General features: G+C 41.8%; 2 protein-coding genes and 3 non-coding genes across 6 annotated transcripts; 3 read left to right on the forward strand and 2 right to left on the reverse strand.

Annotated features, from left to right (window-relative positions):
• Window positions 1–6,287: 6,287 nt before the first annotated feature.
• rflnb (refilin B) lies at window positions 6,288–11,040 on the reverse strand. Of its 2 annotated transcripts, none has more exons than XM_088345584.1 (3): window positions 10,532–11,040; window positions 8,762–8,847; window positions 6,288–7,275 (listed from the first exon to the last, which is right to left on the reverse strand). In XM_088345584.1, exons 1-3 carry the CDS (start codon window positions 10,703–10,705, stop codon window positions 6,984–6,986), a joined length of 552 nt encoding a protein of 183 aa, XP_088201710.1. In that variant the 5' UTR covers window positions 10,706–11,040; the 3' UTR covers window positions 6,288–6,983. The 2 variants fall into 2 exon arrangements, with proteins under 2 accessions (XP_088201710.1, XP_088201709.1); XM_088345583.1 differs by having other exon boundaries at window positions 6,288–7,278.
• Window positions 11,041–17,523: 6,483 nt separating this feature from the next.
• vps53 (VPS53 subunit of GARP complex) lies at window positions 17,524–64,844 on the reverse strand. Its single transcript, XM_088345395.1, has 22 exons — window positions 64,726–64,844; window positions 63,329–63,409; window positions 58,666–58,715; window positions 58,506–58,572; window positions 47,176–47,262; window positions 45,606–45,721; window positions 40,472–40,591; window positions 37,889–37,967; window positions 37,678–37,821; window positions 35,616–35,758; window positions 33,258–33,399; window positions 31,831–31,938; window positions 31,283–31,377; window positions 29,029–29,271; window positions 24,761–24,908; window positions 22,910–22,992; window positions 22,731–22,809; window positions 22,505–22,653; window positions 22,348–22,417; window positions 21,051–21,188; window positions 19,263–19,367; window positions 17,524–18,102 (listed from the first exon to the last, which is right to left on the reverse strand). Exons 1-22 carry the CDS (start codon window positions 64,810–64,812, stop codon window positions 17,932–17,934), a joined length of 2,505 nt encoding a protein of 834 aa, XP_088201521.1. The 5' UTR covers window positions 64,813–64,844; the 3' UTR covers window positions 17,524–17,931.
• A 13,335-nt stretch (window positions 64,845–78,179) lies between these two features.
• trnae-cuc (transfer RNA glutamic acid (anticodon CUC)) lies at window positions 78,180–78,251 on the forward strand. The gene has a single exon. It is a non-coding gene; the product is annotated as a tRNA-Glu (tRNA).
• A 323-nt stretch (window positions 78,252–78,574) lies between these two features.
• Window positions 78,575–78,646, forward strand: trnae-cuc (transfer RNA glutamic acid (anticodon CUC)). The gene has a single exon. It is a non-coding gene; the product is annotated as a tRNA-Glu (tRNA).
• A 303-nt stretch (window positions 78,647–78,949) lies between these two features.
• Window positions 78,950–79,021, forward strand: trnae-cuc (transfer RNA glutamic acid (anticodon CUC)). Its single transcript has one exon. It is a non-coding gene; the product is annotated as a tRNA-Glu (tRNA).
• Window positions 79,022–144,179: the final 65,158 nt, after the last annotated feature.

A 144,179-nucleotide genomic window follows, 5' to 3' on the forward strand; every position in this document is an offset into this window, starting at 1 on the left:
GCTCTAAATTCCTTTTTTTCCCTTTTCTCTCTTTTCTCTTTCTCTCTTCCTACCCTTCGCGCTTTTTTTTCTCTTTTCTCTTCTTCTTTCTTTCTTCCTCTCTCACGACTTTTTATCTTTTGTTTCTCATGCTCACAACAATACAGTGACTACTAAAGATTACTCAATTTTAGTAGCCATTGCAGTGATTATTTCCTTTGTTACCTTTCATAGTACACTGAAACCGTCCATATTCTCCAAATGATTCCAGAACAACATTCAATTTACTTTGGATTTGGAATTTAGATAGATAGATGTCTAGATAGATAGCTAGCTGGCTAGCTAGATAGAGATAGACAGATGTCTAGAAAAATGTCTAGAGAGATGTCTGGATAGATAGATGTCTAGATAGACAGATAGATGTCTACATAGATTTCTAGATAGAGATAGATAGATGTCTCGATAGATAGATAAATGTCTAGATAGATAGATAGATGTCTACATAGATAGATTTCTAGATAGAGATAGATAGATGTCTAGATAGACAGATAGATGTCTAGAGAGAGATAGATGTCTAGAGAGAGATAGATAGATGTCTAGAGAGAGATAGATAGATGTCTAGATAGATGTCTAGAGAGATGTCTAGATAGAGATAGATAGATGACTAGATAGATGTCTAGATAGATAGATGTCTAGATAGAGATAGATGTCTAGATAGATAGATGTCTAGATAGAGATAGATAGATGTCTAGATAGATGACTAGATAGATAGATGTCTACATAGATAGATAGATGTCTACATAGATAGATGTCTACATAGATATATAGATGTCTACATAGATAGATAGATGTCTAGATAGATAGCTAGATACTTTATTTATCCCCGTAGGGAGATTCACACTTCCAGCAGTATCCTTGTGTTGAAAAATAATAAAATAAAAGATATAAAATACAAAAATACCCAATATAACGTGTCGATATAGAGTATTTAAATAGTGCTCCATAAAATACAAACTGTCATAAAAATAGGCTAATATGCAAATGTAGGGGTGGGGTTTAATGTTAGCTTTTACTCCCCCGGGTGGAGTTAAAGAGCCTCATGGCAAGAAATGATCTCCTCAGTCTGTCCGTGGAACAAGACTGTGACAGCAGTCTGTCGCGAATTTCACAGAAGTTACCTTTCTTAGATGTACGGTACTTGATAGTATTTAATGATCGTTACAACATAATGTACTTGTAATATCCCTAGAGCTGATACTTCAAAGATTACGGTTGTGTTTTTAAATTCTTACAGGGAAAAAGTTCCGCCACTGTCTGGGCAAGAAAAATGGCCGGTAATTCTTGCGATCCGATTGGTTAGTTTCCATGAAAAGATGCGGAATTCCACTAAATTAACGTCTTCTCTTTTCAAGTGCCGTTGATACGGAAGACATGTGACGGATGACGAGATGAAGTGGAGATGCCGGGTGCTGAGAGTGCCAAGAACAACATTTTGCTGTTATTGTTTATTGAAATAAATGTACTCTACATACTTTTGATGTGCTTCTTAAAGTGACCGTGTGTAAAATTTCACCACTAAAAGTCGCTGTATTGTGTGACGCAACCGAAAACGAATGCTGTAGAGTGCAGGGAGGAATACAAAGGAGGGTGACTCATAGGGAACAAACAATACTTTTTTTGTTTGTTTTTGTTTTTTGGGGGGTAGCCGTAGCAGCACGATGACGATTGTCAGCCCCCCTTCCCCTCTTGTTGATATTCATTGTATGTCAAACAAATGTGAATTTCTCAACCTGCAAGTATTTAAAGAAAAATGTTTATATTGAAAGTTCAAGTTTTTTAGTTCGGGGCCACATGCTAGAAAATCCATTATCACGTGGCAAGTAGATTTGAGAGAAAAATAGAGGGAGAAAAAGACAACGAGAATAATCGTGAGAAAAGGCAGAGAGAAAAAAGAGAGATAGAGAGAAAAAGAAAAAGAGAGAAAGACAGAAAATGAAAGACAGAAAAGGAGAAAGAGAGAGAGAAACAAAGACAGAGAAAGACACAGAGAGAGAGACAGAAACAGAGAAAAAAGTGGAAGAAAGCGAGAGAGTTATACCAAGAGAGATAAAGAGAGAAATACAGAGATAGAAAAACAAAGAAAGTAAGAACGAGGATACAGAATGAAAGAAAATATAGAGAGGGAAAAAAGGAGGAGAGAGACAGGAAGAGACAAATGGAGAAAAAGAGAGAGAGATAGTAAGAGAGCAAGAAAAAGAGAAAAAAGCAACAGGGAAAAAAGAAAATAATTGGGAGAGAGAAAGAAGGAAAAAGAGCAAAAGAAAGAGAGGGAAAAGGGGAGAAAGCGAGTGTGAGAGAAAGAAAAAAAATCAGAAGGAAAGAGATGAAGAGAGAAAAAGAAATAGAGAGTATGACAAAGACAGATATAGAGGAGAAAGAAAAATGATAGACGGACAGACAAAAGAAAATAGAAAAAAAGAAAGACAATGAGAGAAATAAAGTTAGAAAGAGAAAAAAGGAAGAGAGATAAGTGAAAGAAACATAGAAAAAAAGCAAAAGAGAATAAAATAAAAAGAAAGAAATACGTTGCTTTTTTAGTATTTCTGTAGTACTTTTGTTGTATATCTGTAGTATTTTCATAGTATTTTTTAATTATTACAGTAGTTTTATGACTATAGTATTTTTGTAGTATAACTGTAGTAGTAGTAGTATTTTTTAGTATTTTTGTATGATCTTTGTTGTATTGTGTAGTATTTCCATATAAGAATATTTGTTGTGTATCTGTAGTATTTTATGTAGTACAGTGTTACTGTAGTTTTATTTTTGTAGTATTTTTGGGATATTTCCATTGGAGAATCTTTGTCGTTTAATTTTCAGTACTTATTTCGTAAACCTCTTGTAGTAGATTTTTTGTAGTAATATTTCTCAAGTTGTTTTTCATGTTATAGTATTACATATTGGTATTTTTTTAGTATTTCAGTAGAAGTATCATTGATGTATTTCCAAAGCAGTATTTTAGTATTATTCTTGTAGATTTTTTGTGGTATTTCCATAGAAGTAAATAATTCTGTAACAGTATTTTGTAATATAGTATCACTGTGGTAGTATTTTTGTAGTAATTCTATACTATTTTTATGTTAAGAATGAAAACAAAATTATATAAGAGGTCCCTGTTTTTAAGCACTATATTTGATATATTAGTTTTGTATTTATGATGTAGTATTTTTGATGTATTTCTGTAGAAGTATTTTTGAGTGGACCCAAAAAGGGAACCACTCTTGGGGGCCCCCTACTGGTTGGGAGGACTTAAGCAGCCGCTTCGTGTAAATTCGCCCTCGTAGGAAAATACGGCAGAACACCGGCTTTGGGTGTAAGACTCCCCGGCTGAAAATGGAGGCCATTCCTACCGTAACTTCGGGACTTCTTCAAAGTTCTGAGTTAGAAGGTCCGATGGAAGAATAGTTAAGAAGCAACGTCCATGTTTAATGTAGTGACAATTCCTGAACACAAGATGACGCCACACCACCCGCACCGGTCTGGACATTTGTTCGGGTTATTGGTGTGGAGACAACAGGTAAGCGTACTCAAAATTTAACGCTATTTTCGATAAAGATTTAAATACTACACATATGTACTTACCTTTCGAGTCTGTGTATCTTTTTCTACAAGCCTACTAGTAGTAGTGCGAGGCTCCTTGTAGACAATTTCAAACCAGGAAGTAAATGCAGCGTCTGACCAATAGCAAACCTTGTTACTGGTTTAGACATCTTGGGCGGGAAATCCATAGCTTGGACAGAGAGCGCTAAGCCACGCCCACCATAGTATCCATGTATCATAAGTGGAGCAAAGATGGCGGCCGAAACAACAATAACAAGCTATTCCTTTTAGAATAGCCTTATTATTTCTTCTTGATCATACAAATGTATTTAAAAAAAACATCAATATAAGGGTCTCAGTTATTATTTACAGTAATATTCATGGCAGAAATGTGTCCAAAAACGCTCACCTTATAAGAGTGTAGCTATAAGGAAGTCAGAGGCCCCTCACCAACTACACATTTAAATATTCAGACTTTTATATAGAAGATATAAAAATGAGTGACCTAATATATTAAATGTAGGAATTGAGTGTTTAAATTCCCTTGTCAAGCTTTCTTCATTTTCCTCATGTTGAAGTTTTGAGTTTTTCCTTGCCCTCATGTTGGTTTTAGATCAGGGAATGAAATTATCTGCATTTATATAGCGCTTTTCAAAGCACTCCACATTTCCCAATAGCGGCCTTGCAGCCATGTAAGGCGCTAACCTGCTTATTGGGGGTATTAGGGGTTCAGTGTCTTACCCAAGGACACTTCCAAATGTAACACGGACGAGCCGGGATTCGAACTGGGATCCCTTGATCCCAAGACGAGCGCTCTACCTCCTGAACTACTACCGCCCCATGGTGTCATAATAGTCTGTAGTTTGTAATAATCTGTGGTCTGTGCAGCCCTTTGAGACTGTCCCTTCTCGAAGTCTCCTTTTTGTTATGTTGAGGTTTTCCTTGCCCTCATGTTGGTTTTAGATCAGGGGATGGTGTCATAATATTCTGTGGTTTTCAATAATCCGTGGTCTTTGCAACCCTTTGAAACTGTCCCTTCAAGGTTTCATTTGTCATGTTGAGGTTTTTGAGTTTTTCCTTGCCCTCGTGTTGGTTTTGGATCAGGGGATGGTGTCATAATATTCTGTAGTTTGTAATAATCTATGTTCTGTACAGCCCTTTGAGACGATCCCTTCTCAAGTTTTTTTTTAATTTACATCATGTTAAGGTTTTTGAGTTTTTCCTTGCCCTCATGTAGGTTTTAGATCAGGGGATGGTGTCATAATAGTTTGTAATCATCCGTGCAGCTCTTTGAGACTCGTGTGATTAAGGGCCAAACAAATAAACAGGACTTGACTTTTCAATGCAACACATTATACCTGGAAAACAGTAAATGCCCCCCCCCCCCCCCCTCGTTTTGTCTAATAAGGGGATTAGAAATCATGAATAAAGGGAAACAACTGTCTGACAGGTTTGTATTTTCCGCAATTTAATAAACTTGATAGTTTGCCGTTTTTCCAACCTGAAGAGTGATAACAGTGCTATCTGTGGCCACTACGTGTCGCTCAAGCGCTATGTAAACAAAGAGGTGCTTTTATTCGGCTAAGTTTATGTTATATGCTTCTGAATTTTTCTTTCTTTTCTTAAACATTTTACCTGCATTTAATAAAAATAACGCATGGGCTCAATTTACTCTATTTGTCAAAAATATAAAAAAACAAAAAACCTTAACATCAATAAAGGGTTCGTAAATCAAAATACTATTATGGAAATACTAAAAATATCTTTAAAAAAAATTAAACTAAATTACTGCTTTGTAAATACACCAAAAATGCTTCTACTGAAATACAACAAAAGACCAAGACCTACTACTATAATACAAAAACACTACGAGAGAAATATTCGGACATAAATACTACTGCAGAAGTATTACAACAGAAATAAGGTTACAATACAGCAAGAGAAATACTACAAAAACTTTACTATGGATATACGACAAAAATAAAACGAGAGTAATACTGCTCTGCAAAATTATTAATTACTAAAGATATACAACAATCATACTATGGAAAAAAATACTACAGTACCACAAAAATACTTAAATCATAAAACTACAGGAATGCTACATACCAAAAAAATAAATACTACTTTGAAAATACATCCAAAATATGTGTACAGAAATACTACAAACTACCACGAATTAATACTATAATACTAAACACTAATAGGGGAATAATACTACAGAAATACTAGGTACAAAAAAATAAAACTACAGTAATACTGTACTGAGAAAATACTACAGGTATACAACCCAAATTCTACTAAAAAAAATACAAAAATACTTCAATAATAAAACTACTGTACTGTAATACTACAAATATACGACTGTACAAAAATACAACTATATAAGAAAAATTCTACTGAAAACAAAAAAAAAAACTACAAAAATAGTAAATACTATTAAAATACTACCGCAGAAATTCTCCAAATTCAAATGACGTTTTTTCTCTCCAAAAAACCCATAGAACTTCAAAAAAAACGAATGAAAACTTTATTCCAAACATTGAAATAAAAACAGAACAAAAACAATAACTCAACAACAAAATAATGTTACATAATAAGAAGTAAATGCTTATATTCCCTACCGCTTCATCTTTCCTATTAAATGCACCAATAATATCGCAATAGTAGAACTATTAATAATAAGAGTTATAACAATAGCAACAATAACGTTGTGGAAAAATATTGTTTATTCCTATACAAATTTGTTAGATAGTAAAATCGCAGACATTAAAACCCTAATACGAATAAATAAAACATTTCAAAAAACATCACAGTATTAGAATACGTGTCACTTATCATTCACGGGCTGTCGTGAGACATATTTATCACCGTTACGGTTTCAACCCTAATGGGATTTCAAAATGCACGGTTACTGTGATCCACCATCACTAATCTACTGCTTTACGTTGGAGTGCAGAAATAAGTCACTCCCTTAAAAACATATGGAGAAAAATCAGACCTTGGCATCCTTTTGTACCGTTTGGTTATCCTATCCTTCATTTCCTTCAAGTTTTTATAAACTGGAAGACAAAGCCATTAGCCTTCACTGACTGAACTCTACAAAAACCGACAGAACTCTATTGCTGGAAATAATGTTGCTGCAGTAACAAACCAAATTGCATTTGCTTGTCACCGTTCCTCAGGGATTACAGGAACCAAAGTGGAAATAATGTCAATATTATTTGTAAAGGATGACTCGTCTCCTGGGAGAATTCTGAGGATATGGAAGGAATGGGTATTATTTGAATGTCTGTACCTTTTCGCCTCATGTACTGGGGGGCGCATGTGGACACTAATCGCTGCCATTAAAAAAAAAACAGATAAAAAAAAAACTACTGACTCAAATGTAAAGGCAAGGCAGCTAACTAACCTAACTCCACTCTGCAGAGGAAACGCGTGGCCCGTCGGTGCCGGTTATAGCTGAGCTCCGTGGCAAAGGTGGCACTGGTTTTCTTGGGGTAGATGATCGTGGTGCTGGTAAATCTCTGCACCCGATGGCGGGGCAGGAAATCCAGCTGTGTCTTATACCGGCGCCAGCTGCTGTTAGACAAAACGGTCACAGTCTGTGTGTAGTGCTCCAGGCCTTGCCCCCACGGCTGCAGGGACACATTCTGGATGAAGTGGCGATCGGAGTCGTACTGCAACCGGGAAGTGTATCTGCTGATGAAAAAAAAGACATGAAGCAGATGTGCGAAAACCCGGACTGTGCCCCGGAACCAGACACGCACCCGAGTGGGGAATTTGGCGTCGATGCCTTTTACACACTGGAGGTCGTTTTCAGTGACGTCTCCTCCAAAATGCTAAGGCTTTCGATCATGTGATCATTCGAAATAGCGACTAGCACAGAATCAGTTAGCGATTATGAAAAGGAACATGTATTTACTACTGCGCGGAAAGAAATCGCCAATGAGGGCTGCGTCGCGTAAAATGGGAGCCCTATATTCCTAGACGACAGCCCTAGGGCAACCATACCGTGGAGAATAGAAAAAGGAGGTGGTTTCCACAGTAAGGACCAAATTGCATTTGCTTGTCATCATTTCTCGAGGATTAAAGGAAACTTCAGCGACCTGACATTGACTTCCATGATACAGAAAGATAACTGTAGCGTTTTTGATGAATAACTTCCACTGTTGTTCAAATCATCGGACCCGCAGAACCGAGATCTTACCTCAATGCCGTAACGCCATCCTGAGACAACCACTCTCGAAAACGCCTTGAACAAGCTGAAAGCAGACCTCTACCACAAATTTGTCAACAAGTTTGAGGTCCTCAACATGGAAACTACTGACTGCAAGACCAGCTAGGCTGGTTGCATCGGATCAAAATCTACCTTCTGGTAGAAACTATTCCCCCATTAAATTTTGGTATGATCAAAAATGAGGGGAGATGTCAAGTCGAAAAAATTAAGAGTCAATGAAAAAGAATACATGGAGTTAGCAGACCTGCCGCTGTTTACTCTGCTCGAACGTTATTCTCTCTGCTCCAGTGGCTCTACACCCCTGGTCGCTTATTCAACCAGAAAACACAGGGTGGAGCTACCAAGACAAAAGCAGGAGAGAGGCTAGGCTGCATCTGAGCCTTAATAACCCAGTTTTATATATATTCAATCGGCCCGTCGAAGAAATTAAACACTGATATCCATCAAATTCCCGATATTCGATTGACAATTAGTTTGGAACACAATTGGGTATCTAGGTCATGATTACTATTTTAATCATGCTTCAATTTCTTTGTCTCAAACAGAATATTACTTCTCGGCTTGATTACTATAATGTATTGCTTTCTGGTCTACCGATGTCTAGCATTAAAAGTTTGCAGCTGGTTCAGAATACGGCAGCTAGACTTTTGACTAAGACCAAAAAGTTTGAGCATATTACTCCTGTGTTGGCAACTTGCACTGGCTCCCAGTCCACTTAAGATGTGACTTGTGAATACAGAATTTGTTTTGCTATATTTTAAATGCTGCTGCAGCTTATTCTTTTAGGGTGACGGAGAAAAAAGCGTGAGCAGCTCTTTTTCACAAATACCAAAAAAACCCAAACAATGGTCGGAATACAAGGCACTCGAGATACACGTGTCGATTCTAATATATGCTGAACCGATTCACCGATACAAATGGCAAATGTGTTGACAAGTGACCCACCTGACTTCTTTAGGAGATAAGTAGTCAATTGATATTCCCTCACCATAGGACAAAGGCTGGAAGGAGCCGGCGGGCAGAGCTGAAACCTGAAATATATATTGAAAAAAAACGAAAACTAAAAATGTGTTACAGGATTATACAGGGGTTTACCTCCTCCAACACACCTTATTCACATCACCAGCTTTAATTTATGTATAAATATACATGCACACATCCAAATATATATGTGGGCACATGCGGCTTATAGTCAGGTGCGGCTTATGTATGCTCAACATGGTTTTTCCTTTAAAAATGTACTGGGTGTGCACCTTATAGTCCGAATTTTACGGTGCAATAAACATGTATTCAATATGGCTACTATCCATCCATCCATTATCTGCACCGCTTATCCTCAGTAGGGTCGCGGGGGTGCTGGAGCCCATCCCAGCTATCTTCGGGCAGTGGGCAGGGGACACCCTGAACTGGTTGCCAGCCAGTTGCAGGGCACACAGGGACAGACAACTCGCTCGCTCAGTCACACGGAGTGACAATTTGGACCGGCCAAGTAACCTAACATGCATGTTTTTGGAATATGGGAGGAAACTGGAGTGCCCGGAGGAAACCCACGCAAGCATGGTGAGAACATGCTAACTCCACACAGGAGGTTCGATCTCATGACCTCAGAATTGTGCCACACACGTGCTAACCACTGCGCCACCGTGCTGCCCTACGGCTACTATGGTTCTCTATATAAAGCCTACTTGTGGATTACAAGTTGTAGTCGTGAACATGGGCGTAACCAGCCCGTTTTTGGAGGGGCTCAAGCACCCCCCAAATTTAACCCAAGCACCCTCAAAAGTCATAACATTCTAAAAACGGCCTTTTCCTTAATATAGGACGGGATAGGCTTAAATATGACGACGCTAGATTAAAAAAAAATACAAAAAGGGGAAACAAACCAAAAAATGTAAAAACGCAGCGTCTGAAACACTTCACTGCTTTGAAATGGTTCAGTCTGTTTGATTCCTAGCATTGTGTTAAGATGTATTCTGAAAATTATGTATTCTCATCAGTTGACCATATTATCATCACAGTTTGATGGATTAGCTATAAACCATTTAAAGGCGAATTGGTTAGCGCGTGTGCGGCACAGTTCTGAGGTCATGAGATCAAACCTTCCTGCGTGGAGTTTGCATGTTCTCCCCGTGCCTGCGTGGGTTTCTTCCGGGCATTCCGGTTTCCTCCCACATTCCAAAAACATGCATTTACGGTTAATTGGCCGGTCCAAATTGTCCCTAGCGAGTGAGTTGTCTGTCCCCGTGTGCCCTGCGATTGGCTGGCAACCAGTTCAGGGTGTCCCCTGCCCACTGCCCGGAGATGGCTGCGATGGGCTCCAGCCCCCCCGCGGCCCTAATGAGGATAAGCGGTACGGCTGATGAGATGAGATACGCTTGTCGCATACTTTTAGGTCAATCGTTTATATGGAAGCTCATTACAGTACACAAGATATGTACTGTTGAAACGCTTTGTGAATAAAACCCACAGAGTAGAGTTCTCATTTGGGACAGAGAGGTCGCAGGTTCAATTCCCGGCTCCTCTGAGTTAATTGTTTAAGTGTCCTTGGGCAAGACTCTGAAGCCCTATTGTCCCCGATAGGCGGGTGGGCGCCTTGCATGGCCGTCGCCGCTATCGGTGTGTGAGTGTGTGTGTGAATGGGTAAGTGTGAAACACACGGAAAAGTCTTCAGTGATTAGAAAAGCGCTGTAGAAATGCAGTCTCCATTTTACCCACCTGCCCTCCGTCTCCTTGGTTCTCCAGTACAGGACTGACGCCATTACTATTAGCACGAGGCGGCATCCAAAGCCTCGTCGGGGACCCGGAGTCCTTACCTGTGTCCCGCCAGCCTTTCATACCCGGCAACAGGTCCTCTCCGCGAATATTTGGGAAGTTCAAGTGTCCGACCATTTCCTTTTCACAAGAGAAGAAGTTGAGAAAGTTTAAAAGCCGCTTCTTGCGAAGGAGCCGACTTCTCCAATCAAGTTTGTTTGAACGTTAAGTGGTATCGTCCATTTATCTCCCCGGGTATTCGTGTGAGGCGTTAATAAACGTCTCGAATCCAACATACCTCCCTTTAAAATATTTTGGGGGGCATGTTTCAACGAATGTTTGTATTAACTTAATCATTTATCGCTCTATATTTCTTAAGCAGAGAAGTAAGAATTTAAGACATCTTGGACTGCCCCATTGCTCATCTTCAATCAGTAGTTCAATTATTGAACACAGGAAGTCCCGCCCCGGAAGTTGTCCATCCGTGCTGATTGGATGACAATCAGAAGAAATCCTTATACTGTACTATACTTCAAAATATTACAGGAATACTACAAAAAACGACAGAAGTACTGCGAAAAATATTACAGGAATACTACAAAAAGGCTATAGAAATAATACAAAAATGCAAAAATTAAAAAAAAGAACCAACAACAAAAAACTGCTGTACAACCAAAAAGGTGTAGAAACGAAAACCAAAACGACTAATATAAGCTACGGAGACCCAAAGTGACCAAAAAAAAACTATGTTTACTCACTTTTTGCCCTGCTTAACAAATAAAAAGGAAAATAAAAAGGAAAAACGCAGAAAAATATAAATGTCAAGTCTCAAAGGGCTGTACAGAACAAGAAAAAAAAGTAATAGAAATAAATAAAGATAAAAAAATGAAAGAGGGAACAAATAGGAAAGAAAGGAAAAAGAAAGAAGTAAAGGAAAGAAAGAAGAAAGGGGAAAACGAGAACAAATAAATTAAAGAAAATAATGACAAAAGCTAAATAAAAAGAAAGAAAAACAGAAAAAAAACGAGAAAAGAGAACACTGTAAGAGAAAAACAAACAAGTAAAAGAAGATGAGAACAAAAACAAAAAAGTGACTGAAATCGCAGTCTGTAATAAGTCACAGAGCCATTTGTATGTCTGCAGGGCTCAAGAGAACCACCGTAAGAGCCAATACTCACAAATGGAGACAACTGGGAACAGTGGCAGAGCTCCCCAGAAGTGGTGGACCAATGGCTCATGCAGGAGGTAACAAAAGAACCTCGAAAAACATCCAAGGCACTGCTGGCCTCAGCTCAGGTCTTTGTTTAGGACTCCACTATAAGAAAGACACTGGCCAAAAATGATATCCATGGGAGTGTTTCCAGGTGAAACACAAAAGAACACACAGTGTCATAAAGCATCTTGAGCATTCTGTGGAGTGATGAGTCAAGAATTGAACTTTTTGCAAGTAAATAATCAATTTTTGACAAAAAAGGCCTTGATGTCAAGTGAGAAGCATGGTGGTGGTAGTATGATGGCCTGGGGTATGCATTGTTACCTCAGGATCGGGACCACTGGCTGTGGTTGCCGGAATAATGAATTCTGGTGTTTACCAGAAGATCCTGAAGAAGAAGAATGTCTGGCCATGAGTTAGTGCCCTCAAACTCAAGCGATCTTTGATCATGCAGCAAGACGACGATTCGATAAACACGAGCAAGTCCACCTCTGAATAGCTCAAATAAAACATAATGAAGGTTCTGGAGTGGTCAAAGTCTGGATTTAAATCCAACTGAGATACTGTGGTGTTAACAAGCAGTACATGCTTGAAAACTTCTAATATGCCAGATTTGGAATGTAGGGGACTGAACAACCACAAGTTCATTTGCCTTAACCTTTTCCAACCGCCGACTCTGCCAACACCTCGAAAGACCCACAATTCCATCACAAGATCTTTCCTTTTTTCTTAAAGGAAACACAAAGGTAAACACTAAAGGGTCCACGGACAGACATTGCGTTCATCAACAGGAAGTGACCAGACTCGCCAGCTGAATAATAAAGTTTTGAACCCCCAGAATGTTCATTTGTAATCAAAAGATTCATGATCTGCATGTGTGTTATTTCATTGTGTGTTATTATAATAATCAAACAATCAGAGAACTTTATTTGAAGAGCATCAACAGGAACTCCCACCGGTCACAGGGCACACCTCCAGTGATGGTTTACATCAACCTTATTTAAAAGTGAATGCGCCTACGCCTGCCCTTGCTCTTTCTTTCCAGACAGTGAGACCAAAAGGGGGGCCTTTGCCCCCCTGGGACAATGAGGATAAAGAAAGCTGGGATCCAGAGCACGCCGAACACAGATCGGTTCATTCTTGATCATTTAAACGAGTTGACGGGTTTTGTAAACAGTACTATTAACCTGCTACAGAATTATCTTCCCCTCCTCCTTCTTGTGTCAACATATTCTTTATTCTTTCGTTTGATTCATTTCTCTTTGCAATGTAAATACATCGTAGTTTGTTAGAATCGAACCACGTTGCATAATTCATTTGTGTGTCTTTATATTTTAATTTGTGTAGAAATCCTGAGCGCCATCTGCCGGCCGAATCGATAACCACCGAATAAGATTCTGAACCACATGAATAAAATTTAAATCAATTCTATCTACAGAAACAATTCTGCAAGGAAGTGTGGGCCAAAATTCCTCCACAGCATTGTGAAAGACTTATTACCAATTATCGTTAACTTTTTATTGCTGTTATTGGAAGGGAAATGATGGTCTAGTGTGCCTTTTACACTATATTCTACACTTTTACTTTTATACATTTTTACTTATTCAATAATTGTGCAGTTGCGTTTTTGAGTTGTTTTCCTACAAAGTCAAGAGCATGAGCTTCCCAAGCCGAAGGAACTTCGTCTCTACAATTTGGAGGCTACTGGTCATTTTCTCAAGACTCCAATAAATTTTCAAACAATAAAACTGCTGTGATGTATCATTTATTATACTCGCACGCCATCTAGGGACCAACATTATACACTGCATTTAAATATGTGATTCCTGTCTAAACCAATCAGAATGCGCTTACGTGCACGTGTTTTATTCTATCCTCCAATCAGAAATCTATGAATTTAAAAGAAAGAGGTTCAAGATTCAGTTCGGGGGATTATTTCATAGCAATCCAAGATTTTAACTTGTTTCAATGTGCTTGCTTTTCTTTAATAAACGAGTTTGATTGTAACTCAAAAGTCTCTTATATCATTTTGAACCTGACAGTTATCACTGCCAAAGGTGGCCAAACTCATATAAGTTTGGGGGACAATTACTTTTTTTACATAGGACGATAATATGTTTTGATTTTGTTTGTCGTTCTATAAATGGGAAAAACATTTATTAACTGCATTTTGTAGTTCCTTGAGTTGTATCTTTGTAATATTAAAGTTGGTTTGGTTTTCAGAGTGAGAAAATATACAAAATAACACAAAAATCAGGAGGGAGCAAAGACTTTTTTTACGACAGGTAATGTACTCACATACCATATCAATATAATCTGTTTCGTCATATAATTTAATAGTCATTAGCAGTGTCTGAAACTCGTGAGAAAAAGTTAGCGTACACCAAGGCAGACACCTCTGAAAAGTTGCCTGCCCAGCCATAAAGTTCCCTGCCCCATTTTTCCCAACTTGAAATGCAATAAGACGATTACTTGCAAAAAAAAAAGTTGTTGCAAAGTATTAGGGATTGATAATCATAATATATAACAGAACAACACTTCTAAGTTCATTATAAATCTAGTTCTAACATTCATTGCATGTATATGACATCACTGCTTTCCATCCGCCATCAGTATGTATCTTCATTCATGCGTCGTCTGCTACAAGCTACGTGAACTCCTCTTCCACGATGCTTTTTATGTACGTTTACGTTTTGTAGCGTCATCGATTTTGTCAGCTTCTTTTGAATCTTTCTTCTGGGGCTGAGGTTTGGGCTTGATTCCTAACCACTTTTTTCTTGTGTTCTCTGTGCGTCTACTTTGGAAAATGATATGCAAATGCACGACCTTATAACGCTCGGGAAAGTCCGGAAGCACTTGGTTATTCGATGCGGGCTTCTGATTGGCTGCCGAGTATGCAAATTGCCAAACGAACCAAAATTCCGAAATTTCCAAACTGAACAAAGATGTCGAAATCAGAATAAAGCATCATTGTGTACCTGTATTGACTCATCTTCAATCATGCAATGTTTGCTTTGCGTCCTACAAGCCACGTGAACTCCTCTTTCCGCGATGTTTTTCATGTTCGTTTACGTTTTGTAGCGTCATCAATTTTGTTAGCTTCTTTTGAATCTTTCTTCTGGGGCTGAGGTTTTGGCTTCATTCCTAACCACTTGTCCATTTTTCTTGTGTTCTCTGTGCATCTACTTTGGAAAATGATATGCAAATGAGAGACCTTATAACGCTCAGGAGAGTCCGGAAGCAGGAAGTTATTCGATGCAGGCTTCTGATTGGCTGCAGAGTATCCAAATTGACAAACATTTATGCAATGTTTGCGTTACGTCGTCTGCTACACGCCACGTGAACTCCTCTTTCCACGATCCTTTTAATGTACGTTTACGTTTTGTAGCGTCATCGATTTTGTCAGCTTCTTTTGAATCTTTCTTCTGGGGCTGAAGTTTTGGCTTGATTCCTAACCACTTCTCCATTTTTCTTGTGTTCTCTGTGCGTCTACTTTGGAAAATAATATGCAAATGTGCGACCTTGTAATGCTCGGGAGAGTGTCGAAGCACGAAGTCATTCGATGCAGGCTTCTGATTGGCTGCCGAGTATGCAAATTGCCCGACGAACATAGTAAGAAAGCATTAACATTGAATTCATATGATGTTGCATTCACTAGATAATAACATGGACGGCAGATTTATTCTTTTGCGTACAAGTCATTGTACAAAGCATGATCACAAGGTGAGGAAATTGCACAACGGGCGGTTTACCAAGCAGAGGAAAGTCAAAGTTGAGGAAGTTTCTTCAGACCCAACCATCAAATTGCATTCACTTTTCTGTATGAAGGAAAATTAAATTATTTTCTTTCATTATTTTCATTCATCACTCATGGCGCAAATAGTTTTGGTGACTGATAGTTGAGAGTATCTCAGTATCTTTAAGTACAGTGTTTACTTGTGTATCTATAAACATATCTGTGAAATCCTGTATTTTCCAGACTATAAGTCTTTTCGGTGTATAAAGTCGCACTGGCCAAAAATAGAAATCATTAAAAAAAAAAAACATGTCTAAGTCGCATATTTGGGGTTAAAATTAAAATTAAATAGAGATCACGGTTTAGAATAGAATAGAATACACCTCTATTACAGTTCTGAGGTTGTGGGAACCTCCTGAGTGGGTTCAAATCCAGCTCCCGGCCTTACGGTGCGGAGTTTGTATGTTCTCCCCGTGCTTGCGTGGGTTTCCTCCAGGCACTCCGGTTTCCTCCCACATTCCAAAAACATGCATTTCAGGTGAATTGGTTGGTCCAGATTGTCCCTAGGTGTGACTGAGCGAGTGAGTTGTCTGTCCCCGTGTGCCCTGGGATTGGCTGGCAACTAGTCCAGGGTGTCCCCTGCCCACTGTCCGATGATTGCTGGGATGGGCTCCAGCATCCCCGCGACCCTACTGAGGATAAGCGGTGCAGCTTATGAGATGAGATGAGACACCTCTATTCTCATTGTTACAACATGGGTTGAATATATTGTGACACCGAAATTGGACGTGGCACTCCAGGTCCACGTTTTACAGTGAGGATGAAGAAAACAAAGAAGATAAAGGAACAAAGGAGATGTTTGTACTGTATGGCAGATAAGCAAAAAAAAACATGCTTACCAACCTATCATCTTTACTCCAAATCACTAAATCCAATCAAAACTTCACCCTCCGTGTCAATTTTACCGGTAAACAACTCCTCCAAGTTTGGTGGGGGTTGCGACTTATACTCTGGTGAGACTTATATTTGAAATTATTATCATTATTATATCATCAAAATTTAAATTTGTATTACAAGTACTATGTAACTCCTCCAATTCTGGACGATTCGCCGCTTCTTTCTTCTGGTTTGAAAAATATCCACAAGGTTGAAATGATCAATACAGGGCTACAGCGCCCTCTTGCAGTTTAGTGTGAAAATAGCATGTTAAATTACACAGTACCGGTAATTGCTGAGTTGACTGTTAAACAGGATGCAGTCAATTAGATTGTTAGATAACTGGACGGATCTATTGACACTAACAAAGATGTTAAAAATGTCAGAAAAAAATGTTAAAACGTCATATTGCCAGACATAACGAAATTGTGAATATGCTTGATTGCTGTTGAGATTCTCGAGGAGGGTTGTTCAAACCTCACATTGTTTGTTTGATGTTATTGTCACACATCCAAAAAGTCTCTGTAGTGCGAAGTGGAAGGAGAAGAGGACGACGAGGTGAGCGGAGAAGATGAGGTAAAATTTTGGACTATTTGATAAAGTTTCAGGAGCGAGCAGAGAGAGTGGGAAAGGTGAGATGGCACAACATTCATTTGGACAGGTAACTTAAAATTAGTTTTACCTGGTTATATCAGTATCAGAAATTATTTTCCCCCCATTTTATTAACACTCCACTTATTGAAACATAAATATTTTGTTTGTTTGTTGTACATGATTCAATTGTTTGTTTGTTTGTACATGATTCAAATTGAATCGTTTCTCCGGCGCCGTCACGAATGGCAGCCACTCCAGCAGCTCCAGTGTTATTTTCGATTGTTCTCAGTTATTTTCGATTGTTCTCAGCTTATGGATGCTGCTGGAAAAGTGAATTTCCCTTCGGGGATGAATAAAGTATCTATCTATCTATCTATCTATCTATCTAATACATGAATTTCACTCTCTCTCTCTCTAGTATTCTATATGGTGTACTGTATACAGGGGAGTATATTGTATACCTGTATACGTTTTTTGAAGGGGCGCCGCTACTTCGCGGATTTTCAGTTTCCGCGGGTGGTCTTGGTCCCCATTAACCGCGAAAACCGAGGGATTACTGTACATGTGTTTTGGATGTTGGATTTTATCTAATACATTTCCCCTCACAATGCGACTTATACTCCAAATGCAACTTATTCATGTTATTTCCCCCTCCTAATTAGGCATTTTTTGGCCTGTGCGACTTATACTCCGGACAGACTTATATCCGGAAAATACGGTAATTATATTTCGATTCAATTCAAACTGGGGAACAAGGAGTGTTACTAGTGTTTTTTTCAATAATCCACCATGCACACCACCGTACCACGCAGAAACCCCGCCCCCCCAAAAACAAGGCTGCAAAAGATGAATATTGATAAAGCGAGGGAACACGGTGGTTGCCTTTCACAGTCTCTTCTTGATAAGTTTCTCCAGTTTGCGTATGCGGGAGGACTCTTGCTCCGGGGTTGGGGCACTGAAAGACAAGGAGGTTCCCCCATCGGCCCCGGAAGGCGGTGTGGGTAACCGCTGTCTGAAGAGCTCCAGCATGCTGCTCTGCTCGCCACGCTTTAAACCCTGCACATTAAAGGAGAATTTCATTAAGAGGACACATTATACAGCTCTAGGTCTTTAATTGTCAACATGGGTAAACCTCAACCAAGAGAGAATAAAAAAATTAAAAAAACACAGAAAACCACATTCTTTTATAAAGAATGTATTTGCAAATCAAAAAAAGTATTTGTTTAATACCAACAGTTCCACTCACTACTTTCTTATGTATGCATTGTTGGCAATAACAGGCCAACTATTTTCTGTAACTCTTTTTACACACTGTTGCTGGTATTTTGGCCCATTCCACCCTGCAGATTTCCTCTAAAACAGTAATGTTTTTGGGCAACACTGACTTTCAACTTCCTCCAAAGATTTTATAAGGGGTTATTATCTGGAGACTGGCTAAGCCACTCTAGTACCCTGAATGCTTTTTATGAAGCCACTCTGTTGTTGCCCTGCCTGTGTGTTTGGGATTATTGTCTTGCTGAGAGACTCAGCTACGTTTCATCTTTAATGTCCTTTCTGATGGAAGGAGATTTTCACTCAAAATATCTAGATACATGGCCTCATTCATTCCACGTCGGCACCATGCATGGCTGCATGGCCACTGTTGGTGTGTGAGTGTGTGTGTGTGAATGGGTAAGTGTGAAGCACATTGTAAAGCGCTTTGGGAGGTCTTCATTGACTTGAAAAGCGCTATAGAAATGCAGACCATTTACCATTTAGCATCTTGATTATCCTCAAAAGGTTTGGAGGCTGACTCCCTATTGGTGTGTGAGTGTGTGTGTGAATGGGTAAGTGTGGAGCACATTGTAAAGCACTTTGGGAGGTCTTCATTGACTTGAAAAGCGCTATAGAAATTCAGAGCATTTACCATTTAGCATCTTGATTATCCTCAAAACGTTTGGAGGCTGACTCCCTATTGGTGTGTGAGTGTGTGTGTGAATGGGTAAGTGTGAAGCACATTGTAAAGCGCTTTGGGAGGTCTTCATTGACTTGAAAAGCCCAATAAAATCAAGACCATTGACCATCTTGATTATCCTCAAAAGGTTTGGAGGCTGACTCCCTATTGGTGTGTAAGTGTGTGTGTGAATGGGTAAGTGTGAAGCACAAATGCAAACCATTTACCATTTATCTGCAAATCGCATTTCTAATATTTGAACCTAGAGGGAAAAGCAACAAACCTTCATATCCAGTATTTTCTGGAATGTTTCAGGATTGCCGTCAGCCAAGAGCTTGATGTAGTTGTCGACAAACACCACGGGAGGTTCGTGCGGAGCCATCACAACCTACACAAAAAAAGAAAAAAAAGAAGTGGTGTTTTGACACCCCCTCTTTTTCCTGTAAGGCATCGTGGTGAGAGCAAGGAAATTGTAAAATGATCCCATATGGTGGAACCGTGGCTTCGATTAGGCAAACGGTGTAGGCGGTACCACCTACCACAAGTAAGTAGCTTTGCTTGGCTAAGGTTTAAACTAGGCCTGTATGATTTTGGAAAAAAACCCACAGTGCTGTATAAAAACAATTTTTGATTTCAGTTTTTTTGCGTATTTTTCTCTCGAAAAGGTTTCAGATCATCAAACAAGATTTAATACCACATAGAAAAAACTCAAAGAAATACGAAATACAGTATTGAAACGTTGATTCCATTTAATAAGACATAAAGAAGTCCAAACCCTAAGTGAAAAAGCTGAGTTCAATTCCAGAGGTCACACCCAGATTTGATTGCCACCACGTATGGTGAATCAAGAAATCACTTAAATTAAATATAGAGACAAAGTCAAGGCTACAAAATCCCAGGACCATAATTGGCATGACACGATCCAAAGAAATTCCAGAAGAACTTTGAAAAAAAAGGGACTGAAATCTATCAGTCTGTAAAAGGTCACAGAGCCATTTGTATGTCTGCAGGGCTCAAGAGAACCACTGTCAGAGCCATTACCCACAAATGGAGAAAACCGGAACAGTGGCAGAGCTCCCTAGGAGTGGTCCACCAATGGCTTATCCAGGAGGTAACAAAAGAACCTCGAAAAACATCCAAGGCACTGCTGGCCTCAGCTCAGGTCTTTGTTTAGGACTCCACTATAAGAAAGACACTGGCCAAAAATGACATCCATGGGAGAGTTTCCAGGTGAAAACTAGTGCCGTCACAAAAGGACACACAGTGTTGTCTCACATTTGCCAACAAGCATCTTGAGCATTCTGTGGACTGATGAGTCAAAAATTGAACTTTTTGCAAGGTGTGAGTATATATATGACAAATAATTTGACAAAAAAGGTATTGATTCCAAGAGTGAAGCATGGTGGTGGTAGTATGATGGCCTGGGGGCTGCATTGCTGCCTTAGGACCGGTACCACTTGCTGCGAAATAATGAATTCTGGTGTTTACCAGAAGATCCTGAAGAATAACGTCCGGCCAGGAGTTAGTGCCCTCAAACTCAAGCGCTCTTTGATCATTCAGCAGGACGCCGATCCAAAACATCCAAGCAACTCCACCTCTAAATGGTTCAAATACATCAAAACGGAGGTTCTGGAGTGGCCAAATGCTGTGGTGACCTTAAATAGTCACGCCAGGCTACAAAACCCTTCAATAAGGCAAATTTGAAACAATCTTGCAAAGAAGAATGGGCCAAAATTCCTCCACGGCGTTGTGAAAGACTCAATGCCAGTCAGCGTAAATGTTTGATGGTCCAAGTCGCAATTAGGTTCAGGGGCAAATACTTTTTCATATAGGAACAGATAAGCCTAGATTTATTTTATGCTTTAAGGCGTCAAGCATGACTTTAAGCCAGGAGATGGCAGCAGAGTAACACATAATGTGTGTGTGTTTTTTTAGACACGCTTAAATAAACTCTTATTCTTTAATCTTTTTGGGGGTTTGTTCCGCCCAGGCAGGCCTGATAAAAGTAAGATAAAAGCAGATAGGTGCACCAATTTTCCCACCCTAACACGGAAGCACGGCAATTGCTCACCTTCAGGATCATCTCTGCCCGGGTCATTCCCTTCACAACAATCTTAGTGTAGCTGGCAGGGGCCTTGCGCAAAACCTGGGAACCTATGGACGGCAGATCTAGCAGTACGGTCTTTAAAGAGTGAGTGTCGAGGAGAAGCTGTTTAGAAGAAGAAAAAACACATTTTATAATCCAGTCAAAACAAGTCTGATTAAATGCACCAAATATAGTGACCTAAATGTAGGGCTGCAACAACTAGCCGATATTAATAGATGGATGTCTAGATAGATAAATGTCTAGATAGATAGATAGATGTCTAGATAGATGTCTAGATAGATGTCTAGATAGATAGATAGATAGATAGATAGATAGATAGATAGATAGATAGATAGATAGATAGATAGATAGATAGATAGATAGATAGATAGATAGATAGATAGATAGATAGATAGATAGATAGATCGATCCTTTATTCATCCCCGGAGGGAAATTCACATTTCCAGCAGCATCCCCGAGCTGAGCTGAGATGTCTACATAGAAAGATGTCTGGATAGAGATAGATAGATGGATAGATGTCTAGATAGATGTCTAGATGGATAGATGTCTAGATAGATAGATGTCTAGATAGATAGATGGATAGATGTCTGGATAGATGTCTGGATAGATGTCTAGATAGATAGATGGATAGATGTCTAGATAGATGTCTGGATAGATGTCTAGATAGATAGATGTCTAGATAGATAGATAGATGTTTAGATAGATAGATAGATAGATGTCTAGATAGATAGATGGATGTCTAGATAGATGTCTGGATAGATGTCTAGATAGATAAATAGATGTCTAGATAGATGGATAGATGTCTAGATAGATGTCTAGATAGATGTCTAGATGGATGTCTGGATAGATAGATAGATAGATAGATGTCTAGAAAGATGGATAGATGTCTAGATAGATGTCTAGATGGATGTCTGGATAGATGTCTGGATAGATGTCTGGATAGATGTCTAGATAGAGAGATAGATGTCTGGATAGATGTCTAGATAGATAGATAGATGTCTAGATAGATAGATAGAGATAGATAGATGGATGGATGTGAAGATAGATGTGTAGATAGATGTCTGGATAGATGTCTAGATAGATGTCTAAATAGATAGATAGATGTCTAGATAGATGGATAGATGTATACTGTAGAAAGATGATCTGTGCAGCCCTTTGTGGTTAAGGGCAAAACAAATAAACACGACTTGACCATTAAAACAGTCATTAGTTGCAGCCCCACTCAAACTTAGCTGAAATCAAGTCGCTATGAAAAACCTACTTGTTCTGCTCCCACCATGCTGATAGGCTTACATCGGAACAAGTGATTGATGAATTTGGGGATGAAAGAGCTAGAAAAGAGAAGAACAACATTAAATTGACGTATCGTCACTCGAGAATCACACATCCGGAAACTAAGACCGTCTCACGGCTATTACTTTGTGAATTTGATGCAGAACTGTGTGAAATATTTGCGCGTTGAGGCCAAATTGTCTCTGATGATGGGCACGTTCTGCTTTATGTGCATGATGATGGAAGTCACATAAGGACTCTGGTCACCGACATGCTCCACATTCTGCCACGGCATCTAAAAGGGAGGGAAATTCACATCAATGTTCATATCGCTTCCTCTTTATACGCAATTTCTGTTTTATGGTGTCTGACCTTGCTCATTGCAGTGAGAGCAGGGTCACAGGCAGCATCAAGATCTTGAACAAGTAACTGGATACTATTAGAGATCACACTTGGGGAGAAGAGAAAACGAGAAAAAAACAAGTATTAAAGTCAGGAAATGAAGGGAGGGTTGTTGTTTATGAACAGAATGACTTGAATGAGCAACGTACGTGCTGAATGTATCCATTTCCCCAGTCAGATTGATTCTCTCCACCAGAACTTTATCAACTTTCTCTTTGAGTTTTTCTTCAAGCTGGAAAACAGGTTGTGCAAATATATGATGGATAGATGTCTAGATAAATGTCTCGATAGATGTCTAGATAGATAGATGGATAGATGTCTAGATAGATGGATAGATGTCTAGATCGATAAAGATAGATGTTTAGATAGATATAGATAGATGTTTAGATGGATATAGATAGATGTTTAGATAGATATAGATAGATGTCTGGATGGTTGTCTACATAGATATAGATAGATGTCTGGATGGATGTCTACATAGATATAGATAGATGTCTAGATAGATGTCTAGATAGATGTCTAGATAGATGTCTAGATAGATATAGATAGGTGTCTGGATAGATGTCTAGATAGATATAGATAGATGTCGAGATAGATAGATGGATAGATGTCTAGATAGATAGATGGATAGATGTCTAGATAGATGGATAGATGTCTAGATAAAGATATATGTTTAGATAGATATAGATAGATGTCTGGATGGATGTCTACATAGTTATATGTAGATGTCTAGATAGATGTCTAGATAGATATAGATAGATGTCTAGATAGATATAGATAGATGTCTAGATAGATGTCTAGATAGCTGTCTAGATAAATGTCTCGATAGATAGATGGATAGATGTCTAGATAGATGGATAGATGTCTAGATCGATAAAGATAGATGTTTAGATAGATATAGATAGATGTTTAGATAGATATAGATAGATGTTTAGATAGATATAGATAGATGTCTGGATGGATGTCTACATAGATATAGATAGATGTCTAGATAGATTTCTAGATAGATGTCTAGATAGATATAGATAGATGTCGAGATAGATAGATAGATGTCTAGATAGATAGATGGATAGATGTCTAGATAGATGGATAGATGTCTAGATAGATGGATAGATGTCTAGATAAAGATATATGTTTAGATAGATATAGATAGATGTCTGGATGGATGTCTACATAGTTATATGTAGATGTCTAGATAGATGTCTAGATAGATGTCTAGATAGCTGTCTAGATAGATATAGATAGGTGTCTGGATAGATGTCTAGATAGATATAGATATCTAGATAGATGTCTAGATAGCTGTCTAGATAGATGTCTAGATTGCTGTCTAGATAGATATAGATAGGTGTCTGGATAGATGTCTAGATAAATATACATAGATGTCGAGATAGATGACTAGATAGATGTCGAGATAGATATAGGTAGATGTCTAGATAGATGTAGATAGATGTCTAGATAGATAAGTAGATGTTTATTTATATTTATGTTCAGAAGATAGACCGCTCGTCTTGGGATCAAGAGGTCACAGGTTCGATTCCCAGCTCCTCCGTGGTATATGTCAAGTGTCCTTGGGCAAGGCACTGAATCCCTAATGCCCCCGATAGCAGGTAGTTGCCCTGCATGGCTGACTATCGGTTAGTTAGTGTGTAAAAGGGAAAAGTGTGAAGCACATTGTAAAGGTGCTTTGGGAGGTCTTGAAAAACGCTATATAAATGCAGACCATTTACATTTGCAGCGCAAGTTTCGCGGGCTGAAATGGCCAACTTTGATGGTGACAGAAAGTATCTTTCTCTGTGATATCTGTTAAGCCAATCAGAACGCAGAAAACAATGCATGATGAAAACCCGCAAAGTAGCGAAACCATGATAAGTAAACTGCGGCGCAGCAAAGGATGAGTGAAATCCTAAATCTATTCACCTACCACCCACCGAAACTCCCTTCAAAACAGAGTATGAAGAGCATAAGATATAAATGTCTACATATGAAACAACACTTCATACCTGTTGCGTAGTAGCAAGGCAGTACTCTGCCGTGCTCAGGATGCTACAGATGAGGCAGAGTTCATCAACAGTGAACTTTGCTGTTTCTGAACCTTCTTTTTCTTTCAGCAGACTACTGATGGTCAGAACTCCGCTGTTACTGCTCGACCTGCAGATGTACATATACACAAACCGATCGAGTGATTAAATTATTGAAAAAATATATATATAATCGAGTCGGGTAAGTTTTTAAGTTTGGACTATCGTGTTTTCCAGACTGTGAGCCACACCCAAACCCCAAATTGGCCATAATTTAAACGTGTGCTTTTAACCTGGTGCGCCTTTTGTAACACAAAATAAAATAAAATGTGTGAGGAGGATGTGGAGGAAGAAAGTGTGATCAAGGAAGCGCATGGCAAGTTTTCTGCGTAGACATTTTTTTGGGTCGCCGAGAGTTGAAAATTGTTCAAATTGGGAAAAACTTGGTGCTCGTCAATGTCACATTTTAACCGTCTGTCTAATCACAGAGCAGGCGGGGCGGGACAACACCTGGCTGTGCATTTTAGCACAGGGGGAGGGGCTAACTGACAGAGGTACGTAGAACAGATACCATAGTGTCTGAGATTAAATCTAATTCATTTTTATTAACTTTGCATATATATATATATATATCCATCCATTATCTGCACCACTTATCCTCAGTAGGGTTGCGGGGGTGCTGGAGCCCATCCCAGTTATTTTCGGGCAGTGGGCAGGGGACACCCAAACTGGTTGCTAGCACACAGGGACAGACAATTTGCTTGCTCGTTCACACCCAGGGACAATTTGGACCAGTCAATTAACCTGACATGCATGTTTTTGGAATGTGGGAGGAAACTGGAGTGCCCGGAGGACACCCACTCAAGCACGGGGAGAAGATGCAAACTCCACACAGGAGGTTCGATCTCACGACCTCAGAACTGGGCTGCACACGCGCTGACCACTGCGCCGCCGTGCTGCCCTATATACAGTGACAAAAATAAGTATTTGAACACCCTGCTATTTTGCTATTCCTAACACTTAGAAATCATGGAGGGGTATGAAATTTTCATCGTAGGTGAATGTCCACTGTGAGAGAGATAAACTAAAAAGAAAAATCAAGAAATCACAATGCATGATTTTTTGGGGAGGTTGCTGGTTCAAGGCTTGGCCGAGTCATACCTAAGACCTTGGTACTCATTGCCTTCCTGCTTGGCGCTCAGCATTAGGGGTTGGAATTGGGGGGTTTGATCACCCAATGACTCCAAACACATCAGTTGGGTTGAGCGAGGGGGCTGGGAATCCCCTCCTCTGAATCAATCTCTCAATGTGAATGTGTTCTTGACTGTCGCCACCTCCCACTAGGGGGATATAGCTCCGGTACACACACATATGTATATATATATATGTATATATATATATATATATATATATATATATATATATATATATATACACACATACAGGGTTGGGTAGGGTTACTTTAACTGGATTACTTTCGAATACTTTTGGATGACTCCAATACCAAATATGCCAATAAAATACAAAAGAAACTAAATATGAAAAAATGACTTAATTTTGTGCAGGCTTGGGGAGTAACAGAACACATGGAACGGCAAAAATGATGTTGGCAAGCTCATCTCATCTCATTAGCCATACCGCTTATCCTCAGTAGGGTCGCGGGGCTGCTGGAGCCCATCCCAGCAATCATCAGGCAGGGGACACCCTGAACTGGTTGCCAGCCAATCGTAGGGCACACGGGGACAGACAACTCACTCGCTCATTCACACCTAGGGACAATTTGGACCGGCCAATTCACCTGAAATGCATGTTTTTGGAATGTGGGAGGAAACCGGAGTGCCCGGAGGAAACCCACGCAAGCACGGGGAGAACATACAAACTCCGCACAGGAAGTCTGGAGCTGGATTTGAACCCACACAGGAGGTTCCCATGACATGAACTGTGCCGCACATGCACTAACCACTGCTCCGCCGTGCTGCCCTTGTTGGCAAGCTGTTTGGATTTATTTTCATTTTGTTTCTGTCGCATTTGATGTTAGTTTTGCTGGAGATCAAAGAGATCAAAGCCAGGAGAGAAAGCTTACCACGTGTTGTGAGTCATCATTTGATTCATATTTAGTTTATTTTGTCTTTTATTAGCATATTTGCTATTGGAGTCATCCAAAAGTCATTGAAAGTAATCAAGTTAAAGTAACCCTACCCAACCCTGTGTATATATATATATATATATATATATATATATATATATATATATACTCGGGCAGGACCAATTAAACCTTGGCGGCCTGCCAGAATCTCATTGTGGTACCGAAAACACTAACGCATGTAGTATAAACTTTATGAAGACAAAAAAAAAAAAGGAATTGTGAAGAGCCGGATCAATGTAGTGTGATCAGTAACCGTTTTTAGCAAGCTGCTCTAAATTAAGTCACAACTCACAGCATTATCCAATTGGGCTTTATAATTACTTTGGGATTAACTTTAAGCGATAACATATGGTTTACAGATTTGTCAGCCGAGTGTGTAATTAGCATGTTTGCATATCTGCAACACAAACAGCACACGATTTCTCATGCGGGTGTTGATCATTTTACTACAATGAATGGATGAATGGAAACTTTATTCGAACATTAAAATAAAAAAACAGAACATAAACAATAACTCAACAGCAAAATAATGTGACATAATATGTTCGAAAAGGGGTAGTAAGAAGCAGATGCTTATTTTCCCTACCCCTTCATTTTCCCTATTAAATACACCAGTGATATCACAACATGGTAAGGCGCCCGCTTTGAGACTGGGAGGTCGGTGGTTCGCGCCCCGGCCGAGTCATTCCTAAGACTTAAAAAGTGGTCGGCGGCGCCCTCTGTTGGCTGCAGCTGCATCGGCTCGCTACAACGGGTCAGGTGCAATCGACATTTCGTTCTGTGTACATTGTTACACAGAATGACAATACAAGGAAATTATTATTATTATTATTATTAACAATAGTAATAATAGTAATAATAGCAATTATGATATAACAATAGCAACAATAACACAAAGTTAACCATAGTTCTAGACGCACTATTCCCAATCTCTCGTATCACTCATACCCCATTTTCTTCATCTCTGTATTCCGCCAGTAATGTTTTTTTGTGTATTTAAATTTGAACAAGTGAATAGTTGGACATTGTTTGATCTCGTCTTGTAAATTGTTCCACAGTTTGACTCCGCACTCAGACACACACATACTTTTCCTGGTGGTTCTCACCTTTGGGATTATGAATTCACTACAGCCCCTTAAATTGTAATTTCCCTCTTTCCTAATAAATAATTTACGGATGTTTTCTGGCACTATGTTTTTGTTGACCTCAAATAGCAGTTGTGAAGTGAAAAAAATGGTGTAAAGTGTAAGGAGGTGTGTCGTCTTCGAGATGAAAGTGGAATAAGAAAGCTTGATGCGGTTGAGAAAATGGTTGGATCGTTTTTTCTCGCTAACCTTTTACCATAGAGGAGGTAGTCGCCTAACTCTTCCAAAAGTGAGTTAAATTTAACTTTATTTATCTTTATAGCACATATGATTTTATGAAATGTTATTTTTTTGAGTACAAAACAATAAAGGTTACTTATACAAGACTTACACATACAAAATATAGCACTGAAGCAATTTACGAACAAATTCAATTTACGAACGATCGTCCGGAAACTCGTTCGTAAGTAGGGCGGCGTCTGTACTAAAATATCGGATAATCTCGCTTGCCTAATATTGTAATGTAAATTGTTCCAAAGTCTGACTCCGCACACAGACACACACGTACTTTTCCTGGTGGTTCTCACCTTTGGGATTATTTATTTACAACATACCCTTAAATTATAATTTCCCTCTTTCCGAATGAATAATCTATGGATGTTTTCTGGCACTATGTTTTTGTTGACCTTAAATAGCAGTTGTGCAGTGAAAAATTTGACTAAATCATCCAATTTTAATAATTTGGACTGCAGGAATAAAATATGAGCATGATGTCGATATCCTACCCTGTGTATGGTTCTCATTGCACGTTTTTGGACGATAAAAAGGGGCCGGAGTGAATATTTGCACTTATCACCATTGTGTAGTACACCCCAATAATATGTTACAGCGTCTCGATAGAACACGACTAAGACTGAGACTATCTCGTTTCATAATGAATTCTCAAGCCCTAAATGGTTTTATAACCACGCAAGATGAGTGTATCAAATTATGTTTCAGTTCGACTGATGTACTCTTACTTGGGCAGATTTCCGGAGAGGATTTTCCACGCGTACTCCCGCAGGAATTTCTGAAAGATGATCGTGAGGGCAATCATGGGCTCCCCAGTGCTCAACTGGGAGCACTGGACCATGCACTTCTTGTAATAGACAAAGAGGTCGGCGCAGCTCGGTAGAACAGCGCCAGCCTCGTCCGTGGCAAGCTTGGGTGGGCCCTGCGCTCGGAAGTCGGCCACGAATCTGTCAATCAGTTCTCCTAGGTTCCTGTCAAGCGCAGACGGGACACAGCAGTGGGATTCAGAGGGACGCATGTAAACATTTGTGGATTTAATTGACTAACATTTAAAGGTATTCCCAGACATTGTTCCTCCCCACAAGGGACCTATAGCCTAGCTCCGGCCTCAAATACCATGAGCCAATCAAACCCATAGATGCCTCGTCCATAGAAATGCATTGCAGTTTTCGTTCGTCATTTTCATTCCTGTAAAATTCACCTAAAATCCCAATCCAAGACAAACCCAGAGTAAAAAATGTGCTGTTCTTAAACCTTTAGAGAATATGAACAGTCTTGGTCTTGAAGTTATGTACTATTTTATACACTGCTTTATCTTAAGTAAAGTCAAACATACTTGTTCTAAAATCTGACTCCAATGTTTGAGGGCAAACTATGTGAGAAGGTTTGTCGTGAACCGAACTTTGCCTTCCATTCTGTGCAGATAACAATGATTTATCACTTCCTGGGGGGATAAGAATGTGTGTATCGTGCTCCATTCTGTCCGGAGGGCGATGACCTATCACCCTTCTCCCAAGCTTCAAAGGACGATTGGGAAAATTGCATCAACACGGCGCAGACCAATCAGCCAGAGGCTTGATCATGGGGCGTGGACAGTTCATCCCATGTGGCATAAAAGTGGGCAACCCGGAAGCCTGCGTCAGCTCTCCTGCACACGTTCGTAAAATTGGCAGAGGCAGAGACCTGATTTGTTCAACTGTTTGATTCGGCTAAATAAATAGATATGTGGACTATACTTGGCGCTCGGCTCAATAACTTCTCTGACTTTAGAACATGCTCCAACTGTAAGGAATTAGACAAGACACGTGAAGTGTCTCTGGGGTCAGATTTAAGTTTAGAAACGTTAAAACCTTACAGTCTCTTTTGAAAGGTGACACACTGAGGTTTTGTTCCAGACTGAAATAATCACTGCAAGTGCTACTGACAATGAGTCATCGAGGTTGGAACACACAGATATAAAAGGTTTTTACTACTGCCTAAATATTTTTTTTCTATTCTCCAATGCCCGCAGATGAGCGTAGCATGGAAATCTTAGCTGGAAAACAGGTGAAACAACAGCTTGAACCCTTACCTGGTGCTTTGTCAAATTTGATCACAATCATTTCAATGTATTTTTAAGACTTTTCAAGGATCCGCAGGAACCCAAGTTTAACTCTCACCAGAGTATAAGTCGCACCTGTTGTGGAATGTGGATAATAACTAATGCTAAGTATGTAGGCATCTGGTGAAGGTCGTGGGATGACGTTGTTGCATGAGGTCACAAGCTGATATGCTGAGGGACGACCTTCACGGGATATCTTAACTTTATTTGAGAACACTATAAAAGCCAATGTTGAACGTCTGGATCTTTGAACGTTTCCCGAATGCAATAAAGCGCGTTCCCTTTTCGCCATATCTCCTCTCTGCGTATTTTTCGGGGTGGCGCCCAATGACGTTCTCTCCAAAAACCCTAGATGAGAAAAATGCCTAAAAAGCTCAACACTTATGGTTATGTCAACTGAGGATTTTCCCCCCAGAAAGACATTCCACTTTCCTAGGCTGAACAACATTGAATCAACACCATCATTCACAGTCGTGTAAGTTACCAAAGATGTGAAAAATGCCTAAAAAAAGCTGACTTAGCACTTTTGATTTTGCAGTTTTTCCAGATTTTAGTCCCCACCTGGACTCAGTCTTACACTTTGGGTTTTCTTAGTGCCATTGACCCTACCAAAAAGGGAACTGCCACCCAAAAATGTTTTCACACGTCTCAATGCAGGTAATACTCTAACGGCACATAGCCATTCTAGTTAACTTTATTATCACTATATGTTTCATTATTGTTACGGCTGTTATTGTTATTCATATTATAATAAAACAATAACATGTTTAATCCTGTGTTCTGTAGTATAGAACAGGTTGGGGACCCACCCTGCTACTCACAATCTGTCCCTGATTTTGAGAGTGTGTAACAGAAATTGCATGAATATTGTTGTTGCTTACTTGTCTTGCGATTCGATGTAGACATACAGATGAGGCTCAAAGCACTTTGAGACGATGCCATGAAAAGGATTTTCAGGAGCTTTGGGTTTTCTGGGCTACAAGGAAGAAACACGGTCATTAATTGAAATTGTCAATACAGCTTTGGCGGTTCACCTTGGTATTTTTGAAAAGTCTCTACGTGGTGTCAAAATCTGGAATTAGAGTTCCCAACTGAAACAATGCAAAATTATCACGAACATAAGTCTCAGATTTTGGAACTCTTAACGTGTCCCGAATGCAATAAAGCGCGTTCCCTTTTTGTCATATCTCGTCTCTGCGTATTTTTTGGGGCGACGCCCGAAGACAGTCTCTCGAAAACACCCCTGGCCAAACTATGGAAAAAACTTGAGACTTATCGTCCGAAAGATACGGTAGTCATTATAAACAGCTTTGGAATTGCACATAACTCTGCTGAAGTGAAAATTAACCAACAAAAAATAGTGTTTGGAAAGGTTGGGTGAGTATATAATACACAGTGCAGTACAAGTTTGTATTGGAGCTGATCTCACCTGTGGCATTTCTCCATCTTTCTCATCTTTCTTTGCACCTTCATCATCACCATGATCGTCCTCCAAGAAAGGATTAGAGGGTTCTAAAGGGCTCTCTGGCCTCTTTGGCTGCTCAGAAAAGAAAATATAGGAATATGTATATAGTTATGTGTTTATGCACAAATGGAATGTTTAGCATGAACTTCCAAGAGCTGGATTGTGAACGACAAGTTGGTTGCGCCGCACTTGGGAATGTCACAAGCACTAGTAGCTCACATTTTTCGCAACCCGGTCTCTATTTGACCTTTCTTTTGGCACATTAGTAAATAATATATCAGTAATCTCTAACTATATGGTAGAATGATGACACTGTCTGATAAGACGTGACATAAACAACTCAGAGGCGAGCGGAAGGTCAGGTGTGCAGGAGCACACTATCGTTCTGCAGCCAAAAGTAACTCACCGCTTTTGACCGTCAATAACGGTAACGGCACTGAAAAAATACGTTGTTACGCAAGTAATACCGTTCCTATAATGCAGTGTTCTGGTTTGCCCACGTCCCTGCGTCCTAGTTGCATCATTTTTGCTGGGGACGCATGGTCTCAAATCAACGTGCGTCCCCGGGACGCAACTTTTTTGACACAAAATTGTCATTATTACCCGATTACATTTTTTTCAAACAAAGATTTACCGCACTCCAAACTTTTCGTCAGGCGGATCCGGCAGATGTTGTTTTGGTCTCGCGGTTCGAGTTTTCGTCTGCACGCCGATCTCGAGTTGTGTAGTGAAAAGTTTCTTTTTAGAGAACCGGCTTTTTCGGCTCAACTCATTCAAGTGAGCCGGCTCTCAAACGGCTCACTTGCTTTGATGCATTATATTACGAACGATGATGTTGTTCAAAGAAGTTAAGAAAAAAAGGAAGTATAAAAGGAGAAAATGAAAAAAAGACAGGTTTGTGGTTATCCCTTTAATCGGTATATTACCAACAATAATTCGATGCAGAAAATGAATTCATAATTTGATGATTAAAACTGAATGAATATATAGATTTTTATTATACATTGTCACCGATTTACAATTTCAACCTGGATAACACTAAATTTTGGGGACCCATAGATCTTTGTTGGGACCCATAGATTTTGAGCATGCGAGTCCCCGGGACCCATCACTTTTCACAGCTCAAATGAACACCGATAATGGCGTTATTCCCAAACCTTGTGACCATACAGTAAATTTCAACTTATTTATTGAAGGATCCTAAGATTTTTGCCTTTTTTTCACCTGTCCAAAGGACGCCTAATATAGCCATTTTTTATGTTTTCAAAAGAGTCATTGAAAGGATAGTAACCAGCCAACGTCACCGCATACTTTTGTATACGTGGAGGAATTTGGATTTTGTGAAATCGTTATGTCATCACAAAGAGAAGTTTGCACGTGCATGATCTTACCACAAGGGCATCCGTCAAGGTGCATCCAGTAAAACGTTTTGCCAGCAGACCTTCAAAGTTTGTCGTCCTCTGAATGGCAAACAGAAGCAACTTGACTTCAATCTCCTTCGCCCGAGTTCTCATCACTTTCGAGAGCTCTGCTCTTTTGAAAGAAAAACATGCACAGAAGATGTTAAATGATTGGAGTCCTAAATATATACCACAGCCATATCCCCCTAATGGGAGGTGGCTAGAGTCATTTCTGACTCTTTTTGGGAGATTGATTCAGAGGAGGGGATTCCCAGCCCCCTCGCTCAGTCATTAGGTGAGTAAAGCCCCCAATTCCAACCCCTAATGCTGAACGCCAAGCATGTTTAAGTCTTAGGTATGACTCGGCCGAGGCTTGAACCACAACCTCCCAGTCTCGGGGCGGGCGCCATACCCACAAGGCCACTGAGCTGGTATAGGAGTCTTTAATAAAGGCGCAATTTTGGGTTATTTTAACGTTTACTCTACTGTACACAGCCACACCCATTGAAAATTAAGTCCCTGTGCCTACAGATGGACAGGACACGTAAATTGAACCTGAAAAGTCGGACTAAATGTTGTTCTTTGCCAATTCGTACATCCGACAGTGCTTGCTAACAGCCAATCGGAACACGAGGCAGACGACATCCCGTGGCTGCTGATTTAGGTCAGCCATCTGTGTATCACAAACAATGCACGAGTGATCCACACGCTTGTAAAGTCTTTTGTATCTAAGTGGTTAGACGATGTGTCTGGGGCACTTCTGATGTAGATCACAGGTATCCGGAATGACAGGAAGTGGTGAGGTTTGTCCCTTTTCCTGAGCCAAAAACTCATTCGGAGAAATGTTTGAGATGGATAAAGGCATGCAGGCGGTCTATTTGTTCTAGTCAAGTCAAGTCATGTTTATTTGTTTGGCCCTTAATCACAAAGAGTCTCAAAGGAGCTGCACAGACCACAGACTTTTATTACACCATTCCCTGATCTAAAACCTACATGAGGGCAAGGAAAAACTCAAAACCCTCAAGTCAAGTCCTGTTTATTTGTGACGCCCTTAATCACAAAGAGTCTCAAGGGGCTGCACAGACCACAGATTATTTCAAACTACACGCTATTATGAAACCATCCCCTAATCTAAAACCTACATGAAGGCAAGGAAAAACTCAAAGACCTCAAGTCATGTTTATTTATGACGCCCTTAATCATAAGAGTCTCAAAGGGCAGCACAGACCACAGATTATTGCAAACTACACACTATTATGGCGCCATCCCCTGATCTAAAACCTACACGAGGGCAAGGAAAAACTCAAAAACCTCAAGTCAAGTCAAGTCCTTTTTATTTGTGACACCCGTAATCACAAAGAGTCTCAGAGTGCTGCACAGACCACAGACTATTGCATACTACAGACTATTATGACACCATCCCCTGATCTAAAACTTACATGAGGGCAAGGAAAAACTCAAAAACCTCAACATGAGGATGGCCAGGCCGCAGTGGATGTTGCCATAACAAACAATACACTGATATTATCAACATAAAATACAGATTATTTATATGCTATCGAGTATAAGTGTGTGTTAAGCTTAGATTTAAACATCTCCACTGAGGTTCTAGATCAAAACTCAGGGGGGCCCGAATGGAGAAGACTGTCCCACCTAAAAAAACGCAGATATTGAAGAAAGGGCATTTGCCCGGTTGAAACTATTCTACTACCCCTGGCAAATTGAAAATAAGGAGTACTGCACCACAAACTCTTGGCCTTGCCAATATGGACTTTTTTCCTGTACCGTATTTTCAAGACTATAAGGTGCACATAAAATGATTGATTTTCTTCAAAATGTGTGACGCTCTCTGTGTGTTCATAGCAAACGTGTGGTAGAACAATGTTCCCCAACCACCGGAGCACGAACCGATAACAGGCCGTGAGTTCCTTGGTACCGGGCCACACAGAAAGAAAAATAAATTCAGTTTTCTTTGCTTATTATTGTTTTACTGACACTGCTATAGTCTCGTCGAACGTGAACCGGGAGTTTGGGGTGGTGTGACGGTATCATGAGGATTAAGCTAAAATTTAAAACAATAGTTAATGGCAGATGTTTGAAATGCTAATATTGAACAATTTGGATAGCTGGCCGATAAATCAGACCAAAATCAAAAGGAGAGATTAACAGCTGAAACTATACCTCTGCACAGAATATCACATGTTAAAATTTACTCTGGTGTTCGATAACACTGGTTATTTGACTGTGTATTTGTTTTTTTGCCCATTGTTGGGCTGTTAATTAAATTCCTATTCATCGGAATTTGTCGAGTCGAAAATTAAAGGTAAAAAAGGAGTTTGCAAAATCTACCTGGTGATGTGGCAAAATTCCACCGCAATGCGTTCGGTCATACACCACTCCTCCGGGAACATGCGTCCATATTTTTCTTCGTAGTCGACGAGTTGCCGTTTGATCCAGGCATAGCGGCGATCGATCTTGTCCAGCCACGCGACCTAAAATGTTTGGTCGACTACTTTATCACATGTGCAACCGTCCAAAATGACAAGAATTACAGTGGTACCTCTACATAAAAGCCTAATTTGTTCTAGTATCATGCTTGTAACTTGAACTGCTCTGGTCACAAGCAAATTTTCCCAATAGGGAATAATTAAAATCAAATTGCCCTATCCCGGACTTGCCAAAAGGATCAGAGGCTATAAAAACACATATTTCATTCAAATATTAATTGAAAAAAAACAATACAGATGATATTAACAATATAAAATGCGAGTTACAATGCAAGGACTCGAGTCACCGTGTTGTGGATTAACTGTAAGTCAGCAGCTTTGGAACTGACAACAGACCTGATAACAGACATCTGGCAGGGTGTTGTGAAACAATGTTGATACAAGAAATCACAGGTTGCTGAATAAATGAGCCGAGGCCGGAAAAAATACTTCGGAATCCGAGAAAAACATCACGTGATGTTGTTGAACTCAGTATAAATGCCAGCGTCTCTCGGACGGACTTCGAACGTGGATGAATGTTGCTGAATAAAGAGTGTTCCCTCTCTGCCATATTCCGTCTCCGTGTATATTTTGGGGCTATTGGAAGCTAGCTATTGTTGGTGATAGGAATGAGTGGAAAGGTGTTGTATAAGGATAGTGGAATGTTTGGATGCGTTCTAAGGGATGGGCAGGGCACCTGTATAATGCGGCAGGGGTAAACCAGTGAAAGCTGCCGAACAGAAGAGTGTGTTGTGTCACTCTGACCCGAGTGACACGGCCGCTTTCTTGTGTCCCGTTTCATCTGGAGGGACGAAAACATGACCAACTTGGGTGCCGAGGTGCTTAACTTTGTTTGAGTGTTTGGGCATTTGGGTTGGCCATGGTCAATTTATTTTATCTTTTTAATTTTTTTGCTACTTTTTACTTTTTCTTTTCTTTGATTTTGTGTACATGTTTGTCTTGCTGTCAGTCACCCCTCTTGAGGGATATGACCCAGTTAGATAGATAAATGTCTAGGTAGATAGATGTCTATATAGCTGTCTAGATAGATGTCTATACAGTATAGATGTCTAGATAGATAGATGTCTAGATAGATAGATTTCTAGATAGATAGATGTCTAGATAGATAGATGTCTAGATAGATAGATAGGTGTCTAGATAGATAAGTGTCTAGATAGATAGGTGTCTAGATAGATAGATGGATAGATGTCTAGATAGATACATGTCTAGATGTCTAGATAGATAAATAGCTGTCTAGATAGATGTATAGATGTCTAGATAGATGTCTAGATGTCCAGATAGATGTCTAGATAGATAGATGTCTAGGTAGATAGATAGGTGTCTCGATAGATAAGTGTCTAGATAGATAGATGTCTAGATAGATAGATGGATAGATGTCTAGTTAGATACATGTCTAGATGTCTAGATAGATAAATAGCTGTCTGGATGGATGCTAGATGTCTAGATAGATAGATGTCTAGATAGATAGGTGTCTAGATATATAGGTGTCTAGATAGATAGGTGTCTAGATAGATAGATGGATAGATGTCTAGATCGATACATGTCTAGATGTCTAGATAGATAGATGTCTAGATAGATAGATGTCTAGATAGATAGGTGTCTAGATCGATAGATGTCTAGATAGATAGATGGATAGATGTCTAGATCGATACATGTCTAGATGTCTAGATAGATAAATAGCTGTCTAGATAGATAAATAGCTGTCTAGATAGATGTCTAGATGTCTAGATAGATAGATGTCCAGATGTCTAGAATTCTAGATGGATAGATGGAGCGAGAAATCTTTTCCTTTTTTCCCCCTAAATTCTCGGGTTTAGAAGTGCTCATTTAAAGAGGTACCACTGTATTCAACTTCCATAGCAGTTGGTCGAGAAGTCTTTGGTCACGAGTGCTAGCTTACTCACATCTTGGTTTTCTTGAAAGAGCACCAGGTACTCCGAGAGATGTTGCCGGATGAACTTTTTCATGATCTCGTGTTTGATGCGTGGGTCAAGAACGTTTGCAACAAGACAAGCGTCCCTCAACACGTTACTCGGCCCTACAGGCCTCTGTGACGGAAAGAAGAAAAACATTCAAGAGTCTGAAAACAGGTTTGAAAAGATGACATGTGTTTACCTTGGAGCCCTGGGATGGGAAGGATTCTTCAAAATCTGCCAGGATCTGAGAGCCCAACTCACTCTGTGCTGCTTTGACTCTACACAAGTCAAAAGAAAAAGTCTTTGAGTTGTAGAAAGTGTGACATGTTGTCTGTGCTGCCATAAACTAGCAATAGAATAGAATAGAAAAGAATAGAATAGAATAGAATATACAGTGGAACCTCGGTTCTCGACCATAATCCGTTCCAGAACCCGGTTCGAAAACCGATTTGTTCAATCACCGAAATCGTTTTTCCCATTAAAAGTAATGTAAAATCGTTTTAATCCGTTCCGACACCCTGAATGTTTACCCTGAATGTTTAACGTAAACATAAAGCTAACCCAGGCTAATCGTACATTCGCGTTAGCGTAATCTTCCGTACGAAAGATTACGCTAACATGAACGTGTAAAAGTAAAAAGAGGATTATGAATAGGATTTCTTACCTTTGTGGTGGACAGTGGGGAGAGAAAAATCAAAAGTTTTTCAACCTCTTCCAAAACTTGCGGCAGTTGCTTGCTTATAGCGCTAACTTCCTTAGCCGCATCACTCGATTTCACAGCCTCCTTATTCTTTACTATCGTACTGATCGTAGATTTAGCCATGCTGCATTCACTAGCAAGATCGGAAATTCGTAAAGCTCTTTCACATTTAGCTATTATGTCTTTCTTAAAGGCAATAGTTGGACGAACAACTTGTCATTTTTCACCTGTCCCGCTTGCACCGACCTTCTTCGGGGGCATAATTAGGGGCTAAAACACCCGTACGCCGCTCAGCATCGCACCCTAGCGTACCGGCATTCAAACTCCGATTTTTTGACCGAACAGCGACGAAGTAAGAATTTCTCGAAATTTTTGGCCGAACACCGATTTGTCCGAACTGAGAGGCGTTCAAAAACCGAGGTTCCACTGTACCTTTATTGTCATTGTTACAAAATGGCTTAACATATTGTGACAACGAAATTGGGCATGACACTCCAGTTTCACACATTCACAGTGAGGTAAAAAAAGCCAAGAAGATAAAGGAACAGAGAAGATAAGGTTATAAAACAAGGAGGATAAGGTTAGAGTTATAATTTACACAATATTTACACAAGAAATGTCGGCATGTAGGTAAATGAAGCGACATTCAGAATTTCAAAATAATTAAGACAAAAAAGAAAGAACAAGTCACTCAGAGAGTCCGACTGTATATATTATTTTCAAAAATAGGAGTTTTTATTTTTTAATTCCAGGAGGCAGTCCAAAAAAAAAAAAAAAAAGATGGAGGGGGGCCAGGGCTGGGCGAGAGGATTCCTTCTTCTTTTTTCATGCATCTGTAGCTATTTAGCAAGCTATATAGCTAGCTTTTTACATTATTTTGCACTCTATTTAGCTAACATTTTACCTTTTTTTGCAAGTTATTGAGCGAAATTTTCACCTCCTTTCGAGCTAGCTATCTAGCTTTCTATCCAACTATTGAGATGGATTTTATCCTTTTAGCTATCTATCTCCCTTTTAGCTTTTTTTTAACCTGTTTTACTTTCTAGCTATCTATCAAGCACCTTTTTAGCTATTAAGCAAGCCATCAAGCTAGCTTTTTACATTTTTTGCATGTTAGCTAGCCAACATTTTACCTTTTTTGCCAGTTATCGAGCTAAATTTTCACCTCCTTTCTAGCTAGCTATCTAGCTTTCAATCTGGTTATTTACACAGATTTTACTCCTTTAGATAGCTATCTAGCTCCCTTTAGTTTTTACCTATGTATTTTTCTAGCTAGGTATCAAGCTAGACTTTTAGCGATTTAGCAAGCTATATAGCTAGCTTTTTCCATTATTTTGCACACTATTTAGCTAACATTTTACCTATTAAGCTTAATTTTCACCTCCTTTCTAGCTATCTATGTAGCTTTCTATCTAACTATTGAGATGGATTTTATCCTTTTAGCTATCTATCCATTTTGCTTTTATTTTTTTCATTTACCTGTTTTACTTTCTAGCTATCTATCAAGCTAACTTTTTAGCTATTTAGCAAGCCATCAAGCTAGCTTTTTACATTTTTTGCATGATAGCTAGCCAACATTTTACCTTTTTAGCTAGTCATCAAGCTAAATTTTGGGCTTAATTCTAGCTAACTATTTAGCTTTCTATCTGGCTATCTAGACGGCTTTTACTATTTTATCCAGCTATATAGCTCCCTTTAGTTCTAACAGATTTATTTTTCTAGCTAAGTATCAAGCTAGCTTTTAAGCTATTTAGGTAGCTTTTTTCCATGGTTTCCATGTTAACTAGCTAACATTTGACCTTTTTTGCTAGTTAGCTTAGTGACTATTTTAGGAATACCAAAGTGGGTGCCTTTTGCGCCAATCGGTAAAAAAAAGCAGCTCTCAGCCTGAGAAAGGTTGGGAAACCCTGATTTAGCTGATGAACACAACTATGAACATGGAGTGAAGCCTTGTACCATCTCATTCTAGAGTTTCTATCGAATGAGACATCAACCAGTCATAGATAATGCATAACCTAGAAGGGTTTTGCAGTACAGTACAGATGTCAGCAACAGTGCATGCTCGTGTTAAGTGTGAGGTACCTTTCAGAAAGCTGTCTTATCTGCGGAATGCCCATATACTTGTGGAAGTGCTCCAGAACGTTTACAACCCCTTGCAGAAGATTGGCTACTTCACCGTACTGCCTTTTCCTTGTCATGGCCCTGGAAAAAACACATGGACACGTCACTTAGCATCATTTTGTGTGTCAAAGTCAATGGTTGTCATAAACAGTAAAAACATAAAATACTTCTTTGTATATAAAATTCCATAGAAATTACATTACTTGTTGGTATACGTTTTAAAAAAAAACGTGAAAGTATCAACTTCAAAACCTTTAGTATGCACATGAAAACTGTTATTTGTGGATTTGAAATAAAGGTCTGTTGAGGGGTCCCGGAGAAAAAAGTAAAAATACATTTTGATTTCTGAAAAAAATTCAGAATGCATCCTTTCAATCAAGCCTTTTACCAGTGTCTGAAATAACATCTGCCCGGACGCCCGGGGCGTGCATCCTTTACGTCGGGCGTACAACTTACAAAACGTTTCAAGAAAAAAAAAATGTTTGCTTTATTCCGTTTTCGAAATTTTCATATGGTTTAGAAATTTCAGAATTTTAGATCGTTTGGCAATTTGCATACTCGGCAGCCAATCAGAAGCCTGGATCGAATAACACAAGAAAATTAGATAAGTACTTAGGAATCAAGCCAAAACCTTAGCCCCGGGAAAAATATTCAAAAGAAGCTAACAAAATGGATGACGCTACAAAATGTAAACGTACATTAAAAGCATCGTGGAAGTTCACGTGGCTTGTAGCAGACGACGCAATACAAACATTGCATGAATGAAGATGAGTAAATACAAGTAATAAAGATGCCCAGGGCATGCATCTTTTACGCCGGGCGTACAACTTTTTAAAGCGTCTCTGCCCGGGTGGCCGACAACTTTCTCAAGAAAAAAAAACAAAAACAAGAAAGATTTTTTTTCAACTCAAACGTTTGCTTAATTCCAATTTCAAAATCTTCGTTCAGTTCAGAAATTTCGGTTCGTTTGGGAATTTGCATACTCGGCAGCCAATCAGAAGACTGCATCGGATAAATTTGAGCTTCCGGACTTTCTAAGGGCGTGCATTTGGCAAAGTAGAAGCACAGAGAACACAAGAAAAATGGATAAGTGGTTAGGAATCAAGCCAAAACCTCAGCCCCAGAAGAAAGATTCAAAAGAAGCTAACAAAATCGATGACGCTACAAAACGTAAATGTACCTTAAAAGCATGGTGGAAAGATGAAATCACGTGGCTTATAGCAGACGATGCAACGCAAACATTGCATGTCGTATATGCAATGGATGTTATAAGTAGATTTATAATAAACTTAATTTGAAAGTGTTGTTCTGTTATATATTCTGACTATCAATCCTTAATACTTGGCAACAACGGTTTTTTTTTTGCGAGTAGTCGTCTTATTGTGTTTCAAGTTGTCTGCCCCCTGGTGTCCGCTAACTTTTTCTCATGAGTTTCAGACACTGCTTTTACCTGTATTGGAATATTTGATGCTGGATGATTGACATTTATAGTATTGGTACAAAAATCCCATTGCCATATTTTGTCATTATATAGAAGGCACATCGGACGATAAAATGCACAAAATAGGATTCACAGTAAGAGCTACTATGTGTATCGTCTATAACTGTTGGGTTCTTCATTTACTTACAGCATATATCAGTGCAATAATTGATCAGTCAGTAAGTGTCACTGATGAAAATCGCAAAACATTAAAGGGTTTTCAGTAGACCACCAGTGGTACAGAAAACATACAAAAAGGCACAGGAGCTTATCTCATTATCACAGTATTTTTACTCACAGTGCCAGAATCACAGATTTGCACATTGCATTTTGTTCTGTGTACATATAGGTTAAACCAGTGTTTTCAACCCTTTTTGAACCAAAGTACACTTTTATTTATAAAAAAGTTCCGAGGCACACCGTCCGTCGAAAATGTTTGAAAATGAATATATGTCAATTGTTTCACTCTACAACTTGATGAGCAGATAAATAGAAAATAAAAAGAAGAAAATAATACATTATTTATGTTTTTATTTCTTACAGTGCAATCTTAAACCGCTTTGTTAAACAAATTAAGTAATTAAATGTACTGTGCTACCTCATGAGCAGATAATTAGTATATTAAGAGTATATAAAACTCTACTACAGTGGAACCTCGGTTTTCGAACGCCTCTCAGTTCGAACAAATCGGTTCTCGACCAAAAATTTCGAGAAATTCTTGCTTCGCTTTTCGTTCAAAAAATCGAAGTCCGAACGCCGGTACGCCAAGGGCGATGCTGAGCGGCGTACGAGTGTAGATTGCCCCCACCCCTCGTGAAGAACTGTTGTCACGGCAACGCGCACTCCTTCTCTACTTTCGTTTTTCAAAAGCGGTGAAGGGAGTGTTTTAACTCCTAATTATGCCTCGGAAGAAGGTTGGTGCAAGCAGCAAAGTTGCTACAGGTGAAAAAAGAGGAGTAGTGCGTACAACTATTGCATTTAAGAAATAAATAATAGCAAAATATGAAGAAGGTGTGCGAGTTTCCCTTCTTTCAGGAATACAGCATGGCTTCTGCAGACAACGGCCAAGGTAAGAAATCCTACTCATAATTATTTTCCTTATCCTTTAACTGCTCACCACTTGTTGTGGAGACCCGGGTGCTAAATGACGTGTAAACGACCTGATTTTTTTATTTTTACACGTTCATGTTAGCGTAATCTTTCGTACAGAAGATTACGCGAACGTACGATTAGCCTGGGTTAGCTTCATGTTTACTTTCGTGGTAAAGATTTAGGGTGTTGGAACGGATTAAAATAATTTTACATTACTTTTAATGGGAAAAAACAACTTTGGTGATCGTACAAATCGGTTTTCGTACAAAGAAATGGAACGGATTATGGTCGAGAACCGAGGTTCCACTGTACCACCTACTGATATGGATGACTATTACAGTTCCTCGTCTGAAGATTGCAAAAATACTGAATAATGGCCTGATTTTTTGGAAGGATAAAATTGGGCAAATTCCAGCGGCACACTAGACAAGGTCACTGGCACACTGGCTGAAAAACACTGGGTTAAACAGTATCTCCACAAAATGCACTACGCAAATCTGTTTCTGGCATCCTGAGTAAAAATAGTTTGATAACAAGTTCTAATGCCTTTGGATTTGTGCCACTGGTTATCTAGTGGTAAAGTGACATCTCCTTCCTCACTTTTGATCGAACAATCATTGCTCGAATGCAGGAGTATAGCGTAAAAATTTGAGTAGTAACGCATACCTTTAAAAACTGTATGCATTTCCAATCTTATCCAACCTATTTAAGGCGCACCACAGGGGTTAAAAGCTCCACAGTGGAATATTCCACCCGGGGTTCATTAAGGCTCTGGATGTTGTGGAGCTCCCGAGGGACGATCCAGTACATGTGCAGTACAGACAATGTCTCTAGACTGGCCTGGGAACGGCTAAGGATCTCATCGGACAAAGTTAATGGGAATAGGGAGGTCTGGGCTTCCTGACCTTACCAGGGATAAGGGTAGGAAAATAAATGAATGGATCGATGGGTGTATGGACAGGAAATATATAACCTCATTTTCAATGTTTTTTTTCTTGGAAAGAATATGTTATCACACACCTTTTTTTACTGTTATGTTCAATGCAAGACCAAATATAGCAGCACTCTTTGAAAAATAAAGGTTTTAAAAAAAATAATTTACACATTTTGGGAAGAGTAAGGCAGTTACAGAACCATAACAAACTTAATACATAGTTTTTACTTTTTATATGCCTTGATACTAATGTATCGCCAATTCGTCTTTCCGGAAGCACACAAGATGAAGCACACAAGATCATGAAATGAATTAAAAGAAATTAATCGTAGGAAGTAATTCAGACGTGCTGAACTAATTGAAGAGTTGGGCATTGTGGGAGGTACCATAAATTCCGGACTATAAGCCGCTACTTTTCTCCCAAACTTTCAACCCTGCAGCTTATTCAGTGATGCGGCCAATTTATGTCATTTCTCTAACGGCCGCCAGCTGCGCTCGAGTACAAAAGGTAAGATTTAAACCGGTGGAATATATGCGCCGAGGAAGACTGCAACTTCTTGGCTTGTGCATAAATCAAATTAACATAAACATACCCTCATCATGCAAAATGCAAAAAGAAAGGCACATGACGCAGTTTTCAAGCGGAAAGCAATCGAGCAGTCCGATAAAGAAGGAAACAGAGCCTAATGAAAGAATGGTTGACGGGGTGTTATGGCAAGCGACCGGGAGGATTTTTTCATCGAAAAAAAGCATTACTCGTTTTGGATGAAAGTTATATTATTATTATTAAAATTTTGAAAACTCTCGGTGTACCGTCTTTCTTTGTAAATATGTGTAAACATGTATAATATGTATTTGCAACTGTATATTTTTGTAATGTATTTATTTGTATTTATTTTGGACACTTATTCTGATATGTTTTGCACGGGCGAATGAAAAAGAAGGGGCGGAACAAACGCGGGGTGAAGGTGAGACCTGTTTGTGGACGCGGCGGACAATAGTGGATATATATTTTTCCCACCTTTACCTTTGGAAATATACACTTTTTTTCTTGGATTACTTTCAACGGGACTCGGACTGTGCAGGTCTGCATCAAACCTTAAGTACCGATATCATTTTCCGTTCATTTTGCCGGCTGTGAATTTTGGACTGTGTACTTTAATGAAGGACATTTAGTTTCAATCGCGGGACTTAAAGTCGGGTTTGGGTTAATTTTGTATTTGTTTTACATTTTTTAATGTGGGCGCATGCGGCTTATATACAGGTGCGGCTTGTGTGAGTACAAAATCTGTTTTCCTCTTAAAATGTGGTGGGTGAGGCTTATAATCAGGCGCGCTCTATAGTCCGGAATTTACGGTAATTTACTGATTTGGGTGCTCAAGTCTCTTGGACGCTGGATCCATGTGTATTGTGTGTACAGTGATTATGTAGGACTTACAGACCCATAAAATATCTGAAGACAACTGTACATAATCACCAGTATCATAAGTGTGATGCAAAAAAATAAATAAATGTATTTGCTTATTTATTGTTTGTGCAAACCTTTTCAAAGAAAACAAGTGTTTTGATGTGGAATCAATAGCACTCACTCTAAGGAGTCCACACCTCCTGCTAACATATGCAGGTGGTTCAGAGTGGTGATGGATGTAGTAAGATGGCGCTTGGCGTGGTCCAATTGCTTGATGTCTCTAGTTATCTCCTTGACCTACAGAAAAAGAGGAATACCATTAAAAAGCCTTGAAAAGAAATCAAAGACGGTGGTAGGAGAGAGAAAAGAAAATAACTGAGCAAGGCAAGAAAATGTGTTTACAAAACTCCTATAGAGAGCAACACACATGGCTAGCCTGAAAACTAATTGCTTGGAAATCCTGACAGAGTGTCTACCGGGTAGACTCTACCCCCTACTTTCAATGATTCCCTTCCTCCATTTGAAACCCTTCCTAGATGAACAAACCTATTCGCGCAAAGGCTGCAAATAGTTATTCAGTGTTCTCGTTTGCCTGCGTCCCTGCGCCCTCGACGCATCATTATTGCTGGGGACGCATAGTGTCAAATCAACGTGCGTCCCCGGGACGCAATGTTTTTGACACCAAATTGTCATTATTACCCGATTACTTTTTTTTTTTAACAGAAATTTACCGCACTCCAAACTTTTCGTCAGGCAGATCCGCCATTGTTGTTGAGGTCTCGCGCCGATCTCGGCAAACGAGATCTCGTTGCTTCGAGATGACGTCATTGTTTTGGTGGTTGTCGAGTTAAAGAGAAGTATGCCTCCGAAAAAACAGTTGGTATTAGGTGCAAATCAACAAAAAATTGGTAACAAGTCAAAACCTAATACAGAAAGTGGTAACAACGGCAATGATTCCGGCACGAAAAAACGGCAGAGAAATTGTTCAGAAGACCGTGAAGGCAAGGAAAACACGTGTGTTGAAGCCAACAATTCGATGAAAGATAATAAACAAAAGAATACTCCTAGCAAGAAAAGGACTTTTCTGCCAAAATGGACTTCATTATATTCCTGGTGACGCTATGAGGAGGATGATAATGGAGGCTACATGTTCTGTGATGCGTGCACCCAGCGTGACAAAAAAACTGGATTGCATAAATCATTTCGCAATACGAACTTTCAGAAAAGCACATTGGATCGGTACAACGACAATGAAAACCACAAATTAGCTACGGAAATTCCGTTGCTGCAATAGGACCTTGAGAAGGCATTACAACTATGCCGGGACAGTAAACCAAGAAGAATATATGAACTGAAAAATCTGAAGTGATAACTGCTTTGTATTACTAATTAACTGTGATGATTAAAACTGCATGAATATATAAATATTTCAGCAATATTATTTTGTATACTGTACAATATTGTGAACTGAAAAATCTGAAGTGATAACTGCTTTGTATTACCAATTAACTGTGATGATTAAAACCGAATGAATATATAGATTCATATTATATATTGGTCGCCGATTTACAATGTCAACCGCGATAACACTAAATTTTGGGGACCCATAGATCTCTGTTGGGACCCATAGATTTTTGAGCATGCGAATCCCTGGGACCCATCACTTTTCAGAGGTCAAATGAACACTCATTATTATTTATTATAATTGACGGAATGTGCAGAATGTTGCTCGAAGGTGTGTGAAAACATACCATTTGTTCAGATTTCTCTGCCTTGTCCTTGATGTCTTTGATTTTCCCAAAAAGCTGCTGAATTGCGACTTGGGCCTCTTCCAAAGCCTGCATAAATCACAAATGAAAAAGTACAAGATATGCGATCCAGGTTTTGGAAAAAATCCTGACTGTGCATAAAAAAAAAGAAGTGGTAAGGCAATCGATAGGTTTCCCAAAATTAATAAGCACAGCAAATTAGAAAGTTTTTTTTTTCGTTTTATTTCAAACCATCCGATACGGACCAGATCCTCTTTAAATCTTAATTTACTGAAGTGGTTTCAAACATAGGATCATCAACGTATTCAATATGGCCAGCAATACAATGCTGAGAGAAGCACAAGAGGAAAATGAGTCGCACCACGTCAAACAATGACCAGCAGTTTTAAATATGTCCACTGGATGTCACACCAATATTTAAAGAAATAGCAATCCCGATGTTATTTTACTTAAAGCAGTGCCTGAAACTCATTAGAAAAAGTTAGCGGACACCAGGGCAGACAACTCTGAAAAGTTGCCTGCCCAGCCATAAAGTTGCCTGCCCCATTTTTCATAACTTGAAACACAATAAGACGACTAATCGCAAAAAAATAAAATAAAAACTCCTTGCAAAGTATTAACATTAACATTCCCAAACCTTGCAAAGAAGCAAATACGTGTCGAGAACACGTGCGGATGCGGTGTCCGGAAGATGTCACTCAAATGCATCGTTCCAAATATCATTCGGAAAGTTAAAGTCTTGGGATTCAAGAAATGCCAACCATTCCTTAGTTTCTATTTTCTTTTTCGCTCGCAACTTTACTGTGCATATGACACTAAACACTTGGAACTGAGTTTGATTTAAAAATAGACACTCCAGTCCATCCATTATCTGCACCGCTTATCACAGAAACATCGAGTTCAGTCTGAAACAAGATACAGGGAAAATAGATAGCCAGAGTAGCTCACCAAAGTCGTTGTGTTCAATAATAATGTGCAGCCATGGTCCTCTTATATCCGTGAGTTTAGTAAATCCAGGAGAATAAAATATTTACAAATACAGAATAGTAAAAAATGCTTTCTGTATGCTGTCAACCACGTGCTATATGCATTCATCTTTTTCAGCCAATTGCAGGCTTTGTTTTGCCGCTTCAGCCTATGCCAGCTTGTAAATGATAAAAAAGGATCCGCCCCTTGACCTCCGAATAACTTTAGCCAATAGTGATCGATTCAACTGATGATTGACACATCTTTTTCGGCCAATTGCAGGCTTTGTTTTGCAGCTTAAGCCTATGCCAGCCTGTAAATGATAAAAAAGGATCCGCCCCTTGACTTCCGAATAACTTTAGCCAATAGTGATCGATTCAAATGATGATTGACACATTGGTTAGCCAATGAAACGCCAGTAAATAAATCCCAGCATACACCGCGGACTACTTGGCGTTCGGGGGAAAATCTAGTCGGCGGCTGCAAGTTAGTTGGAAGACTTTGCGACTTAATATTGATCCATAAATAAGGCTTTTAGGTGCGCCTTATAGTGCGGAAAATACGGTACGTTTACATTTTGGAGCTTCATCAATTTTGTTAGCTTCTTTTGAATCTTTCTTCTGGGGCTGTGGTAACCTGTGAAGCCCTTTAAGACTCTTTGTGATTAAGGGCTATAAAAATAAAAATGACTTGTCATGACTATTCTGTAGTGCAATTGGTGGTAGGGATTGAAACCACAGGCAACCTTTGAACTGAGCGTAGAGCTAGCCCCTAAGACACTGCCGTGAGTCCTGATAGACAACAACAGAAGCACTTTGTCTGCATCAAACATTTATCAAGCGTGTCTTTCCCTCGCGATGCCAACCTTTGGGTAAAGCTCACGTAACCTTCGGATCCATAGCAGAAGCTAAATAAGCCTTCAGGCTAATCTAAGTTGACTATTTTTGCACGCATATTGCACTAATCCAATCCCCAAACTGTATGTCACATCCTACATGCCCACATTTCTTGTGTAACTATTGTGTAAATCACAGGCGTAAAACAGGCGGCCTGCGGGCCGGATCAGGCCCGCTACGGGATTGAATCGGGCCCGCGAGACAACACTCAGAGAAGCGCAAGAGAAAAACAAGCTGCAGGTTGAAATATGTCAACTTGATGTTGCCAAAGAACAAAGACACTGTACTTGTATTTCTATCTCTCTCTCTCGCTCTCGTTCTCTCTCCCTCTTTTCCACCCCTTTTCTCCCACTCTGTCTCTGTCTCTTTCACTCTGTTTCTCTCTTTTTCTCTTCCTTTGTTGCTCTTTGTCTCTTTCTCTCTCTCTGTCTTTTTAACTTCTTTTTCTCTAACTTCCTTTTATCCTTTTCTCTCTTTTCCCTTTCTCTCTTTCTTTTCTCTTCTTCTGTCTTTCTATTTCTCTTTGGATTTCTCTCACGACCTCTCTTTTTATCTCTTTTGTTTCTCCCTCTCTCTTTCTTTGTCATGCCCTCTCTCCTTTTCCCTCACTCTTTCTCTTATTTATTTATCTTTTTCTTTCTCTTTAATCTACTAGTCCGGCCCCCGACAGAATGTTTGTTCTATCGTGTGGCCCCAGAGTTAAAATGAGTTTGACACCCCTGGTGTAAATTATAACCTTTATCTTCTTTGTTCCTTTATCGTCTTTGTTTTCTTTTATCCTCACTGTTAAATGTGAAACTGGAGTGCCACGTCCAATTTTGTTGTCACAATATGTTCAACCCAAAGGTATATTCTATTCTATTCTGTTCTATTCTAATTGATCTCTTACTGTGGAGGGCCTATTTCCTGTATTTTGCCAAAAGGAAAGCAGATGGAGACCACTGCCCATCAGGTGCATTCATGCCTGAAATGCTGTCTGCCTTTCCACCTAAACAAAACAATGCTAGCTTGAATATGTAATGGAAAGCACCTCCTGTCACATTAAATTGGTGTATTAGTCCCAAGTATAATATCAGTTTTCATTGCTACACTCAACTCTATCTTCCGATGGAGGAATCTGCCACACTAAACTGTGGAAATTTGGAGGCCTGCCTCACTGAGATAATTGAATGGATGTCACTCAACTTCTGGCGCCTTAACTCTGACAAGACCGAAATGCTAGTGATTGGTCTATCTAAATGCCGTGACTTGTTCTCAAAAACGTCTCTGAACATTGACAAATGTAATATCACCCAGAGTGACTCAGTCCAAAATTTAGGTGTCATATTTCAAACACACGTTAAGATTATTACTAGAACAGCTTTTTTCCATCTTCGCAACATTGCTAAAATTTGCCCTACGCTGTCCCAGTCCTATGCGTAAATTATAATTCATGCGTTTGTTACCTCCCGTCTCGATGACTAAATGTAAAGTTGGCCGTTTTGGATATGTGCATATTCAGAATTCAATGCAATGAAAATAACTTGTTTTTATATTCCTAAATATAAAAATAATCTGTCTCACACACACACATAAAGTAACGTTTCAATCATCAGTCTAATTACATCTTTTATCAATCTTATATTCTTTTATTGTGATGGATGTGCTCATGTGTGTTCCTTTTCCTGTTTTTTTGCTGACGAATAATAAACCACGCCTACGGAGTGGTTGTTGCAGTGTCAGGGACACAGCCGGGGGAGCATGCCGTTAGCAGGGCTGCAGCTACCAAGAAGAAGTTTTATAACCTAATATCTGTTTTTATTTGGATAATACAGCCAACAAAGAGTTTTTATAATGTTTAACTTGAACACTGTAATGCAATCCTCTCTGGTCTCCCGAAGTCCAAAATCAAGAGCCTTCAGCTAGTACAAAATGCTGCAGCGAGGCTTTGAACTAAGACAAGAAAGTTTGATCACATGACCCCGATTTTAGCTAACCTGCATTGGCTCCCTGTTAGCTTAAGATGTGATTTGAAGGTTCTGTAATATTATACAAAATCAGGCATGGACTTGCTCCCTCATATCTTTCAGATTTAATTTCTCCCTATGTTCCGGTCTGGAGCCTTCGTTTTGAAAATGCTGGCCTACTAGTGATCCCAAGAGCCAAGAAGAAATCCGCAGGTTGGAGAGCGTTCTCCATCCGGGCACCGGTGCTGTGGAATGCTCTTCCCCCAGAGATTTGATCTGCAACCTCAGTGGAAATGTTTAAATCTAGGTTTAAAACACACTTCTATTCTATAGCATACGAATAACTTCTATTTTATGATGACAATATCGGGGGATGGTGTCATAATAGTCTGTAGTTTGCAATAGTCTTTGATCTGTGCAGCCCTTTGAGACTCTTTGAGATTAAGGGCCTCACAAATAAACATGACTTCACATGACTTGACTTCTTTAAAATGTTTATTAAGCTCTTAACATTCCTGTAAAATTCGTCTATCTAAGACGTACGCGAAGTAAATTGAATGTTGTCCTTGAACCATTTGGAGAATATGGACGCTTAAGGTGAAATGAAATGATCTGATCTGAAATGATCTGCATTTATATAGCGCTTTTCAAGTCAATGACTTCCCAAAGCGCTTTACATTGTGCTTCACATTTCCCAATAGCGGCCGTGATCATGTAAGGCGCTAACCTGCTTATTGGGGGTATTGGGGGTTCAGTGTCTTACCCAAGGACACTTCGGCATGTAACACGGACAAGCCGGGATTCGAACTGGGATCCCTTAATCCTAAAACGATCGCTCTACCTCCTGAGCTACTGCCGCCCGGGTCTCAATTAAAAGACAAAACCCTGAGGTTTTGTTTCAAACCTGAATAATCAATGCAACTGTTACTAACACAGAGCAATCAGGGTTGGAACACACATAAATGGGAGGTTTTGGAATCTTTTTTAAATGATTTGCCTGCAGATGAGTGTAGCATGGGCATCCTAGCTTGAAAACAAGTGAGAAAATAGCTTGAAGCCTTACCTGGTACCTTTTTAAAATTGGCCCCAATCTGGAAAACTAAACATGGTATTTTACACATCTAATGGTAGGTTAAGGTGTTTCCAAAAGTGGCCATTTGGATCTTTGCAACAATGTATTTCACATTGGCCAATTTTTTAGACATTTTGAATGAGTTGAAAATGTTTGACTTCTCTTTCCAGAAGTCAATCAATAATTGTACACACTTGGAGAGCGTTCTCCATTCGGGCCCCAGTGCTGTGGATTGCTCTTCTCCCTGAGATTCGATCTGTAACCTCAGTGGAGATGTTTAAATCTAAGCTTAAAACTCAATTCTGTTCCATAGCATATGAATAACCAATATTGTATGTTGATATTATATGTAGTATTTGCCCTCATGTAGGTTTTAGATGAGGTGATGGTGTCATAATAGTCTGTAGTTTGCAATAGTATTTGATCTGTGCAGCCCTTTGAGACTCTTTGTGAATAAGGGCGTCACAAATAAACATGATTTGACTTGACTTGCGCGTAATAATGGTGCGTAAAAAGGAATCACGAGTGGCTTTATGCACATTTATTTTGGGGTCTCATTTCAATGCAGTGCATATTAATATTAATAATAATTTAATTCGGTTTCCAGTGGCTAAAGTTATTCGAAACTAAAGGAAGCAATGTCCGTTTTATCAATAGAGGCCCTTATAGGCTAAGTGGAACATGAAGAAAAGCCTGCAATTGGCTGAGAGTATTATCAATCAAAAGGTCAGAGGCTAACAGTCATATTGGAAATCATTTGGGAATTCTGTATATTTTTAAAGATGAATTATGGATCCGATTACAAGCATCGTCAAAACGATGCAGGAATGCTTTTAGGCGGACTTTTTTTTTTAATCTGTTGGCATTATCATGTGTTTTGGAGTAAATATTTTACATAGTCTGATTCACTGGACAGTTCTGAATGTACGAAGCCACGTTTGTGGACATTTATCTGTCACGGTTGCCATAGTGCCCAATTGGTCCCTGCTGCGTGGCGCCAGGTTCTGTCACGGTTGCCACAGCGCCCAATTGGCCCCGCCCATGGACACCAGCTGAAATGCGTTGACAGATTGCTCCCTGGCTACTTAAACGCTGTCTTGTGAGTCGCCTGGTGTCGGAGCATCTGCGACACTCCTGCTAAACTCTGTTGTGATACGTCAAGCCCTGAAAATCTCAGTTTTTCCTGTGTTTTTGCTCTTGTTTTGCCAAGCCCTGTGATTCTCCGTTTTTCCCTGTGTTTTGCTCCTGTTTTGTTCTCGCCCCGATCTGTTTGATTTTGACCACTTCTTCGTTCTGATCAATCTACTTCCGCGACCAAGGATCCCCGGATCGAGTGTGCGCTCATTTCTCTTCACCCCAATAAACTGTGAGTAGCGTTACACGATTGGGTTCTGCTTCCTCTTCTGGTACGTGACAGTATCTCATTTAATGACTGGCAAGGGACGCATTTAGTGAGCTACGCCAGCTTTATAGTTTTCGGGTATCCTGTTTCAGACTGATAGGGATGTTTCTGTAATGAGAAATGGTATATCTAGAATACCAAGAACTTTAAACTTTCCAATAATATGTGACATGACATATATCTGTGACCGGTGACATAATGCAGATACAACTTTGTTCATCATCATCTGATGGCCCTCCGGCGGGGCCCTAGGATAATTACCGTAAATTTCGGACTATAGAGCGCACCTGGTTATAAGCCGCACCCACCACATTTCGGGGGGAAAACCGATTTTGTCCATACACAAGCCGCACCTGTATATTAGCCGCATGCGCCCACATTGGAAAAAGACAAGTCAAACAAGAATTTAACCCATACCTGATAAAGTCCAAAAAACACAGCCGGCAAAATAAATGGAAAACGATACCGGTACTTAAGATTTAATGCTGACCTGCAGAGTCTGGGTGCCTGTTGAAAGTAATCCAAGGAAAAAAAGTGTATATTTCCAAAGGTAAGGGTGGGAAAAATATATATCGACTATTGTCGGCCGCGTCCACAAACACGTCTCACCTTTACTCCACTTCCCGTCAGCCCGCGTTTGCCCCGCCCCTTCTTTCTCATTTGCTCGTACAAAACATATCAGAATAAGTTTCTAAAATAAATACATTACAAAAATATACAGTTGCAAATACATATTATGCATGGTTACACATATTTACAAAGAAAGACGGTACTTCGAGAGAGTTTTCAAAGCGTTAATAATAATATTATAACTTTCATCCCAAACCGTGCCTGTGAAGGGTAGAAAAACGCTGCTAGCAACACGCTCGCAACACAGTAAACAGCTCTTTTAAAAAAAATATACCGTGCTTGTAGTAAGCAAGGTAAATCGTCCTCATCTTCCACCTTATAACTGACGTAAGCAAAGTCCGTCTTACTTCAGTATGGGAAAGAGACTTTGTATATAGACGCATGCTCTCCCTTTTAACAAAAGCACGCTAAAGTCACGCTCGCAAAGTAAAGTTAATGTGCGGTAGCTGTTTCCTTCTATATCGGACTGATCGATTGCTTTTGACTTGAAAGTTGCGTCATGTGCCTTTCTTTTTGCAATTTGCATGATGAGGATATGTCTACGCTATTTTAACTTGTGCACAAGATAAGAAATTGCAGTCTAAATCTTACCTATTGTACTCGAGTGCTGCTGGTGGTCGTTAGAAAAATGACATAAATTGGCCGCATCACTGAATAAGCCGCAGGGTTGAAAGTTTGGGAAAAAAGTAGCGGCTTATAGTCCGGATTTTACGGTAAATCAAGTCAAGTCATTTTTATTTGTATAGCCCTTAATCACAAAGAGTCTCAAAGGGCTGCACAGGTTATTACACAGACTATTATTACATCATCCCCTGATCTGGAACCAACATGAGGGCAAGGAAAAACTGAAAAAACTCAACATGAGGAAAATGAAGAAACCTTGAGAAAGGACTGCACATAAGGTCATCCCCCTTCCAGGATTACCAGACAGCAAGTTGGAGAGTCATCAACTTTCCTAGATATTGACTTGAAATAGTATAGGTTTCAGATTTATATTAAATTGAGGGAAATACAATAACATCAAGTCATCCTAGTTGAATCATTCTGACAGTTGAAGCGTTTCCCTAACAAGCATATGATTTTATGCAAACATTCAGTTCTACTCTTTAGAAAAACACTCCCCTCGAATCAGACTGCACAATTGATCTGAGCAGAGCAGCAGTTGATACGATCGTAAACTGAAAAAGTAATGCATTATGCCGTTTGTGTCCCAGATGTTCCTTTAGAAGACAAGTGCAGAAAGCGCATTGTTAGAAAGGCTTAAAGGAACTGATTCGCTGTCAAAGTGAAGAAATAAACGGATCTGTCAAAGACGGCGCGGGGCGATGATACGTGTGGAAACTAAAACAGCCTCTGTACTGCTTTTTCTGACAATATGAAATATTAAAACTTCGCATTAAATATTCACGCCGAGTCTTTTTTTTGACGAAAGGGCCCCTCAACGCTTTAGTTGCCGAGCCTTTCATCCGAGCCTGACATAGAAAAGCGTGCACGCAAGTGAAAACCATGGACGAGGACAAGAGGGAAGGATCGCCCTTATCCAAACAATGCAAGGTGCATGCAGATTTATTTTAATACCACATGCCACAACGTGCACATGCACAGGAACTAGCATTTCAATGGATTATTTAGACAAATTGTCCAATTATTGGTAATATTTTCATAAAAAAACAACAACAAATTGGTTTATTCAAACAGAAAGCAGGTTTGTTAAAAAATGTTCTGAGTAGAGTGGAACCTGGGTTTTCGACCATAATCCGTTCCAGAACCCTGTTTGAAAACCGATTTGTTCGATCACTGAAATCATTTTTCCCATTAAAAATAATGAAAATACTCTTGACCCAAATGAGGTTATTTTTGACCGATGAACTAAAAATTATATCTGCCTATTCGTAAAGGTTGTTTTATACCTGTGAGAAAAAGTTAGCGGACACAAGCCATAAAGTTGCCTGCCCCATTTTTCACAACACTTTAAAATTAAGTTTATTATAAATCTACTTAGGGCAGCACGGCGGCGCAGTGGTTAGCGCGTGTGCGGCACAGTTCTGAGGTGGTGGGAACCTCCTGAGTGGGTTCAAATCCAGCTCCCGGCCTTACTGTGCGGAGTTTGTATGTTCTCCCAGTGCTAGCGTGGGTTTCCTCTGGGCACTCCGGTTTCCTCCCACATTCAAAAAACATGCATTTCAGGTGAATTGGCCGGTCCAAATTGTCCCTAGGTGTGAATGAGCGAGTGAGTTGTCTGTCCCCGTGTGCCCTGCGAGTGGCTGGCAACCAGTCCAGGGTGTCCCCTGCCCACTGCCCGATGATTGCTGGGATGGGCTCCAGCACCCCCGCGACCCTACTGAGGATAAGCGGTGCAGCTGCTGAGATGAGATAAATCTACTTATAACATTCATTGCATGGATATGACATCGCTGTTTTCCATCAGCATGTACCTGAATTCACTCATCTTCATTCATGTAATGTTTGCGTTGTGTCGTCTGCTACAAGCCACGTGAACTCCTCTGTTCGTGATGCTTTTAATGTACATTTACGTTTTGTAGCGTCATAAATGTTGTTAGCTTCTTTTGAATCTTTCTTCTGAGGCTGAGGTTTTGGCTGGATTCCTAACCACTTATCCATTTGTGTGTCTACTTTGGAAAATGATATGCAAATGCACGACCTTATAACGCTCGGGAAAGTCCGGAAGCAGGAGTTTATTCTATGCAGGCTTCTGATCGGCTGCCAAGTATGCAAATTGCTAAACGAACCGAAATTCCCAAACCGAACGAAGGTTTTGAAATCAGAATAAATCAAACGTTTGATTTGAAAAAAAAAAAAAAGATTTTTTTTTTATTTTCTTGAAAAAGTTGTCGGCCACCCGGGCAAAGATGTTTTGTAAGTCGCACGCCCGACGTAAAAGATGCATACGGGCAGACGTTATTTCAGACACTGTTTATACAATGTACAACTTTTGAAGATCTGTAACGATGCAAAAAAATCCCTTTAGAATGTTTCCAGCAGCGTACTTTTTATATGAAATCATACATTTTGTGAAATTCTAACTCATCATTAAAAATATAATCATCAGGATTATTATCATTCTCATCGTTATTAATATTATTCTTATCATTAATATTGATCAATTTTGGAGTCATGCCTCAAGGGAAGAGTTAATATTATGAACAGAGCCCTCCCCTTAAATTGCAGGCGTTGTATACTAATGTAGAAATTGCGCGCTTTGATTCAATTTGGGGGTAATTGTTGAACTTCATGCACATTTCAAGAAATAAGCCGATGATTTATTAGCTCTTATCATGACATTAGTTCGTCAAGCATGGGTGTGTGTTAAGAGCATAGTCATATTTTCATTCATATTTTTAATATGCAAACTCACAATTAAGTACAGTGGAACCTCGGTTTTCGAACGCCTCTCAGTTCGAACAAATCGGAGTCCGACCAAAAATTTCGAGAAATTCTTGCTTTGCTGTTCGGTCAAAAAATCGGAGTTTGAACGCCGGTAATGAGTGAGTGCGTACGCTAGGGTGCGATGCTGAGCGGCGTACGGGTGGAGATGGCTCTTTCCCTGAGCGACTGTTATTGCGTGCGGACGTGATTCCTTTTACTTTCGCTTTTAATATAGGTGTAGGAAGTGTTTTTGCCCCTAATTATGCCTCCGAAGAAAGTCAGTGCAAGCAGCAAAGTTGCTACAGGTGAAAAAAGAAAAGTAGTGCGTACAACTATTGCATTTAAGAAAGAAATAATAGCAAAATATGAAGGAGGTGTGTGAGTGTCCTTCCAAACAATAATTTTCCTTCCTCCTCCATTCCTCTCCCCACCGTCCACCTGCGCCTTCTGCTGACCACCACAAAGGTAAGAAATCCTATTCATAATTCTTTTTTTTTTTAATGGTTTTTTTTCATTTTTACACGTTCATGTTAGCGTAATCTTTCGTACGGAAGATTACGATAAGGCGAACGTATGATTAGCCTGGGTTAGCTTTATGTTTACGTTAAACATTCAAGGTAAACATTCAGGGTGTTGGAACGGAGCCCCCTTTCCAATGAACCGCTCACCACTTGTTGTAGAGACCCGGGTGCTAAATGACTTGTAAAAGACCCGATTTTTTTATTTTTACACGTTCATGTTAGCGTAATCTTTCGTACGGAAGATTACGATAACGCGAACGTACGATTAGCCTGGGTTAGCTTCATGTTTACGTTAAACATTCATGGTAAACATTCAGGGTGTTGGAACGGATTAAAACAATTTACATTATTTTTAATGGGAAAAATGATTTCGGTGATCGAACAAATCGGTTTTCGAACAGGGTTCTGGAACGGATTATGAAGATATGTAAAAATGCTCATTTTGCCTGAAAACAAACTGCAAATTTTGCTAAACTGAACAAGTCAACTTACCTGCCTACCATCTTGTCCGACATTGGTCTGACCCCTCACCACGGTCCTGATATTGTCATCAAGGCGCCTACAGAAAATAAGAATAAACACTGTAGATTTATGTCCGTATAAGCATCTTTCATTAAGTTCGCAATTAAAAAACATACATAATCCCACTGACCTTATTTTCAGGCGTATCTTGTTTACCACATCATCAATATTAGCAAGGGACTAGGCAGAAATACGAAAAGGTCATTGGAGGGGGAAGTAAATCGATATTATTTACAAGAACAGAACAACTCATACAAAAGACACACTATTTATTAGAATGCCGTGATTCAATTTGTTTAAAAAGACAAGTACCTTAAATTCCGGACTATAAGCCGCTACTTTTTTCCCAAACTTTCAACCCTGCGGCTTATTCAGTGATGCGGCCAATTTATGACATTTTTCTATCGCCCGCCAGCGGCGCTCGAGTACAAAAGGTAAGATCTAGACTGCAACTTCTTAGTTTGTGCACAAATTAATTTAGCGTAGACATATCCTCATCATGCAATAGCTAAAAGAAAGGCACATGACGCAACTTTCAAGCTGAACGCAATCTAGCAGTCCGATATAGAAGGAAACAGAGCTACCGCACGTAAACTTTCCTTTGCGAGCGTGATGCTAGCGTGTTTTTGAATAAGGGAGCGTGGGACGACATCTATATGACAGTCTCTTTCCCATACTGAAGGAAGACGACTCCGATGACGGCTGTTTACTGTGTTGCTAGTAGCATGGAGTAAAGGTGAGACGTGTTTGTGGACGCGGCCGACAATATTGGATATATATTTTTCCCACCCTTACCTTTGGAAATATACATTTTTTTCCTTGGATTATTTTCAACGGGCACCCGGACTCTGTAGGTCTGCATTAAATCTTAAGTACCGGTATAGTTTTCCGTTCATTTTGCCGGCTGTGTTTATTGGACTGTATCCGGTATGGGTTAATTTCGCGTTTGTATTGCGTTGTTTCAATGTGGGCGCATGCGGCTAATATACAGGTGCGGCTTGTGTATGTACAAAATCGGTTTTCCTCCCGAAATGTGGTGGGTGCGGCTTATAATCAGGTGCGCTCTATAGTCCGCAATTTACGGTATTTGTATACATCCACTTGAAGCAGCACTTTTAGCATTAATAAAGAATCAGTTTATAATTCAATTTATTCAAAACAGTTGGTCTTTGATTCATGTTATTTCTAGTTGTATTAAATGGGCTTATGGAGCCCCTCATGGAAATGTCAAATATATACATAAAAACACCTCACAATATTTCACACCCGTGATATACAGTGTTCTGGTTTGCCCGCGTCCCTGCGTCCTAGACGCATTATTTTTGCTGGGGACGCATCGTGTCAAATCAACGTGCGTCCCCGGGACGCAACTTTTTTGACACGAAATTGTCATTAGCATTTTTTAACAAAGATTTACCGCACTCCAAACTTTTCGTGAGGCAGATCCGCCATTGTTGTTTTGGTCTCGCGGTTCGCGTTTTCGTCTGCACGCCGATCTCCAGTTCGATTGTGTAGTGAAAGTCCGTTTCTTTTTAGAGAACCGGCTTTTTCGGCTCAACTCACTAAAGAGAGCCGGCTCTAAACGGCTCACTTGCTTTGATGCATTATATTACGAATGATGATGTTGTATAAAGAAGTCAAGAAAAAAAAGGAAGTATAAAAGGAGAAAATGAAAAAAGACAGGTTTGTGGCTATCCCTTTTAATCAGTATAGTACCAACAATAATTTAATGCAGAAAATGAATTCATAATTTGAATGAGAGGGCAGCACGGCAGCGCAGTGGTTAGCGCTTGTGCGGCACAGTTCATGTCATGGGAACCTGTCGTGGGTTCAAATCCAGCTCCAGACCTCCTGTGCAGAGTTTGTATGTTCTCCCCGTGCTTGCGTGGGTTTCCTCCGGGCACTCTGGTTTCCTCCCACGTGAATTGGCCGGTCCAAATTGTCCCAAGGTGTGAATGAGCGAATGAGTTGTCTGTCCCTGTGTGCCCTGCGATTGGCTGGCAACCAGTTCAGGGTGTCCCCTGCCCACTGCCTGGAGATGGCTGGGATGGGCTCCAGCCCCCCCGCGACCCTAATGAGGATAAGCGGTACGGCTAATGAGATGAGATGAGAATTTGAATGAGAAAATGTATTATTCTACTTCATTATATTTGCATGTATTTTTTTCCTTCTACAGTGAAGGTCCAAGCCACTTCATTTTTGAACTTTTTTTTATAATAAAGCTCATTCATGTCGAGCAACTCAGTGTCTCACAACAAAATGTTCATGAACAATATATATGATATAAGGAAACACATGTACAATATAACATGTTAAACTACATAAATAAACATGTTTGAAAAAAAAAAAAAGTTTTTTTTGGTATTTTGTAAGGGAAAATACGACAGTTTGTAAGGGCATGGAGCACACTAAATTTTGGGGACACATAGATCTCTGTTGGGACACATAGATTTTTGAGCATGCGAGTCCCCGGCACCCATCACTTTTCAGAGGTAAAATGAACACTGGATATATTTTTCCTCCAAATCAAATCAATATAATTAGTATCGCAAATTCCCGACAAAAAAATGCAACCCGAAGTGCCGTGCACGCTAAAACAACTGGGAGAAGCTGCCACCTTCCCAATTCTATCCTGTTTAAACAATTATTTTCATAATGTTTACAAACAATACGCATCAAGGTATTTTAGGGCAATGGAAAGCATGCAAAACCATAAATTAAATGAAGTTAGTTAGCTTGCTTCGCTTGCTATTTCAGAACCAGAATCACTTTTACTATCATTGCATTTCTACCCAGGATTACGGTTGCCCTCCTGTTGGCAAAAAAAATATACACCGTATTTTCGGCACTATAAGGCGCACCTAAAAGCCTTTATTTTTTTTCAAAAGCTGACCATGCGCCTTATAATACAGTGCGCCTTATTTATGGAACAAAATCAATTCGCAGTCTTGCAACTAACTTGCAGCCGCCAACTAGATTTTCCCCCGAACGCCAAGTAGTACGCGGTGTATGCTGGGATTTATATACCAGCGTTTCATTGGCTAACCAATGTGTCAATCATCATTTGAATCGATCACTATTGGCTAAAGTGATACGGAGGTCAAGGGGCGGATCCTTTTTATCATTTACAGGCTGGCATTGGCTTAAACGGCAAAACAAAGCCTGCAATTGGCCGAAAAAGATGAATGCGTATAGCACGTGGCTGACGGCATAGAGAAAGCATTTTTTTCTATTCTGTATTTGTAAATAGTTTATTCTCCTGGATTTACTACCCTCACGGATATAAGAGGACATTGGCTGGACATTATTATGAACACAACAACTTCGGTGAGCTACTCTGGCTATATATATTATCCCTGTATCTTGTTTCAGACTGAACTCGATGTTTCTGTGATAAGCGGTGCAGATAATGGATGGAATGGAGTGTCTATTTTTAAATTCAACTCAATTCCAAGTGTTTATTGTCATTTATAAAGTAAAGTTGCGAGCGAAAAAGAAAATAGTTGGCATTTCTTGAATCCCAAGACTTTAACCTTCCGAATGATATTTGGAACAATGCATTTGAGTGACATCGTACAGAGACTGTTTCCGCACGTGTCTACGACACGTATTTGCTTCTTTGCAAGCTTTGGGAATGTTAAGGGGGTAATCAGTTGGACTGAACCATCTGACTGTTTTGTCGACGTTCCCATTGTAGCGCCTTATAATCCGGTGCGTCTTATGTATGTCAAAAATAGGACCAAAAACTATTTTTTCGGGGTGCGCCCTATAACCCGGTGCGCCTTATAGTGCGGAAAATACGGTAATATAAGGACTGATGAATAGATAAATATGCATATAAAATGTGTTTACCTCTTGTATAAAGCATTTACATTGGAAATAAGAACTACAGTAAACACAACCGGGATATTGCACTTTAAATTGTAACAGTTAACATAACGTCTAAAAAAATCTTTCATTGCACAAAGTAATGAAAATGAAGTCAAGTGTAGATAAGTAAACAGTAAAATGTGAAACTTTTAACAGTACAAAAATAAATGTAGATTAAATGACTTTTTCTGCATTTTAAATATTTCTTCTGCAAATAAAATACTTCTTCTGCATAACTGAGAGTTAAGTCAAGAGCATTTAAAGAAAAACTATACATTGCACTTGAACTGGTATATTGTAGCTAAAGCTGTAAACAGTAAAAGGTGACAACTGAAGAATTTCCCATTTCACAATGTTATGGAAATAAAGTACAGTAATCCCTCGGTTATCGCGGTTAATGGGGACCGAGACCACCCGCGAAAACTGAAAATCCGCGAAATAGCGGCGCCCCTTCGAAAATGCTTAAAAAAACGTATACAGGTACACAGTATATTCCTCTATGTTAAACAGCGCCACAGAAGAAGGGGGTGAGGTGGGAGGAGTTGAAGGAGGGGGGGTGAGCGAAGCGGTAACTCACCATGACTAAGCATTGTGTCAGGGCCTCCCCCTCCCCTTCACAATAAGAGTGTCCACACCGTGTCCTCAGTTGACATAAGCTCGCGCTTGCTCAAGTCAATAAATGCTTTTATTGAGAAGGTAAGGTAATTTTTTTAGACCGCAAAGCTCTGAACCTGCAAAAGTGGAACCGCGAACTAGCGAGGTTCCACTGTAAAGTGTAAATAAGATCTACTTAGATCCACAAATAGGAACTCCTTAAGCCTCGTGCTTTGCATACAGAGTATATCTATTTTAAATCTGTGTGTGTTTTTAAATTTGAGAAGTTTAAATTACTATGAGAAACAAAAACGCGAACAAAACCTTACCTGCTCGGTTGGAAACAAAGTGTTTATGTATTCCACTGCGTTGAAATCTGCTTTATCAAGCGGATCTTGACTTGGAAAGACCTTGGCAACACAAGACAATATTTAAGCAGTTTGAGATGGGGTTTTAGAACAAGACCAACTTAGAACTCCTATTTCATATGACAGTCCTGTACCATGTGCTCAGTACACGATTGTATTTCCAACAGTCTACCTCAGTAACTATTTTGCCCACACAACACCTTATAAAATAATGCCCATTATCAGTGTGTAATCAGATAAACAGACAGACAGACAGACAGATAGATGAGTGAACTTGTCTTAGAAGCACTTTCAGGTAGGGACTGATTTATTAGCTCTTATCGTAACATTCGTTCGTCAAGTATGCGTGTTTGTTTGTTATTGAGAACAAGGACGCTAAAGTGGAAGGCTGACTGATTAGCTGTTACCATAACATTAGTTTGCCAATCTGGTTCTCAAAACAAGAGTGCACACACTTTTCAATTTGTGACCTCCATTTACAGTCGTGTAAAATATTAACTTACTATAAAACGTTTAAGTGGGCTAGCTATTCAAGTTGTTATGTACTTTTATACGAATTGCTGCTAAGCCCATTTTCATTTCCTGCGCTGTTAGATTTTGGTTTAAGTCAAATTTTAATCAATTTACTGTAGATGGTTTTAGAGCACGGCGGCACAGTGGTTAGCGCATGTGCGGCACAGTTCTGAGGTCATGAGATCAAACCTCCTGTGTGGAGTTTGCATGTTCTCCCTGTGCTTGCGTGGGTTTCCTCCAGGCACTCAGGTTTCCTCCCCACATTCCAAAAACATGCATGTTGGGTTAATTGGCTTGTCCAAATTGTCCCTAGAGCGAGTTGTCTGTCTTTATGTGTTCAGGGTTTCCCCTGCCCACTGCCCAAAGACAGCTGGGATGGGCTCCAGCACCCCCCGCGACCCTATTGAGGATAAGCAGTGCAGATCATTTTGTATTATGAAAAAATTCTTAGGCAAATATTTTGGAAGTTTGGACAGGGGCTCCAAATATCGGTTATTGGCTCCTTTTAGTACTAATAATCGGTATAAGACCTATAGTTTACATGCAAGTCTGTCTTCCTGTGAGTAAATAGGTTCCGCGCTGTTTTCAATGGTTATTATCGCTTGATATGGTGAATTGCAATCATTAATACGGGGAGATATTTGCTGAAGTTGAGAGGAAAGTAAGAATCAAAATACAAATACCAAATTAAGTACAATCGGTAGACTTTTAATTTGGCCAGTGCAATAAAACGATAATAATTCTGCCACAATGGGAGTAAAGTCAGTACATACCACATTCGTAGTTTGTTGGCAAAATACGATATTAGGATGCCTCAGTTTACATTTTTAAAGCGTTAAAATTACCTGTTCAATTGCCAGTTGGACTTCTGGCGTGAGATGCAAAATCGCCTCCAAATCGTCGGCAAATTCCAATTCTTCGTCCTCCATCATTGTCAAAACATAACAGGGCTCAGGAACCTCCCACTTCCTGGTGAAAAGGCTTCTGGGATATGGTATGACGTAGAACGCGGTGAGTTCAAATGCAAGGGAAAAAGGAGGTTTGTCGTGACTGTGCTTTTTAAAAAGAAATAAATATATAGATTATAGTTATATTTTTGTATATTTGTTTTCTAATAGATGAGTTTCATCACAATATCGAAAGTAAAGTAAAGCAAAATATATGTAGTTCCCGTTTTAAGCTCTACATTTGTTATTTACTTTTAAGGTATTACTGTAGTTGTATTTTTTCGTATTTTCATGAAAGCATTTGTCGTATTTCCATTGTATAATTTCTGTAGTATTTCTGTCAATATTTCTGTTGTAGTATTTTTGTAGTATTTCTGTCGGTATGTTTCTGTAGTAGTATTTTTCCATGATATTTTAATTGTAGTGGTATTTTTTTGTATTTCTGTAAAATTATTTTTAAAGTATTTAAGTAGTAGTATTTTCGTTGTTATTTTTATAGAATTTCTGTAGGAGATTTTGTAGTATATTGTTAGCATTTTTGTAGTATTGTTGTTGTATATTTGTAGTATTTCTTAATGTTTGTGAAGCAGTAGTTTTGTTTTATGGTACTACAGTAGTAGTATTTTAGTCGTACTTTGGTAGGAGAACTTTTGTGGCATTTTTTGTGGTATTTCTTCAATAGTTTTTGTATTGTGGTGTTTTGCATTTCTGTTGTTGTATTTTTGTATTATAGTATTGCTGTCGTTTTATTTTTGTAGTATTAAGTAGTATCTCTGCAGTAGTATTTTTTTGTATTTTAATAGTAGATTTTTTTTTTCATTTTTCGTTGTATTTCTGTAGTATATTTTGTACTATACTGTGAGTATTTTTGTAATATTGTTGTTGTGTTTTTGTAGTATTTCTGTTATAATATTTGTGAAACAGTAGTTTCGTTTTATGGTAATACAGTAGTAGTATTTTTGTAGTGCCTCTGTAGGAGTACTTTTGAATCATTTTTGTAGTAGAATTTTTGTGGCATTTTTGTGGTATTTATTCAATAGTTTTTGTCGTTGTATTTTGGTATTTCGCATTTCTGTCATCGTATTTTTGTATTATAGTATTACTGTAGTTTTATGTTTGTAGCATTAAAGGGAAAGAAAGAACGAAAGAAAGAAAGAAAGAAAGAAAAAAGAAAAGGATGTGGAATAAAGAAACAGAAAATGAGAAAGAAAAGGGAGGATGAGTGAGGGAAATAAAGAAGGAAAGAAAGAAAAATAAAGAAAGAGAGAAAAGAGAGAGAGGGTGAGTACGAGATAGAATGAGATAAAAAAAGAGATAAATAAATAAAGTAATAAACAGAAAGGGAAAGAAAAAAAGGGAGAATGAGAGAGAGGGGAGGGGGAAGAAAGGGAGAGAGAGAAACAAAGGAAGAGAGAAAGGGGGAAAGAAAGAGAGAATAAAAGACAAAATGAAATAGAGAAAGAAAGAGAACTAGAGATTAAGAGAGAAAGAAAGAGAGGTAGGGGGAAAGAGAAAAAGAAAATCAGTAATAAAGAGAAAGAAATAGAAAAACAAAGAAAGAGAAAGAAAGAGAAAAAGAGAAGGGAGAATGAGGGGGGAGAAATGAGAGAACAAAAGGAAGGAAGAAAGAGAGAATGAAAGAGACATAGTGATACAGAGAGCGAGAGGAAGAGAAAAAGAAAGAAATAAATAGACAAAAAAACAACAACCTCATATTACTACAAAATCACAATGACCCAGCACCGGTGAGCTATTTTCACAACAGGCACCTGAGCTGTCCCCAGGGGGCGCCCTGGTCTATTAAAAAATGTTTTGCGTTTTGCGGCAGCACTACCGCCCCCTACATGTCAAACGCGCTGAGAGTACTTTCTCTCTAAATCAGCTTGAGGCTTTCTGTAATTCACGGTTTGGAAGCGGACTGAAAGGATTTCTAAATTGGATGCATCAGGCTGCCATGAGACTCTGGGGCTTTTTCTCTAAGTAGCAGAGGAAGCAAAAACTGGAACGCAAAGTTAAACCTCCCAAAAACGTCACGGATGACTTAGAACACCTTAGGAAACCTACGCAATTTGAAGAAATGTACAGTGCCCTGAAAAAGTATATCTGTGTTTTTTGCATATTAATCACTCACGGGAAACGGGAAGGGAAAAAAACGGGTCAGTAGCCGGGATAGAAGAGCAAAAACGTGGTCGGGATCGGAAACAAGTCGAAAACCAGAAGAGGAGAGTAGACGTGGTCGAGAACAAAAACGGATGGTTATTCGGGACGGGAGAACAGAAGTGGTTGAGATCAAAACAGGTCGTTATTTGGGACGGGAGAGCAGACGTGGTCGAGATCAAAACAGATCTAACGGGAGACAAAAAAAACGGGACAGGCGAAAAAGGGCTTGCCGTGTAAAAACAGAGATCCACAGATGGACCGCCAAAAGGGGACTGACAGGACCGAGCTTAAATACTGACAGGGGGCCAATCTGTTAACAAGCTGCAGCTGGCGCCACACGGGCAGGGCCAATTGGGCGCCATGGCAACCGTGACAATCTGGCCCTATGTGAAGAAGCAATTGCCCCCTGAACCTAATTGCAAGTTGGTCTACCTTTGACAACCATGACTGAAATCAAACGTTTACAAAAATGGTAAGTCTTTCGTCATGCTGTGGAGGAATTTTGGCCCATTCTTCTTTGCAGAATTGTTTTTAATTGTTTTCTGATTTCTGTATTTTTTGCTTATTCATCACTCACACCGGTTTTAAATCATCAAACTCATTGTAATATCACACAGACTGTCACTGTTGCCATGGCGCCCAATCGGCCCCGCCCGTGTGGCGCCAGCTGCGGCTCGTTGATGGATATGCTTTCTGTCTATTTAAGCTCAGTGCTCTCACTCTTCCTTTGACAGTCTGTCAACAAACTTCTGCCCCGCAAGACGTAGGTTTTGACTCTGTCCTGTTTCCTGTTGGTATTTCCTGTCCGGTATTGTTCCCGTTTATTTTGTCCTGTTTAATATCGGTTTCCGGTTTCGTTCTCATCTAGTTTGTCCCGTTTAATTTCGATATCCTGTTTTGATTACAAACCCGTCCGTCCCGTCCTGTCCGGTATCGACCCTATCTGTTCGACATCAACTCGGGCAATTGGTATCGATCTCATCAGCCTCTGGCTTCCTGTTATTCCACGCCACACCACTGCCTAACGTGCATGACTCCCCATTTCCTGTAAAATAAAATGCTTCTGTGAGAAACGTCACGCATTTGGGTCCTGATACTGTTCTTAACATTGGTACCGGTTCTTAACATTGGTACTAAAATTGCCACGCCATCCCGCACCCTCAGATCATCCTCCTCCCTCCAACTCACTATACCCGCTGCCTGTTGCAGCTCTATGGGGAGTAGAGCTTTCAGCTGCTCTGTCCCCCAGCTCTGGAACTCATTGCCGCCTGATTTTCGAAATTCCGCCACCCTGTCTACCTTTAAATCCGGACTCAAAACCCATCTCTTCAGACTTGCCTTTTCTTGATCATCTGTCACTACCAGAACAGAGACAGGACCCACTCGCGTAACGTTACGCACAGTTTTATTGGGGAGAAGGGAAAGGAGTGCACACACGATCCGGAGATCGCTGGTCGAGGGGGGTAGGTTGCTCAGACGCGGAGGTGGGACTTCGGAGGCGAGCGATGGCGGTCTCGGGAATGGAAAAAAGTCAAAAACCAGGAGAGGAGAGTAGACGTGGTCAATATAAAAAACAGATCGTTATTCGGGGCAGGAAAACAGACGTGGTTAAGATCAAAACAGGTCGTAATTCGGGACGGGAGAGCAGACGTGGATTATAGCGGGAGAAAAACAGGAGCAAAAACAGGACAGGCGAAAAAGGGCTTGCCGTGTAAAAACGGAGATTCGCAGACGGACCGACCAAAGGGGACTGACAAGACAGAGTTTAAATACTGACAGGGAGCCAATCTGTCAACAAGCTGAAGCTAGCGCCACCCGGGCGGGGCCAATTGTGTGCCATGGCAACCGTGACACACGGGCGGTGCCAATTGGGCGCCATGGCAACCGTGACATCATCTGCCTCACCACCCGCCCCTTTTTACTCTACTGTGTATTCAATGGCTATTTACCACTTGCTCGTTCTGTCCCCGATTTATTCTCGCTTTATTGTTGTTTGTTACTCTATTCACAGCGACCTTGGATGTCCTGAAGGCGCTTTGAAGTATAATGTATTATTTTTATTATTATGTTATTCAAATGTAGTAGGTTCTATTATATCCGACGACACGGTCTTATTCCTTTTCATAGAAAACGGTTATTCTTTCATTACAAGGTCGCAAATATAATAACTATTCAAATGATATGGAAATTTGCTCGGCTTTAATCTGGGACTGATGAAAATACATATACTGGGCATGGCCATGCAGGACAGTTGAAGAGAATTTGAGTATTGTGATTTATTCGGGATTCACTACAAATCAATGGAACTACTGCAAGTTTTTATTGTTTTTAAATTGTCAGGACCAGAACGGAAACAAAACCCACTTGCGTAGCGTTTAACACAAGTTTTATTGGGGGAACGAGGAAGGGCTGTGCCAACCATCCGGTGTTTGCTGGACATGGGAAGCGAGGTGCTCTCGTACTCGGATAGTGAAGTGGATTTTCTGTAGCGAGCGATGGCGGTGTCAGGGACGGGAAAACTGGTCGGTAGCCGGGACTGGAGAGCAAAAACAGGGTCAGAAACGGGTCGTAAGCCGGGACGGGTGAGCAGGCGTGGTCGGGATCGAAAACGGGTCGTAAGTCAGGACGGGAGAGCAGACGTGGTCAGGATCAAAACGGGTCGTAGCTAGAGACAGACGGGAGCAAAAACGGGACAGGTGGGAGTCAGGGTCGAAAAGGCTTGCCGAGTATTCACCGAGGTTCGCAGACGGACTGACAACAGGCGACAGACAGGAGTGGGTTTAAGTAGGGACAGGGAGACAATCAGAGTCTGAGGCAGTTGGCACCATAGGAGCGGGCACAGCCGTGGGTTCTGATTGGCTCCCTGTCACTATTTGAACCCAGTCCTGTCTGTCCCCTGTTGTCACTCCGTCTGCGAACTTTTGTGTATACAAGGCAAGCCTTTTTCGACCCTGACTCCCACCTGTCTGGTTTTTTGCTCCCGTGTGTCCCCGGGCTTCGAACCGTTTTTTATCCTGATCACGTCTGCTCTCCCGTCCTGGCTTTCGACCTCTTTTTGTCCTCGACCACGTCTTCTCTCCTATTCTGGCTACAACTCACTTCCGACCCCGACCACGTTTTTGCTCTCCCGTCCCGGCTACTGACCAGTTTTTCCGTCCCCGACACCGCCATCGCTCGCCACGGAAGATCTACTTCCGTATTCGGATCACAATCCCAGTACGAGAGCGACTTGCTTCCCGCGTCTAGCTAGCATCGGACCGCGGGCGCTGCCCTTCCTCTTTCTTTCAATAAAGCTGTGAGAAAATGTTACGCAAGTGGGTCTATCCTGTGTGCTGGTCGTGAGAGATGTAGTTATTCATTTTCTGTTATACTATTAGGGAAACATTTCATTTATTCGGTATTCAATACAAATCAATGGAACTATTGCAAGTTTTTATCATTTTAAAACGGCTGATTATGGCTTGTATGTCAGGACCAGAACGGTAACAGAACCCACTCGCGTAACGTTTACCACAAGTTTTATTAAAGGAACGAGGAAGGGGTGCACCCACGATCGGGTGTTCGCTCTTGTACTCGGCTTATGATCCAAACACGGAAGTGGATCTTCTGTAGCGAGTGATGGCGGTGTCAGGTACGGGAAAACTCGTCGGTTGACGGACAAGAGGAGCAGGAGATGCGGAACTGGCACTTCCGTGTCTAGCAAGGAGGGTCGAAGACAAGCAGCAATTATAAGTCGTTAGCCGGGACCGGAGAGCAAGGGCGATGTCAAGTTCGGAAACGAGGTCGGCAATAGGAGGCAGGCAGGTAGCGGGGCAAAACAGATCGGATAACGGGCAGGCAGAACGGGACAGAGAAAAAATATTTTGTCATATAGGGATGCAAGAAGCAAAAACAACCTGAAGAGCCGTTTAGGACCCGAAAGAGCCGGTTCACTTTAGTGAGCCGAGCCGAAGAAGCCAGTTCTCGAAAAACTGCGCTGGCTAGATTTTCTTGTGCGCTGAGAATGTGTGGGCAGTATGCGATTGCGCACGCGCGCAGCTTAGAGGGAACATTGGTTTTGAGTGATTAGATCATTTGTACCGTAGCAGGAGTCGTCCTCCTACGCTTCACATTTGCAAATAAAAACATTGGAGCGGTCTAAATTTACCTGCTGCTGAGACAATTACAAAGCCGACATCCCCGCAGTCAAATTTGCTTATCCATTTAAAAGGAGACGTATTTTCTCATCAAAAATAATAAATCCGTAACAGATCCTCCCAACAAAAAAGAAAACGACGACGAACATTTTTGAAAAAAAAAATCGTCAAAAAATGGATAAAAGGTGGGAAAAAAAAGAAGTCAAAACTAAGAAGAAATGTAAAAATATCAACAAGGTATCCCAAATACATATTTTGTCACAGACCAGGAACGGAAACGGGACCCAATTGCGGTCGTTTTACTCAGTTTTTATTTAGAAGGAGAACAGGACTTGCATCCACGATCCGATGATCGTCGGTCACGGGTAGCAGATAGCAGGAAGTGCCACTTCCGCGTCGAGCGAAGGTAGTCGTTGACAGCGAGAAAAACAGGTCGGTGGCCGGGACGGAGGAGCAAAAACATAACCAGAAAAGAGGTCGGCAACGGGAATCAGACAGAAAACAGGGCAGGATAGAGTTTGAAGGATTTGACTATAAAGGATTTTGTACGATCGAATACAAATTATATTTAATGCAAAAGATATTCACTGGCTGTCAGGTTCTGGACGGTTGCCATGGCGCCCAACTGGCACCGCCCCTTGACACCGACTGACTCGCATTTTCTGATTACTCCTGTGGGCGCTTAAACGTGCTGTCAAGGAACGGACCAGGAGGCAGGAAGTGTGAACTTATTTTGCATGTACGATCCGTCACTTTAATTTAGAAAATAAAAGTTGTTCAACACGCAGGGACCAAAGACAAAACAAAACAGGCTTAAAGGCAATCAAAAATTCAAACTAATTACTCAGAACAAATGGGCAAGAACAGGTTTTCCCTCAAGTTAAGCAATGGTATGGCAACGGGCAGTCCCAAAAGGAGCGCTTAAGTATCCCACACACAATCAAGTCAATGTGTCTCAGCCGGTGTCAAGGGGCGGGACCAGCTGGGTGCCATGAAGACCTTGCAGGACATAACACGTGCTCTTTTGAATTGCGCTTTGCCAGATCGTTGTTGAAAGCTTGTTTATGCTTGGTTATACTTGTTGGGCTTGTTGGACTTTGGTGTAACATTCTGAGAGATTCCTGTTTCTGTTTGATTCTGAAAATGCCTAGTTTGTAGTTTTGCCTGTGTTTGACCCGTTTTGTTTTTTTGATCTGGTCCGTTTGTGTTTTGGACAACTTTTCTTTCTCAATTAAAGTGTGAAGACGTCTACGCAAATGAGTTCCTACTTCCTGCTTCCCGTTCCGTTTCGTGACACCGGCTGGGCTGTGGTGCTAGGTCAGTGCAACCTAGTGGAGAACGATGTTTACAGAACGACGGGAACGGGACGAAGGGCTGATAAGATAATCAGCACATCCAGACGCAGAAAGGCCTTGATGATGTAGAAACGCTCGGTGTTGTTTTGAACATTCCAGACATCGCGGCGAGCCCACGTGGAGCTTCCCTGGCACGCCCATGGGAGGAGCCGGCGCGCCATTGTGCGGGGAGAATATAGCCAATAAGAAGAAAGCTAAAGCTAGTTGCAGACACACATAGCAAATCGGAGAAGGGTGGGGCGTCTTTTGATATGTTTGTTGAAATGTATAAATGATCCTGGAAAAATCAGGGTGGGAGAGTCGTCTCCGGGGGGCACACTTACATCTGCTGTTGTGAATAAACCAACCCCCGTGCGGAATTGCAGACTGCTCGATTATTTTCTTTTATTCTCTCTCAAAAAACGAGCACGCATGATTGTTTGGTGAATGTAGGTCGTGTTTGGTTAATAGAGTCAGATAACCAATTTGAACATTTTGGTAAACGTTTGGTACATTTTTATAGTTAGAAAGCCATCAAGTGGGAGAGTCACAAAAGCTTGCCTAGCTGGGAGCATAGGTTTGCGGACGATCTGACGAGTTCTTTCAGGTAGACGGGATTTTAAAAAGAGTCCAACAGCCAATCAGGGTCCGTGGCTGTTGGCGTCAACGGAGCAGCCTCAGGTGCTCTGCCAATCATGACACAATATACTGAAGGATTTTATACATTTGAATATAAAGGATTTTATACGATTGAACATAAGTTACATTTATTGAGTTTATTGCAATATTTTCACTGAGTGGACTTTAGTTCAATGACAGGTCAGGCTGTTCCAAATGCAGAATATTTTGTCTAGTTCTGTTGATAACAGGACGCGTGAGTGTGCTGACACAGAATGTTCCAAACATCACGACGCTCGTCTATGAGACTGTGAACCCCCCGTTGGGCTTCCTTGGCCCGCCCATGGGAGGAGCCGGCACACCAGTATGCGGGGAGAAGATTGCCAATAGGAAAAAGCTGAAGGACTTCAGAAGAAGGTTTCCTACAGACGCCAATGTCACTAATTCATCCGTTTTAGATGGAGTACACTTAGTCGAATTTTTAGGGAAAATAAATCTAAATGAAATGATCTGCATTTCTATAGCGCTTTTCAACTCAAGACTTCCCAAAGCGCTTTACATTGTGCTTCACATTACCCAATAGCGGGTGTGCAGCCATTTAAGGCGCCAACCTGCTTATTGGGGGTATTAGGGGTTCAGTGTCTTACCCAAGGACACTTCGACATGTAACACGGAGTAACCGGGATTCGAACTGCGATCTCTTGATCCTAAGACGAGCGCTCTGCCTCCCGTCCACATGAGTACTTTCAACATTTCCATGTCCTGTCAGAGAAGCTTTCATTTGCTGGCCTGGACAACTCCCTCTGCAATCGGATTTTGGACTCCCCGGGAGCCGAAGGACAGCGTCTCTTCGCATCGCCGACGGTACAAAACGCGGTGGTGCTGAAAGCGGGCTCCCTTGTTTCAACTTACCTTGCACAAACCATTTGATATCTCGGCTGCATAAAGGCACATGATTATCAGGCCTGGGAATTAAGTTGGACAGTCGGTGACGGAGTAAACCGTCATTCGATGCGGAACGGATTTATAGCGACGGCTTTTGGCATGAAACATTAAAAGAGCTCATCCCTCACAGCGGAATTGTACCACGGTGCAGAAAAAACACAACAGTGGCAACCTTTTACTTACTGCATGCGGGAAAATGCTAATTTGATGACCTTGGAATTATCTATTAAACTTCCAGTTCGATTAAGAATTGTGCAGAGGTGGGTAGATTGTCATCAGGGTTGGGTAGGATTACTTTAACTGGATTACTTTCAATTACTTTTGGATTACTCCAATACCAAGTATGCTAATAAAAGACAAAAGAAACCAAATATGAATAAAATGACTAAATTTTGTGCAGGCTTGGGGAGTAACCGAATACATGGAACGGCAAAAATAATATTTGGATTTATTTTCATTTTGTTTCTGTGGCATTTGATGTTCGTTTTGCCGGAAATCAAAGAGATCAAAGCCAGGAGAGAAAGCTTACCACGTGTTGTGAGCAGGGTTGGGTAGGGTTACTTTAACTGGATCACTTTCAACGACTTTTGGATGACTCCAATACCAAATATGTGAATAAAAGACAAAAGAAACCGAAATATGAATAAAATGATGACTCACAACACATGGTAAGCTTTCTCTCCTGGCTTTGATCTCTTTGATCTCCGGCAAAACTAACATAAAATGCGACCAGGGTTGGGTAGGGTTACTTTAACTTGATTACTTTCAATGACTTTTGGATGACTCCAATACCAAATATGCTAATAAAAGACAAAAGAAACTAAATATGAATAAAATGATGACTCACAACACGTGGTACGCTTTCTCTCCCGGCTTTGATCTCTTTAATCTCCGGCAAAACAAACATAAAATGCGACAGAAACAAAATGAAAATAAATCCAAACATCATTTTTGCTGTTCCATGTATTCCGTTACTCCCCAAGCCTGCACAAAATGGAGTCATTTGATTCATTTTTACTTTCTTATGTCTTTTATTAGCATATTTGGTATTGGAGTAATCCAAAAGTCATTGAAAGTAATCCAGTTAAAGTAACCCTACCCAACCCCGATTGTCATGATTACCGATGTGATGCACCCGTTCCCGCTCCTTTGCCGCCTTCTTCATCTGACTCTGTTTGGCTCCCTGTCCCTATTCAAACCTACTCCTTTCTGTCACCTGTTGTCAGTCCGTCTGCGAACCTCAGTGAATACTAGACAAGCCTTTTTCGACCCTGACTCCCACCTGTTTTTTGCTCCCGTCTGTCCCCCGGCTTCAACCCGTTTTTGATCCTGACCACGTCTTTTCTCCCGTCCCGGCTTTCAACCTCTTTTGTCACCGACCACGTCTACCCTGGCTTACGACTCGTTTCCGACCCCGACCACGCTCTCCTGTCCTGGCTACGGACCCGTTTGTCCGTTCCCGACACCGCCATCGCTCGCCAGGGAAGTTCCACTTCCGCGTTCCTGCTTCCCGTGCCCAGCGAGCACCGGATCGTGGGCGCAGCTCTCCCTCTTTCTTTCAATAAAACTTGGTTAACGTTACGCAATTGGGTCCTGATTCCGTTCCGGTCGTGACACATTTGCCATGTATCATTTCCGGCTTTATTTTCAATGCTCTCATCAAACCTTTACATTTGGAAGAACTTGCCGTCCAGGGACAGGATTAGTGTAACCGGTGGCGTTCCACTGAATTGTGTTTCAGGTTAGTGATGACACACAGAAGGATTTTCCGTCTTGGTTTCCTTTTATCGCCTGAGTCACAAATCCTGACATTTACAACAACAACAACAAAAATTCCTAATCCTCCCGTCAATAGTGCCAATATAACGTGGCCCTCCCACATGATTTCCAAACTGGAAAAGGGGGATAGTCAAATATTTGGCAACAACTTCAAAGGAACAGTGTAAAATAAAAGTATTTACAATCCTGCACTCAGGTTTGGTTTGCTTTCTTTCTCTCTCTCCTTCTCTCGCTTGGTGTTACTTGTCCCGGTTACCCTCCAATCACACCTCTCCCTCTTTACTATTTAAACACTCTTTATCCAAGGCGCTAGTTCGTTCCCTTTTTGTCACGTTTTGAGTTTTTCCTTGCCCAAATTGTCACGACCAGAACAGAAGGAGGACCCAGAAGCGTAACGTTTGAGACTCTTCGTGATTTAGGGCTATACAAATAAAAATGACTTGACTTGACTTGACTATTAAGATATAGAAGAAAGGCAGCGCCAGCAATCCGGTGCTTGCTGGACGCGGGAAGCAAGCCGCTCACGGGATAGGTGCGTGTTCTGAATGCGGAAGTGGATCTTCCAGAGTGGGAGATCGTAGCGTAGTTAGATGGAAAAAACGGTTGTTAGCCGGGACGGGAGATCTGAACACGGTCGGGGTCAAAAAACAGGTCGTTAACCGGGACGGGAGATCAAAACATGGTCGGGGTCCAAAAACGGGTTGTAGCAGTTTCAGAGCAGACCGTATATGGGCCTCGCCCCAAAATATACACAAAGGAGCAGAGAGTTGACGGAGAGGGAGACGTCGCTAATTTGGCCGTTTTTGAGGGAGTACACTTCGTTAAATTGTTAATGAAATTAAATCTGCCACCGTGTGGAAATGCCGGCTTCCTGTTCATCTTTTCCCTCAAGAAACGAGCGTGCACTATGAATGGCAGAACACTAGGTTCTCTTTGGGAAGGCAAACGGGAGATAAAAAAAGGAGAGAACAGCAAAGACAGACGGAGGTGAAGCTAAGTGGATTAGAACAGATTGGAAGAGCAAGAGAGGCAAACATCAAGGGTGCTCTTAAATATGGAGAAAAAGGAGCTAGGGGCAACGGGATTGGTTGAAAAACAAACTCAGGATAAGGAAGTATCACTGATCAAAATGCTTGATGCGAGAAGTAACTTGCGGTGGCTGCTGTTCGACCTGAACTTAGCATTTGTTGCCACGGGGCGATCACAAAATCCAGGTCAAAATGGGTCCTTTCCTTCATGTTGGATCTTAAGTTCAGAATTGGACTTAAGATGCTTCTCTGGTTTGAGAGTCAAGTCAAAGGGCTGTACAGACTACGGACTGTTATGACACCATCCCCTGATCTAAAACTCACATGGGGGCAAGGAAAAACTCAAAAACCTCAGCATGTGGAAATGAAGAAACCTAAAGAAGGGACAGTCTCAAAGGGCTTCACAGACCACAGATTACTGCAAACCACAGACTATTATGACACCTTCCCCTGATCCAAAACCTAGATGAGGGCGAGGAAAAACTCAAAAGCCTCAACATCAGAACAATGACGAAACCTTGAGAAGGGACAGTCTCAAAGGGCTGCACAGACCACAGTCTATTGCAAACCACAGACTATTATGACACCATTCCCTGATCTAAAACCTACACCAGGGCAAGGAAAACCTCACCGATTTTTTTTAAATGTGTTTTTTATCCAGGTCACATCCAGTCAAGAGATTATCGGAGTCTATGGTATACTACAGGCTGACTACTTCCTGGAAAAGTAGCAAGGTTATTTGCTGCTCATGTCCTTAGGAATATCTAATTCGTCCTGGATTTTGTTCAAAGTTTTTCTATCCAGGCAAGAGATCTGAGAGTCCTTTCATAGGTTTTATTTTAAAAAAAAAAAGGTCCCCAGACTCTAGTCTTTTCAGTCACAGCCAGTCACGGTTGCTTGTTTTCGGACTAAGGGACAGTCACAATCAAGTTTTGTTGTCCCAACCGATAGATACAGTCCCTGGTGGCTAGTGGCTAGGATTCGGCACTCTCACTGCCGCGGTCTGGGTTCGATTCCCACTCAGGGAATCATGTTGTACAGAACTGAGGAAAGGCTAAAACTCCATCCAAAGAGATTACCAGAGTCTATGGTCTGATACAGGCTGACTATTTTCTGGAAAAGTAGCAATATTACTTGCTGCTCATGTCCCTAGGAATTGCTAGCTTGTCCTGGATTGTTTTCAAATGTCTTTTTTTTTCATCCAGGCAAGAGTTCTTAGTCCTTTCACAGGTTTTATTACTAAAAAAGGTCCTTAGACTCTAGTCTTTTCAGTCACATCCAGTCATGGTTGCTTGTTTCAGGACTAAGGGATAGTCACAATCAAGTTTTGTAGTCCCATCCTAAAGATGCAGTCCCTGGTGGTCTAGTGGCTAGGATTCGGCACTCTCACTGCCGCGGTCTGGGTTCGATTCCCAGTCAGGGAATCATGTTGTACAGAACTGAGGAAAGGCTAAAACTCCATCAAAAGAGATTACCAGAGTCTATGGTCTGATACAGGCTGACTACTTTCTGGAAAAGTAGCAATGTTACTTGCTGCTGATGTCCTTAGGAATTCCTAATTTTTCCTGGATTGTTTTTAAAGGTTTTTTCTATCCAGGCAAGAGATCTGAGAGTCCTTTCATAGGTTTTATTTAAAAAAAAAGGTCCCCAGACTCTAGTCTTTTCAGTCACATCCAGTCATGGTTGCTTGTTTTCGGACTAAGGGACAGTCACAATCAAGTTTTGTTGTCCCAACCCAAAGATACAGTCCCTGGTGGTCTAGTGGCTAGGATTCGGCACTCTCACTGCCGCGGCCTGGGTTCAATTCCCAGTCAGGGAATGATGTTGACAGTGAAAAATGACCAAAATAGCCTCGAAAAAGATTTGTAAGGTTCTATGGTATTCTCTCGCTGGACAATGTCTTGTGTAAGGATCAGTTTTACTTGCTGCTCATGTCCTTAGTGATTGGTAGTTTGTCCCAGATTGTTTTTTATCCGGCCAAGTGTTTTGTGAGTCCTTTCACAGGTTTTATTACTAGAAAAAGGTCCCCAGACTCTTTTCAGTCACATCCAGTCATGGTTGCTTGTTTTAGGACTAAGGGATAGTCACGATCAAGTTTTGTAGTCCTATCTGAATGCAACAGTCCCTGGTGGTCTAGTGGCTAGGATTCGGCACTCTCACTGCCGCGGCCTGGGTTCGATTCCCAGTCAGGGAATTGTCTTCTTGACAACTGAGAAAATACCAAATTACCAAATTATAGACAATTGAGAAAAGACTAAAATAGCCTCAGAAGATATTTCCAGAGTCAATGTTATGCTACAGATTGACAATTTAGGACTAAAGGATGGTCACCATCAAGTTTTGTAGTCCAAAGTTACTAATGTATTCCCTGGTGGTCTAGTGGCTAGGATTTGGTACTCTCATTGCTGCGGCCTGGTTTTGATTCCCAGTCAGGGAATCATGTTGTTGACAACTGATAAAAATAATCAAAATACTATCGAAAGACATTTCCAGTGTCCTCTCTTACAGGTTGACAATTTTCTGGGTAAGTTTGATTTTTACCTGTGTTCATGTCCTTAAGAATTGGTAGTTTATCGCATCCAATCAATCTTTGCAGACTTCAACCTGGATAAAAAACACATTTTAAAAAAATCAGTGAGGTTTTCCCTTGCCCTCGTGTAGGTTTTAGATCAGGGGATGGTGTCATAATAGTCAGTGGTTTGCAATAGACTGTGGTCTGTGCAGCCCTTTGAGACTGTCCCTTCTCAAGGTTTCTTCATTTACCTGATGCTGAGGTTTTTGAGTTTTCCCTTGCCCTCGTGTAGGTTTTAGATCAGGGGATGGTGTCATAATAGTCTGTGGTTTGCAATAATCTCTGGTCTCTGCAGCCCTTTGAGACTGTCCCTTCTCTAGGTTTCTCCATTTCCTCATGTTGATGTTTTTGAGTTTTTCCTTGCCCTCATGAAGGTTTTGGATAAGGGGAAGGTGTCATAATGGTCTGCGGTTTGCAGTAATCTGTGGTCTGTGAAGCCCTTTGAGACTGTCCCTTCTCTTGGTTTCTTCATTTCCTCATGCTGAGGTTTTTGAGGTCTTCCTTGCCCCCATGTGAGTTTTAGATCAGGGGATGGTGTCATAACATTCCAGACCTTGGTGGTCTAGTGGTTAGGTTTTGGCATTCTCATTGCTACGGTGTGGGTTCGATTCCCAGTCAGGCAATCATGTTGCTGACAAATGAAAAAATATCCATATTTTTTGGGTTCTGTGAGTCCTTCACGGATTTTATTACAAAAAAAAGGTCCCCTGACTGAAGACTTTCAGGCCACGTCCAGTCTCTTGGTTGCTTGTTTTAGGACTGAGGGGAAGGACACAATGCAGTTTTCTTGTCCTAAGCCAGTGTTTTGGGTCCTGGTGGACTGGTACCTAGGATTCGTCACTCTCACTGCCGCAGCCTGCGTTCGATTCCTGGTCAGGGAATCAATTGTGGAGGGGTGAGAAATCACTGAATTAACTTCTGAAGAGATTTCCATAGTTCTCTTCTATGCTTCAGGTTGACTATTTCCTGGATAAGTGACAGTCTAACTTGCTGCTAATGTCCTTAGGATTTATTTTTGTACTTGGATTGTTTTCAAATGTGTGTTTTTAATCCGGCCAAAAGTTCTGTGAGTCCTTTCACAGGTTAATTCTGGAAAAAAAGGGTCTCCAGACCCTAGTCTTTTCAGCCACATCCAGTCATGGCTGCATGTTTTAGGACTTGGGGACAGTCACAATCAAGTTTTGTCGTAACAACTCAGTTTTGCAGTCCCGGGTGGTCTAGTGGTTAGGATTCTGCACTCTCACTGCCGTGCCCAGGCATCAATTTCGGTTCAGGGAATCGACTGTTGAGCAGTGAGAAATGACTTCAATAACTTCTGAATTCCTTTCGGCCACAACCAGTCTCTTGGTTGCCTGGTTTTAGGACTTAGAGACTGTTACGGTTAGCAGATGGCAGGAACGCGGAAGTGGCACTTCCATGTCGAGCGAGGGTAGTCATTGACTGCGAGAAAACAGGTCAATGGCCAGGACAGAGGAGCAAAACAGAAACAGGCCCAGAAAAAGGTCGGCAACAGGTATCAGGCAGGAAAACAGGGCAAGATAATGTCAGAGAGTACAAAAGCTTGCCTCTCTGAGAGCATAGGTTCGCAGACGGTCTGACGGCTTCCTTTTGGAAGACGGGAGTCTAAGAAGAGTCCAACAGCCAATCAGGTCCCGTGGCTTATGGCGCCAACGGGGCAGTCGCAGGTGCCCCGAATCAGCAATCATGACATGATGTTAGTGTTTTAAAGCTTTTGTAAAGTTTCACGCCAGGGTTTAAACTAGGATATCTGCTTGCTAAAGACGTTTTAGGAGATTTGGCTAGGTTTTCAACCTAGGGTTTAGGCCAAAGCTAGAGTCTCTCATTCGGTTTTTGGTTTTTATCAAAGTTTTGAAGCTGCTTAGGGTTTTCAACCAGGCTTTCAAACTTAGGTTTCCGATTCAGGGTGTGGAACTACTGTATATATTCTCAAATTCCATGCAAGCTAATAAATCATTCAAAAACTTTTTGGGAAACGAAGAAAACTCGAGCAGTAATATTTAAAACTTAAAGACAGAGCTTCAAATGAATGCGGAGAGATTTTACTGCTACTTTCCCAGAGGCGATTGCGATCGGCTCTTGCTCAACAGTGGTTTTAATGAGGAAATGCACGATGGAAAAGAGATAAATCTTCAAGCTAACGGTAGCAGGAATTCATAAAATGGGAAGCTAGTGTTTAAAAACAAGGAAAGAAAATGTTACTCCGACAGATCATTTTATAGTAAGTGTAAAATTCCGGAAAAGTAGCAGTGAGCTTCAATCTAATTTCATTTTCTGTGAATTTTGTTTCAGATCCAGAATATCTATTGTGATTGTCAAAGAGTAATGTAACTACGTTTGGTGCACCCATTCATTCACAAAAAAAATGCAAAGATCCACGGAATAATTATCCAGACTTGTCATGATTACCGATGATAATCACCTGTGCCCGCTCATTTGGCGCCAACCTCTGCGGGTTCCGATTGGTTCCCTGTCCCTACTTAAACCCAGTCCTGTCAATCCCTTGTTGTCAGTCCGTCTGCGAACCTCAGTGAATACTAGGCAAGCCTTTTTCGACCCTGACTCCCGCCTGTCCCGTTTTTGCTCCCGTTTGTCTCCGGCTACGACCTGTTTTGATCCTGACCACGTCTGCTCAACCATCCCGGTTTACGGCCCATTTTTGATTCTGACTATATCTTCTCTCCCGTCTTGGCTTAGACTTGTTTCCGACAGCGCTTTGCTCTCCCAGTCCCGGCTACCGACCCGTTTTCCCGTCCCTAACACAGCCATCGCTCGCTACGGAAGATCCACTTCCGTGTTCGGATCACAATCCGAGTACGAGAGCGACTTGCTTTCCACGTCCAGCGAACACCGAATCGTAGGCGCAGCCCTTCCTCTTTCCTTCAATAGAACTTGCGGTAAACGTTATGCAATTGGGTTCTGTTTCCGTTCTGGTCCTGACAAGAATTAATATGGGTAAAACCCAATACCCATAAATAACCCAATATAAACTTTAAAGTGTCATGATTACCGATGTGATGCACGTGTGCCTGCTTCTTTGACAGGAAAACGCTACAGAGGGTCATCAAAACAGCCCAGAAAATCGTCGGTTGCTCTCTGCCCAGTCTGGAGGACATTGCCTGCTCTCGCTACCTCAGCAGAGCAGAAAACATCATCAAGGACTTTTCTCACCCCTGCCACCGCCTCTTCGACCCGCTGCCTTCCGGCAAGCGCTACAGGTCACACAAAGCAAAAACAAACAGACTCAGAGACAGTTTCTTCCCCACAGTTATTACCACCCTAAACAGACACCGCACAAAAAACTGAAAAACTCTTGCAAAAACTCTACCTCACACGAATGTAAAATGGTACTCACGTCTATGTTTTTGCACATGTTTACTGCTCACCTTGCACAATGTTGACCTTTTTTTTTCTGCACTATGGTGACTATGTTTGCACCAAAGCATATCTCATCTCATCTCATTAGCTGCACCGCTTATCCTCAGTAGGGTCGCGGGGGGTGCTGGAGCCCATCCCAGCAATCATCAGGCAGTGGGCAGGGGACACCCTGAACTGGTTGCCAGTCAATCGCAGGGCACACGGAGATAGACAACTCACTCGCTCATTCACACCTAGGGACAATTTGGAACGGACAATTCACCTGAAATGCATGTTTTTGGAATGTGGGAGGAAACCGGAGTGCCCGGAGGAAACCCACGCAAGCACGGGGAGAACATACAAACTCCGCACAGGAAGTCTGGAGCTGGATTTGAACCCACGCAGGAGGTTCCCATGACTTGAACTGTGCCGCACATGCGCTAACCACTGCTCCACCGTGCTGCCCCAAAGCATATGTTGACTATTTTTTTTGCACTATGATGACTTTTGCACCAAATGCAAAATTGCACAACCCTTACGATACCAACTGTATGTAACATTCGACATGCCGACATTTCTGGTGTAAATATCATGTAAATTATAACTATAGCCTTATCCTCCTCGTTTTATAACCTTATCTTCTCTGTTACTTTATCTTCTTGGCTTTTTACCTCACTGTGAATGTGTGAAACTGGAGTGTCATGCCCAATTTCGTTGTCACAATATGTTATTGAGTGCAATGAAGATTTTCACCAAGGAGCCTTAAGTTCAATGAACAGTGAAAGTTCAGGGCACCCTGGTCTGCTAGGAAATATTGTTTACAGGAATGGCGGAAATGGGACGTGAGGCTGATGAGATAATCAGCGCATCTAGATGCGGAGGGGCCCTGATGACGGAGGACGGCAGATAATGTTTCGAGAAAGGCTCTGCTGTTTTGAGTTTTCCAGACATCGCGACACCCAGGGGGGCCTCCTTGGCACACCCATGGGAGGAGTGAAATGAAACGAAATGAAATGATCTGCATTTCTATAGCGCTTTTCAAGTCAAGACTTCTCAAAGCGCTTTACAGTGTGCTTCACATTTCCCAATAGCGGCCGTGCAGCCATGTCAGGCGCTCACCTGCTTATTGGGGGCAGTGTCTTACCCAAGGACACTTCGACATGTAACACGGACGAGCCTTGATCCCAAGACGAGCGCTCTACCTCCTGAGCCACTGCCGCCCCAGGTTTGAATAAGGAGGAGCCGAGATTTCGAACTGCGATCTCTTGATCCCGAGACGAGTGCTCTACCTCCTGAGCCACTGCCGCCCCAGTCAAGACGCCATCTTGCGGGGAGAACAAGAGAGAGGAAGCTTGAAAGAGACTCCGACGACACTAATCCGACTAATTCGGCCATTTACTATGGAGTCCACTTCGTTCAATTGTTAAAGAAATTAAATCCGCCCCCGTGTGAAAATGTCGGCTGTTCTTGTTCATCTTTTCCCTCAAAAAATGAGCATGCATTGTTGGGTGAATGTAAGTTGTGTTTGGTTAACGGAGTCATTCGAACAATTTGGTAAACGATACATTTTAATATTTAATCCCCAACAAGACGCAATGGGATATAACACACGCTCCATTTCTTTGGAGAACTGCAAGCAGGAAACATTATTTCTTTCTTACAATAAAGTGTCCGGATTTAAAGTTTTCCCTTCAAGCGCATTCATTACAAACCAACTTCAGAAAATCAATGGCGGCAGAGGCTTGGAATGGAAAGAGAGACAAAAAAGGCTCAGCATTCACCAGCATCGCTGTCGTGTGGGCAGATGCTGGCAGATTCCGAGTAAAGACGGCTTTTGTTCCCGTTACATTCCCGTTTGTTGGATTGCGAATCACAATTTGAAGTATTCCGCATATAACTGCATTCTACTCTGTTCCCTTCAGCGAAATAATTGAACACCGTACTATCGTAGTCATCATCTTTTTTCAGCGAGGGGATCAACGTTGTTTGATGTGACAGCAGGCTTTGATATTTAGCTGTTGAAGTTGATGACAGTTTATCATGAATTACTCTTTCTCCTCTCTAATTCCCAAAATTTTTTTCAAAACATTTGCTTTCAGAATCGTGCCCAATGATAGAATCTTAATTGGGTGTTCTAACCTAAAAAAACTAACTCTGATCAGAACACTTTTTAGGATAGTTTTAATTGACAATAGACTATTGTAAAGTAGGCTTAAACGTATTTGCTCAAGGTTTGTATTTCTAGTCAGTTTGATGTTCCTTTTGGCGTCTCCTAGTCTTCCTGTTTTTGTTTAAAGGTGTTGGTACTTTTCCAGGAGGGGTGATCTTTGGTCTTTTGTCTTTTGTCTCAACATTCCAGTACTTTTCCTTGTCTTGTGATCTCAATAAAACACAGAGGCAGACGGGGGGTGACCGAGATTGAGTAAGAGAGTATGGAAAGAGCGAGTTGCTCGTCCACTCTTTGCTTTTCTTCCCAGCTGCAGCAAGTTAAAAAACTTACGTCTTTTACTTGACGAATTTTCTTCTACGGTTAGCCAATTTTTATAGCTCTCCCACACATCAGTGGTCTTTTTTAGACCCCACAACTACTTCCTCCACCTGGAGCACACAATGGTAGGGAAGCAGTTGCTATGAACGCCGCTAAGTGCAACGCCCAGCCAGTGCACCAGTGGAAAATTCCTAGCTACTTTTTCTCTCAGTTCTGTTTGGGTGCCGAGAAAGACAGCAGTATCTCGGCGCACAAGATGGCCAAACTTTTTTTCGTTTACGTAATTCCCTTGGGTCCGATTTTATCGTGAAATGCTAACGCACGCTGCCAAAAAGTGCCATGTAAAAAGAGAATTACAATTGCTGACATTGCCTTTCTCCAGCGGACATTGGCATCGCGCTGCAATCTTCCACCCAGAGAAGAGAATTTTCCGTCTTGAGACTGACTCCTGTGCATTGTTTTTTTACGATGTTCCCCTGACCCGACTCTTTCGGACCGACTTCCTATTGCCTAACCAAGAGGTGACCTGAGACATTTTGATTGGTTAGTTGATCATATCAAAAATTGATGTGATCCGGGAAACATCGATCTGGTTGGAATAACCACTCCATTTACCTGGTTGGTTGGTCCCTTAACCACTAGGGTCATAGGGGCACCATTTCCTGTGGTGTGTCTTGGGCAAGTACAGCCTGGTGTCGCCCATACCTCTCCAGGTCAACATATATTTCCACCTGGTCTCAAATCTGGAACATTTTGTGCGTTAGACGAATGTGCTAACCTCTACTAGGCAAAAATAGATGAACTTTCATACCAGTGCAATTTTTTTATATAAAATCATAGGCTGAGAAATTTGCATTCCTTTTTCATTTTTGAATCCCATCTTGGATCATCGCCATGATCTTCCGGCATCCTACTGCCACGCACTGTCCAGTATCACTGGCCCACATACCAGACCACGGAGTACCATCTAGTGGTCCAATTTTTCACATTGGGACTTTTGGCCTTAGGAACTGTAAGGTTTTAACATTTCCTAAACTGCAATTTGACTCCAAGACACTTCACGTGTCTTGTCCAAACCCTTACAGTTGGAGCATGTCCAGAAGCCGGAGAAGTTATTGAGCCGAGTATAGTCCACATATTAATTTATTTAGCCGAATCACATCGTTTACAAATCAGGTCTCCGCCTGTGCCAATTAAAATCGTGTGCAGGAGACAGAGCGACGAAACTCCGGGGGGTCCTCTGTTATAATTCATGCCGACGGAATGTTTATGTCCCATGACCAAGCCTCTGGCTGATTGGTCTGCGCCGTGTTGATGCAATTATCCCAATCGTCCTTCGAAGCATTGGGAGAAGGGTGATAGGTCATCGCCCTTGCCCACAGGCGAGGTGATAAGTCATTGTTATCTACACAAACCAAAGACACATTCCAAAGCACAGACGTTTTTACGACAGCCTTCTCTCAGAGTTTGCCCTCAAACACTGAAGTCAGATTTTAGAACAAGTATTTCTGAGTATAAGTAGAATAAAACGTATAAAATAGTATGTAACTTCAGAAGCAAACAAAACAAGAAACTTTTCCCAGGAATTATTGTTTAAAATTTTTGAATGAACGGTAAGCCTCGTGACTTTTTCATGAATAAACATGTGCCTTGACTCAAAAAAGGGTTGAAAAATCCGCTCCAACGAACACAATGATCTCCGAGGGATTCTGGCAATCGCATGCAGGAATTGTCCTTGGTGGAGGCCCTCTCAAATCCCCCGACAGTTTCCCCTTTTATTCCTCCATTCCCTGACTACTCCTGGCTTCTTCTCACACACATTCTTGGTACTTTTCCCGTTTCCATTTGGCGTGGTGCCATCTCCCGTCTGTTTCTCACATATATTCCATTTCTCTTCTCCGTTTGTCCGGGCCAACAGATAAGCACCTGCCTACAGGGTAGACACACCAATTGATGCAAGGCAGTCCAGGAGCTGTGGATTCAGGATATGGGTGATGCTTGCGCATCTTTTTTAGTGTGTTCAATCGAGTGGGAATGGAGGCTGTTGCTTGAAAACCCTGCAGGCTATGTTAAATATCAGGAGACTCATTAAAAGGTGGAAAAATGTCTTGAGGATTATTTTCAGTGCTCAGACACTACGGTTAAAAATGCATACTTTTGCACCCATACTTCAAAGTGACATATTATTCCCTTTATTTCATCAAATGAAGCAGTGTGTTCCAACATTAAAAGGCAAATATTGATGACTTCTGACTCCCTGGAAATCATTGGAAGGCCTATTAAACAATAAATTATTGCAACTTGTCCTGGGGTGTCAGACAGACCCAAATGCAAAACAAGGGATGTGATCAAACCCCAACAACAACAACTTCTATTCAATTAGTAAATTTGAGCTGCGGATTGCCACCAACAGTTTCGTCCGTAATTGCAGTATTTTTGTCATCACGGAGTCTTGGCTTCCCCGACGCTGCAGTCCAACTAGCAGGACGCACGCTACACCGTCACGACTGAAACGGAGAATCCGGTAAAAACAGGGGTGGGGGACTATGCGCTGCAATAACAGCAGAATCATTGACATACACTTCTCACCCGATATAGAGTTTCGACCCTTCTTTCTACCGAGAGAGCTAACTGTGGTCATTGGGATTGCTGTTTACGTTCCACCGGATGCTAACGTTACCATAGCGCTAAATCTCCTGCTCGCTGTGATCAATAAACAGCAGCTTGCACACCCCGACGGTGCTTTTATCGTCGCCGGCGGCTTTAATCAGGCATGCTTAAGGACTGTACTTCCCAAATTCCTTCAATACGTGGACTGTGCAAAAACACTGGACCGTGTGTACAGTAACATCAAACATGCGTACAGAGCTTCCCCCCTCCCCCCACATAGCGGGATCCGACCATCTCTGTCTGTCCCTCACCCCCTCATACACCCCCTTCCGGAGAAAAACAAAGCCAGCAACAAGGACAATACAAATATCTTCTTTGTTCCTTTATCTTCTTTGTTCTCTTCTATCCTCACTGTAAAATGTGAAACTGGAGTGCCAGTCCAATTTCGTTGTCACAATATGTTCAACCAATTTTGTAAGAATGACAACAATAGTATGTTCCATTCTATTCTATTCTATTCTAGAGAGAAGGGATTGTGGGACCTGGACAAGTAGGAGTGCAACTTGAGAGGGAGACTGGAGAGAGAAACTTGAGAGCGGGTGAAAATTGTGAGAGATTTGTAGATAGATAGATAGATAGTTAGGTAGACACCTTATTCATCCCCGAAGGGAAATTCACACTTCCAGCAGTCTCTTTTGTTGTTTATTAACCGATTAACAGGATGCCCTCGGAGTGCTTTGTTGTAGTTTAGCCATAGCGGAGTGGATGACGTCACACGCTAGGCCAAAAGTTTGGCGTCCCTGCAGCCGTGTATAGTCCACATATTAATTTATTTAGCCGAATCTTTCTTCCTTGCCAATTACAATCGTGTGTAGGAGAGAAAGAGCGGCGGGGGCTTCCGGGTTTCCCACTTTTATGACTCAAGGCGATCAAATGTCCACACCCCATGATCAAGCCTCTGACTGATTGGTCCTTGCCACGTTGATGCAATCATCCCAATCGTCCTTTGAAGCATTGGGACAGAATGGGGCACGACACACACATTCTAACCGCCCCATGGAAGTGACAAATCACCGTTATCCGCACAAACAGAAGAAAAGGCACATTCCAAGGCAAACAGGGGTTTACGACAAACCTCTCATAGTTTGCCCTCAAACACTGAAGTCAGATTTTAGAACAAGTATATTTGACTTTACTTAAGATAAAACTGTATAAAATAGTATATAACTGTGTTTAAAAAAAAAAAGAAAAACTGGTCCAAACATACGTATATCACTCACTTTCTCTAGGTATAAATAAGTACCGAACGAATGGTAACAAGTAGGATAGACTTACTTCAATACTTGAGGGAATACCAGAAGTCTTGTGCGATGACATTAGATAGATAGATAGATAGATAGATAGATAGATAGATAGATACTTTATTTATCCCCGTAGAGGGATCCTTGTGTTGTTTATTTACAGATTAACAGGATGGCCTCTGGGTGCTGTGTTCTAGTTTAGCAACAGCGGAGTGGATGACGTCACACGCTAGTCTGAAAGTTCGACGTCCCTGCAGCAGATGGAAATCTTTGTGCCCAGGGTTACACCACCTCGTGTTCAAGTAGATAGCGAGTCCACCTCCTCTCCGCTTCCCGCAGGCTTTTGAGTCTCTGTCTGTCCTAACAGCGATGAAGCTGGGTAGCTCCTGGTAGCTCCGGGTAGCTCCACGTTAGCGTCCGGGATGCTAGACGTTAAGCTAGCTAGCTAACAAGCCTGGCTTGCTAAATTAAAGAAAAAGGCTACTGTCTGGTCACCGGACTCTCTGTAAAAATTTCTTCTTCCTTTTGCTTTATTAGACTCTTTCCGGTCGCAAGATACGATAAAGTGACACCTAGTGGTCAACTATTACATGATACACCTTTAGGTCTCATGTTTAGCTCACTATCGACATGAATATATCTTAAAAGCAGCTACTTGCGTATGTTTACAATAACATTTACACCCCAATGTGAGAAGTGCAGGCAAAGTGACTGATTCTATCCTACTGGCTCAAAAGCAACCCCGGCATTTTCCCGTTATAATGTCATGTTGATGTCGGACATGTCACAACAATTTCCCATCTTTGTTCACTTCATTTCCCACGGGGATGCTTCTTTACCTCGCCCTAACATTCCTTTTGCACTGGATATTATCGACATGACTTTTGATATTACCAACATGACTCAGTCAACATTTACTCCAGTGGTGGGCCGTCGGGGGCTGCAAGACCTTCTTTCTGGCCTAAAGTGTCATGATTACCGATGTGAATCCCCTGTGCCCGCTTCTTTGGCGCCAACTGCCTCGGACTCTGATTGGCTCCCTGTCATTATTCAAACCTGGGGCGGCAGTGGCTCAGGAGGTAGAGTGCTCGTCTTGGGATCAAGGCTCGTCCGTGTTACATGTCAAAGTGTCCTTGGGTAATACACTGAACCCCTAATACCCCCAATAAGCAGGTTAGCGCCTTACATGGCTGCAAGGCCGCTATTGGGAAATGTAGAGCACATTGTAAAGCACTTTGGGAAGTCATTGACTTGAAAAGCGGTATATAAATGCAGATTATTTCATTTCATTTCAAACCCACATCTATCCTTCACCTATTGTCAGTCTGTCTGCGAACCTCAGTTTACTCTAGGCAAGCTTTTCGACCCTGACTCACTCCTGTTTTTGCTCCCGTCTGTTTCCCCGTTTTTTGACCTTGACCACGTCTCCTCTCCTCTCCTGGCTTACGACCCGCTTCCGACCCCGACCACGTTTTTGCTCTCCTGTCCCAGCTACTGACCTGTTCTCCGTTCCCGACACCGCTATCAACAACAGTTGATGAGAAAATGCAGTTTTCTTTAAAGGGCCTGCCTATTTTTCCTAATTTGTATGAATACAAAATAGATACAAGTGCTGTCTTGTTTTCCCTTTTTTCTTTGACAAAACGCTACTTGATTGCTGATTTATTATTAACAGTAACATAAGCGCGACCTTTCTTCCAATAAAACTGAGAGAAGCGTAACGCAATTGGGTCCTGTCTCCGTTCTGGTCCTGACAGATGCTTTTTATATGTATCGCAGATGTAGCTGCAGTAAATGTTTTATAGCTGTAAAATAGTTATTGGGGGTAGTATTGATTGTGACGTAGCACTCCTGAAGGCCCAGATGTTAAATGCACAGCCCGCCATTGATTTACAGCCTTTCTATATATTTTTTCCAACTCTACTAGTTTTTGCCATTATCACCATGCCAGTGATCTGGTAAAGAATTGCAGATAACCCAGTGGTTAATCAGTCAATACTGTTACATCAGAAAACTAATTACTGTAATATATAGTACTGTACAAGAGATTATGTTTTACTGTAATTGCTAACATGTTGGAGTATCCTACCTAGCTTCTGGCGAGAAGGATTCTGTGTTCCACAGGGACCGAAAGAGCAATTCGGCGGTAGCAGCGAGCTGGTATTGATCAGATGATGTTTTATGAGCCCTTTCAGAAAAAGAACTCGAAGTAAAAAAAAAAAACAATTGGCTCGAACGAATATAAATGGCTGCCGTTAAATAGGAATGAGGACTCGGTTGGCCGACAAAACGTGGAGGGTTAATAGAGACATTTAACTTAATGATGAGATAAATCTGAGGATGAATGTTTGTAGCAAGCGCTAATTAACAGAAGGAAACAACAAAATATAGACCCCCGGGTCCACAGCTCAACACACCATCCCCACCGTCAAACATGGTGGTGGTAGCATCATGTTTGGGCCTGCTTTTCTTCAGCAGGGACAGGGAAGATGGTTAAAATTGATGGGAAGATAGACAGTGCCAAATACCTGACCGTTCTGGACGAAAACCTGACGGAGTCCACAAAAGACTTGAGACTGGGACGGAGATTTGTCCTCCGACAAGACAATGATCCAAAACATAAAGCAAAAGCTACAATGAAATGGTTCACCAAAAACATATCAAGGTGTTAGAAGGGCCAACAGCCACGGACCCTGATTGGACTCTTTTCAAACTCTTCTCTTCCTGAATGAACTTGTCAGATCATCTGCGAACCTATGCTCCCAGCTAGGCAAGCTTTTGTGACTCTCCGACTCTATCCCGCCCTGTTTCCTGCCTGATACCTGTTTCCGACCTCTTTTCTGGACCCGTTTCTGTTTTTGCTCCCCGCCCCGGCCATCAACCTGTTTTTCTCGCTGTCAACGACGACCCTCGCTCGACACGCAAGTGGCACTTCCGCGTTCCGGCCATCTGCTAACCGTGACCGACGATCACCGTATCATGAATGCAAGCACTGCTCTCTTTCTCAATAAAACGAACGCTATTGGGTCCTGTCTCCATTCCTTGGCTTATGACACCCTTCTCAAGGTCTCTTATTTCCCTCATGTTGAAGTTCTGAAGTTTTCCTAGCCCGCATGTTGGTTTAAGATCAGGGGATATTGTCATTGCAACCTGTGCAGTCCTTTGAGACATTTTGTGGTTAAGGGCGTCACAAATCAATGTGACTTGACTTGGCCAAAACTGCCAGTGACCCGGGGCAGTGTTCCCTCTAAGCTGCATGCGTGCGCAATTGCGCACTGCTCGCACATTCTCAGCGCACAAGAAAATCTAGCCAGCGCACAAAAATCAGGGCTCAAAATTACTAATTAAGAAGCGACTTAAGTCAAAGTTACAGTGCATGAAGGTAAAAATACACGGCTTCCGCTGACGTTGTGTCCTAAATGCGGTATTTTGAAGTCGAGTCAAAGTAGCACGAAGTTGAGTAAATTTAGTAGTTTGTTGAGAACCGGCTTCGTCGGCTCGGCTTGCTTTCGGGTCCTAAACGTCTCTTCAGGTTGTTTTTGCTTCTTTAATCCCAACGTGACCAAATGTTATGTAAAATTTCGCACAAAATGACTTAAAGGAATGGGGGAATAGAACAAAAAAGAAAAAAATTGAAAAGTAGTGAAAAGCTGAGAAAAAAAAAACAAAAGGAAGAGAAAAAAAGAAGGAAAAATGTAGAAAAAAGTCAGAAAAAGGAAAGAAAGAAACGTAGGAAAAAAGTAAATAGAGAACAAAAAGAAAAAAGTAACAGCTCGGAAAAAATAAACACAATGAGATTTTTTTTAAAGGAATTTTAAAAAAATACGGAAAAAAGAAGAAAACGTTTGTTTTGCATTCAAATAATTTCCAATGATATCAAGTGAATCTTGTTGCCATCATTGTACTTCCACTCAAAATAGTGATTAAGTACAGTTCTGTATCTTACAATCGACTGCTCAGTAGCCTAGATGGTAGTGTGCCCGCTTTGAGACTGGGAGGTCGCTGGTTCGCGCCTCGGCCGACTCATACCTAATTGGTAATATGGCGGCGCCCTCTGTTGGCTGCGGCTGCATCGGCTCGCTACAACGGGTCAGGTGTATCGACATTTCGTTCTGTGTACATTGTTACAAAGAATGACAATACAAAGGAAATTATTATTATTATTATTATTAATAAGCCCCCAAAAATGTCAATATTATGCGACAAAATATGTCAGGAAATAAAAAGAAATGGATATCTTGTGAAAGAATTGTAAGAACAAACGACATTTGTATGCCGTACAACCTTTGCAATCGTACATGAGTCAATTCGTTCAAAAGAGAAAAATCATTTTGCATTGCCGGAAACTCAGCAAAATGTAACTTGATGTCAAGTTTTGAACATGTTGGATAATGACTCAGTTGCCACACTTGGGATTGCCGTTGCTCACTGTTGTTTCAAGCGTTGCTCACCGACTTTGTGTGAACGCTCAGACCCGTTAGGAAAATGACAGGGAACATTGGTTGATGAGTCCAAAGTAACCACCATTCCACCAGTCACCCCCACAATACAACCCACACACACTCTCAGGTATTGGCAGGTACAAGGAATCTACATCCATCCAGAGTTCTTTCAATTCAATTGCACAAAACTGTACAATACAAAGACACAAACATGTGCCCTAAGGCCGAAGCAGAAGCTTTTAACTTCCTACCCTTATTTCATTTTTTTCTTGCATGAAGAACTCGTTTGAATCAAAGCGATGAAACAGAACCCAAAAGGGAAATGAGAAAATAATGAAATTACATTTCAGACTTGCAATTATGGGCAGCACGGTGTATTTTATTGGATTTAGTGACTTGGAGTAAAATTTTATCCTCATGTTATTTTATTTTATTTTTAATTAGCCTTTCAAGATGACACGTATGTTTTTTGTGTAGGATTATCACGCAGCCCCACGATGTGGAGGTCCAGGGTTCTGCAGCCTCCTGTGTGGAGTTTGCATGTTCTCCCCGCACTTCTGGTTCCTCCCACATTCCAGGTACAAATTCTCCCTGGGGTGGGTGTGAATGAGCGAGTGAGTTGTCTGACTCTGTGAACCAGAAAAGAGAAGATAGTTTGCATGGGCTCCAGCACTCCCGCGACCCTGGAGTGGATAAGCGGTGCAGATAACAAATGGATGGAAATTTCCCACAAAAACGCGGCTTATAGACCAAGCGCGGCTTCTACATGTTGTTTCATTCTTAATCATGCATTTGTTTGGGCAGGTGTGACTTATACTCCAGACAGACTTGCAGTCCTGAAAATATGCTTCCATTGTTTTTTAGGACCATGCCATGGTTACTGTCGTGATTACTGATGTGAATCTTTGGCGCTAACTGCTCCCTGTCCCTATTTATACCCACTCCTGTCTGTCCCCTGTTGTCAGTCCGTCTGCGAACCTCAGTGAATACTGGGCAAGTCTTTTCGACCCCGACTCCCACCTGTCCCGTTTTTGCTCCCGTCTGTCTCCAGCTACGACCCGTGCTGATCTTGACCACGTCTGCTCTCCCGTCCCGATTCACGACCCGTTTCTGACCCGACCGCGTTTTTGCTCTTCAGTCCCGGCTATCGACCAGTTTTCCGGATTGTGGGCGCAGTCCTTTCTCTTTCCTTTAATAAAACTTGTGAGAAACATAACGCAATTGGGTCCTGTTTCCGTTCTGGTCCTGACAGTTACTACATCCCTGCGTTTGGGTCCACTGCAAAACAAATGGAATTAAGAAGAAAGGCAAAAATGTGCTCACTTTGTCCTAAATGTCCTCTGTTGATTGACAACACTCGTCCCGGTCCTCACATAACAAAAGAACACACATTCACTGTTTAATTTAATTTCCATTCGGTAAATAGAGGTCACCATTGACAGAATGCAAGGGAGAGAACGTAACAGGAGACATTAATTGTGCATTAATCCGTCCGAGAAATGGAAAAGGAAAAGATTGAAGGTAATTGAGAAGACTGCTGAAGAAATAAACAATCCCCTGCAGCAAACCGCAGCATAGAATGTCAGGACCAGAACGGAGACAGGACCCACTTGCGTACGTTTCTCTTAGATTTATTGGGAAGAAGGGAAAGGATTGGACACACAATCCGGAGATCGCTGGTTGCGGGGAGCAGGTTGCTCAGACGCGGAAGTAGTACTTCCGTGGCGAGCGATAGCGGTGTCGGAATCGGGAAAAACAGGTCAGTAGCCGGGACAGGGGAGCAAAAATTGTGGTCGTGATCAGAAAATGGGTCGAAGCCGGGAAACAGACGGGAGTGTAAAGTGGGCTTAAACTACTTCCTCAAAAGTGTGTATGACACATGGCGATAAAATGTCCACGCCCCATGACCAGATGGTATCATGTTTCTATTTCAAATATTGGTATCGCCCAAAGGGGCGTTTCTTTCTTTTTTTGTTTTCGTTCTACCTAAATAAAATATAGTTGCGTGGGGGAAGGGCCCCCAGAGTTAGGAGCGCAGCCAAGGAGACGGACGTAAGTTCCTCCTCTCCTGGCCCCTCCCCCTCTCCAACTGCAGTTGCTTTTTTAGCGATTAGCCAACTTAAAATAGCTCTCCCAAAACATAGATGTCAAACAGGTGGCCCGATCAGGCCCACCAGTGGTTTAAATACGGCCCGCAAGACAACAGTGAGAGAAGCGCAAGAGGAAAATGAGCTGTAGTTTTAACTATTTCCACCGGATGTCAAAAAAGCCAGGTAACACTCGCAAAACAATTGTGGTAGTATTTCTCTATTTCTCTCTGATTCACTTCTTTTTTAATTATTTCTCGCTCATTTTCTTTCTCCTGTTCACTCTCTCTTTCTTTTTCTCTTTTCTCTATTTCTCACTCACTCTCTAACTCTTTCTTTTTCTCGGTCTTGCTCTCGTTTTATTTTCTCTCTCTAATTTACACTTTTATTCTCTTTCTTTCTATTTCTATTTCTTTCTTATTATTCTTCTTTCTCACCCTCTTTCTTTCCCTTTTTCAACCTCTCTCTCTCTCTCACCTCACTTTGTCTCTTTTTCTACTGCTGGCTCTTTTTCTTTCTGTCGTTTCACTTCTCTTATTCTTTTTATCTTTCTCTTTTTTCACTTTCTTTTTCTCTCCATATTCCTTTCCCCCTTCTTCTCCATTCATATCTCTATTCTCTTTTTCTCACACTGTTACTCTGTCTCCCTTGTTCTCCCTATTTATTTATCGCTCTCTTTCCCTCCATCTCTTTCTCTGTCTTTTTCTCCCTCTCTCTTTCTCTTAAACTTACTAGTCCGGCCCCTGTGAGATTTTTTATAGCATTTGTGGCCCCCAGCTAAAACCAGTTTGACACCCCTGATGTAAGAGGTCTATTTTGACCCCACAGGGAGCCAGAGAGTCAGGGTTGAAAAAGCTTGCCTAGCGTCAGCTGAGGTTTGCAGACGGACTGAAAACCGGCGACAAAAAGACGGGGGTTTAAAAAGTGACAGGGAGCCAATCAGCGTCCGAGGCAGTCTGCGCATCAGCAATCATGACATAGAAAAGAGACACAATACACGAAAAAATGAACTGCTTTTCTTGTTGACGTTGTTTCTAAACTCTTCACCAAAACATAGATTGCTTTTGAAAAGGAGGAATGCAAAGAAGCACAGTTGGTTGGAACATTCAAAACATTGTGAATAATGACTCGTCTCTGGAGAAAAACAGTCCCTCGGGTCAGAAGTATTAAGGACATTTTGCTTGATTCCCTTGAGGCCAATGCCTAAGGGGCAAGATGGTGTCACAATTCACCAGCATATTGGGATTCCCTTCAGGGCAGACTCCCAGGGTGTTTGCAAGGTCCCTGTTTGTGGTGTGTTCATGTTGTGACACGGCCGTGGGAAAAAACAAATCTTTTACATAGTATCAAATCAAATCAATTCCTGTTTATCTAAAAGAGTCTAAAATGGCTGCACAGATCAAAGACTATTGCAAACTACATACTATTATGACACATCCCCTGATCTAAAACCTACATGAGGGCAAGGAAAAACTCAAAAACCTCAAATCTTGTTTATTTGTGACGCCCTTAATCACAAAGAGTCTCAAAGGGCTGCACAGATTTAGGACTATTGCAAACTACAGACTATTATGACAGTATCCCCTGATCTAAAACCTACATGAGGGCAAGGAAAAATTCAAAAACCTCAAATCTGGTTTATTTGTGACGCCCTTAATCACAAAGAAAGAGGGTGAGAAAGAAGAGTCTTTGTATTTAAATCCATACGTAAGGTTGTCATGATTACCTAATTGGAGCCACCTGGGGTAATCATCTGGCGCGCTGGAATGCGCTTCCTGATTGGTTTATGTTCCCTTTTTAAGCACGCTACGCGGAGACCTCTTCGTCTGAGGATTATTTCTGTAACCCGTATGACTCTCCCGATTACCTGTGCCTTCTTGTTTACCTGATTCTGCCTGCCTGCCTCCGATCCGACCTGCTTCCGTCCCACGCTACGATCTTCTCTCCAGTCCCGGTAAACTCGACCTGCATCTGTCCCACGCTACGATCTTCTCTCCAGTCCCGGTAAACTCGACCTGCTTCCGTCCCGTTTATAATGAAAGGCTTGTGTGAAACGTCACGCGTTTGGGCTCTGATCCTGTCCCGGTTCATGACACATTTCTCTTTTAAAGATTTGTTTTTCTTTTGCTTAACCCACAAAGATAGGCTTCTGTAAACAATACATATGTGTAGAAAGAAAAAGCAAAATCACTGTTCCTGTGAGATTCTTACGGAAAACCCTTTTATCCATTAATGATTATTAAATTGATCTTAATGAAAAAGATCATTAGGATTGTTAAATGAGCGGACATTTGAAGAATATGTTCTCCTTTAATTGCTGCTGTGAAAACAATCACAACAAATCAATTAAAATCCCATTTTGTTGCCTGTATACGAGTACGCCACTGAAAAATAATTTAGATGCTACCTGTAGTTTATTTTCAATGGATTTAAAACCCCGCGGGTCATAATAACTTAAACAATTCCTCTATCTCAGCGGTCGGCAACCTTTGACACCGAAAGAGCCATTTGAACCCGGTTTCCACGGAAAAGAAAACACTGGGAGCCGCACATCTAAAATAAAAAATAAAAAACTTCTACTACTTTACCTCAGCATGTTTCTTATGAAATCCACGTGCTACAGAGAAAATTAAAACACACTTCAATTAAATACCCCCAAAAAATTTTTGTAATTTATTTTCGGTGTCAGGGATGGAAAGCGGGTCGGTAGCCGGGACTGGGAGAGCAAGGCGTGGTCGTAATCGGAAACGAGTCGTAAACCAGAACGGGAGTGTAAACGTCGTCGGGGACAAAAAGAGGTCGTAAGCCAGGACGGGAGAGCAGATGTGGCCAGGATTAAAACGGGTCGAAGTTGGAGACAGACGGGAGCAAAAAAAGGACAGGTGGGAGTCAGGGTTGAAAAAGGCTTGCCTAGTATATACTGAGGTTCGCAGACGGACTGACAATCTGGGATTGGCAGGACTGGGTTCAAATAGTCGATGCAAAACCTAATTTTCCTTGGTTTGTTTGTGAGTACTCGGGAGGAGGAAAGAGGGATTTTGGTCCACTCTGCCTCCTTGGCACACACACACTTCTGTGGGTCAGGACCTTAACGGAAACAGGAACCAATTGCGTAGCATTTATCAAAAGTTTTATTGAGGGAAAGAGGAAGGGCTGCGCTCACGATCCGGTGTTCGCTGGTCGCTCTTGTACTCGGATGGTGCTCCGAACACGTAAGTGGATCTTCCGTACCGAGCGATGGCGGTGTCGGAGACGGAAAAACTGGTCGATAGTCGGGACTGGGAGGGCAAGGCCTGGTCGGTGTCGGAAACGAGTCGTAAGCCAGAGCGGGAGAGTAGACGTAGTCGGGTACAAAAAGAGGTCGTAAGCTGGGACGGGAGAGCAGACGTAGTCAGGATCAAAACGGGTCGAAGCCGGAGACAGACGGGAGCAAAAACGGGACAGGTTGGAGTCTGGGTTGAAAAAGGCTTGCCTAGTACATACTGAGGTTCGCAGACGGACTGACAACAGGGGACTGGCGCCAAATGAGCGGGCACAGGTGCTTCATATCTGTAATCATGACAAATAGTGACAAACAATAAGTCTCTTTACACGTTGTGAGCTAAGGATACACCTCTTACTGTCTCTCACTTATTCAACCACTCTCCATTACGAGGACAATCGTAAAAAATTCACTAATATTCGTTATTTACCTGACCATGAAGAGTTTTATTCGTTGTCCTAAAAAAAAAGGGCTCCAACTAAGCTTGAAAGTATGCAAACACGACAGTGGCAGCTCTAAAATTTAATGTGGCAGGACGCGTTGTTGTCAAGCCAATTATAGACCCCCTGAGTCTCACTTTTTCCCCCTACAGAGCCTTGACACCTCCTACCGGTACACAGTAAGTCCTACCTTAAAGTGTCAAACTGTCTCCTATGTTTCCTTTCGACGCCGAAGAAAGCGGTACTAAAAGCCAAAGAAGAACGTTTAAACACCAAAAACTGCAACGTCCTGATTCATCCATCCATTATCTGCACAGCTTATCCTCAGTAGGGTCACGGGGGTGCTGGAGCACATCCTTCGGGCAGTGGGCAGGGGACACCCTGAACTGGTTGCCAGCCAATCGCAGGGCAGACAGAGACAACTCACTCCTAGGCAGTGTTCCCTCTAAACTGCTCGCGCATTCTCATCGCACAAGAAAATCTAGCCAGCGTATAAAAATGAGGGCTCAAAATTACTAATTGAGAAGCGTCTTAAGTCAAAGTGACAGTGCATGAAGGTAAAAATACACGGGTTCCCCCGACGTTGTGTCCTAAATGCGGTATTTTGAAGTCGAGTCGAAGTAGAACGAAGTTGAGTAAAGTTAGTAGAGTTTGTCGAGAACCGGCTTCTTCGGCTCGGCTCACTAAAAGGAACCGGCTCTTTCGGGTCTCTAAACGGCTCTTCAAGTTGTTTTTGCTTCTTTAATTCCAACATGATCAAATATTATGTAAAATTATGCACAAAATGACTTAAAGGAAGGGGAGAATAGAACAAAAAAGAAAAAAAAATACCAAAAGCTGAGAAAAAAGGGAGAGAAAAAAAAGAAGGAAAAATTTAGGAAAAAGCCAGAAAAAAAAGAAAAGAAATAAACGTAGGAAAAAAGTAAATAGGGAACAAAAAGAAAGAAGTAGCATTTCGGAAAAAACAAACACAATGACATTTTTTTTAAAGGAATTTTAAAAAAGTAGAAAAAAAACACGGAAAAAAGGAAGAAGTTCAAATAATTTCCAATGATATCAAGTGAATCTTGTTGCCAACATTGTACTTCCACTAAAAAAATGTGATTAAGTACAGTTCTGTATCTTGCAACCGACTAAATAATCCCCCATAAATGTTAATATTATGCGACAAAATATATTAGGAAATAAAAAGAAATGGATATCTTGTGAAAGAATTGTTAAAACAAATGACGTTTGTCAGCCTGCAACCTTATCAACCGTACATGAGTCAATTCATTCAAAGGAGAAAAATCATTTTGCATTGCCGGAAACTCAGCAAAATGTAACTTGATGTCAAGTTTTGGACATGTTTGATAATGACTCAGTTGCCACACTTGGGATTGCCGTTGCTCACTGTTGTTTCAAGCGTTGCTCACCGACTTTGTGTGAACGCTCAGACCCGTAAGGAAAATTACAGGGAACATTGCTCCTAGGGACAATTTGGACCGGCCAATCCACCTGAAATGCATGTTTTTGAAATGGTGGAGGAAACCGGAGTGCCCGGAGGAAACCTATGCAAGCACGGGGAGAACATGCAAACTCCACAGAGGAGGTTCGATATCATGACCTCAGAACTGTGGCGCATACGCCCTAACCACTGCACCGCCGAGCTGCCCTTGTCCTGATTCCAAAATAGAAAAACTACTGTGTGTGTTCAAGAGTCAATGGTAGGTCAGTGGTAGGGGATACTGATCATTTTGGTATCGACCTGATCCAAGTCAATGCAGGGCGGAATCCATCAGTAACGATCCCATCCCGATATTTTATAATTATATTTTATATTTTAGGAATACGCATGATCACCGAATGATAGAACACTTAACACTTGTCACGGTTGCCATGGCGCCCAATCGGCCCCGCCCGTGGGCGCCAGCTGAAGCTCGTTGACAGATTGGCTCCCTGTCACTACTGAAACGCTCTCCGGTGAGTCACCTTTTGTCGGTCCGTCTGGAATCTCCACTTTTACACAGTAAGCCCTTTTTTGCCTGTTCTGTGTTTTTTCTCTTGTTTTTCTCCCGCCATGATCTGTTTGATTTCGACTTTTTCGACATCGCTCGCCACGGAAGTCCCACTTTCGCGGCTGAGCAACCTACTCCCCGTGACCAACGATCTCCGGATCGAGTGTGCGCCCCTTTCTCTTTTCCCCAATAAAACTATGAGTAACGTTACGCGAGTGGGTCCTGTTTCCTGACCTGGTCCTCCCACAAAAGACAGACCTGTCCTGTTTCTATCTACATTTGAAGTTGGCTGCTTTCCCAGTTTCCCAGATTTTTCTTTGCCCGGTCGAAGGAAAAAAAATGGTCCATCCTGTCCAGGCTCTGATGAGTCCGGCCCCCCCATCCTGCACTAGGCGATGCAGCTGCCCCTTGTCAGCATGACTCATGTCCCACCTGTCATCATCTCATCTATTTCAAATTTCTGTCCAGAGTAGTATTTGTCAAATGTCATCCACCGAGAACCACCTCAAAAAATGACCTGTCTCGTCAAATTATGCCCTTATATTCCGCCCTGAAGATTCTTTCCTGTGCTACAATATATCCATCCTACATCAAGCAGTACATGATGCATCTGGGACACTGGTACCCTGATTAGCATACCTTTGTTACAGAAAGAATCATTTTTTTTAGCGCTATAAGAAAACAACAAAAAACAGAAGTATTGTTGAGGAAGGAGGTATTTGTTCTGAAAAGGATTGTATTTTATATCATATTAGCCAGAAACGGAGACAGGACCCAATAGCGTTCGTTTTACTCAGTTTTATTGAAAAAGATCGTCGGGTGGCACTTTCGTGTCGAGCGAGGATAGTCGTGGGCAGCAGGAAAGCTGGTCGAAAGACGGGACAGGGGAGCAAAGGCGGTAATTAAGTCCAGAAAAAAGGTCGGCAATGAGTATCAGGCAGGAAACAGGGCAAAACAGGTCGATGGCCGGGATGGAAGAGCAGGGCAGAAACGGGCCCAGAAACAGGTCGGCAACGGGTAACAGGCAGGAGAAAACAGGGCAGGAGAGTGTCGGAGGGTACGGAGCTTGCCTAGCAAAAGCGTAGGTTCGCAAGACGGTCTGACACCTTCCTCTTGGAAGCCGGGGGTTTAAAAGGAGTCAAGGAACCAATCAGCGCTGTTGGGGCCAACGGGGCAGCCGCAGGTGTCCCGAATCAGTGATCATTACAGAACCCCTCCCTCAAGGGACGGCTCCAGAAGTCCCAAAAAACAGGTACACCCAAAAAAATAATCCATGGGCGAGCTGCCGCCCCAACAAAAGCTCAGGGGCAGCTCCAGGAGTCCAAAAACGGGAGCACCCAAAAACAAAAGTAAGTGAGTCTGTGCCCTATCAAGACATTGGGGCGGCTTCAGGAGGCAAAAACAAACAGGAACCCAAAAAAGTAATTCCAAAAAAATAAGCTTTTTCTTTCAGCGCTTAAGTAAATAAAGTAACTATATGGTTATCACTATTTTGAACGGTGACATGTGCTGAAAAGACGTGACGTAAACAACTGAGGAGAAAAATAACCCCGCGATTTATAGTCCAGAAAATACAGTCATCTTATCACGCCTACTCTCTACCACGCTGCAGTTCGACCTACTTAAGTTCTGGACAAAACCAGACAGTCCCCAGCCACGACCGTTCCCTTTCGTCACTCACACTTAATCGACAAACGGGAGCGGACGCGACCTCGAACGACTGCTTGCGTACGAGAGGCAGAATCTCCCTGACGGGCCCGTCTCAGCAGGGGAGCCGGGACAGGGCGGGTGCAAAGACAAAAAGAATGACGGCAATAGACGGTAAAGAAAACGCGATTGAATGAACGAATGTGAAAAGCAGAAGCGACTGACAAAGCGGGAGAAGGAAGGAAAAAGGAGAAAATGACACTTGAGGGAGGGAGTCGGCAGACAGTGGCCGGGGGGCACGATCGAATCAAGTAACATGTCGGCTTGTATTACTGAGGCGCGGTGATGGAGCGGCTTAGGGACGAATGGGACGTGTTTGGGACATAGACTAAAGGTGTGAGGGGAAGGCGAGAAGACAGCAAGATGGAGACAGATTGGAAGGAGGATGACTGGTGGAGAAGCGTAGTGTTGATATGAGACTCACCTTTTGTCATGGTTGCCATGGCGCCTAATTGGCCCCGCCCCTGTGGCGCCAGCTGCGGCTCATCGACAGATTGGATTTCCGTCCAATTAAGCTCAGTGCTCTCACTCTTCCTTTGTCAGCCCGTCAAATGAACGTCTGCCCCACAAGACGTGGGTTCTGACTCTGTCCCGTTTTCCAGTCCAGTATAGTTCTCGTTTATTTTTGTCCGGTTTAATTTCAGGTTCCAGTTTTGTTTCCATCTGTTTTTGTCCTGTTTGTTATTTTCTCCAGTTTTTCTTCCCGTCTAGTTTCTCCTGTTTCTTTAGATATCCTGATTCGTTATCTATCTTGTCTGTCCTGTCCTGTATTAACCCCATCTGTCCGGTATCAACTCAGGAAATTGGAATCGGTCTCGTCGTGTATCGAACTTAGTGCCCTTTGCGCTAATTAGTAAAAATAGGTAGCTCTTTTTTTTAAAAAGGTTGAAGATGTCACGCTTGCCATGGCACCCAATTGGCCCCGCCCGTGTGGCGCCAGCTGCGGCCCGTCGACGGATTGGCGTTCCGTCTATTTAAGCTCAGTGCTCTAACTCTTCCTTTGTCAGTATGTCAACAAACCTCTGCCCTGTAAGACATGGGTTTCAACTCGGTCTTGTTTTCCTGTTGGTATTTCCAGTCCGGTATAGTTCCCGTTTATTTTTGTCCGGTTTAATTTCAGGTTCCAGTTTTGTTTCCGTCTGTTTTTGTCCTGTTTGTTATTTTCTCCAGCTTTTGTTCCCGTCTAGTTTCTCTTGTTTGTTTAGATATCCTGATTCGTTATCTATCTTGTCTGTCCCGTCCTGTCCGGTATCAACTCGGGAAATTGGAATCGGTCTCGTCGTGTATAGAACTTAGTGCCCTTTGCGGTAATTAGTAAAAATAGGTAGCTCTTTCTTAAAAAGGTTGAAGATGTCACGCTTGCCATGGCGCCCAATTGGCCCCGCCCAGGTGGTACCGGCTGCAACTGGTTGAGAGATTGACTTTCCGTCTATTTAAGCTCAGTGCTCTCATTTTTCCTTTGTCAGCCCGTCAAACGAACGTCTGCCCCACAAGACGTGGGTTCTGACCCGGTCCTGTTTTCCTGTTGGTATTTCCAGTCCGGTATTGTTCCAGTTTATTTTTGTCCTCTTTAATTTCCGGTTCCAGTTTTGGTTCTGTCTGTCTTTGTCCTGTTTGTTATTTTCTCCAGTTTTTCTTCCCGTCTAGTTTCTCCTGTTTGTTTAAAATGTGTTTGACACCCCTGACCTATCCTGTTTGTTACCGCGTTGCAAAGTAACATGGATGCAAAAATTTCCCGATTTGTCGGAAATGTTCCCTGCTGGGCAGACAGCTGTCTCCGTATGGGTTTGATTTTTCAGCAGGGTGCCATGACAGTCGATGATTATTACCACACGACATCACTTCACACTTTTCTTTTGTCTTCATTCTCACTTCTTCCAATCACTTTTCATTTTTGCACCCCACTTCCATTGTTATCGCTCTCCTCTCTTAAGTCTCCATGACGTCTTCATTTGCTTAATCCTTTTTTTAAAAATAAAGGTGAAAAGTTACTGACGGGGGGCGCCATGGTGACTGTTAGAACAAGGGGAGTAAGATCAGGCCGGCGAGACTATGCTGAGAGGAGTACAAGAGAAAAATGATCCACTTTATCTCAAATAACAACATGAATTTTTCATGGTTAAAGTCAAACACAATGTTCCAATGACTCCGGTAACACTCCAAGAAGAAATCTGGTTTCAGTCGTGTAATTTGCAGAGGCAAGTAGCAAATGTTATATTTATTTTCAGGCGATAAATGAGAAAAAAAAAAGAGGAAAATCATGAAAAATAAATCATTTTTGTCGTGTCCAGCATGGTCGCCGTGGTGACCGGCTGGCCCCGCCCCATGGGCACGGCTGCAGTAGATCAGCTAATTTGCTTGTGTGCTACTTAAGGGTGGGTTGTGGGTTTTGCGGGTGCTGGCTCATTGCATTTTCTGTCTGCATTTCCCGTTCTGTTTTGCTCTGTCCTGTTTTGTTTGTCAGAAGAAACCTGTGTTTGCACGTTTTTTGTTAAAGCCTGTTTGTTCTGTCTTGTCCCTGAGTTTTGGACGACTTTTATTTTGGTAAATAAAAGTTTTGATCGTCAACGCAATTGAGTTCTCCCTTCCTGCCTCCTGCCTCCGTTCTGGTCCGGTCTCCCCCGTGACAATTTTTTTTTAATTTATCACTTTTTTGAACGATATGACATCAGAAAGCAATTCCCCCAATTTTTTAATGGTGCTTAATAAATAGATAATCCTTGCGCCTATACACATTTCAGAGTGTCATGAACAGGAGAAGGACCCAAATGCGTAACGTTTCTCGCACAAGCTTTATTATACGGGAATGGGGCAGTCATGCAACATGAACACAAACGCCAGTGATTCGGTGATCGCTGGGCGGAAGAAGAAAGACAGAAGTCTGGCGTGGAACAACCGGAAGCCAGACACCAACGAGATCGATACCAGTTACACAAGCCGATACCGGACAGATGGTGTTGATACCGGACAGAACGGGACTGACAAGATTGATAGCAGAGATAGGAGACTGGAGACAGAGATCAGACAGAACAAGATAGTCGGGAATGATACCAGACACTGGAGACCAGAGACTGAAATCAAAACAGGACAAAATAGACGGGAACGATACCAGACACTGGAGACCGGAGACCGATATCAAAACAGGACAAAATACACGTGATTGATACCGGACAGGATACACAAACAGGATACCGGGCAGAGTCAAAACAGGACAAAGTAGACTTCATTGATACCGGACAGGATACACAAACAGGATACCGGACAGAGTCAAAACACTCGTCTTTCAGGTGCAGAGGTTCGTTGACGGACTGACAAAGGGTGAGTGAGAGCACTGTGCTTAAAAAGGAGGGAAGCAAATCAGTCAATGAGCCACAGCTGGCGCCAAACAGGCGGGGCCAAATGGGCGCCATAGGCAACCGTGACACAACTCAGAATCTGATTGGCTTAACCAAAAGCTTTATCGTCACCTATTTTGCGCCTCAGGGCCTTCAGGACTGATTGTGAAGGCCCCTGGGTAGATTTTTAAAACTGGCAGCAAGTAATGGCTGAAATGTGATCGGTTAAATGCTTGAATATGAAAACACACCTCACGGGAGGAGCAGTGGAAGGAATCTGACAGACAATCAATTATTTAATACGTGTTCATGCACAAAATATGATTAACTGTCACGCTTGCCATGGCGCCCAATTGGCCCCGCCCTTGTGGCGCCAGCTGTGGCTTGTTAACAGATTGTCTTCCCTCCTTTTTAGGCTCAGTGCTCTTTTCCTTTGTCAGCCCGTCAACGAACTTCTGCCCCGCAAGACGTGGGTTTCGACTCGGTCCTGTTACTGTTGGTATTTCCTGTCCGGTATTTTGTTCTGTTTAATTTCAGTTTCCAGTTTTGTTTCCGTCTAGTTTTGTCCTGTTTATTATTTTCTCCAGTTTTCGTTCCCGTCTAGTTTCTCCTGTTTATTTTCTATATCCTGATTCATTATCTATCCCGTCTGTCCTGTCCACTTCATGATTGTGTCCCACTTATTGTTGATAATTCACAAGAAATGACAGTTTTATACCTTGAAGTCTGAAATGTGGCAAAAGGGGGCCAAATAGTTTCGCAAGCCACTGTATATGTTCTCTGTGCGTATATGTCACGCTAATACCACGTGGATATAAATGTACATATAGTTTTCAATTCATGACCGCATACATCCATAATTACAATTCATATACGGTTGCCGCAAAGCATTCTGCTCGGTACGGCGGATGCATTAAACATAACTCATAAATGGGTCACAATTTGATATTTTCATAACGTGTTTGTGTCATGGTTACTGATTCGGGGCACTTGCGGCAACAGCCACGGGACCTGATTGGCTGTTGGACTCTTTTTAAACTCCCGTCTTCCGAAAGGAAGCCGTCAGACCGTCTGCGAACCTATGCTCTAAGCTAGGCAAGCTTTTGTACTGTCCGACATTATCCTGCCCTGTTTTCCTGCCTGATGCCTGTTGCCGACCTGTTTCTGGACTTGTTTCTGCTTTTGCTCCCTCGTCCCGGCCATCGACCTGTTTTGCCCTGTTTTCTGCCTGATACCTGTTGCTGACCTCTTTTCTGGATTCGTTTCTGCTTTTGCTCCTCCGTCCCGGCCATCGACCTGTTTCGCCCTGTTTCCTGCCTGATACCTGTTGCCGACCTGTTTCTGGACCCGTTTCTGCTTTTACTCCTCCGTCCCGGCCACTGACCTGTTTTGCCCTGTTTCCTGCCTGTTACCTTTTGCCGACCTCTTTTCTGGATTAGTTTCTGCTTTTGCTCCTCCGTCCCGGCCATCGACCTGTTTCGCCCTGTTTCCTGCCTGATACCCGTTGCCGACCTGTTTCTGGACCCGTTTCTGCTTTTGCTCCTCTGTCCCGGCCACTGACCTGTTTTGCCCTGTTTCCTGCCTGTTACCTGTTGCCGACCTCTTTTCTGGATTATTTTCTGCTTTTGCTCCTCCGTCCCGGCCATCGACCTGTTTTGCCCTGTTTCCTGCCTGATACCTGTTGCCGACCTGTTTCTGGACCCGTTTCTGCCTTTGCTCCTCCGTCCCGGCCATTGACCTGTTTTGCCCTGTTTCCTGCCTGATACCTGTTCCCGACCTCTTTTCTGGATTCGTTTCTGCTTCTGCTCCTCCGTCCCGGCCATCGACCTGTTTGGCCCTGTTTCCTGCCTGATACCTGTTGCCAACCTGTTTCTGGACCTGTTTCTGCCTTTGCTCCTCTGTCCCGGCCATCGACCTGTTTTGCCCTGTTTCCTGCCTGATACCTGTTTCCGACCTCTTTTCTGGACCCGTTTCTGTTTTTGCTCCCCGCCCGGCCATCGACCTGTTTTTCTCGCTGTCAACGATGACCTTCGCTCGACACGGAAGTGCCACTTACGCGTTCCTGCCTGACCGACGATCATCAGATCTTGGATGCAAGCACTGCTCTCTTTCTTAATAAAAACTGAGTAAAACGAACGCTATTGAGTCCTGTCTCCGTTCCTGGTTTGTGACAATTTGTGAAGCAATATCATCCACTTGGTGCCGTAAAACTGGAATTCCCTCATCGCAGAGAAAACGGAAACGGATTGTAAGCCGGGGCGGGAGAGCAGTCGTGGTCAGGATCAAAACGGGTCCTAGTCGGAGACAAACGGGGAGATCAGGGACGGAGGGGTGGAAAAACGGGAGCAAAAACGGGACAGGCGGGAGTGAGGGTCAGAAAGGCTTGCCTAGTATCAACAGAGGTTCACAGATGGACTGACAACAGGGGATTGACAGGACTGGGTTTGAAAAGGGACAGGTAGCCAATCAGATCCCTAATATATTTTGCTTTTGCTGACTCAGCAGCTCTCCCCAAAAGACATTCCACTCTCCCAGAAGGAAAAAAACATTCAAATTCAACGTCATCTTATACAGGCAGTCAGGTAGCTTACCCCAAAAGTGAAAAATACTCCGCAAAAAAGCTATAAGTCTGCATTTTTGCTTTTGCTGACTCGGCAGCTTTCCCAGAAAGACATTCCACTCTCCCAGGCAGGAAAAAACATTCAAATTCAACGCCATCTTATACAGGCAGTCAGGTAGCTAACCCTAGAAGTGAAAACTGCTCCCCAATAAGCTGAATCTGCATTTTTGCTTTTTCTGATTCAGCAGCTTTCCCAGAAAGACATTGTACTCACCGAGACAGGAAAAAACATTCAAATTCAACGCCATCTTATACAGGCAGTCAGGTAGCTAACCCTAGAAGTGAAAACTGCTCCTCTATAAGCTGAATCTGCATTTTTGCATTTGCCGAGTCAGCAGCTTTCCCAGAAAGACATTCCACTCTCCCAGACAGGAAAAAAAACATCCAAATTCAATGCCACCTTATACAGGCATTCAGGTAGCTCACCCCAAATGTGAAAACTGCTCCCCAAATATCTATAACTCTTCATTTTTGCTTTTGCTGACTGAGCAGCTCTCTCAAAAAGACATTCCACTCTCCCAGACAGGAAAAAAACATTCAAATTCAACGCCATCTTATACAGGCATTCACGTAGCTCACCCCAAATGTGAAAACTGCTCCCCAAATGTCTATAACTCTTCATTTTAGCTTTTGCTGACTGAGCAGCTCTCTCAAAAAGACATTCCACTCTCCCAGACAGGAAAAAAACCATTCAAATTCAACGCCATCTTCCACAGGCATTCAGGTAGCTCACCCGAAATGTGAAAACTGCTCCCCAAATATCTATAACTCTTCATTTTTGCTTTTTGCTGACTGAGCAGCCCTCTCAAAAAGACATTGTACTCTCCCAGCCCAGAAAATGTATAGCAAAAAAGGGAAATCCCACGCTAAATCATCCTTGGTTAACTATGCCTTGCAGTCACTCGATTTAGTCTTTCTCTTATGCAGGCTAATTATCTCCATCACCGACACACATGATCTATTATCTCCACTGTAGGAGAGATAATAGGGACATTCTGTAGAATCTTTCCCATGTTTTTCTCTCTCCTGTGGATTTCTATCCTGTCCTTGATTGTGCTGGAAGGAGAATTCGTAAGCGTGGTTTCCTAATCATAAATTCGACACAACGGAGTGCCGTGCTGCAAAACCATAGGTTTAGACAAGAGACTCAGCAAGACTCTGAAAATTAATTCGGCGACGTGGGTGGGAAGTATATTACAGTAAGACACTTCACACACAAAAAAAATACTGTGATTTTATGGATATATGGTTCATATTGACGTGAAAACTCTTGGATTGATAAATAAAGGTCTTAATCCATGTTTTCTTCAGTTCTCTCTTTTTTGTTCGTTCGTTCTTTCTTTCTTTCTTTCTTTATTCAGTTTTCTCTTTTTCTTTCTTTCTTTCTTTCTTTCTTCAGTTCTCTCTTTTTCTTTCTTTCTTTCTTTCTGTCTTTCTTTCTTTTGTTCTTTCTTCAGTTTTCTCTTTTTCTTTTTTTGTTTGTTTGTTTCTTTCTTTATTTCTTTCTTCAGTTCTCTATTTTTCTTTCTTTCTTTCTTTCTTTCTTTCTTTCTTTCTGTCTTTCTTTCTTTTGTTCTTTCTTCAGTTTTCTCTTTTTCTTTCTTTGTTTGTTTGTTTGTTTGTTTCTTTCTTTCTTCAGTTCTCTATTTTTCTTTCTTTCTTTCTTTCTTTCTTTCTTTCTTTCTTTCTTTCTTTCTTTCTTTCTTTCTTTTGTTCCCTTTTCATTTTTCTCTTTTTCTTTCTTTGTTTGTTTGTTTGTTTCTTTCTTTCCTTCTTCAGTTCTCTATTTTTCTTTCTTTCTTTCTTTCTTTCTGTCTTTCTTTCTTCAGTTTTCTCTTTTTCTTTCTTTGTTTCTTTCTTTCTTTCTTCAGTTCTCTCTTTTTCTTTCTTTCTTTCTTTCTTTCTTCAGTTCTCTCTTTTTCTTTCTTTCTTTCTTTCTTTCTTTCTGTCTTTCGTTCTTTTTTTCTTTCTTTCGTTCTTTTTTTCTTTCTTTCTTTCTTTCTTCTCTTCCCCCTTCTTTCTATTTTCCTTTCTTTCTTTCTTTCGTTCCTTCTTTCTATTATATATAATAATAATAATAATAATAATTTCCTTGTATTGTCATTCTGTGTAACAATGTACACAGAACGAAATGTCGATTGCACCTGACCCGTTGTAGCGAGCCGATGCAGCCGCAGCCAACAGAGGGCGCCGCCGACCACTTTTTAAGTCTTAGGAATGACTCGGCCGGGGCGCGAACCACCGACCTCCCAGTCTCAAATCCTTTGTTTGTTAGGTGCGATCGACATTTCGTTCTGTGTACATTGTTACACAGAATGACAATACAAGGAAATTATTATTATTATTATTATTATTGTTTGTTTGTTTCTTTCTTTCTTTCGTTCCTTCTTTCTATTATCCTTTGTTTCTTTGTTTGTTTGTTTGTTTGTTTCTTTTTTCTTTCTTTCTTCCCTTCATCCCTCCTTTCTTTCTTTCTTTCTTTCTTTCTTTCTTTCTTCACTTATTTCTTTGTTGTACTATCCAACACAGCGACATCTAGCGGTTTTCCTTTCCTTTTTTATTTTCTTCGTTTTTTATTGACCAAAGGCAAAAAAAAATAGAAGAAAACGGTCCCTTTAAGTCTCTGTAGTTTGTGTTTTTTCTTACGCTTGCTTCTGTCTTTTTCTTCTTCTTTTTCTTCCTTTTTTCCTGTATTCTTTTCCATTTTATTTTCTTCCCTTTCTTTCGTTTTATACTTTTCCTTTTTTCCCTCTGTTCCTTTTCTCCTTTTCTTCCTTCACAAAAAGGAAACAACTTTGAGTCTCATTAGTTTGTGTTTTTCTCTGCGCTTTTAAGCACTTGCTTCTTTGTGGTAGTATACAACACAGCGACTTCTAGTGGTTTTCCTTTCTTTTTTTATCTTCTTCTTCTTTCGTTTGTGTTTTTTCTTACGCCGCGGCGACACCTAGTGGTCCAATTTGACACACTGATCCTTTTCACAGAAAAAGCAGCGATCTATCTTCAGGAAAGGACAAGCGTGCCGTGAAAGACAGTGTTCCCGTCTGTTTATGATGTAGCGTCCGTGTGGGTGTCGTGCTCCGTTGGCTGGCTGATGGAACGGGTCAGAATATTCTGAACTTCAGCGCTAAAACTGTCAACACGGTTGCACGAATCTTCATAATCTCTTTAATGGAATCTGCGGGATGAGCAATGACATTTTGCTCGCCCACGCTAAATTGAACAATTGTTGCTAGCATCTTTCTGCCTTGTGTTCAGAATGTCAAGGAGCTAGTGTGTCACAGACCAGGAACGGATACGGGACACAATTGCGTTCCTTTTACTTTGTTTTTATGAAGAAAGAGAACAGGACTTGCATCCACGATCTGATGATCGTCGAGCAGGCAGGAACGCGTAAGTGGCACTTCGGTGTCGAGCGAGAAAAACAGGTCGATGGCCAGGGCAGAGGAGCAAAAACAGAAACGGGTCCAGAAACAGGTCGGCAAGAGGTATCAGGCAGGAAACAGGGCAAAACAAGTCGATGGCCGGGACGGAGGAGCAAAAGCAGAAACGGGTCCAGAAACAGGTCGGCAAGAGGTATCAGGCAGGAAACAGGGCAAAACAGGTCGATGGCCAGGACGGGGGGGCAAAAGCAGAAACGGGTCCAGAAACAGGTCGGCAACAGGTATCAGGCAGGAAACAGGGCAAAACAGGTCGATGGCCGGGATGGAGGAGCAGAAGCAGAAACGGGTCCAGAAACAGGTCGACAACAGGTATCAGGCAGGAAACAGGGCAAAACAGGTCTATGGCCGGGACGGAGGAGCAAAAGCGGAACGGGTCCAGAAACAGGTCGGCACTAGGTATCAGGCAGGAAACAGGGCAAAACAGGTCGATGGCCGGGACGGAGGAGCAAAAGCAGAAACGGGTCCAGAAACAGGTCGGCAAGAGGTATCAGGCAGGAAACAGGGCAAAAAAGGTTGATGGCCGGGACGGAGGAGCAGAAGCGAAACGGGTCCAGAAACAGGTCGGCAACAGATATCAGGCAGGAAACAGGCCAAAACAGGTCTATGGCCAGGACGGAGGAGCAAAAGCGGAACGGGTCCAGAAACAGGTCGGCAACAGGTATTAGGCAGGAAACAGGGCAAAACAGGTCGATGGCCTGGACGGAGGAGCAGAAGCAGAAACGGGTCCAGAAACAGGTCGGCAACAGGTATCAGGCAGGAAACAGGGCAAAACAGGTCGATGGCCGGGACGGTGGAGCAGAAGCAGAAACGGGTCCAGAAACAGGTCGGCAACAGGTATCAGGCAGGAAACAGGGCAAAACAGGTCGATGGCCGGGAGGGAGGACCAAAAGCAGAAACGGGTCCAGAAACAGGTCGGCAACAGGTATCAGGCAGGAAAACAGAGCAGGAGAATGTCGGAGAGTACAAAATCTTGCCTAGCTGAGAGCATAGGTTCGCAGATGGTCTGACGTCTTCCTTTCGGAAGACGGGAGCTTAAAAAGAGTCCAACAGCTAATCAGGTCCCGTGGCAGTTGGCGCCAACGAGGCAACCGCAGGTGCCCCAAATCAGTAATCATGACACCAGGCTGTATTTGCACAAGACACACCACAGGAACCGTAGAGGAAGCACCTACAAAATCCAGCGTGACTTCATTTGTTGTTGCATACGCGATCCGATGATCGTCGGTCACGGGTAGCAGATAGCAGGAACGCGAAAGTGGCACTTCCGTGTCGAGCGAGGGTCGTTGTTGACAGCGAGAAAAACAAGTCGATGGCCGGGACGGAGGAGCAGAAGCAGAAACGGGTCCAGAAACAGGTCGGCAACAGGTATCAGGCAGGAAACAGGGCAAAACAGGTCGATGGCCAGGACGGAGGAACAAAAGCAGAAATGGGTCCCGAAATAGGTCGGCAACAGGTATCAGGCATTAAAACAGGGCAGGAGAATGTCAGAGGGTACAAAAGCTTGCCTAGCTGAGAGCATAGGTTCGCAGACGGTCTAACGGCTTCCTTTCCGAAGACGGGGATTTAAAAAGAGTCCAACAGCCAATCAGGTCCCGTGGCAGTTGGCGCCAACGAGGCAATCGCAGGTGCCCCAAATCAGTAATCATGACATCAGGCTGTATTTGCTCAAGACACACCACAGGAACTACCTACAAAATCCAGCGTAACTTCATTTGTTGTGCATCCACGATTCGATGATCGTCGGTTGACAGCGAGAAAAACAGGTCGATGGCCGGGGCGGGGAGCAAAAACAGAAACGGGTCCAGAAAAGAGGTCAGAAACAGGTATCAGGCAGGAAACAGGGCAGGATAGAGTAGGAGAGTCACAAAAGCTTGCCTAACTGGGAGCATAGGTTCGCAGACGATCTGACGAGTTCATTCAGGAAGAGAAGAGTTTGAAAAGAGTCCAACAGCCAATCAGGGTCCGTGGCTGTTGGCCCCACTGGTGCCCCGCATCAGTAATCATGACCTAGGGTCGGAGTGGGATAAAAACATGCCACTGTTCGCAGATAACCTTAAATAAATGCTGCACAAAATAAGATGTAAAATAAAAAAAAACAACAACAGTAAGAATTAAAATGAAACTATACAATTCCCACAGGAATGGTGATAGTTAGAACTGGGCTTTAGCATGCAGTCGTTAGCATTCTAGAGCAAAAAATCCCAGCGCAAAAATGACTTCCTCCCTCTTTGTTTCGGGTGGCTCGCTTTGGAATGGATGGAACGACGGCGTCCCCTTTTGGACAGTTCCCGTACGTACCAATTTATCATGTATTGATAAAATAATGTTCTCACCGTACGTAATTCTGTCGATTGGAGGGGTGTTCGCAAGTAAATGACTTTATACAAATTTCTCACTTCTGTGGCTTTCTAACAAGTTTAACAATTTCAAACACCGTCACCCGATACTGAGTGTATCAGATACCTGAGACAACGCCACTAGAGACATGATCTGGTCGAGCGTTACTAGTCTTAGTATAAAGAATCGGCTAAGGGATAGCCGGCTTCTTTTTGGTCTTCTACCCGGCTTGTTGGTCTCGCACTGCGGCCTTGAGTTCCGCACGTGGGTCATACGTTGCGACCATCCGGGGCACGAGAGCAAATCCCTCCGCAACAACAAGTAACTCCATGTTTGCTGATTCTTGGCAATATCAGAAACATGCCCGAGGATACTTCGACACAAAAAAGCCAGGAATCGAACCTGCGACCTCTTGATCCCGAGACGAGCGCTCTACCTCCTGAGCTAATGCTTTTAAGACTACTGTTCCTGCCCCTTGCTTGCTACTTTACTTGTTTTTCAACAGGACAGCTTGCTGAATTTTAAAGCAGCTCCTGCTTCTGCTGAAGCAACTTATTTCTTTAGTGTTATTGCTGTACATAAAAATAACTCAGCAGATTCGGTGGTGGCTCTTGCACGGCAGCAGGATACCTCCAATGGCTAACCCTTCAGCTAGTCACGATTTTTTTCTATGTCACCCAGGGATAAAAGTTGTAGAACTAAGTCATTCATCAGAGATTTGGATGATGTTGGAGACACGAGGGAAGACAACTGTCCAGTGACTTCTTCCAGTTTTAGTGATCTGATAATCTTGGTCAGTGCGGCCAAGGGGACTACTTTCCTACATGATTGGCTTCCTTGGCGAAAATCGGTACTTTTTTCCCAAACCTCAGATCGTCTGCAAACCTATGCTCAGAGCTAGGCAAGCTTTAGAGACTCTCCGACTCTATCCTGCCCTGTTTTCTGTTTGAATCCCGTTGCTGACCTCTTTTCTGCACCCGTTTATGTTTCTGCTCCTCCGCCCCGGCCATCGACCTGTTTTGCCCTGTTTCCTGCCTGATACCTGTTGCCGACCTGTTTCTGGACCCGTTCCTTCTATCTGCACCCCTGACCGACGATGATCGGATCGTGGATGCAAGTCCTGTTCTCCTTCTAAATAAAACTGAGTAAAACGAACGCAATTGCGTCCCGCCTCCGTTCCTGGTCCGTGACACCTTGGTTTTGTTCCGCCTACTGTGATTAAACGCATTATTAAATGATCTACTTTGACCTGGAAAGCCTATGTAATGATAGGCCACTTTTTAAACCCCTGTGCTTTGGAATGTTTTATTTGTTTTCAGTCCGTGCAGATAATAATGATTTAATCAACTCGCCTGGGGGCAAGGACGATGACCTATCACCCATCTACCAATGCTTAAAATTGCATCAATACGGCGCGGACCAATCAGCCAGAAGCTTGATCATGGGGTGTGGACAGTTCATCCCATATGGCATAAAAGGGGCAACCCGGAAGCCCTCCTCATCTCCTGCACACGATTGTAATTGGCACAGACAGAGACCTGATTTCTTCAACTATGTGATTCGGCTAAATAAATTAATATGTGGTCTATACTTCTCCGGCTTCTGGACATGCTCCAACTGTAACCTTGTGGCGCCAGCTGCAGCTTGTTGACATATTGGCTCCCTGTCAGTATTTCAACTCTGTCCTGTCAGTCCCCTTTTGTCGGTCCGTCTGCTAATCTCTGTTTTTACACGGCAAGCCCTTTTTCGCCCGTCCCGTTTTTTGCTCTTTTGTCTCCCGCTACGATCTGTTTTGATCTCGACCACGTCTGCTCTCCCGTCCCGAATCACAACCTGTTTTGATCTCGACCACGTCCGTTCTCCCGTGTCAAACAACGATCCATTTTTGTTCTCGACCACGTCCACTCTCCTCTCCTGGCTTTCAACTTGTTTCCGATCCCGACCAGGTTTTTACTCTTCTATCCCGGCTACTGACCCGTTTTTTCTGTTCCCGACACCGCTTTCGCCTTCCGCGTTCAGGGCGAGCTGCTTTCCGCTTCCAGCAATTGCCGGATCGTGAGCGCAACCCTTTCTCTTCCTTCAATAAAACTTGTGGTAACGTTACGGGAGTGAGTCCTATCTCCGTTCTGGTCCTGACATTTCCGGCACCTCGTCAATATTACTGCTACTGGATCTCAGCGCTGTCACCGTGGATCACATCTTATTATTGGATCGTCGGGAAAAATGATCAGGAACTGTACTCTGAGGGCTTAGGTCCTACCTCTCAGACAGGAGGCAGAGTGTTAGTTATGGTTATGGCACCTCTGAGCCTTTTGATGTCACCTGTGGTGTTCCACAGGGCTCAATACTTGTCCCCCTTCTCAATATTTATTGGCTTCTGATTGTAATATTATTTCCAAGTATATTAGTAGTTACCTTGCTATATCAACTGGATCTGCCATCGGAGGTTACCATTGGGTATGATTGTGAGAGGCTTGCCTCACCGAGGCAGACAGTTTTAAAAACAGCTTGCTGCTTGATAGCTTTAGTAACAAAACGTAGGTCTGGAATTTTAAGATGGTTCGAACGGGAACAGAATGATTGTAACAAACAATTGTCTCCATTTGGTTGTGCCCAGAAGATATGATCGTTGATTAGCTAGGAATACATAAAAAGTTGGTGCTTCAAGGCCTTTTAGATTGAGACAATTCCATCTCTTCTAATTCCAGTAGAATTTTACGATAACAGAGTGCAGTGATTGGAACCGGTGGGATGTGGGTTTGAATGGACTCCTTGAGGTTATATCAAATTTAGGAAAAAAAATGCAGAAACAGGTCCAGAAAAAGGTCGGCAACAGGTATCAGGCAGGAAACAGGGCAAAACAGGTCGATGGCCGGGACAGAGAAGCAAGGGTAGTAACCAGTCCAGAAAAGAGGTCAGCAACAGGTATCAGGCAGGATACAGGGCAAAACAGGTTGATGGCCGGGATGGAGGAGCAAGGGTAGTAAAGAGTTCAGAAAAGAAGTCGGTGACAAATATCAGGCAGGAAACAGGGCAAAACAGGTCGATGGCTGGGACGGGGGAGCAAAACAGAAACGAGTCCAGAAAAAGGTTGGCAACAGGTATCAGGCAGGAAACAGGGCAAAACAGGTTGATGGCCGGGATGGAGGAGCAAGGGTAGTAAAGAGTTCAGAAAAGAAGTCGGTGACAGGTATCAGGCAGGAAACAGGGCAAAACAGGTCGATGGCCGGGACGGGGGAGCAAGGGTAGTAAGGAGTCCAGAAAAGAAGTCGCTGACAGGTATCAGGCAGGAAACAGGGCAAAACAGGTCGATGGCCGGGACTGAGGAGCAAAACAGAAACGGGTTAACACAGGTTAACAAAAATGGGATGGAGGAAAAATCAAAAAGATAAACTAAAAAGAGTACACAAACAAAATCCTCTAACCTTCATTTTGCCTTTTCTTAAGTTTTATGGAATGTGTTGAAAATTTCTGAAGGTGGTCTTCCGAAATATTTTCTTTGAATTGTGCATCGCTTACATTTAGTGGTGTTCTCTTGTTGGCATACACCAGGGGTCTTCTGTCAAGAACCAGAAGAGGATCAGGACCCAAATGCGTGACATTTCTCACACAAGCCTTTTATTTTACGGGAAATGGGGAGTCATGCGCCCTAGGCAGCAGTCTGGCAGCAGAGGCCGACGAGATCGATACCAGTTGCCTGAGCAGATATCGGACAGATGGGGTCGATACCGGACAGACAGGATTGATATCAAAACAGGAAATTAAACAGGACAAAAATAAAGGGGAACAATACTGGACAGGAAAGACCAAACATTTTTGCTGTACAAATCTGTGTTCCTGCACGTTTTATCCGCACAACCCAGGATGGGTTCTTGGCAAATATCCGCATTATTGCAAACATCTGTCGGCCCCCTCTATGGTTGTCTTTCACACAATTTACCTTTTCGCTACCCTATTGTTCTCCGGTTATACGGTTGATATCCCCGTATGAATAACTGTCACTTGTCTCCTCTGTGACAGCATGTACTTTCCCCGTTTCCCTCCTGGTCTCTTGTTTTGTTTTCCACTGGGCTGCAAAATGATTGAACTTTCTATACTTCTTCTTCAAAAAGCTTGGCGTTTGTTGTCAGTCATTTCTTGTGTTTTCCCACCAAATTTCCGTTGTATTGTTTTCCTTTTCGTTTCACGACTGTTTTATCGTTTTTATAAAATTTTCAAGACCAGAATGGGGACAGAACCCACTTGCGTTACGTTTCTCTCAGTTTTATTGCAAGAAAGGAAAGAGTTGCCCGCAACTGATCCGGTGAAGCAGGTTGCTCTGAACGCGGAAGAGGGACTTCCGTGGCGAGCGGTGTCGGGAAGGGAAAAACGGGTCAGTAGCCGGGACAGGAGAGCAAAAACGTGGTCAGGGTCTGAAACGAGTTGTAAGCCAGGAAAGGAGAGTCTAGTTTCTGTTCCCGTCTAGTTTGTCCTGTTTAATTTTGATATCCTGTATTGATATCAATCCTGTCTGTCCCGTCCTCTATGGTATCAACCCCATCTGCCCGATATCTGCTCGGGCAATTGGTATCGATCTCGTCGGTCCCTGGCTTCCTGTCTTTCCACGCCAGACTGCTGCCTAACATTCATGACTCCCCTTTCCCGTAAAATAAAAGGCTTGTGTGAGAAACGTCACGCATTTGGGTTCTCCTCCTGTTCCGGTTCATAACACATGATTGCTGTTAGAGTACATGTCTTGCAAGCGTAGAGGAACCTTTAGCTGCTATGTTCATGCCCCTCCAGATGGTTTTAAGTCTGGCAAGATCATCTGTGGTTTGAGCTGTCCTGGCCATGATTTCTGGTTCTTATTTTGGAGAGAACGTCATTGAGTGTCGCCCCCAAAAATACGCAGAGTGAAGACATGGCAAAAAGGGAACATGCTTTATTGCATTCGGGACACGCTCAAAGTTCCAGACGTTCAACATTGGCTTTTATAGTGTTCTCAAGTAAAGTGAAGATATCTCGTGAAGGTCGTCCGCCCCGGCATCGACGTTATCCCACGACCTTTACCAGATGCCTACATACTTATCATTAGTTATTATCCACATTCTGCAACATTTACACCTATTCTGATATGACAGCTTCAAGATGTTTAAATCGTTCACAGGTTAGAAGACACACCTACATCCTTGGAGCTCATATACTAAAAATAACACACCAATAGATAGATAGATAGATAGATAGATAGATAGATAGATAGATAGATAGATAGATAGATAGATAGATAGATAGATAGATAGATAGATAGATAGATAGATAGATAGATAGATAGATAGATCGATAGATCGATAGATAGATAGATAGATAGATAGATAGATAGATAGATCGATCGATCGATAGATAGATAGATAGATAGATAGATAGATAGATAGATAGATAGATAGATAGATAGATAGATAGATAGATAGATAGATAGATAGATAGATGTCAAGATAGAGATATAGATAGATAGATGTCAAGATAGAGATATAGATAGATAGATGGATAGATAGATAGATAGATAGATAGATAGATAGATAGATAGATAGATAGATAGATAGATAGATAGATGTCAGGATAGAGATATAGATAGATAGATGTCAAGATAGAGATATAGATAGATAGATGTCAAGATAGAGATATAGATAGATAGATGTCTAGATAGATAGATAGATGTCTAGAAAGATGTCTAGATAGATAGATAGATAGATAGATAGATAGATAGATAGATAGATAGATAGATAGATAGATAGATAGATAGATAGATAGATAGATAGATGGATAGATAGATAGATCGAAAGATAGATAGATAGATAGATAGATAGATAGATCGATAGATAGATAGATAGAGAGATAGATAGATAGATAGATAGATAGATGTCAAGATAGAGATATAGATAGATAGATAGATAGATAGATAGATAGATAGATAGATAGATAGATAGATAGATAGATAGATAGATAGATAGATGTCAGGATAGAGATATAGATAGATAGATGTCAAGATAGAGATATAGATAGATAGATGGATAGATAGATAGATAGATAGATAGATAGATAGATAGATAGATAGATAGATAGATAGATAGATAGATAGATAGATAGATAGATAGATAGATAGATAGATAGATAGATAGATAGATAGATAGATAGATAGATAGATGTCAGGATAGAGATATAGATAGATAGATGTCAAGATAGAGATATAGATAGATAGATGTCTAGATAGATAGATAGATGTCTAGAAAGATGTCTAGATAGATAGATAGATAGATAGATAGATAGATAGATAGATAGATAGATAGATAGATAGATAGATAGATAGATAGAAAGATAGATCGATGGATAGATGGATAGATAGATGTCTAGATAGATGTCAAGATAGATGTCAAGATAGAGATATAGATAGATAGATGTCAAGATAGAGATATAGATAGATAGATGTCTAGATAGATGTCTAGATGGATGTCTAGATAGATGTCTAGATAGATAGATAGATGTCTAGATAGATAGATAGATAGATAGATAGATAGATAGATAGATAGATAGATAGATAGATAGATAGAGAGATAGATAGATAGATAGATAGATAGATAGATAGATAGATAGATAGATAGATAGATAGATAGAGAGATAGAGAGATAGAGAGATAGAGCGATCGTGGTCGGGATCGGAAACAAGTCGAAAGCCAGGAAAGGAGAGTAGACGTGGTCGAGATAAAAAATGGATCTTTGTTTGACACGGGAGAACGGACGTGGTCGAGAACAAAACAGGTCGTGATTTGGGACGGGAGAGCAGACGTGGTCGAGATCCAAACAGATCGTAGCGGGAGAAAAACAGGATCAGAAACACAGGATAGGCGAAAAAGGGCTTGCCGTGTAAAAACAGAGATTAGCAGATGAAAATACCTAATATAACGTTATGCTATAGAGCACAGGTGTCAAACAGGCGGCCCGCGTGCCAGATCAGGCCCGCTAAGGGATTGAACCTGGCCTGCGAGACAACACTCAGAGAAGCTCAAGAGAAAAACAAGCTGCAGGTTGAAATATGTCAACTTGATGTTGCCAAAGCCAGGTTCCCCTCATAAAGACACTGTACTTGTATTTCTTTCTCTCTCTCTCTCTCTCACTCTCTTTTCCACCCCTTTTCTTCCACTCTCTGTCTCTTTCAATCTCTGTGTCTCTCTTTTTTTCTTACTTTGTTCCTCTTTGTCACTTTCTCTCTCTGTTTCTTTTTAACTTATTTTGCTCTAACTTCCTTTTTTCCTTTTTCCTATTTCTCTCTTCCTACCCTTCGCGCTTTCTTTTCTCTTTTCTCTTCTTCCGTCTTTCTATTTCTCTTTGGATTTCTTTCTTCCTCTCCCTTTCTTTCCCCCCTCTCTCACGACTTTTTATCTCTTTTGTTTCTCACGCTCTCTCCCTCTCTCTCTTTTTCTTTTTTTGTCCTGCCCTCTCTCCTTTTCCCTCCCTCTTTCTCTTTCATTCATCTTTCTTTTTCTTTCTCTTTAATCTACTAGTGCGGCCCCCGAGAGAATGTTTGTTTAATCGTGTGGCCCCCGAGTTCAAATGAGTTTGACATCCCTGCTATAGAGTATTTAAATAGTGCTACGGGAAGTACACACTGTCATAAAAATAAGGTAATATGCAAATGTGGGGGCGGGGTTTAAAGTGGGCTTTTACTCCCCCGGGTGGAGTTAAAGAGCCTCATGGCATGAGGAAGAAATGATCTCCTCAGTCTGTCCGTGGAATAATAATGCTATGAAAGAATAATTGCAATAATGTGCCATTTTGGTTGATTCAGTCCATAGTTGGTGTGTGATTCAGAAGTCCAAGCCACTTTCCTAAACTTGTTCATTCAGTCCGGTTTTCGTGTGTGTGTTGAGTAGAGTTGGGGGGATTACTCCACTTTGGATAAAAATGGAACTCATTTTGTCTCATCTCCTGTCCCATATGGTTCTCTCTCCCCTCCTCACTTTCCAACACTCTTCTAATCCTATCTTCTCCCCTGGACTTTACTCCTTTCCCTTTCTTCTCCTCTCCATTACTTTCTCATCTCATTCCCAATTTCTCCAATCCTCACCTCCCCCCATCGTCTTTTCTTCTCCATTTTGTCCTCCCCTCCCACCGCGTCCTTCATCGAGCTCCCGTCTCGCATCCTTCTCCTCCTCGTGCCTTGATCCTCCCCGCTCTCTTCTCTCGTTTTCAGCCTTCTCCTTGGTTTACTTCGCTTCTCTGCCTAACATGAGCTTCTCCAGCACAGCAAGGTCAACTGCTACTTTGCTTCGGCTCATTTTCGGTTTCTTTTCTTGGTTTATTAAATTGGACTTATTCACGAGCTGAAAAACAGTGATTAGTTACAGTTACTAGTTACTTTTTTTTAAAACGCCCGTATTTTCCGCACTATAAGGCGCACCGGGTTATAGGGCGCACCCCGAAAAAATTGTTTTTGGTCCTATTTTTGACATACATAAGACGCACCGGATTATAAGACACGACAATGGGAACGTGGACAAAACAGTCAGATAGTTCAGTCCAACTTCTTACCCCCTTAACATTCCCAAAGCTTGCAAAGAAGCAAATACGTGTGGTAGACACGTGCGGATGCGGTGTCCGTACGATGTCACTCAAATGCATCGTTCCAAATATCATTCGGAAGGTTAAAGTCTTGGGAGTCAAGAAATGCCAACCATTCCTTAGTTTCTATTTTCTTTTTCGCTCGCAACTTTACTGTGCATATGACAATAAACACTTGGAATTGAGTTGAATTTAAAAATAGACACTCCATTCCATCCATTATCTGCACCGCTTATCACAGAAACATCGAGTTCAGTCTGAAACAAGATACAGGGAAATATATATAGCCGGAGTAGCTCACCGAAGTCGTTGTGTTCAATAATAATGTGCAGCCGTGGTCCTCTTATATCCGTGAGTGTAGTAAATCCAGGAGAATCAAATATTTACAAATACAGAATAGTAAAAAAATGCTTTCTGTATGCCATCAACCACGCGCTATACGCATTCATCTTTTTCGGCCAATTGCAGGCTTTGTTTTGCCGCTTCAGCCAATGCCAGCCTGTAAATGATAAAAATGATCCTCCCCTTGACCTCCGAATAACTTTAGCCAATAGTGATCGATTCAAATGATGATTGACACATTGGTTAGCCAATGAAACGCCGGTAGATAAATCCCAGCATACACCGCGGACTACTTGGCGTTCGGGGGAAAATCGAGTCGGCGTCTGCAAGTTAGTTGGAAGACTTTGCGATTTGATATTGATCCATAAATAAGGCGCATTGTATTATAAGGCGCATGGTCAGCTTTCGAAAAAAATTAAGACTTTTAGGTGCGCCTTATAGTGCGGAAAATACGGTAGTTCATTTGCAGCCCAGGATGACCGACACCAAAAAGTAGCGCAATACAGACGCTCCCCTACTTACGAACATTCGACTTATGAAAAACTGTAGATACAAACATTTTTTGGGGGATGTGGAAAAAATATCCGGACATTTCTGTAAGTTAACTCACAAGACGTGGTAAACTTTCTCTCCTGGCTTTGATCTCTTTGATCTCCGGCAAAACGAATATAAAATGCAACAGTAACAATATGAAAATCAATCCAAACAGCTTGCCAACATCATTTTTTGCCGTTCCGTGTAATCAGTTACTCCCCAAGCCTGCACAAAATGTAGTCATTTCATTCATATTTAGTTTCTTTTGTCTTTTATTAGCATATTTGGTATTGGAGTCATCCAAAAGTCATTGAAATTAATCCAGTTCAAGTAACCCTACCCAACCCTGAAGACTAATTAGACTAATTCGACAATAATTCGATGGAATTCACTTAATAAATACTTTAAGAAAATAAATCGGCCCTCGTGTGGAAAAGCCTGTCTTTTGTCAATATTTTTAACTAAACTTGAGAAACGAGCATGCATTGTTAGGAGAATAAAGTTTGTGTTCGGTTAATGGAGTCAGATAACTCATTTGAACAATTTGGTAAACGCTACATTTGTAATATAGTTTAACAACCTTTTGCCTTGGTCACGTCTACTCTATATTAACTAATAGTTTTCCTCCCTGAGTCATGTTGTTGTCTCTTCAATGATTGTATATATATATATATATATATATATATATATATATATATATATATATATATATATATATATATATATATATATATATATATATATATATAACTATAGCCTTATCCCCCTTGTCTTATAACATTATCTTCTCTGTTCCTTTATCTTCTTGCTCATACCTCACTATGAATGTGTAAAACTGGAGTGTCATGCCCAATTTCGTTGTCACAGTATGTTAGCCCATTTGTAACAATGACAATAAAGGTATATTCTTCTTCTTCTATTCTTCTATATACAGTGGAACCTCGGTTCTCGACCATAATCCGTTCCAGAACCCCGTTCGAAAAGCGATTTGTTCGAACACAGAAATCATTTTTCCCATTACAAATAATGTAAATCGTTTTAATCCGTTCCAACACCCTGAATGTTTACCAGGCTAATCGTACGTTCGCGTTAGCGTAATCGTCCGTACGAAAGATTACGCTAACATGAACGTGTAAAAATAAAAAAAAGGATAAAGAAAAGAATTATGGATAGGATTTTTGACCTTTGTGGTGGTCAGCAGAAGGCGCAGGTGGGCGGTGAGAGGGATGGAGGAGGAAGGAAAATGATTGTTTGGAAGGAGAGTCCCCTTCCATTAAAAACTTGGGGGAGCTCTTCTGTCTGAGGGGTGCTCACACATTCAAATCTCTTTGCTACGGATGACTCGGCTACAGGATGTTCTTTTCTCTTCAAATATCTGTCCAACGACACTTGCTTCTGCCTTCTTTTTAGCACTTTTCGGAAGTGGTTCATGACAGTGTCATTAAAGTTATGATGACTGTTAGGGTTAAGGTTAGGGTTAGGGGTTAGGGTTAGGGTTAGGGTTAGGAAGCAATCTTTCTTTCTCAAGGTCCCCCAAAATTTGAGGCCCTTGAGAAAATAAGTCTTTGCACTGGCCATTCAGGAAACTGGAGCGTTTCTTGTCTTACCTGCGTTTGTTTAGTCCATCTGGAAAGAGAGTGTTGAGTTTTATTATCCAGTGTTTTTCTGCCTTGCGTCTTTCTTCTTGCGTCCAATTGCTGTTTGTTTGTAGGCCCCATATTTCTAGTGCCTGTAGTCCATGTTGTATGAAGTGGGCTACAAGGTGTGTGTTAGTTTCCCTGCTGTTTCTGATGTTGTAAATGTGTTGTGCTAATCTACATCTGATTGAATTTCCCGTCTCTCCTATATATTTAATGTCACAGTGTTTACACTTTATGACATATATACAGTTTTCCGTAGTAGGTGTGATTGTTTGTTTAATTAGGTAGTTTGTGTTGGTGACGGTGTTCCTAACTGTGGTGGCTTGTTTGTAGAATGGGGGGCCCTGCGTTTGTGTTATGTTGATTTCTGGTAATTTACTTTTTACTAAGTAGTCTTTTAGGTTTTTGTTTCTTTTAAAGGCTGAGATGATTTTGTAATCTTGGATTATGCTTGTGTTCTGTAGTGTCTGATTTATATTTTGTCTAATTTTTCTATTAGCAATTTGGCTAAATTCTGAGTAGGTACTAATTAGTGGGATAATTTTCTGTGTGTCTCGTTGCCCTGTGGTTAAAAATGTTTTACGGACCTGCCTGAGGAAAGATCTTGAGTATCCTCTTGGTCTCAGTGCCTTGAAAAGGGTTTGGGTGGCCTTTTCAAAGTCCGTATCTAGCGAGCAGATTCTGTGGAATCTGAGCAACTGTGATTTTATTAAGCCTCTGTAGGTGTGTTTTGGATGAAGGCTGTTTTTGTGTAAGAGTGCATGTGTGTCTGTGTCTTTAAAGAAGGCCTTAGTGTCTAAAGTTTGTGTTTGAGTGAATGGTTAGGGTTAGGGTTAGGGTTGGTGGCTGCAGCTTCATCGGCGTGGTGAAATTCTGTAACTCGGCCCATTTGCTACCCAATTGTTTCATCTCCGATGTCCCCTAGTGTATTGGAGGTGCAATTGCACCTGAGAAAATTAAAAGGAGTACAAAAATGTGATGTGAAACATCCACCCCGGCGTTCAAACTCCGATTTTTTGACCGAACGGCGAAGCAAGAATTTCTCGAATTTTTGGTTTGGACTCCGATTTTTGAGGGCGAACAAAGACAATTAATATACGATAGCAGTTTTTTGCTGGACATAGTCAATCTAAACTGCTGCTAATCTGTACATCTGTTTGTTTTGTTTGACTTTTTTGCACTACTGGCAGTACTTTATAGTTAGCCACTCCTTGCACATCTGTTCTCCCCTGCATCGTACTACAGTGTTATTGTTACTGTTTACCTGACTTGTTTACCTGACTGCCCATTTTGCACATCTGGTTAGCTGCTCCTCTTGCACTCTTTGCACTACTGTAAAATACTATACATAGCCATAATTATTTAGTATATTATTAGTACTCAATACTCCAACTCAATACAATATTTTATTTATGTCTGTACATTCAAGGAAACTGTGCGGGTCAGATGTATCGACATTTCGTTCTGTATACACGTGTACTAGAATGACAATAAAGTAGATCTGAATCTGAATCTGAATCTGAATCTGATTTGTTCGAACTGAGAGGCGTTCGAAAGCCCAGGTTCCACTGTATAGTTGAATTCCGAACACAATCTTTGCCTCGGTCCCGTCTACTCTATATTGACTAGTAGTTTTCTCCCTGAGTCATGTTGTTGTCTCTTCAATGATTGTATATACATCCTTTTTTCATCCTGGCAGACACCTGTCTACTCCACCATGTGTCCTCCTCGCCTCCCAATTTCTCCTTTCCCCACCGCCGGTCTCCGTTTCTGTCACATTCGCTCTCAAATGTCATCCATTCGGCTTTTCTCCCCAAGCCATCAACGCACTTCCTTCCCGTACTGCCTCCATTGCCTTATTTCTTTGATAGTCACCCACGACTGTCTCTCCCTCCTCTCTCGTCCTTTCTTTTTTGACTCAAGATGGCCATTCTCACTCTTCCCCTTGCTCCCTTCGCAACCCTCATTATCATGTGTGTGTCTGTGTCAGGTTTCATCCTGTCAGCAAAAGGTCAGCAGCAGGGATTTCCCAGGGCATTAGAGCTAGCAGCTCCAGCACTGTGCAAGCGCAGCCTTACGGTGCATATTAATAACGATAGCTAAAGCGCGCTTAGCCCTTTAATGCCACCATCTTGCATATTAAACAGCAAACAGCCAAAGGCTCAGTAACAAAGGCCACTGGTACAGTCAAAGCGTTTTAAACACTTAGCTCAGCTGGAGCTCTTCAACTGCTATCAGCTGAAGAGCATGTGTGGAGAAGCAACTGCCTCGATGCTATGTATTTAAGCTGTCGTGGCGAGGGACCAAGAACAAGGGCATCCCAATTGTTGTCTGCTGAAAATGAAAGCCATCCGTCCCTTGAGCTCTTTGAGATTTTGTGATTAAGAAGAATACAAATAAAGTGACTTGACTTTTGTTCTTTCCTGCTTACCTTCCTTCCTTCCTTCCTTCCTTCCTTCCTTCCTTCCTTCCTTCCTTCCTTCCTTCCTTCTTTTCTTCCTTCCTTCCTTCCTTCCTTCCTTCCTTCCTTCCTTCCTTCTTTCCTTTCTTTCTTTCTTTCTTTCTTTATCCCTCCCTTCCTTCCTTCCTTCCTTCCTTCCTCCCTTCCTTCCTTCCTCCCTTCCTTCCTTCCTTCCTTCCTTCCTTCCTTCCTTCCTTCCTTCCTTCCTTCCTTCCTTCCTTCCTTCCTTCCTTCCTTCCTTCCTTTCTTCCTTCCTTCTTTCCTTTTTACCTTCCTTCCTTCCTTCCTTCTTTCCTTCTTTCCTTCTTTCCTTCCTTCCTTCCTTCCTTCTTTCCTTTCTTTCTTTCTTTCTTTCTTTATCCCTCCCTTCCTTCCTTCCTTCCTTCCTCCCTTCCTTCATTCCTTCCTTCCTTTCTTTCTTTCTTTCTTTCTTTATCCCTCTCTTCCTTCCTTCCTTCCTTCCTTCCTTCCTTCCTCCCTTCCTTCATTCCTTCCTTCCTTCCTTCCTTCCTTCCTCCCTTCCTTCCTTCCTTCCTTCCTTTCTTTTTTTCTTTCTTCCTTCTATTCTTCCTTCTATCCTTTCTTTTTTTCTTTCTTCCTTCTATTCTTCCTTCTATCCTTTCTTTCTTTCTTTCTTTCTTTCTTTCTTCCTTCCATCTTTCCTTCCTTCCTTCCTTTCTCCCTTCCTTCATTCCTTCCTTCCTTCATTCAGTCCTTCCTTCCTTCCTTCCTTTCTTCCTTCCTTCCTTCCTTTCTTTCTTCCTTCTTTCCTTCCTTCCTTTCTTCCTTCCTTCCATCTTTCCTTCTTCCCTTTCTTCCTTCCTTCCATCTTTCCTTCTTCCCTTTCTTCCTCCCTTTCTTCCTCCTTCCTTCGATCCTTTCTTTCTTTCTTTCTTTCTTTCTTTCTTTCTTTCTTTCTTTCTTTCTTTCTTTCTTTCTTTCTTTCTTTCTTTCCTTCTTCCTTCCTCCCTTCCTTCCTTTCTTCCTTCCTTCCTCTCTTACATCCTACCTTCCTTCCCTCCTTCCTTCCTTCGTTCCTTCCTTCCTTCCTGCCTGCCATCAAAATAATTCCACACAATATGTGTCAAGAACACACTTGCAGGGTGACTTGTGTGTAAATTTGTGGTGTTGCCACAGTCGGAGACCCTTTCACCCTACAAATTACACCTGACCTTGTCCTTTTTGATAGTCTGCAAAGAGTTGCCATTCCTGTTTGCCTCTGTCATTTTTAGCTTCTGGTAAGAAGGGTCTCTTTCGCCTGGCAGGCAGGATGCAGCAGCATGCCAGGAAAGGATAGGTGCTACAAATGTGCGTTCTGTCACACCCTGAGGTGAAAACTGGTTAAGAGAGAGAGAAGGGCTGCATTATCTACATAGAGAAACGACGCTTTGACAAAGTTGGCGGCAGAGCAGAGTATCAATCCCAAGACTATAGTATCGATCTGATCCAAGTAAAGTGGAACCTTTGTTTTCGACCATAATCGGTTCCAGAACCTTGTTCAAAACCCATCTTGTTCGATCACCGAAATCATTTTTCCCATTAAAAATAATGTAAATCGTTTTAATCCGTTCCAACACCCTGAATGTTTACCTTGAATGTTTAACGTAAACATAAAGCTAACCCAGGCTAATCGTACGTCCGCGTTATTGTAATCCTCCGTACGAAAGATTACGCTAACATGAACGTGTAAAAATAAAAAAAAGGATAAAGAAAATAAATATGGATAGGATTTTTGACCTTTGTGGTGGTCAGCAGAAGGCGCAGATGGCCGGTGAGAGGGATGGAGGAGGAAGAAAAATTAAAAAATCAGGTAGTTTACAAGTCATTTAGCACCCGGGTCTCCACAACAAGTGGTGAACGGTTCATTGGAAAGTTGGGCTCCGTTCCAACACCCTGAAAGTTGGGCTCTGTTCTAACACCCTGAATGTTTACCTTAAATGTTCAACGTAAACAAGGCTAACCCAGGCTAATCGTACGTTCTCGTTATCGTAATCTTCCGTACGAAAGATGACGCTAACATGAACGTGTAAAATTAAAAAAAAAAGGATAAAGAAAAGAATTATGAATAGGATTTCTTACCTTTGTGGTGGTCAGCAGAAGGCGCTGGTGGACGGTGGGGTATTCCCTAGCAAGATCAGACACTCGCACACCTCCTTCCTGTTTTGCTATTATTTCTTTCTTAAATGCAATAGTTGTACGCACTACTTTTCTTTTTTCCCCTGTAGCAACTTTGCTGCTTGCACTGACTTTCTTCAGAGGCATAATAAGGGGCTAAAACAGCCGTACGCCGCTTAGCATGGCACCCTAGCGTACGCACTCACGCATTACCGGCGTTCAAACTCCGATTTTTTTTCTCAAAATTTTTGGTCGGACTCTGATTTGTTCGAACTGAGAGGCGTTCGAAAACCCTGGTTCCACTGTACTTGCTTAGTGTTGATAATATGACTATTTGGAACAATTTTTCCAGCCATAATGAATTATGTTCTTTCAAATGTAAACAATAGGTCTGTTCACATGTGCGAGGATTGGTCAATTTTATTATTTAAAACATGTTGCAATACTTTCTCATGAAAAGTAGATTAACCCACATACTGCAGATCTCTGCCTAAGAAAGATAACTACCAAGTAGTAATGTCAACCCACCATTAACATCGGCTTAAATGTGGTAAATTGCGAATGCAGAGTTTATCATGCAGTATTACTCGTTTTAATGCACAGCTTCATCATATCATATCTTTAAACATCTGTTCAAGCATTTAAGCAGGCCATCGCTCATAAAGAGAAGCCATCAAGGGCCGGTGAGTCTGCTGTCCTTACTACTTGGACCCAATTTCGGGTATATATCCATCCATCCATCCATCCATTATCTGCACCGCTTATCCTCAGTAGGGTTGCGGGGGTGCCGGAGCCTATCCCAGCTATCTTGGGGCAGTGGGCAAGGGACACAGGGACAGACAATTCACTCGCTCACTCACACCTAGGGACAATTTGGACCGGCCAATTCACCTGACATGCATGTTTTTGGAATGTGAGAGGAAACCGGAGTGCCCGGAGAGAACATGCAAACTCCACACAGGAGGTTAGTCAGTACTGTGCCGCACACGCGCTAACCACTGCGCAGCCGTGCTGCCCATGATTCATATTATTAAAATCTCTTCTCATCTCATCGCATTAGCTGCACCGCTTATCCTCAGTAGGGTCGCGGGGGGGCTGGAGCCCATCCCAGCCATCATCGGGCAGTGGGCAGGGGACACCCTGAACTGGTTGCCAGCCAATCACAGGGCACACAGGGACAGACAACTCACTCGCCCATTCACACCTAGGGACAAATTGGACCGGCCCACTGATTGGCTACCTGTCACTTTTTAAACCCCCGTCTTTCTATCACCGGTTGTCAGTCCGTCTGCAAACCTCAGCTTATGCTAGGCAAACCTTCCGACCTTGACTCTCTCCTTTTCTGATTCCTGTTTGATTCCCCGCTCCGACCCCTTTTCTGAACTTGACTACGTTTTTGCTCCCCCGTTCCGGCCACCGTTCTGTGTTTTCTGTTTTCTCAACACTGCCATTGCTCGCCATGGAAATACCACTTCCACGTCTGAGCAACCTGCTCCCCACGACCAGCGATCTACTGTCATGATCGCTGATTCGGGGTACCTGCAACTGCCCCGTTGGTGCCAACAGCCCTGGTCGCTGATTGGTTCCCTGACTCCTTTTAAACCCCCGGCTTCCAAGATGAGGCTGCCAGACCATCCTGCGAACCTACACTTTCAGCTTGGCAAGCTCTTTACCTTCCGAAAATCTCCTGCCCTGGTTTCTCCTGCCTGATACCTGTTGCTGACCTGTTTCTGGAACCTTTTCTGCCCTGCTCTTCCGTCCCGGCCATGGACCTGTTTTGCCCTGTTACCTGCCTGATACCTGTTGCCGACCTGTTTCCGACCCGTTTCTGCTTTTGCTCCTCCGTCCCGGCCATCGACCTGTTTTGCCCTGTTTGCCAAAAGAAACTAAATATGAATAAAGAGAAGAATTTCTAAAATAGCTACTTAGCATAAAATGATTGGTAAGTAGCTAGTACGGTAGCCTGATCGTTAGTGTCAAGACCAGAACGGAGACAGAACCCACTCGCGTAACGTTCCTCACAGTTTTATTGGGAAGAAGGGAAAGGAGTGCACACACGATCCGGTGATCGCTGGTCGCGGGTAGCAGGTCGCTCTGAACGCGGAGGTGGCGGAAGTGGCGACCGATAGCGTTGTCGGGAGCGGAAAAAACGCGTCAGTGGCCGGGGCAGGAGAGCAAAATGTGGTCGAGATCAACAACGAGTCAGAGAGAAGATTAGACGTGGTAGAGATAAAATACTAATCTTTATTCGGGACGGGAGAACAGATGTGGTCGAGATCAAAACAGGAGGTAATTCGGGATGGGAGAACAGACATGGTCGAGATAAAAAACGAATCGTTATTCGGGACGGGAGAACAGACGTGGTCGAGATCAAAGCAGGAGGTAATTCGGGACGGGAGGACCGACGAGGTGGAGATCAAAACAGATGGCAGTCCAAAAGTCATTGAAAGTAATCAAGTTAAAGTAACCCTACCCAACCCTGTCCGGTAGATTATAACAGGAACATAAATAGAAGCCATTTTGGAGGCGAAGGTCCAGCGTGACAAGTCTTGAAGACGTCCCGTCGCTCACCTCTGTTCCGTGCCGAGACATTCTGTTTCATGCCGAGCGGGCTAACAATCGTCTTATGCTCCGTTGGTGCAGAACGTGGACCGCATCTGCTAGAGTGCCCCGTCGTCTTGTGTGTACGCGGCGGATGAATAAAAATACCGAGATGAAGTGACCGAGAAAGGAGGAGGCATCACGAAGGAGGCTGATGTTGAGGACGATTTGACGCGTAGCTACTGTAGCGAATTTAGTCGGTTGAAAAAAGTATTTGAATAATTATTCGATTGACTGATTAAACTGAAGATGCGAGTTGAATAAACTTGTTCTGCCTTTAGGGAGCACCACTTTATGCTTTTACTCCCCCGGATGGAGTTAAAGAGCCTCATAGCATGAGGAAGAAATGATCTCCTTCTCGTTTTTCGGACAGTATTAAGCGCAACAGCTAAAAATGTATAATTACGAATGAAAGAGTAGTATAAGTCACATTTTTGGGGGAATGTATAAGATACAAACCCACAACAAAAACATAGATGTAATGTTGAAAGGCAATTTAAAATAAAGATTTCAAACATCAAGATATAAAACTGTAATTTCTTGTGAAGTGGGACACAATCATGAAGTGGAACACACTTTATTCGATATTTTAAACCCTTTTAACAAATAAAAAACAAACAAGTGTGCAAAATGATTCAGCCCCTTGACTTTCAGTGCAGAAAACTGTCCAGTGAGGATCTCTGAATGATTTAATGTTGATCTAAATGACTAACGATGATAAACGGAATCCACCTGTGTGTCATCAAGTCTATGTATAAATGCATCTCCACTGTGATAGTCTCAGAGGTCTGTTTAAAGCGCAGAGGGCATCATGAAGAACGAGGAACACACCGGGCAGGCCCGAGATACTGTTATGGGAAAGTTTAAAGCTGGATTCGGATACAGTGTTTACAGCTAGCTTGCGCTAATATTTGGGCTGGCCAAGCCAGCCCAACACTTTGCTAGCGGCACTCATAGCTGTTAGCATCCTCTCGCTAGCATCCACTCTTTGGAATTCACCATTTACCTATGGTTAAAGGTAATGTGGGTCGGGCCCCCTCAAGCCACCCTGGACAGTCCCTGCCTACTATGACTACCCTCTGGAAAAGCCCTCGTTTCCATGACTACCCATAGAAATGAATGGGCTCATGTATTCCGGATGGGAGACTCTCAAAATACATTGGAGCGGATGGGGACTTTTTTTTCGTCTCCGGGGCCCCTTGTGGGCCCCCGGTGACTTGTATCACAGCTTACAGCACTTGGCAATGTAGTTGTGCCTTGCTGAAGCAATCACAACTAATAAAATAAAATAAAAGAATTAAAAAAAATAAAAAATAAAATATATATATATATATATATATATATATATATATATATATATATATATATATATATATATATATATATATATATATATATATATATATATATATATATATATATATATATTTTACGGGTGTAATAATAACTTTTGTTTTATTGAAATTCCTGCTGAAATATGTGTATAGTTTTTGGTAAATGTCCTGCAATGATGAGTCCAACAGTGCCATCTGCTGGTATGGGGTGGGGTTTGGTTTTGGCTTCTGACATGTGACCGGGAGGCGGGGTTTGTTGGCAGTCTTACCAGAGAGAACTGCAATGGTAAGACACATCTTTTGGTGCTCCACAAAAGAAGTTAATTTTAAACATTATAACCCCAGCTGACAAATCTCTCAACATGCACAGTAATGTGATTGATATTGTCAAGCTGTTTAGGTTTATTTTCGTTTTGTTTCTGTTTTACTAAAATATGAATTCCCCTTGTAGAGATCAAAGAGATCAAAGCCAGCAGAATAACTAATGTTGTGACTCATCCATTTGCAGGTAACTTGTACCCGTTTTTATACTCAATATTGTTTTTATTTCTATTTTCTCATATACATTAAAAAAGGATGATGTTGGTTAAAATTCAGTCGAATGAAAAATATGTTGAATCCATTGTAAACGTTAAAAATCCAATATACGATCTCTTGTTAAAAGTATCTTGTTAAAACGTAAAGATGTAAAAATGTATTGTGATATTCTAAAATGTATTTTATGTAAAGTGAAAAGAAAGCTCTTTGATATGCTTTGTTGGCAGTCTTACCAGAGAGAACTGCAATGAGATCAAAGAGATCAAAGCCAGCAGAAAAACTAATGTTGTGACTCATCCATTTGCAGAAACTGTAATAATAAAAACCTCATCATCCAGTCCAGCGTGAATGTGGATCTTTGGTGGGACACGTACCCCGCGGTTACATATATAATTATTTCTTTTTTTTTAAGCATTTTTGATGGGGCGTGGCCACTTCGCAGATTTTCACTTTTCGCGGGTGGTTTTTGTTCCCATTAACCGTGATAACCGAGGGATTACTGTACTTTTAAATCCATAAGATGCTCATTTTCAAGAAGCACTGATGTTTTGCCTCTCTGCCACCCACGCACTTTTTAAGCTCTCTTTATCCCTCTCTCTCTTTTGCATCTCAGTCACTCTCTCTGTCACTCTCTCAGTCACTCTCTCATCACTCTCTGCTCCCCGGCTGCCTAAATCAATCGCAACATGAGCCGCATCCATTGCGTTTCATGTCTGATGGCCTCTACCTCCTTGGGAGAGACGCCCCGCAACGGAGGCGCTCTACTCCAAACCAATTCTGCAGACTTTGCCCAACCAAAGTCAGACCGACCTTGATCCAGCCCCCCCTTGGTTTTCACGGGTGTTGCTTTCCATAACGGTCCCACGATAGTCAAAACCGGACAAGTAGAAACATTTTTTTTATGAACCAGAACAGGATCAGGACCCAAACGCGTGACGTATCTCACACAAGGCTGTTATTTACAGGAAATGGGGAGTCCTGCACGTTAGGCAGTGGTCTGGCGTGGAAAGACGGGAAGCCAGAGACCGACGAGCTCGATACCAATTGTCCGACCAGATATCGGACTGGACGGGACAGACAGGATGGATAAAGGCACAGGGTATAGAAAAATGAACAAGACAAACTAGACGGGAGAGAATAACAAACAGGACAAAATTAGACGAGAACGAACTGGAAACTGATATTTAACAGGACAAAATAAACGGGCACAATACCGGACAGAGAATATCAATAGAAAAACAGGACCGAGTCAAAACCCACGTCTTGGGGGTTAGAGGTTCATTGACGGACTGACGAAGTAAGAGAGAGCATACTGAGTTTAAAAAGACGGAGTGCCAATCAGTTTATGAGCCGCAGCTGTCGCCACACAGGCGGGTCCAATTGGGCGCCCTGGCAACCGTGACACAAGGGCGGGCCCAATTGGGCGCCTTAGCAACCGTGACAGGTAGATTATGTACCCATGTCTGGGAGGCAGGAAATGGTTCTCAAATAATTTATAAGAAAAGAAGGTACCATATAGCAAACAAACATGGGTTCCCAATAACATTCCCAAACCAGGAACAAGGACGAAAACTTGAACAGGAAAATACATGGAGTAAAGTAACAAACGTTGAAGTGAAACTGACAACCAGGTGGTCAATTGCCGAAGAACTTAAAAAAGGTAATGACTCAACTAAGTTTTCGGTTGTCTTATTTACGGGTTCAGGATAATTGAGCCACAGATATCACCAAATACCTGTGCCCAGTTCGAGCCCCATTTGGGGCGCTCTGGAGGAGGTAAGAGACCCTATGAGAAAATATTGAGATAACCGATAACCCAAACTGATGTAACAGGAACTGTGCCTAAATAGGGCAATCCCAAGATGCAGCAGCGAAGGGTTTTACTTCAGCGAGCCGAAAGACGATCACAGAGCAATCTGTCGAAGGGCTGTTTTTGGCGAATCTCGGTTAATCCGAAACTAAATTGCTTGGCAGCCGTGCCTTCCCCGGAATGAGCAAAATCCAAAATGTTTCCTTTGGCTTTGCCCCGCCAAAGCCGGCGTACGCTCGGTGCCACGCGTCGCGGTTTCGGGCTCATACATCGAAGCGGGGTAGCAGCAAGATAGCTGCGGTCGCGCCATAGTTATAAAAACAGAGATTCGCAGACAGACCGACCAATAGGGGACTGACAGGACAGAGTTTAAATAATGACAGGGAGCCATTCTGTCAACAAGCTGCAGCTGGCGCCACACGGGCAGGGCCAATTGGTCGCCTTGGCAACTGTGACACAGGGGCGGGGCCAATTGGGTGCCATGGCAACCATGACAGGTAGATGATGGTCGCGGCATAGTTTTCTCACCTCACTGTCGAGTTCAACGTCAACATGGTGGTCTTTCCATTGCTGCAGAGTGAGACCGGAAAGATGGATCCCTGTCTGAGTCAAGTTCCACTTTCTTCTGTAACTGGAGAAACAATATCACATTTACGTCGTATCAGGTGTCCTTGAAAAGTTAAAAGTAGAATAGTTTCTCTGTTAAGTACATCCTGACGTACCTATCTGCTTTTTTTAGCACCCCTGTTCCGGGACTCACAACACATTAGGGAGCGGAAAATTGGGGAGGGTAGAGGAAGGTAGGAGAAGGATTTCATCCTCATCCCTGTTTTTTTTTGTTAGTTTAGCTAGAAAATGGTAAAAGTAAGAAAAGGCCTGTTTCAACTACAGTTGTCATGATTGCTGATTCAGGGCACCTGTGACTGCCCCGTTGGCGCAAACAGCCCTGGTCGCTGATTGGTTCCCTGACTCTTTTCAAACCCCCGTCTTCCAAGAGGAAGCTGTCAGACCGTCTGCGAACCTATGCTTTTAGCTAGGCAAAATCTGTACTATCCGACATTCTCTTGCCCTGTTTTCTCCTGTCTGAGACCTGTTTTTGGGCTCGTTACCGCCCTTGCTCCTCCGTCCCGGGCATCGACCTGTTTTCTCACCTGTGTGTCACTTCTGCGTTCCTGCCATCAGCTACCCGTGACCGATGATCATCAGATCGTGGAAGCAAGCACTGCTCTCTTTCTCAATTAAACTTAGTAAAACAAACGCTATTGGGTCCTGTCTCCGTTTTTGGCTTGTGGCAAGAGTCCAAAGGCCAACGCAAAGTGTCAAGACCAGAACAGAGACAGGACCCACTTGCGTTACGTTTCCCTCAATCTTATTGGAAGAAAGGGAAAGGGTTACACCCACGTTGATCGCTGGGCGCGGGAAGCAGGTCGCTCTGAGCGCGGAAGAGGGACTTCCGTGGAGAGCGATGGCGGTGTCAGGAACAGAAAATCGGGTCAGTAGCCGGGACAGGAGAGCGAAAATGTGGTCGGGGTCGGAAACAAGTCGTAAGCCAGGAGAGGAGAATAGACGTGGTCAGGATGAAAACGGGAGTTAGGGTCGAAAAAGGCTTGACTAGTGTTAACTGAGGTCTGCAGACCGACTGATAGCCAATCTGAGTCCTTTTGTCAGTCCGTCTGCAAACCTCTGTTCTTACAAGGCAAGTCTTTTTGACCCTGACTTCTGCCTGTCCTGTTTTGCACCCGTTTTTCAGCCGGTCCCTTCTGATCTCCCTGTATACCAACCCAACGCTGAATGTCCTACAATATATTTGTGTCGAACACAAATCCTTACATCGAATTCAGTAATCTGATCACTTAAAGCAGTATTGAGTCGTGTTTATACTAAAGAATATTTTCTTCCAGATAATTACACACTGTCATGTCCTGCACAGTCGTTATGGCACCCAGCTTGTCCCGCCCCTTGACACCGGCTGAGACGGATTGACTTGATTGCGTGTGGGATACTTAAGCGCTCCTTTTGGGACTGCCCGTTGCCAGACCATTGCTTAACTTGAGGAAAAACCTGTTCATGCCCGTTTGTTCTGAGTAATTAGTTTGAATTTTTGATTGCCTTTAAGCCTGTTTTGTTTTGTCTTTGGTCCCTGCGTGTTGGACAACTTTTATTTTCTAAATTAAAGTAACAGATCGTACACGCAAATGAGTTCACACTTCCTGCCTCCAGGTCCGTTCCGTGACACACATGACAAACCTTTTTTTGGTATTTACTTATCACAGTCAGACTCAAAGTGTCCAAACTGCAATATTGTTTTTTAAAATGAATTTTTAATGAATACAAGGTTGTTTTTTTACCATATTTGGGATTGGAGTCATCCAAAAGTAATTGAAAGTAATCCAGTTCAAGTAACCCTACACCACCCTGTCCCTCTCCGCAGGAGTCCTTCCATTCCGTGTCACTCTGGCAAGTGTTCCCGATTGACCCCCTCCACCTTCTATCTTTCCCATCAGTCTTTTCATCCTGAGCCCCGGGAGAAAGACATTAACCGTCTCCCCTTTCACTGTATCAACGGTGTTCCATCAAACGATCTACCTCAGCCTACACTTCAAGGCTCATTGCAGTATTTTTAACATGCTACGCCTTCCGTATATTCCGTACCTAAATTATGTATATGTTCGATATACGGGAGCTTTGAATACTATGAATAGCTGGTGGCTATACCCTCAATCAGAAAGTAGAAGTCAACAGAGAAAAAGGATCGTAAAAGCAGTAATTCAACAAGACATCAACCTCCTTTAGCTGTGAACACAAGTTCATAGTAGTGACGTTAGGGTTTAGATAGATAGATAGATAGATAGGTAGATTGATAGATAGATAGATAGATAGATAGATAGATAGATAGATAGATAGATAGATAGATAGATAGATAGATAGATACTTTATTCATCCCCGAAGGGAAATTCACATTTCCTATCTATCTATCTATCTATTTATCTATCTATCTATCTATCTATCTATCTATCTATCTATCTATCTATCTATCTATCTATCTATCTATCTATCTATCAGTATCCTAGTGTTGAAAAATAAAATAATAAAATCAATAAAGTTTTCGACTCGTTTCTGATCCCGACCACGTTTTTTGCTCTTCTGTCCCGTTTTTTCCGTTCCCGACACCACCATCGTTCGCCACGGTAAAGTTCAATGATTTTCAAAACTTTGGTGTTTCATAAAGGTGGTGTCTGCACCTTGAAAAGTGTGTCTACTCTCTGCCGCCATCTCCTGGCTTTAAAACATGACTGCAGCCTCACTCAGCTACTAATAAAATCTTCTATTATTATCTTTTTGTCATGAAAACCGATATACATCACCTGTGCCCGCTCCTTTGGCGCCAACTGCAAACATACCCACTCCTATCTGTCCCCTTTTGTCGGTCCATCTGCAAACCTCAGTTAACACTAGGCAAGCCTTTTTCGACTCTGTCTCCCGTTTTTGATCCTGACCACGTCTACTCTCCTCTCCTGGCTTACGACTTGTTTCCGACCACGTTTTTGCTCTCCTGTCCCGGCTACTGACCCGTTTTTTCCGTTCCCGACATCGCAAGTCCCACTTTCGCGTTCAGAGCGACCTGCTTCCCGCGACCAGCGATCACCGGTTCGTGGGTGCCACCCTTTCCTTCCTTCCAATAAAACTGAGAAAAACGTAACGCAAGTGGGTCTTGTCTCCGTTCTGGTCCTGACAAAGTAGTGGATTTGTTCCGCTTTTTGATGCCATAAGTTACCCACCAACTGTCAAAATAAATGAATGAATGAATGAAACTTTATTTCAAGCATGAAAAAACAACATGTGCAAACAGGAAAAGGAAAAAGCATGTAGTTATTTAATCCTACCCCCAGACTTCCTTTTTAAGTGCGTCTCGCAGCTAATTCTCTTGTGTATTAACATAAAACAAACGTCTCATTAATATTCATATTTACATAGGAACTGTGGATGCACAGTCATTTCATGATTATCATCCTAATTATAATTAATAATAATTATAATTTCCTTTGTATTGTCATTCTTTGTAAGAACGAAATGTCGATACACCTGACCCGTTGTAGCGAGCCGATGCAGCCGCAGCCAACAGAGGGCGCCGCCATTTTACCAATGTTATAAGTCTTAGGTATGACTCGGCCGAGGCGCAAACCAGCGACCTCCCAGTCTCAAAGCGGGCGCCCTACCATCTAGGTTACAGGCTACATCACTATTTTCACTGTCAACATCATTGTTGTTTTTATACATTTTCAGCTTACTATATAATAGTATCTATCTATCTATCCATCGTATCCTTTCTATCTATCCCTCAATCCATCTTGTCCTTTCTATCTATCCATCCATCCATCTTATCCTTTCTATCTATCCATCAATCCATATTATCCATTCTATCCATCTTATCCTTTCTATCTATCTATCCATCTTATCCTATCTCTCTCTCTCTCTCTCTCTCTCTCTCTCTCTCTCTCTCTCTCTCTCTCTCTCTCTCTCTCTATCTCTCTATCTATCTATCTATCTATCTATCTATCTATCTATCTATCTATCTATCTATCTATCTATCAATCTATCTATCTATCTATCTATCTATCTATCTATCTATCTATCTATCTATCTATCTATCTATCTATCTATCTATCTATCTATCTATCTATCTATCTATCTATCTATCTATCTATCTATCTATCTATCTATCTATCTATTTTGAGGCGCCAGCAGCAGCTACACCAGCCGCTCGAGTTGACAGGACACAACGTCGGGTTGGTTAGGGGAATGCGGTGAAAGCGAAGTGTGAGGGGGGGTAATGTGAGAAAATGAGGAGGGTGGGGGATAACATGGGGACGTAGTGAAAGTGCCTGTGTGTCTGTGCGTGTGTACAAGAGAATTACAGTGGAATAGATCAGAGCTGTTGAGAAGCGCTTTTGGCTTTTCCCGAGGATAAAGCTTTTCGGCCCTATGTTGCTGCCGCGGAGCTGTCCTTGGTGCTGAATTGGCTTCTGGAGTTTTCTGGAGTGTGGTGTTTTTCCTCACTTTTCTCGAGGATACTTTTCGTGACTTTGACGTCTCATTAAGGAACACAAACACGAAACGTTATATTGGGTATTTTTGGTTTTCTATATCTAAATTTTATTATTTTATTTTTTAACACGAGGATACTGCTGGAAGTGTGAATTTCCCTACAGGGATGAATAAAGTATCTATCCACCTATTTATCCATCTATCCATCCATCCATCTATCTATCTATCTATCTATCTATCTATCTATCTATCTATCTATCTATCTATCTATCTATCTATCTATCTATCTATCTATCTATCTATCTATCTATCTATCTATCTATCTATCTATCTATCTATCTATCTATCTATCTATCTATCTATCTATTTATCTATCTATCTAGACATCTAGACATCTATCTATCTAGACATCTATCTATCTAGACATCTAGACATCTAGACATCTAGACATCTAGACATATATCTAGACATTTATCTATATATACATCTATCTATATATACATCTATCTAGACATCTATCTATCTATCTCAACATCTATATAGACATCTATCTATCTAGACATCTATCTATCTAAACATCCATCTAGACATCTATCTATCTATCTATCTAGACATCTACCTAGACATCTATCTAGACATCTATCTATCTAGACATCTATCTATCTAGACATCTATCTATCTAGACACCTATCTAGACATCTATCTAGACATCTATCTAGACATCTATCTATATATACATCTATCTAGACATCTATCTATCTATCTAAACATCTATATAGACATCTATCTCTCTAGACATCTACCTATCTATCTAAACATCTATCTAGACATCTACCTAGACATCTATCTATCTATCTAGACATCTGCCTAGACATCTATCCATCCAGACAATTATCTAGACAACCATCTATCTAGACATCTATCCAGACATCTAGACATCTCTCCATCCATCTATCTATGCATCCATCCATCCATCCATCCATCCATCCATCCATCCATCCATCCATCCATCCATCCATCCATCCATCCATCCATCCATCCATCCATCCATCCATCCATCTATCCATCCATCTGTCCATCTGTCCATCCATCTATCCATCTATCCATCCATCTGTCCATCTGTCCATCCATCTATCCATCTATCCATCTGTCTGTCTCTCTGTCTGTCTATCTGTCTATCTATCTCATTGAGGGGCACAGCCCCAACACTAAATAGTTATTTTTCTTTTCTTTTTGTGAAATAGATCTTAGTCTTTTCATGTATTAACACATAGACACTTTCATAGCCACACGAGGCATCAGAGCTGTCAAGACCAGAACAGAGACAGGACCCACTTGCGTACGTTTCTTTCAGATTTATTGGGAGGAAGGGAAAGAATTGCACACCAGTCTGGTGATCGCTTGTCGCGGGGAGCAGGTCGCTCTGAACGCGGAAGTGGCACTTCCGTGGCGAGCTATGGCGGTGTCGGGAGCGGAAAAAACAGGTCAGTAGCCGGGACAGGAGAGCAAAAACGAGGTCGGGTTCGGAAACAAGTCGAAAGCCAGGAGAGGAGAGTTCACGTGGCAACCAGTGAGCATGCAGGCTTAACGCTTGCTCTTTTTGTCACCTTCACAGTTCAAAGTTCCCAGACAAGGAGGAGGAGTTCCAGCAAGACGTAGCCATCATTCAATTGGGCCAAATTAAGACATTTTAGCAAAATCTATAAAGTCTTGGAATTTGTGTAAAGTAATCATCCTGGAAAATGCGTTGACAAATTCGGCTACGCGTTTGCCTGGTGCATTTCCCGAAAGATTGTCAAAAGCAGACGTCATTGGATCAGTTTTTCAAGAAATGCCGGGCAAAAAGTAAATTAATATTTTTATGATTTCCTTTATTCTTCATTTGTTTATGTGCATCTCATTTTATGTTTATTTCTGTTCATCTAGTTTTAACATGTCTTGGTTTAATGTTCTGATGCTCTTTTATGATTTATTAAATATCATACTGTATTTTTGCGGGGCTTGAAATGGATTAGTGCATTTACATACATGATGTGTCTTGACTAACGACATTTTCAGGTCACAAAGTTATTCCCAGGACCAATTACATTTGTAAGTACAGGTACCACTGTACTACTCATTCCAGGACCAGAACGGAGACAGGACCCACTTGCGCTAAGTTTCTTTCAGCTTTATTGGGAAGAAAGGAATGGATTGCACACACGATCCGGTGATCGCTGGTCTTGCGAAGCAGGTCGCTCCGTATGTGGATTTGGCACTTCCGTGGCGAGCGATGGCGGTGTCGAGAATGGAAAAAACGGGTCAGTAGCCGGGACAGGAGAGCAAAAA

Source organism: Urocampus carinirostris, chromosome 10 (assembly GCF_059441175.1).
Source record: "Urocampus carinirostris isolate Australia breed hairy pipefish chromosome 10, RoL_Ucar_1.0, whole genome shotgun sequence".
NCBI classification, from domain to species: domain Eukaryota; kingdom Metazoa; phylum Chordata; class Actinopteri; order Syngnathiformes; family Syngnathidae; genus Urocampus; species Urocampus carinirostris.

Bases quoted from the DNA above. Each gene is read 5' to 3' on its own strand.
- rflnb (XM_088345583.1), bottom strand. From the start codon at position 10,705: ATGGTCGGACACTTGAACTTCCCAAATATTCGCGGAGAGGACCTGTTG. The intron at 8,848-10,531 runs GTGGGTAAAATG...TATATATTTCAG, and splicing joins ACCAAGGAGACGGAGGGCAG to GTTTCAGCTCTGCCCGCCGG. The intron at 7,279-8,761 runs GTGGGTCACTTG...TTTTTTCATCAG, and splicing joins TTATCTCCTAAAGAAGTCAG to CAGATACACTTCCCGGTTGC.
- vps53 (XM_088345395.1), bottom strand. From the start codon at position 64,812: ATGATGGAGGACGAAGAATTGGAATTTGCCGACGATTTGGAGGCGATT. The intron at 37,968-40,471 runs GTACCTCACACT...TGACTTGTGTAG, and splicing joins ATAAGACAGCTTTCTGAAAG to AGTCAAAGCAGCACAGAGTG. The intron at 22,418-22,504 runs GTAATAGCCGTG...TCTCTTTTCTAG, and splicing joins TTCTGCATCAAATTCACAAA to CTCTTTCATCCCCAAATTCA.